Source organism: Strix uralensis, chromosome 11 (genome assembly GCF_047716275.1).
Source record: "Strix uralensis isolate ZFMK-TIS-50842 chromosome 11, bStrUra1, whole genome shotgun sequence".
Classification (NCBI taxonomy): domain Eukaryota; kingdom Metazoa; phylum Chordata; class Aves; order Strigiformes; family Strigidae; genus Strix; species Strix uralensis.
Window position 1 is genome coordinate 19,043,588 of NC_133982.1, and position 137,664 is coordinate 19,181,251.

Consider the following 137,664-nt stretch of genomic DNA (forward strand, 5'->3'; position numbering starts at 1 on the left):
GACTCAGAGCTGGCCCTCACCCAGGCTTTGGATGGCAGAGCAAGTGCAGGGACAGCTGCTGTGCCCCGGCACCCCCCTCAGAAAGCACCAGCCTAGCCTGTGCTTCCCACACGGTCTCTGGCCCCGCCATGGAAGGTCTGTCTGCTGCCTCCAGCTGCTGCATTTTAAGACGCTGGGTCCTAAGCCAAGTGTCTCCACAGCCTGTGCTGTCCCCGCGCTGCCATCGCTCGTGCATCCACTTCGGCCCCCGGGCACCAGGAGAGTCCCAGCGACTCCACTTTACTCCCAGCAGCCAGAAGTTCCCCCAGCTCTGTGCTGGCGGCGGGAGAGATGGGGTCTGGGCAGCATCCCATCCTGCTCCGCTACTGACACAAGGGAGCACAGGTCTGGAAAGACGAACACGTTTTTATTTTATTCACAACAGCTTTTACAAAAGCAGGAGAGAAGGGCAGAGCCGGGTGCTTCGTCGTCACGGGGAGAAAACGAGACTTCGCCTCCCGTGGAGCTGGGCCCGGGGTCCTGTGCTGGGGGAAGAGGCCGGCGAGGGCAGCCCCGCAGGCGGGATGATGGCGGGCAGCCCCGCCGCCCCCCTGAGGGGGCAGCGCCCTCGGCGGGAGGCGGCGGAGAGCTGCGGGCGGCTCAGGGCGAGGCGGGTTTGTCGGGGTTGTGCATGTGGTACACGTCGCTCTCCTCGTCCTCCGGCACCTGCGCCGCGGCAGAGCCCCCTCAAGCCGCGGGGCGACAGCGCCATCTTGTGCCTCCCGCCCCGCTCCCGCCGCCGGCCGCCACCCCAAACCCCGCCTCAGCGCCCCGGCCCGCGGCCGCGCCGGCCCGCCCGCCCCCCGCCTCACCTCCCAGTAAATGTCGTCCTCAAAGCAGTTCTCGGCGGCGGCGTCGCCCCAGAAGGGCAGCTTCAGGATGGCCCCTGGAAGCAGGCGGGCAGGGCGGTGGGCAGGGGGCCGTGTGGGACGCAGGCAGGGTGCGGATGGCCGGAGTCCACCCATGCCGGCAGCAAAGGGGGCACACACAGCCCTGGCACCCAGCACCCTTTTTCGCCAAACCCATTTGACCTTGCTCTCCCCTTGGTTTCCCCTGCTTCTATGGGCTTTGGGGTGGTCCCGCTGTAGGGTCCACATGTGAGCAAGCCAGGGGCTGCAGCCCTCACAGCACAGGTGGGAAGGACGCATCCAGCCACAGGCAGGAGTACGTGGACGCCTCCATTTCAGCACAGGCTGGACTCGACCCTCCCCTCTCCACGCTCCCCTCTTGCTTACCCACAAGGGTCCCCCCGGCAAAAGCCATCAACAGAGACACCACAATGCCGGCTGCCTGGAACCCTCCTTGGACACTGGGTGTCCGCGTCCGGTACGTGCCAGTGAAGTCAAACGCCTTGATGAACCTGCCGAGGGCAGAAATGGCGAGGATTGCTCCTGGCGGGAGACCTTCCCAGCCTCTGGAGGAGCCCTGTTCCCCTGCTCCCCCAGGGACTCCTCCCTAGCCCCATCCCTCTTCTACCATGGACAAGGAGAGTGTTGCAATTACACAAACCACCCCTCACTTCCTTCTCCTTTGGCCCCTGGCAAAGCTTTACCTAGGAGGAGCCTCAAATACAAATATTTCTTTTGTATTTCAGACCTTCAGCCATACCTGACCCCCGAAACAATGCAGGGATGGAGGGAGGAGCACTTCCCCACCCACCATGCCCCAGGATAATGCCAAGTAGTAGGGTTGTGGCTCACTTTTTGAGACCACCAGAAGTCAGCTGCAAGAGGAGTCGTTTACACTTAAATAAGCCCAACACAGTCAGCGCACCCCATATTTTTGAGGGGAAAGGGGCAACTCTGGACAATTAAAAAGGACTGTTAATTGCTCCTTGCTCCCAGCCCAAGGAGCCCCAGGTAAAATCTGTTCCCAGGGAAGATTTTCAAGCTGTCTTACCCTTCCTTTCCATATACATCTTCCGTGGCTGCAGCTGCAGTGATGGCCCCCACAATGCCCCCAATAAGGCCCGGCATGGCGTGGAGGTTGTGGATGCCACATGTGTCCTGGATGTGCAACCTGGACTCCAAAAAAGGCTGAGGGGAAGGGAGGTAGAGAGAGATCAGGGACATGAGCACATCCCTGAAGAGGATTAGTTCCTTCCACAGAGGACTGGGATAAACAGAGAAGGAAGAGTGATATTGTGTCCCATTAAAGAGCCAAGGGCTTGTAGACAAAGATGTGATCCAAGCTTAAATTAAAATAACAACATATCCTCCAAACACTCTCCTGCTGGGAGACTGAACCTTCCTGAGCATTTTGGGGCAGTAAATGGAGATAGAAGTGCATCCACATAAGGGATGGTGGAAAGCAGGAACCCTCAAAGGGAAGTGAATCCATTTCTGGTCTCCTTAGCAGGACCAGGGCTGCAGACTCCTAGAGCAGCACTCACCGTGAGGTAGACATACCCCACCGTGGACACGATGCCACAGATGAACCCGACAATGAGGGAGCCGTATGGAGTCAGCATCATCTCCGCACTGGTGCCCACGGCCACGCCGCCCGCCAGCGTTGCGTTCTGGATATGGACCTGCAGAAGTAACCACCCTGTCTTGGCATCTCAGGGAGACTGCAATTGCTCAAGGATGGTGTAAATGGCAAAGCGGGAGAATCGGCTCTGAAATATCAGGAAATATCAGGGCCCATTTTCCTGCTTGTTGGTGAAAAACAAGAGAACAGGCAGCCTCTGTCTGTAGCACAGGCACACATAGACTCCCACTCCCCGTACCACACACATTCTTTGCATCCACAAACCTGGGTGGGGAGTTGTGATGAGATGGAAATTGTCTCACCCATGTGTCATGCAAGCTCTGCTGTCACAGAGACATGTCACCCACACACATAACACGTACAAGTCAGCCCCCCGATTGCTCACGAGCTGCCGCGCAGGCCCTGCTCGGCTTGCTGGAGAGCACTGCCAAACATGGCTCTGCAACATGCCCATCAGGAGCTCTCTGGGCAGAACAAGTCCAGTCCCTGATGTGACTTAGGTCCACCACATGCAGGGCAACACCCTGCGCCTCAAGCACTGCAGGACTCACTTCCCGCTTGCTCATTGAATATAGCCTCTGGCTTTCTGCCTGGATGGTGGTTTCACCGTCACGCCCTGAAACCCAGTATTTGTTCAGTAAAGGATAAGTGCCAATCTTCTTGGACCCTCATTATATAATCAACCTCATTATAAGTCCCCTGGGCAGTGCAGGGCTCTCTGCTCCCAGCTTACCATGTCAAGCTTGCCTTTCTTCTGCAGCATGCTGGAGAAGGCCACTGTGGTGAGGACACAAGCGGCCAGCGAGCAGTATGTGTTAATGGCAGCCCGGTGCTGGGCATCCCCGTGCTCAGAAATTGCTGAGTTAAAACTGGGCCAGTACATCCATAGATACAGGGTACCTGGTGGGATGAGGAGGAGGGGACAGAGAAGAGAAAGGGAAAAGAGAGAATACAGGGACTGAAAAAAACTTCTAAAGAAGATCTTTCTGCACAGGGCGAACTTAAATCCTGTAGTCCTGCTGCCCCAGAGCTGCACCCGCCATGATGGGACCAGCATCAGGAGGGGCTGGCAGAGAGGGGGAACCAAAACATGTCCTTGTCTTGCCAGCATCTCAGCTCAGCCACTGATGACGGGAGCTGAGTAGCTCTGAGAGGTGGAAGGCTGGGATACAGAGCTTCTCAGCCCCAGACCCTGGTTTCAGTTTGGTTTTCTCAAAGAGGAACCAGCCCTCTGCAGCTGAGTGGTCCACATGTACGGGCTCCCTTGAGGTGGGGGCTGACTCACCGATCATAGCGAAAAGGTCGGAGTGGTACACGGAGCCCTGCTTGTCCTTACTCTGCTCTAGGTTGGGTCTGTACAGGATGCGTGTCACTGTGAGGCCAAAGTAGGCTCCGAAGGTGTGAATCGTCATGGAACCACCCGCGTCCTTAATCTGCAGCAATGGGAAAACAGAGGTTGGCTTCTGCAATCGCCACTCATTCTGGAGCAGAGGTCTGGTCTGCATCATGCCCAGCTTGTCTGCCCACTTGTCCTTCCAGCCTGTACTCAGTCATGGGAAGAGGTGGACAAAAACACTCTGGTCCTGCTATCTATCCTGTTCACTTGGCCCTGTGCATGGCCGTGGCATTCCTCTTAGCTTCCTTGTGGAAGGCATTAAGGCAGAGGGGAGTTTCTGACCTGTCCCAGTGGCAAGTGGGATGCAGTGATAGCCAGGTTGGCTCCCAAGTGCGCTCAGGTCTTCTGGGAGCTTGTTTGTTTCCCAACCCTTCAAGCCCTCTTGGAGGGCAGGAACCCTGCCTCTGTCAGCAGACATCTTGTCCTCTTTGTTGCTTGATTTCCTTCTACAACACCCATATTCCAGGAGGCAAAACAGATGAGAGGAAATCTCAAGTGTGAAGACAGTGACTGGTTCTTTGGGCTAAGATTCCTCATCTGCCTCGGGACCCACAGCAGAGGGACCCAGTGCTCTTGAATTGCCAGGCTTGTGTGTAAAACCCCAGAAGATCTCCCTTCTCAGGGAATTACCACCTGCTGACTCCCTTCTTCAGAATCTATTTTTTCCGCCTGAATTCTTGCATTTCAAGTGCTTATGAAGACAGTGGCTTGGTGGCCATAGCAAAGGAAGACAATTTGGAGAGATGCAGAGAGGAAGGAGCAGAACCAAGTGGGTGCTGCCTAAAGCCTTACATGAAGCAGGTTGAGGAGGATGTACTCGTTCACCGCAAAGAGCGTGACTTGAAACAAAGTCATGATGAGGAGCTGTATGGGGCTGGTTTTGCCCAGGATGGCCCCAAAGGCAATGCACACAGAGCCCACACAGAAATCAGCATTGATCAGGCTGGAAAAGGGGAAGGAAAATTGTGGTTTAATAAGGAAATACTTCTGTAACTCACCCACCCCCAGCTTTAGAGATCCCACCTGAAGATGAATAGGTGATTAGGAGACAACCCCAGGTTTCCCACTGACCTTCCTCTCATCCTTACATACTGTCCAGGAAAGGTGCTTTCCCCAAAATTATTTAAATAATGTGGATCATATCTGTTCTCAGCACTGGCATCCATGGTGCTAGGCTTGGGACTAAGGGGTGACGCTCATCTCACATTTCCCTTTGAGCAGTACCACCAAATAGCACCGTTGGGTTAGAAGGTGGAAAGCAAGTGAAGGTATGTGGAGGGAAGACAACATTTTAGAGACTTGTTTGCACATAATAGAGGGACAAGTGCTACCAGTTGCTTCGCTCCCATCCCAGCTCTTCCACTGGCCAGTCAAGAGGTGGCATCCCAGAGCCCATCTCCTCCTTACTTCTCCACTCCAATGAGGATCTTCCCGCTCTTGAAAGAGTGGAACCAGCCTTGCATCAGGAGAGCCCACTGGATACCAAAGGCAGCAAGGAGGAAATTGAAACCCACGGCTCCAAATCCGTAACGCTTGAGGAACGTCATGAGGAAGCCAAAGCCCACAAAGATCATCACATGGACGTCCTGGAAAGCTGTGCAGAGGGAAGGGACCATCAGCACTGTGGGGACAGCAGGGCTGTGACTGCCATTGAATTTGGTGGTGAAAGGAAACTAACTGCATCAGTGGCAGTAGGGGGGAAATTCAAGAGAAAATGTGTGTTTGTCCCATGTCCCCACATTTCTAAGTCTGAAAATGGCTCAGATTTCAGAAACTGGCTTTTGGTTAAAAGGCTCAGTCTTGAAAGTAGAAAATCTTTATTAAAAGGTGTGTGCAAGAGAAGACCAGAGACTAAAGGAGTGTACAAAGGAAAACATATTCTATTCACATTGGTTTTTCCCCTTTTGTAAAAAACTCAGAAAATGTCTTGTCAAATGAAGAGCGAAGTTTTGTTAAAAACACATGAATGGTCATTTTGGGTAGGTCCACACAATGGAGGGTCCTGGTGATGTCTCAGAGCAAGAAGAGTACGAGAACAAGGGAAGTTTACAAATACATTTTTAAATGTCACTGAAATCAGTGCCAAAATATCCTTGAGACCAGGTTCCCACCTTGTGAGATTTTGAGTGCTTAAACCAGAGAGACCCAGTTCTTCCCACAAATGCTCAGACCTGCTAACTCGAGCCCCTCAGATGCCCTTCCCCGGGGGAAGCCAAACCTGCGTGAGCCTCTTGAAAGAACTTCTTGGTGCAGTAAACCTGCTGTACTTTTTAATGCTGCACGTTTCTATCAGATAAGCATCACTTTGCAATTAAGTGAGCTGGAACGCTGCATACTTACAAATTGAACCATGCAAACCCTCACACTGGAGGCCACTCTGCCCATGAAAAGAGCAGGAGACCCATGGCTGGGATGCCCCGCTGGGAGACTCCCACCAGCAAACCCACACTATAGAACAGGTAAACACAGCATCGACAGAGCTACGCCAGCAAGTTCTGCATTATGCGACACACAAACCATTACAGCCACTGTAACCAGCAACGTCAGTGCACCTCCGAGGAGGCATAAGCTCAGGCCAAAGGAGGTTCAGTGACAGAGACTCTGCTCTACCCCAAACGTGTGCTGAAGTCCAGCAGCCCTAGACCCGCTCCTGCAGGGACAGTGGGATTCTATCTGCTGCTTCCACTAAGGACTGGGTGAGGATTTGAGTGAGGTGTAGCTCTGCAGAAGCTGTGGCTTTTGTCCTTCAGTGCTTTACAAGATCTTGCAACTTGTTTTAGGACAAGCATTTAGACAGGCCTCAGCAATGTAGTGCAATGTTGCAGAGACAGATTAATCTGCTTGTTTTTAAAAATGCCCCCCATGCCTATGAAATTACTCATAAAAAAAGGGAAGGAGACAAAATCTGCAGCTGGCACTGTTCAGCAGGGGTCACTTCAAATGCACTTCTCCACATGTCCTAAGAACCAGCCTTCCTAACTCCAGTTTTATCATACAATCACACAGATTTTCTCTCTGCAGCTGTATTTATTCTCCCCACCTCTCTTCTCCAGTGTAAGCTGCACAATACACAGCTAGAATTATCTGCTACCATTTGCATTATACATTCCCACTTTCATCCTAAAAGCAGAAATACACAGGTCAGGGTTAAAGCTGCAGACTGTGCGCCCTCTGAAACCACCGAGGATCCCCACTGTGTGTTAGATCCTGTACAAACCCAGGAGGAAGAGCAGGTCTTTCCTCAAACTGCGCCCAGTCTAAAGCCTGTTTCTAACCCTTGCATTTGTTTTCCCTTGGGAAGAATAACGTTGGCATCACTCAGAGGCAGCCCAGGCACTGCCATGCCCTAAAGGTTTTGTGACCCCGCTTTTGCAGGAGAACAATTGCCATCAGGAGGAAGTGTTTGGGCTTTGGGGATGCTACCTGTGCTGAAGAACCTTATTTTTTTTCCCTAGAGACCAGATGAGTCACTTATTAGGGAATATCAATGTGTGATTCAAAATGAGAAGGAATTGTCACACTGTCTGGATCTGGCAATGGGCACCACTGACACAACTGCGCAGAGGGAAGCTTGCCTTCCCAGTCACCTCTGGGCTCGGAGGACCTCTCAGTTTGTCATTCCTATCCCACTGCCATTGAGGACAGGTCCTGTGGACAGATCCTATGGACAGCAGTGGTTGCAGATGCGTTAATACAAATGATCCTCCAATGTTCAACCATCGCACTCTCTTCTGAGCAGCGCTGGATGGACACAGGGATCAAAATGCCAGGTCTTGGCCACCTTGCTGTGTTTGTCCATCTTTGCAGAGAGAGAATATTTCTGATTAGATAATGGAGAAAAGCTGGCTGTTCTTTTGGGCATGTGAGTCCTTCCTCAGGTCTGAAACAGAAATGTAATTCAAAGCTAAACTGAGCTAAGCAGTTGCTCTTAGGTTGATTTAATTGTGCGAATCCATGCAGGCATTTGAGGGGGAATATTTGGCGCTGTGGTAGCAGGGGCGGGATATGAGGACAGAAGACATGTCATGTCCTTAGCTCCTAGAAGCTCTTTCTTGGACCTCTGATGTCCTCCCAGCACAGCAGTGACAAGAGCAGCCCTCGGGCACTGCTGCTGCTTCATGCCAACCCGCGTGGGGTTTGTCCCAAGGGCAACTCTCAAGGGAGAGCCCAGAGCAGCCACGGCTGTACACTAACTCAGAGGCTGGCTGAGCAGCAGGTTTCTGTAAGCAAATCCTTTTCTGAACTAGCTAATCCTCAGCAGCTACAGGTTTGTATAGCTCCTTTGATTTAGCAGGTGTTTTTAATGGAAATGTTCTAAATAGATGCATGACTCAGGCCTGTTGCTTCCTTGGAAACAATTGCCTACAGAAGCAGCCTGCTCTGAACGGCTCACAAAGATGACCAGCCCTGGAGATCAAAGCCAGCCAAAGGCACTGCCTGGCCAAAAGAGCTTTAACCACCTGAATAATCCCCGTGGCAATATGATGCAGCGACCCAAGAGCCCTGGGAACCTGGCAGGTTAGGAGGACTCCGGCATCAAAATGCCGGTAGCTAAAGGGTAATTTACTAGTGAGGGGGAGGACGTAGGAAGGGGAGGAAGATGTCACAGGATCTCGACAGCCGTTCCTCCGTATGCACAGAAAAGCTTGCTCTGATCCAGAGCTGAGGGAGGGGGCAGCAAGCCGAAACTTGCAGGGTGCTGGGAACACGTCAGCCCTATTCCTGGAAAAAAGACGTCACGGTACCCTGCTGACAGAGCCCCAAGAGCACTGGAGGGCCATGAGGCTTTTCTCTTGCTCTTTGGTGTACCCCAAACCAGCCTCAAGGCAAGAACCGGACTTTCCAGCAATTGGTGGAGACATCACCTCTGACAGGGGATGGGATGGGATGGGATGGGATGGGATGGGATGGGATGGGATGGGATGGGATGGGGTGGGGTGGGATGGGATGGGATGGGATGGATGCAATGGGTTGGGTTGGGATGGGATAGACGGGATGGGAACCAGCCAGCAACAGACTAGGCTTCCCAAATACTCACACGGGTATCGGAAGTAGAAATCGTTCTCTATGTCGCTGGTCAGGTTCATCTCTTGCTTCTCTTCCTCCCAGTGTGCATCGGCTTCAGGGCCAAAGCGCACGAAAATCCCAAAGAGGATGATCATGGCCACCTCCCAGAGGAGGCATACGAGTGGGAGACGCCAGCGCATGTATGTGTTCTTTGCCATCCCCTGGTGCCTCGGCCGCTCCATCTGCAGGGATCCCCAGGGGCCTGGCAGACTGTGTGAGCCCACGTCCCCTGCGCCCAGCCAAGGCCAGCGACATATATAGGTCGGAGAGGGCGAGGTGGGGCCCAGGGAGGTGCCTGCGGCAGGATCACATTTCAGAGCAGGGGAGCTTCGGCAGGCTTGCTCCTCTTGCCCTCCCTTCCTCCCTGGGAGGAGGGACAGGTCTCAGCACCTTTCCTGCGAGCTGCTCCAAGCACCTCTGAGCCCTGCCTCCTCGGGGACGAGTAGACATGGAGGCCAGTGTGAGTGGGGAGTGGAGTCTGGGTGTCCTGCCTCCTGCTCTGCCCGGCCCCACACGCCTTCCCTTCCCCTTGCAGGAGCACCCTGACCCCTGCCACACTGAGTGCCCTCCCTCCCTGCACTGAGCACTCCCCTCACCACCCCTCCCTGGCTCTGCAAACACCCTTCCCCAGCTGGCACCGAGGGTGAAGGCAGGGTGCCTCTTGCTCCAGCTCTCCGCTGTCCCCCCCATTTCGCAGGGCACAGCAGCAGCCCCAGGAGGACCTTTGTCCTGGGGTGAGACCGTCCTGCTCCTTGCTTTGCAGTGTGCATCCAGTCAACCGCACCCTGTGAGCCAGGGTGGAGATGAGTGGGGACATTGCCACCCCATGCAGGGCAACTCCCAGAGCCTCTTGGGCAACACCAAACTGTCACCAGTGTCCGTTTTCCTCCTGTGAGCCTATGTCCTGGGTACGGAGTTGGGGGGACACAGCCCTGCTGCAGCAGGGGGCTGCCAACCCCCGAACCAGAGCAGCTGGCTCTCTCTGACCAAGAGGAAATGGGGCTGAGCGCAGGGGCCACACTCCCTTCTGATGACCAGGGGAAGATGAGTTGTGGGTCCTCTGCACATCCCTGCCAAGGCACCCTGAGTCACTGGGTTGGGTTTTTGGAAAAGCAGTCTGTGGGGCAGTCCCAGGAGGAAGAGGAAGATGTATGCTTCAAACCAAATGCCAAGATCCTGCATGCATGCACAGACATGCAATGGCCCTGCCAAGGCTGCCATATATCTATAAAGATGTTCAAGTGACACGTGTCCCATCATTTCCTGGAGTGATTTACCCAGCGCATCCTCCTGCAAGACAAACTGGGCTGGGGCTGTGTGAACCAGGGCAGTACTCTGAGCTGGTGCTGGAGATGGGGCTGGAGACCTCAGCGCTGCAGCCTAAACGCCCCCTCCCCTGGTATGGGGCTTCCTTTAATTAATAAACATAAACACAATACTGCTTTATTCCCATGGTTTTGAACCATGTGTTCTTTCCCCAAAGAGCCAGGCAAGTCCTTCAAACAGATCTCAGCTCCTTCCTCTGCCTGCAGATCTCTGAGATGCCTGTCAGTCTTCAAGAGATGAAAGACTGCAGCCCAGGCAAGCTGCCCAAATTTGCTGATGGCATCTAATTGTGGCCTGCAGGCTGAGCAAGCAGCACTGATTTCTGTGTTGATTAGGCAATAATTTGAGTTTATTATTTTTTCTTGTTTACTTTCTTCTCAAAATGACAGATGGCAGAAAAATGCTGTGGATGGTCTTGAAGAGACTGACGGCCACACAAAATCATTCTCCAACCTCATTTGGGCCCCATGCAGGCAGCAGGGCAGAGGCAGCTTTGGGAAGAGCTGGGGAGATGCAGCTCAGGAGGTCTTCCGTATGGCAGAGGATCCAGACACACCAGGGAGGGTCAGCTGAGAGTAAGACAGCAAGTGAACCCAGACAGCAAGGGAACACCAGACCATGGGAGAGCATCGGGGTGCAGGGTCCTTCCTGCAGCCCTGGGGGAGCACTGGAAGGCCGGGGCTGCAAACCAGCGCTGTGCCTGACTCAGCAAGGGTCCAGACCAGCACCCCTCCCCTCCTGTCCGTGCTGGGGCTGAGGAAAAGAGAATCCCATCTGCCTAGCCCTTAGCCTGCATGAGCAGAGCTTCAGCCAGCTTTGGCTGGACTGGGGCCACTTGGTGGGGACACCTAAAGCAAGTGGATGTTGCTGTTGTCCTGAGGACGGGCACTCCCTCGAGCGATGCTGCTCAGGGTCCACCCACTATATTTTTAGATCTCCCATTACACATGGTTTCTGCAGGGCAGTCTCAGCTGTATGCACCAGGAAAGAAGAGATTTCCAGATAGAGAGAAGCTGAAATCCCTAAACAATACCTGAGCCCTAATCGCTAGGAGCACTGTTGATAGTTGCCTGTTGTCCTGCCAGCTACGTGGTAGGACCAGTCTTCAGCCCTACCCTAAAGCAGCTCTTAGACACCTTGAGAAAGGCAACACAGAGGCACAGAGGAGCATTTTATAACACAAGGGAACTTGCTAAGGTAGCGTAGCCACCAGCAATTATGCTTTGTGGTTTCTCTTTAGCAGAAGAAACCAAACTGCAGAGATTTTCTAATCTGTGGTCTCACTGAAATGGCAGTGTCCCAAGAAAAGCAGCTTGCAAAGCCCTCGCACAGCCCAGGAGGCAGCAGCTCTGTCCCACCCACTGTCCCCAGCCCCTCTCCCCTGCGTCTGGAGGCCGAGGACAAAGCCTAATGGCTTTTCTGCTGGCCTGATAGTCTCACTTTGCTGCACTGCCTTGCGCTGCCCCTCCTTATCAACCTGCAGATCAGCACTTTGCCACTGCAGTTCTATCAGAGCTGGCACGCTCCACTGGCTGCCCGTGTAGTGAGAGCCCATTAAAGGACCAGCTTCTCTCCAGGCTCCTTTGCAGGGCCAGGGTAATGCTGGAAAGGCTGACAGGGCTATGCCAGCACAGGTGCCTGGCAGAGCGCTTCCTACGGTGGGTTAGAGCAAGTCCTTTGCATCCATCCTACAAGGAACCTAACTGCATGGTAGGATGTGTGGGGTAGATTTCGCCATGCCCCAGTCGCAAATATCAAGGTGCTTAAAAGCCCTGTTGGAAACTTCACACTGGTTTGAGCCAGCGCAGTGCCCGCTGGAGGCAACACTTCCCTATGGCACCACTGAATTTGGCCCATCATGTCCAGCACCTGTAAGAGCAGCAAAGATTCCCCAAAAAATCAGTGGGATGATGCTGGGGGAAGAGGGGCAGGTACATTTATCCTTCTGCTCTGGAGACATGGGACTAGGGTTGGCAGTGGTCAGGACTCTTGCGAAGGCTCTGGGTGAGTGTGGTACAGTATTGGTCCCAGCTGGGTCTTTCCCAGTTTCTCACTTTTATGAGCACTATTTGAGAGATGTTAAAACAAAATCTAAAGCACACAGAAATCCCTCCCTCTTGCCTGGAGGCCTTGGGGCAGCTTCACCCTGGAGAGGCGGGAATGGGAGCTCCTTGGGTCACTGTGAACTGTCTCGGCAGATCTTATCACAGCCAATGCTGGGCCAAGGCACTGTGCTGGCTCGGGGAGGTGACTGCAAAGCTGAGGACCCTGGGGATCTGGAGGCACCCAGGGGAGGGCAGAGCTGGAAGCACTGTCTCTACTGTCTGCAGCATGCAGGCACTGGCCTGACAGTCCCTGCCTGCTTACCTTGCCTTTCCCTCCTTTATCTCCTGGAAACTCCAAAGATTCACCAGTGAGGAGAATCTGGTAAAACCAGGCAATACCAGAACTTCTTCAGGGGAGGGCTGTGAGGTATGGGCAATGGGCAGTGATCCTTGCTCCTCGCTGGATTTACCCTGGAGCTCACGCTGGCTTGCCTAGCTCACTGGTGAGCAGAAGGGAAGTGGAACAAATTCTCTTCCATTAAGGCAGGGAACCAAAGAAGTTGCCTCCCTAGGAGGCACCAGTGACTTCCCATGTCATGCTATACCCAGGCCAAAGCAATCTCCGATGACTTTTAACACCCAAGAAGCACACCCAACCCTCCCAGCTGCCCCCTTCCCTTCCTGCAGCTCCCTCGGACTGCCTGGAGATCCACCAAGGACCCCTTTGCCCAGCTTGACTTGTTCTCCAGAATTAGTGGGCAAAGCAGCAGCAGCCACTGACAGTAGCCTTTGGACACGTGGGGTGGAGAGGGCACTGGAGGATGACAATCTGGGGAGGCTCAGAAGCCTTCATGCAGCACAAGTGAGTCTCTGGGCATTGCCCAGCATCAAAGGTGACTCGTTGCTTGTGCAGGTCCTTGAGGAGTGCCCTGAAAGCAAAGCGTCTGAGTCAATCCAAAACAAAACCTTTTTTGGCTGGCTCAGCAGAATGGCAAACAAACTTTCCACTGGGGCGGGACAGAGTGGTGGTATGGTGGGAGATCAAAAAGTTCATTTATGTCTGAGTTTTCTCAGCCCTTTTTTCACCCCTCACCATTAAGTATCTCTCAGAGCAAAATGTTAGAAAAAGGTCAAGCAAGACTTTTTAAAGTTAAAAACCCCCATACCTGGATCAAAGTGCCAACCAAATGTGAGCCCAATTTACAAATGATTTCTCTTGTGCCCTCTCCTTCCTCCCAAGAAACTGCATTTATCAGCAAGTAAATGATTGTCCAGAAAGAACCCAAGGGCTCTGTCTGAGAGAGGAGAAGTCAGTGTCCTTGGGGAGCAGGCAGAGAGGGCGAACATCTCTGCGAGCAGCGCAAGCGCAGGACGGCATGAGAAGCAGAGGCATGAGCGACTATGGCTGTCATGCTGGGAAACACGCAGGTCACCAGGGTTCAGCCAACATCTCTGATGGCTTTCCCAAGAGCTGGATGGGCTTCAAGAGCAAATACACTGGAGTGGGCAGGAAAAGAGCAGGGGCTTGAGCAGCTGATGGCAGTTCCCGTGTCGGGAGCTGCCAGGCTTTGCTGGGAAACTCCCCTGTGCCCTGAGTTTGTTTCTAGTCCCAGGTGGACTGTGATAAGGCAGATTTTGGTCACACTCTGCTAAGTGTCCTCAGCGGGCTGCTGGGACCGATGCCAGTGGCTGGGCAATGGTAGCGGGAGCACGGTGGGGCTGGGTCTTCTTCAGGGCTCTTACAGGAGAGTGATATATTGACAAGCAGCATGAGATGTCTCACAGGATCGAGAGCAACTCCCAGCCAGGAGGAGGGACCCATGGCTCCCCAGCAAGCTCACATCCCCAAAACCACAGGCTGCCTGCCACCCTTTCAACCAGGGAGACCTGGTGTCCTTGCCTTGCTCTTGGTGCCACGTTACTCCTGCGCACCCGAGTGGATCAGCTCCTCGTTTCAGCTCATTAAACCCACTTGTGTTAACAGTCACTAGCAAAGCTGAATGGGTGGTTTATTACCCGCTTGTCTTTGTTGCTTTATAAATACGACCGGCTGCTGGTGACACTGGTTTAGGCTGGGGCATTCAAGCTCCGGAGAAGGGTGGTGTGGATATCTGAGCGGCTCAGGTCTGCGGGGCTTCCTCCTCCCTGTTACCCGGCGTGATCCATCCACGCTTGGAACTCTCCTTGACTGCTACCACCCACAGAGTAAGATGTGCTCCAAGGCCTGCAGGGAGACGATGCCCAGAGGCAAGGTGGTTGATGACAACCCAGGATCTTCGTCCTCCACCTCCCCAGACCTCAGCCCCTTTCCAGGTGTCCTGTCCCTACACCTTTTCACCCACACGGGCCCTGGGTTGTCCTTGCTTCCTCCGGGGAGGCTCAGGGAGGAGGATAAGCCCTGGGGTGCCATCTCCCCTGGGTCTGCAGGACCTTCCGGGCAGCCGGCAGGGAAGTGACTGTCCCTGCTGCCCTGTCCGCGGCCGGCCGGTGTGAGGGCTGCGGGGGGCCGGTCTGCGGGCAGGCGTTGACCTCTAGCGGCGAGCGGGAGCCTGCTCGGGTGCGGGGCGGGCCGGGGCAGGAGCAGGAAGCTCCTGCGGGTCAGCCCCGGGGCTGCCCGCGGCCCTGCCTGCCCCCGGGGTGCTCTCCTCCGCCGCCCCGCCCGCTCTCCTGGCTCGCCCGGCTGCGCCTCCCGCCTCAGGGACCCCGCCCGCCCTGTGAGGTCACGGCGGTGACATCACCGTGTCGTCACCGCCTTTACGCCCAATGAGGGGGGAGAAGAAAGCAATGACGTCACCGTCACGCGCGCCCTATCGGCTTTAAATTTTAAATTGGCGGCGCGGCCAATCGGCTCGCTCCGGGCGCTGGCCTCGCCCTCCGGTTCGTCACGGACGCTCCGCCAATGGAATGCCACGCTCCCCCGCGCGCACGCCGCGGCCGGCCAATCAGCGGAGAGCGCCGCTTGAACAGCCGGCGCCGCTCCTCCCTTCCGTCCCACGCCCGCCGCCAGCGCGGGCGCCGAATTGCGCAGGCGCAACGCGCGGCTACCGCCGCCACGGCCCAATGGGGAGCGAGGAGCCGGGGGGGCGGGCACTCGCCGGCAGCCAATGAGAGCGCGCGAGGCGAGGGCGCCAGCGGTTGTACCGGGTGATGGCGGCGGGCGCGCTCTGAGGGGGCTGGCGGGCCGCGCGCGCGGCGGGGCCGGCCTCTGGGCCGTCGCGAGGCGGCGGGAGGGCGGGTGCCATGGCGTGCTCCCACAGCGTCGTGTTCCTGCTGGACACGGCCAGCCCGGGGCGGCGGGCGCGGCTCCAACGCGGCGCCCTGCGGCTCCTCAACCACCTGGGCTGCCGCTTCGGCCTGTCCCGCCTCCGCTGGGCCTTCAGGTTCTTCGATTCGCTCGGGGGGCGCGGCGGGGCCTCGCGGGGCGGCGGCTTCCGTCCGCCGGGGCCCCGCGCCTGGGCCCGTTTCGAGGAGGAGCTGGCGGAGCGGTTCGGGGTGCGGGGACCCGCCGCCGTCCTGCCCGGGCCGGCGCCCCGCGCCTCCCTCACCCACAACGGCCTCAAGGAGACGCTCCTCGACTTCCAGTGGGACCGGCCGGAGATCGCTTCCCCCGCTAAGCCGCTCCGCAGGAGCCGGAGGACGGGACTGGCCGCCGGAGAGCCCCCGGAGAGCCAGGCGCCCCCCGAGGGCTTTGTAAACGCTGTCTTCCTCTTCTCCCCCTGCCCCCACTCGCGGAGGGAGCTGCGGCAGTTCGTGTCGGGGAGCGATGCCCTTTCCTCCACTCGTGAGCCGCCCACGGCTCAGGAGCTGGCAGAGAAACTCCTGCCCAAGAGTGTCCAGGAGTTGATTGCGAATCAGAAAATCACGTTGTTCTGGGTGGACACTGCCGAGTGGTCTCAGGTAATGAGATTATACCGCACAGCTTCCAGCCTGTGAGTACTAGCGGGCCATCTTCTATGCTACTCTCCCGTATAAGAAGGAAGAGCAGTTTTATGCTGTAGTCTTTGGGTGGTAGGGAAGGGTTTTCAGTTACTGCTATGTAAACTTGTTCAGCAGGAGACTGAAAACTGGAATGGTAGTCATCCACGTGGAGACTGAGCTATGTCTGCAGTTGAGTAGTTGTACAGTGTTTTGGGTTTGGGTTGTGCTTTGAGTTAGGTGGGAGTTAGAGCAGTCTGATAGTTCAGGTATCTAGAGACCAGATTCAAAAACCCCAACTTGAAATTACTAGCTAGCTCTTAATTCAGTGGGAATAGTATTTTCTTTATTGGGTTCCTGTGAAGGCTAATAAAGTCCATAAAAACACTTGGAAAGCACTGTGTTTAGATGCTTTGTATACATTTTCTATGCCAATTTTTCTAAAAGCACACAATCTTTATTTGTATGAAGATTATCTGACTGCCAACATTAACTTGAGACCTCTCTGTTACTTTCAGCTGATTGAATCCCCAGATCATGTTGGGTACTGGACAATGTTTGAACTGATCTGTCAGATGGGAGGCACCATTTTGCCAGCTGAAACCTTAGTGCAATGTTTGAGTCACCACAGGGCAGATCTTGCTCATGGCTTTTTTGGACACTCAAGTTCCCCAGTGCCACAGACTGTGCCTTGGACCACGCTTCTGCCTTTGGACGCAACTTTGAACTGCTTGTTCTCGAAGCCTTCTGTATTTCAAGCACTATTCCCCCAGCAAGAAGGAATGTTGTTTCTCAGCATGCCTGGTAAGGAAAAAAAAAAAAAGGCAAAGATAGGTGTGCATAGTAATCACTGTGATCTCTCATGCAGGGTCCTTGATGAGTTTCCTTTGCAAACAGTACATATAGAAGTAACTTCAGATATTGAAAAGGCTAAGTTTAAAAAAAAAAAAGATCCTGCATGTGCCCTGATTCCTCTGATATGATAGCTATTAGCACATATTTCTGATTTAGTCTCTTTGGTTTTCCGTGCTTCCAGAAATCTGGGTGCATGAAGAGCTCTTTGCTAGTCCCACCTTATATAGGTGTATACCCTGTTCTTATACACGCTTTGTCTCAGCTTCAATTTAGCTAAACTAAGGACACAAATAAAAAGCCTCTTCAAAAGAAAATGGATTAGCTTTAAAGCAACATGCAGTGCACGTTGGCTCTTTAGTGGTTCCTTCATGCACTCAGCTCCTTTTTCAGAGCTTGGGGATGAAGTCAGTTCTGCAATACACTTAATGTAGAGCTGTTTCCTGTTTAATCTTGGAACTTTTTTTTGCGTAGTCTGTTCATCTAGATGAAAACCCCATTTTAATTTCTTTAGGACTTTTGCTTTATCTTATCCTTGCACAGGAGGGAACGAGCCGGAAAGCTGTGCTGTAATCCTGGAACCCCTTGCCATGAGCCAAAGACAGCTGCATTGTCCAGTCAATATCTTTCTGAAAGGTAGCTTGACAGCTTGGAGCTTGGTGCAGGCTGGCCACTTTCTCACGGAGAGCTGGATAGTGCAGAGCACACGGGCTGAGCAGGCAGAACGTAACAGGTCACTGTTTCATCAGCTGTTAAGGAGTCTAGTGACTGAAGAACTGCACATGGTAAATCTTTCTCTTTGTCTCAAACTAATACCTATGCTGAAATGAGCTGTGACAAAGGGGGTGACATTGTATTATGTTGTGAGGTCAATAATAGTGGTATTTGTTGCACCACAAATTGCTCATTTGGAGCTAAATTCAGAGCATTCTTTAGGAGATCATGTAAGTCTATAACTTGTAAAGTGTCTGTACCCCATTAGGTCTCTGTATTTCTAGATAATGTAAACTTTTCTCTTTTTTTAAACGAAGGTTGCTGAAGTATCTCTATGTAGAACTTGGTGCCCCTGCACTGCTGTTTTATCACCACTTTCTGAGAGTACTGCAGTTCTGACTGTTCTTGGTATTGAGAAGACCACTGAAGTTGAGCGATGCAACCTTGAAGGAGCTGTAGTGGAGAACTCTTCCCAAGACCATGCTCTTCACCTCCCAGATATTGTGAATAGTGTGTTGGGTAAAATTGACACATTGGCGGAGGATTCTCTGGCCAGCATGGGTAGGTGTCAGGAAATGCAAAACTTACCACTTTTGATCATCTTTAAATCGATTTGGAGTGGAAAAATCTAAAGCTAATTATTTCCTCCATGAGGAGTCTCTCATTTTTGGGACTTGTTCATTTTGTCTTGTCTTCTGTGGCTCAGGCCTTGTGATGTGATGCAGAAATCTGCACTGGTGTACTTTTCTGTTTTATTGATGGAGCATTAGTTTCTATTAACTTGTAGATAAAGCACAGCTACTTGTACTTGGGGACAAGTTTTTAGGATGAGGTTTCCTAAAATGTGTCACATGGGCCATCCCTGGCCAGTAAAGCCTTTGGATGTGGTTGCAAGGAGGCTGCTTTTAGCTCGCATGTTCTGTGTTAGAGTGAATCTTAGGAGTCTCCCTGCCTGATGTATTGGGTATTAAATTGCCCCTCCAGGAGCAGAGGTTTGGAAACCTCTGCTTTAGAGCATCTGTGAAGGCTGGGAGGACCTTCTGCCGCTTCATTTAGTTTCCTTCTAAATTTTTGTGTGTCTGCTCACAGGAGAAGAAACTCCTCCTATGCCAGAGTGGGTCCAACGGGAGCTGTCCTATACAGGGGGCTGGCATCCTTCAGTGTTTGAAGCATGGTATCCTGCATCGAACGCTTGTGGAGCGAGCTCAGATCTGATGGAGTCATTCAGGTATTTTTCTGAAACATGTTTGAGTAATAATCAAGGATTTCTGCTTCCTGTTAAGGGAGTATGGCTGTAGCGTTGCTCAGAGTTCTAGAATTAAATGCTTCTCTTAGGGCTTTTATTTCTATACTTATTTTACTGTGTGCTGTTGCTTCCTTATGTCTTGGTGTATAGACAAAAGGAACTGGGAACAGCACGTTTGGGTAGCAGCTTGTGTGGATTAAGATCTTGACAGTTTCAGGAGTGATATAGGTGACTTAAAATGACCTAATCTACTTGGGGAAATGTCAGACTTCAGCTCTTATGGTGCCATAAGGTCCACTGCAAGATACTGAAGATAGTGGTTGTGTTATCACAGTTAGTATTTAGTAGAAATGAATAAGCCTGCTTTCTTCAAAGAGTTTGCTGACTAAACATAAAAAAAAGCCTAATGCAGGATAGCTTAACGCGAAATTGCTCATGTAGTTTTGTGGCAAGGGTCAGTGGCATATCCATTGTACGTCAGGCAACTCTTGTTATCCTTGTTTCTAACTTGGTGTGACCCTTTTAAGAGGGTGGTTTGGGTTTTTTGTATCTTTTAAGCAATAATTTTGGGGAGCAGGCATTGGAAGAGTACTAGCATGTGTTACTTGCACTATATTGCTGTGGACTGGCACTCAGAATCCACTGGGAACAAGGGATATGCCTCCCACTCCCATCTTTTTTGATAACTGTATTGAATGGCTCTTTTATGTAGGCTCCTGCAGGTTCCTTGTGCTAATGGGAAGGATGATGCAGACCAATCTCAAGTGGAACTCTCAGAAAGTCTCTGTGAGCTGTACCAGAGAAAATTCAGTGAAACATCTGCTGCAGCTGGACAAGGAAATAACAAAAAAAGACGTATGTATGCTTTGGGATTATATTATTATCAATTAAAGATGATAAAGACTTCTCAGCAAGTCTTTTAATGCATGAATCCTAGAGATCTGCACTCTCCAGAGTAGTGGCATGCTTTTAGATTTTTTTTTTTAGAGCAGCTTAATTTACATATTAATATTAAGATTGTCCTTTAGTACAACTCAAATGGCTCTAATTCAAGGCTGTGCAGTGACTGACAAAACTGTTAAAAAGCAGTATGCTGAGCTCTGCAGTTTCACTAGCTGTTGAAATGGGGACTGCTCCAACTACTAGTAAATATTGCAACCTCTCAACTTTGTTCTAATTTGGAGAAAGAAACCACTTTTTTTCTAGAAAAGAGTTTAATCCTTGCATTTCAGAACACTAATCACAGCTGCGTATACCCTGACCTGATGTATCTCTAAGTCTTGCTCTGTCAGCTATTTCTATTTCTGTGACATAAGATTGCTTCCTATATATGTAACTTCTGATTATACCTATATAACTTAAGCAGAGCAACAGTTTTCTCTTGCTTTTTACTTGGAGAAGTAGCTGCCTGCTATGGAGCTCTTTCATGGAGAAATACAAACCTTTTGGGCCATGTTTACCACTAGAAGGTTACTAATATCACTTGACAGTAACACAGAACTCAGTATTATGCTCTACCTTGGGTGGAGTTCCTGCCCCAGTGTGTCTGATGGTAGAACTCCCTTTTTGTGGCATTGCAGGTGGGGTTCCCCGGACTCCAGTCAGGCAGAAGATGAAGACCATGTCCAGATCCCTGCAGATGCTCAACGTAGCAAGACTGAATGTAAAAGCTCAGAAGTTTCAACCTGATGGTGTGCCACCAACAGTGAATGAGAAGGTTCCACAGAAGCTTTCAGGAAAAAGATTGGATGAAAAGGTGGAAGAAAAGGAAAAAGCACTTAAAATATCAATAGGTGTGTGTTATCAGTCCTGATATTTGTAGGAGGTCATATGGATTTTTATGGAAGGGAAAGGGAAGGATCGTAAGGGAGTACTGGGTGCTAGGGAGCAGATCAGTGTTTAGGTTATCTAAAGCTTGGCACGGAGTGGTTGTGGTTGTTTTTTTTTCCCCACCCTTCTCCAAGTTAGTTTCTATAAATGTTTACAACCTAGTGTTACAACTAGTCCTTGGGGTTAGTTTCCTACCTTGTCTCCATCTGCAAAAACTGATAAGGAACTACCTTTTTTTCTTTAACCAAAAGAAGTAGAGGGAAGCACCCTATTTACTAATTATGCAGAAGTAAAGGGAATTTCTTGACTGCTACAGTAACCTGAAAGCTTGCTGGTCTACTTGGAACTGAGTTTATCATTTGCATGGGTCTGGACCTGGGACTGCTTCTGTTAGTGTTCTGTGGTCTGGATGCGTCTTTGCTGGAGAAAATCTTTTGATGATCCCTTCTGTTCCCTTCTTCAGCTGGAATGAATGTTTTATCAGTAAAGTGTGGTAAACTGACATTTAGTTAACTTAGACCATTTTCCTTGCAGACTTCAAAACTGAGGAGGCACTGCAGTCTCATTTAATTGCAAGCTACCAGAAGGCTGTTGCTGAGGGAGTTCTTTCATCTGTGTGTGCCCAGAATATGATTATGGCCATTAAAAGGTTCTTGAAAGTACAAGATGCCAAAGAGAAAGAGGTAGGTAAGAGCATGTGGGAACGATCGTTACTGATCTGGAAATTTAAAGCTTTTTACTATTTCAGGCTACCTTTCCTTCATCTTACCTGAAGTTTTATGCAAGAGTCAAAACCACAACCACTAGCTACTATCTGTGCTGACTAGTAGTGAAAAACTGTAGGTAGTTGTAAAGAATGTAGGAAAATCCAGTTCAGTTATCAGTTTACACCTTTGGTAAAGACTGCAACAGATGTCTCTCCTTTACATTGACCTCATTCTCAATTCTAATTTCACTTACTCAGAGCCAGTGTTTTAAAAAATACATTCTTGCAAACTGTATTTTAAAAAACTGCATCTTCTGGTTTTGCTTTACGTGGCAAACCTAGGCCTACTACTTCTCCAGGAAAGAGAAATAGTTCAGGCTATTTCTTACAATGTTTAACACTATCTATAGACTTAAAGTAACTCACTGAAACCAAAACTGGTAAACTTGGGTCACTGAAAAAAATACTGTGAAAGGCAAATTCATAGTTACTGAAGAAGGCCTGAAGCTGCAAGCGGGTGACCTTCTCTGTGATTTCAAGCTGTGAGTTCTACAAAGTCTCATGTCATCGTGACTTTGCTACTGAAAGAAAAAGAGAATTCTTCTCCTTGAAGGAGAAGAAAAAAATAGCCATTCCCAAAAGAATGGGTCAAGAGCGGAGGGGATAAAAACCTGTCCTGAAGACAGGGAGCAGACTTGAAGTTTTTGCTGTAATTATGCGTCTCTGCAGGTGGCCTGTGTGGAAAGAGTCAGAAACCATCTCCTGAAGACCAGCAAAATGCTCAGACAACAGCATGGATTACAGAAGGAGACCAAAGTTGGAGAGTAAGAGACATTCTATTTACTTCAACTTCTGAGATACTGTGGAGTTGGTTAGCAATTTTTAATGGTGGATTTTTTGTACAAGTGGAGAAATATATACATGGGGTAAATAATCCAAGGAGAACCTCTGGTTGCCGTGAAAACACTTCAATAAAAGCAAATATACATATGCTGTGTGATAAGCATTGCAGCCTATACCTGAAATGAGGCATCTCCCCTGCCACCAAAATGAAATGCTAACCAAATTATGCTGTCAAATGGAGCCACTTCCCCTCCCATTGCTTTTTTGAGCATACCTTTTGCAGTAAATATGATTCCACCAGAAAAAAGGCAGTGAATGATTACTTGTTTTCTTAGGTGCCGACTTCAGGTATTTTTGCGCCTTGAGTTATGTCTTCAGTGCCCTTCACTGCAAAGCAACACTGACAAAATGGAACAGCTGTTAGAAGAGGTGAGTAAATTATAGATCAGGTTGTGTTTTTTTTATGGCACTAGAAATGCAGACCTGGAACCTGTAGTTTTCCCTTGATTTTACTGTAACACTTCATATTTCTTGCTAAAAAAAAATCTGGTGTTGCAGCTGTCACAACTTAATCCCTTTTCCCACCTGACTTTCTTTCCAGGTGACAGATATGCTGCGCATTTTATGTCTGACTGAAGACCCAGGGTATCTTACAAAGTTTCTAGAGGAAATACTAGAATTGTAAGTTCTTTAGCATAACTTAAGTGTTACTGGGGACTGTTGTTTTGGTTGCATATCTTCTTTGAGTAAAAAGCAATCTACAGCTTTGATTTACTGCATCTTTGTAATTTTCAGAAGTTTAGACAATGTTCTCTTTGTTATGCTTATTTTGATTAAAGAAGAAGTAGCTGATAAGTAAACTAATGAAAAAAGAGTTGATCTTCAGTTGGTTTTTTTAGTTGACATTTAAGAACAAAGATTTAGTTCAAACCTTGTGATCGAAACGCCAACTGTTTTGTGGGAGTTTGTATTTGATGTGGGTTCTCTCTGCTCTAGGTATATAAATTCTATACCGAAGACCCTTGGAGATATTTACTACGGTCTTGGTACACAAATACCCCCGAAACTGGCATCTGTTCTGCCTTCAGATTTCTTCAGTGATGACTCTGTGACTCTGGATAGCAAATCCCCAGACCTTCCACTGTCTCTATCATCTGCCTTAACTCCTAGCACTGTCCGCCTACGCAGTGAAAGTGATCAGCTGGAGGAGCTGCGCACCAGATCTGCCAAAAAGAGAAGGTAATAATTCCAAATAGGAGGCAGCTTGTTGCAGCCTGGGCTGTGGCTGAGGAGTTTATATCTGAACTACAGCTCAGTCATCTTTGTTTCTGTGTCTGAATAGCTGGTTGGGGTAAGCTGACACCTGCTGATAGCTCTGCAAGCCTGAGAGAAATATTAAGGCTCCCTTGAACTTGAACTTGCCATTGTTGACTATATGAAAGTGTAATCCTGATTCTGTATGTGTATCTTATGCACAAGTAGAGTTCACGAACATCTGTGAGAGGCAGAGGATGTTCTACTATGCAGTAGTTGACCCTATATTGTTAGTTAAAACTGCGATTTACTGTAGACCTTTATGTTGAGGATCCTGTGTACATTTTGGCTATATTGCAAATTATCTTTGTGTTGTGAGGTACCAATGCAATTTGCAATCTGAATTTAGGTAGAGACTTCCTATCTCTAGAGTCAAACCCATTAGTTTGATAACTATACTTCTGATCTTATTTTAACTTAACCTTTATATACTTTCTAAAGGAATAATGCATTAGCCAGACACAGGAGCATGACAGAAGCACCACAGAACTTGCGTCAAATTGAGATTCCCAAGATAGCCAAGAATCCCATCAGAAAGGTAAAACTCTTCCGAAAGGATTGTGCATGGGTGGGTTCTGCAGGGGTGCAGCAGTGTTGTGAAGTGACACTTGAGTGCCAAAACTCGTGCTCTGTATTCACTTAGTAAGTATGCCTGTATCAGCTGGGCAGAGATCAAAATTGTTTTGAAGGAGAAATTGAAGTAATGTGTGATTCAGATCTTACAGTTAATATTCATAATGGTTAAACATAACATTAAGCTGCAGGTGAGGCTAATTTTTATTTTTTTGTTTCAGGAGAACTTGCGTTCTTACCTTGCCACTGAGAAGTCCCAACAGATGCCTTCGTTGCAGAAAGAAGCAGTGCAAGGTATATTGACTTCTAGCTTTTCCATGGAAAGGTGCGTCTTCAGCACATGTTCTCCCTGTAAATTTTGGTGAGCAATGATGAAATTGTGCTGAAGCATGCTGGAAATCTGAAGGAAGTTTTGCTGAATTCTTCAAAAAGTGAGGAAAAAATAATCACTGTATGCTGTGTGTGCTTACATGCAGAAAACTTAAATCATATATCCTGAAAAGAAAACCTTTCCATTCTTCTTTGAATCTTGCACTTATTTCCATCTTCTCTGTCCTGAAAAGGAAGGGAGGACAAGAATGAACTCCTATATCTGGAAACAGGATATCTCTCTGCAAAATACGTAATAAAATTAAATCCCGCATGCTTTCCCTGAACCAACATGTGCTTCAGCTAAGATTCTGTAGCTCACTTAACGTTGCTCAGTCTAGGACATAGACTGGCCTCCCTTTCTGCTATGGCATCTGCTTGTAGCTTATTGCTGGAGTAATGCAAATAACACAAATTTATAAGAGAAGTCCAGAATGGATCTAGAGGAAGACATGTTCCAATAGCAGAAAAACAACTTTTCAATGCTTTGGGGCCTCTAAAAAGTTGTTTTTCTATGCTTGTATGTGATGTTCCCATCTCTAGTGGCCTGACAAAATTATCTTCCTGTGACTTTTTTCTTTCTCTTTTCCCCTTTTTTCCTTTTCATCTGACCATTTCTTGCTTTGTCTTGCCTCACAGAGGTTACAAAGGTAAGGAGGAACCTCTTCAATGAAGAGATACTTTCACCATCGAAAAGGTCTGTGAAGAAGATGCCTAGAAGCCAATCAGTATCTGCCGTGGAAGGCTTAAGATACAAATGCACTGATGAAGGCACTAAAGGTAGGACATGGCTTGCAGGTGTAGGATTGCTGTTGAAGAGCTTTTGCTAAAATTCCTATTCTTGTGTCCTCAGTTCTATGAAACAATTAATGATATGTTTTTAATGAAGGAGAAAATATTTTAGATCGTTGCTGTGGTGTTTGGAGGGTGAATAGGATAGTATTGAAACTGAAACCTATTGTTTACTGATCTCTACATCTCATAAAGAAAACTAATGTTAAAAATGCTTGGTTAAAAAAGGATCTGTGAATAAAAGATGAAGAATGGAAGTTATCTCAGGTTAATTATGACTGAGACGAAGTCAGTACTACTAATATTGAGGGTGTGGGAAGGAAGTGTAGACACTGGACTCTTAAATGATGATAGTTTATGGGTGCTGGGAAACTGATGCACAATGATTCTATGTTGGCTGTCATTCTTAAACTGAAGCCTATACAAAACTCTTATTTTTTTTTGTCTGAACTGCTTTATAATTGTGTGATGCTATAGCTCTTGCTTGATTTTTAGATCATCGCAAGTTATTGACCAAGAGAGTTGCAGAAACACCACTACATAAGCAGGTCTCCAGGAGACTACTACATAAGCAGATCAAAGGCCGGTGAGTAAGCTCTTTCTGAATTTCTTCAGTAAGTATTAGATTTCTAATTAATGGCTGTAAGCACAAGAATCGGGTATCTTCTTGTGGTCAAAGTGTCTTCTTCACTGAAGGCAGTAAGAGAACCAGTGGAGGCAAAGTTGCATTGCCTGAGTGGGGAGAAATACTTCATCATATAAATCAGGGTGCTTTAATTCCCGCAGCTAACTTCTGTTTAGGTTCAGTTGCTGTTTTGAGGGCTTCTGAAGAGGCCTGTGCTGTATTTTGTGGATTCCAGGCTGAAATTTAGCATTTACTTCCATGTAGAACTGTTACCTATGTAGCTAGACAGTTACCCACATTCAATCCTATGTTAGTAGAAGGCAAAGTGCTTATAAATTGCTCACTTAGAGTAGCCCACAAAGCAGTATTTTGTTGTAGAATAGAGTACTGCTTTTCAGTCTATGTGGTAAGTTCTGGTTTTGTAAATGTGAAGTGTGCTAAGTCCAAAATGTCTGCTGTTTCTCAAGGTCTTCTGATCCTGGTTGTGACACGGGTGTTGTAGAAGAATCTCCCGACAAGGCTATAAATGGTACGCACTGATTTTTGATTAAAGGTGGTTTTGCTGTGTTGTAGCTTGTAAGATGAGCATGCTTCAATTTAGGTAATTCATGAATAGTCAGTACAAAAGTATTGTACTGTTCTGTTGGTGGCGCACAGCCTCCTCTGATAGAACCACTTGCTGCTCACTGCTTTGACAACCCTGTACAGTAGAAGTTAAGAGAGGTAGATAGTAACTATTTTAAATGAAAATACATGAAGGACTTTGAGGGTGAACAAGATTCTGAGATGCTATAATTACTGTCAAACCAGCACATGTAGGGTTTTTTAAATGTAACTTCAACATGTGCTGTGACCCTAATACTGCTCTTGATTTCTACTGTAACAGATAGCCACCTGGCTCTGTGGAATGTCTCTGTTGGCTACTGCTGTTTCTCCTCCCCAGGAAGGAAGAAAACAGCATAGTTGGGCAAGTAGCAAGATGAAATCACTAGTAAAAAGAGACTGGAGAATTAACGAATCATTTAACCTGAATGTAACTTGAACATGGCTTTTCTAGCATTCTTTTCTATATAATTACTAGAGAGGGATGAGAGTAATCATGACTTAGAGGAAGGGGCATCGTGATTTGGAAGGAGATTTGTATGCATTAATATTCTAAATCCCCAAGAAAGTTGAAACTTTATTCTTCGCATGCTTGTCTCCCTACATGAGATAGTTAGCTGTATGGAAGTTTCTTCTTAGTGTGTGCTTTCCAGTTAGACTGCTCCTGAAGATGCCCCCATTGATGAGGGAGAAAGAAGGCTCAATCCCCAATATTCTTACTTTTTCAGAGGCAGGTTTGAGAAGAAGCCCACGCATCAAACAGCTGTCTTTGAGTAGGACTTGCTCTGGTGTTTTCTATTCCACTACACAGCCCAGCTCACAAAATTCACAGCAAGCCCATCAGGGACAAGAAGAGGAGAGCTCTACACAGCAGGATCTAGAAGGTACTGAATGGGATTTGAGCAGGCTGATATTGGTGATCTGAAAAGCTGACATGGATAGCTCTGAGTTTGATTTGGCTCTACAAGAGACTGTAAGAAGCTAAGAGCTATCATGTAATATCTTCTGTAGAAAGAAATTCATCCACAGTAATTATTTTTGAATTGGGAACCTGAATTTGGAGGATGGTAAGGCAGCTATTTCTATGATGAATACAGTGCCAACTTAAGAAACCAGTCAGGCCCATCTAACAGAATACCACTGATTGTCAGTCTGCATTCTTTAAATGCAGTGAAATCCCTGTAAAATATGGGATAGAAATCCTAAAGCTTACTTTCAGTCTACTCTGTGGTAGCATAAAGCAATGACTGATGGGATCTTCTTTGCTGGCTTTCTCAGTAGGATTATCAGCTATAAATGATGACATTTAGTTCTTTATATTGTACTTACTAGAATCCTTAGTCGTGAACCAGAACTTTCTTAAACTACAAGCTATAAATAGAATAAGAGGCTGAGCTATTTTGTACTTTTTCTCTGCTAGAGCACTCTTTCTACAGATGGATATTAGTTTCATATTGGAAAATAACAATAATTCTGGTGAAGCTTTAACATTTAGCTAGAAAAGAACATGCCAGGGCTATAGGCTTTGTACAGTACTTGTCCATATATCTGAAGTGATTGAGGCAATTGTTAGTGGCAGGTTACTTGGTGTTAGTTCAATTGTACTGTTCCACTTTATAGGCATTAAGCAGCTTTCAGAGCGCCCCACTGTCCAGACTCCCAAGAGGTTTTTCTTTGGTGCAGTCATTGACACATGTAGTCCTGCAGTGAAGCCTTCACCTGGAAGGAGGAGAACAAGAAAAGATTCTTTACACTTAGAGGAGCTGACTGCCTGTCAGGTAGAAGCACTTCCCTCTCTTTCTTCCAATCCCCTTTTTCTGTTTGTGTTTAGTGAGACCTACACATTTTAAATTTAGAGTTTAAGTCTAATCAAATGTTTTTTGTGTGTTAAATCTTGAGAAGTAAATATCAAGAGGGGTAGATAATACTGCTGGAATAGAAGGAGCATGATTCTTTAATATTTTTTTTTTCTCTGTAGACTCCTAGAAAAACACCCCATAAATTTGCCCAGAAGCCACTGAATTCTGCCAGTAAGCTACCAAGGAGATCACCTCGCATTCTCCACAGGACACCTCAGAAGCTGGAGAAGACTCCTGGCAAAAGTCCAGCTGCTAAGCAGACTGCAGCTAGGTGTTTGGGAAAGTACTTTTCTCATCCTGTACAAAAGATCAAGTCACCGTCTGTGTTAACTGAAAGTAAGAGGGTTCACTTACTGCAAGTAACTTCTGAGGACTGTTCTCCAGCAGAAAGACTCTCCCCTCCTTGCAAAGAGGCTGCCTTACAAAGACCAGAACATGAAGGGTTCGCAGTGCTCAGTGCCTCATTATTACCTCTGACAGATTCAACTCCAGCTGCTTCTTCCCCCTCTGCTGTCCAGGAAAGATATTTTGCAGAACTGCAAACTCCAAGACGTTCCTTGCGATACCTCTCAAAATTAGCATCTCCAGTTGGTACTCGGAGGCAAATCCTACCAAAGGAAATTCAGGTGCAGTCAGATCCATTATCTCAAGCAACTGAAAGTACTCCCAGGAAACCTGAAGATCCAGGTTCAAAATCATGTGCCAGCCCACTGAGTGCAGAAATACCGCAGCTCGCTGTGAGGCTAGAGCCTCCCTTCAGTTCTCGTCTCCATGAAAGTTCCACGAACACTGTGGCAATCTGCTCTCCTTCCCGTGTGCAGGCTAGGGAGTCTGACTGGGAACCATCTTTTCAAAAATCTCCAGGTATTACTGGCACTTCACTGGGGTCCCTGCTTCACACGTCCAAACAGGCCAAATGTGAACCAAACTCTGGAGGAGAGAACCTTGCACTTGTGTCTGCAACACCTGAAAATAAGGACAATCATCATGATAGTGGTGGTAACTCTTCTGGAGAAAGCCTTCACCTTTGTCAGTCCCAAGTTACTGAAGATACCCCAATATGGGAGGAAAATAAACAGATGGTGGTAGCATCTCAAAAGTCTTCTCTAAGAGAGGACTCAGAAAACTTGGAAAAGCATCTGTCTCCAAAGCCTTCTGCTGGAGGGCAGGCATGTGCACAGAATGATGAGGTAGAGTGTGAGCAATTGGTTAAGGAGGGGAACTCCAGTGCAAACACCTGTGAGTCCTTCCTAAGTGGTTCTCAAGCAGTTAGTGGTGACTTGGAACCAAGAACCCTGCTGAGAGAGGAATATATGGGGCCAAAGGCTCCAAGTCTTAAGAGACACTCCAAATTTGCCCTGAATACTTCACCTCCAATGCCGACATCTGCCTATTCTTTACGCTGCACTGCAGACAGGAGGCAGCGGGAGGCTGCAGCGCGGATGGGAGATCCTCAACTTCTAGCCAAGTTCTCTACTCCTAAAAGTCGTTGCAAACTGCCTTCTGCTAGCTCACCGACTTACGAAGTTGAGCTCGAAATGCAAGCTTCGGGCCTGCCCAAACTTCGCATTAAGAAAATTGGCTCTTGCTCATCGCTGGAAGTTCAACCTGAAGCAAGTGCCAGCAAACCCAAGGGAGGAGAAAGCCCCTTTGGTGATCTTGCTATGACCTGGTGTAGCAAGCACCCGGGAAAACTGGCAGCTGCCTGTGTTTCACCGTCCTGCTTTCGCTCTTTCCACAGTACACCTGGGAAAAGTGGAGGACAGACCTACATATGCCAGTCGTACACCCCAACAAGCTGTGCCTCTAACACCACCTCCCCATCCCCCTTAGAAGCAGGAGTTCCACGGACACCTTCTCCAAAGCAGAAGGGGAAGACAACCCCTGATGCTATCAATGATTGGCCTCGGAGAAAGAGAGCAGCAGGCAGCACTGCTAATGCTAGCTGTGGTCAAAGTGAGAAGAGTGCTGATGAACAGAAGAGAATGTCAACAGGCAGAGAAGGAGAGATGAAGATCTTGGAGCACTGCAGCAGCAAAGTAACAAACAGTCTCGGAGAATTTGAACTGGAAGGGGTTTACAGGCTCCAGGATCAGGCATCTCCTAGTGACTCTGAACCTAGGGCTGATGAGGACTCTGCCCTGGGAACTTTTGGCTTGAAATCTCGGAAGCGGGTCTTTACATATCTATCGCCAGAAAAGGAGGAGAATTGTGATGCTAAGAGATCTTGCACTGATAGGTGCAACCTGGATCTCACTGGCTGTTCCACAGATGAGGGCAGCAGAAGCAAATCAAGGACGGACTCTGTACTTCCTGAGAAACCACGACCATGTGCGCTTGTAAGTCCTGAGCAGCACAGTTGTGTAGGGGATGACGATGTCTTCCTTTTGTCAGGTAATTAAGTGGCACGAGTGGCCCTCCATTGAAACACAGAGATGGCTAAAAATGTGGGGTAGACAAGAACATGATTTCAGTCTGACTATCTGTGGGAGAATGAGGTGGAGGGGGAGAGTGGATTGCCAATGACATGGAAGTTAATTATATGGAGAGGCAAACTGACTGATGTGCTCATCAATGGAGTATTAATAACAGGAGAGAGATCAGAGAAATGAAAGAGCAGGAGGCTGGAAGAATTGAAAGGTTGAGAACATGGGGAGGGAGGATTTCAGTTTCATCCAACTGGTGACTTACTTGGGTTTGTGTTGGTGCTGCTAGCTGCTGCTGCTCAGCATCCAGCACTGAAGCCAACTGTCTTTAAAGCTTGGCTGCTTCACTATAGACTGGAGCCTTGGCAGGGTAAGTCCTGTGGATGTTGGTATTTATTGGTGCTCCAGTTCTTCTGTGTGCCCATGGCAGTGGGCCCGTTGAAAGTGGGTATCAGAAATGATTCCCTTGCTAGCAGTAATGTTGTATTGGTAGGTATTTAAGTTTAAACTAGCTCTTTGCTTTTGCTGTGGGTACAGGTGGTTCAGCTGAGCTTGGTGAAGCAGGTGCTCTCAGCTCTGTAGGCAAGGCCTTGTGAATTTCAAATACTTAATCCCATATTGTTCTATAAATTACATGTTACAGGGCACTATGCAGATGTTCTATAGTCATTGCATGCCCTGAAGCATTAAGCTTCAGTGTGTTTGCTCTTGCAAAGCAAGGTTTGTATACAAAGGCAGTGCCTTACCCATTCAACAGGTATCACTGAGAAAAATGGGCAAACTTTAAAGCAACAGAAGTCCATATTCAGGACATGAAATAATAACAGTATTAACCTTAAGCTGGTCCTGTAAGAAACTTTCTGTACCTACAGACCTTGTTTCTGTATTTACAGATCATCACAGTTGTAGCAGTTTTTCTTCCAGAACACCAGTTAATTGAAGAGTAACTGTTTAATACGAGTGAAATGCTTTTCTAGTAAACCACCTGAGAAAATTAAATGTGCTAAAAGCTAGTTCCAGACTATCGTTTACCTTTTGTAATGCCAGAAACCCGCTGGGCCAGCCTAGATATTGTTTCAGATAAACTCCCAAGTATCACTTGTACTGCTGGAGGTTTCGAGGCAGAATAAAGGCTGTGCATGAGACTTAGCTGAAAGCACTTGAGTTACCAGTTTGCTGCAGCATCTCACTGTGCTTCTCCAGGCTCAACTCCGCCAGTGACGAGCGTGCTCTCCGCTAGCGGCCTTCTAGCACTGACCCAGTCTCCACTGCTGTGCCAGGGACAGACACCGCCGTCTCGGAGAAAGTGTGTTCAAGGTAACAACCTGTTCTGTAAGGAAAGGCTGGGCTCCAGCAGATGAGGGTGCTTTCCGCTTGCTTGCAACTGAAGAGCAACAAAAGCGTCCTGTGCTAGGGAGTTGTGCAGAAAGCCTGTGGCTCTAGCTGCCATTTCTGTATTCAGTGTCTCCATCTCGCATGCTTCCAAGAAACTTGGTGTGAACTGGGAAGTTTGGAAGGGAGGGGAGGTAGCAATGAAGAAAGAGTAGCTTAGCAGGAAGGGCAGCTTACTGTTCATGTTGTTTCCAGTTGGTATTTGGCTTCTTGGAGTCACCGGTAAACTTTGGCAAACTGTGGCTTTAATTCTTTCTGTTTTGTAGAAGAGGAATCTGATGCCTTCCAAATTCCTGCCAACCAGGAGCTGTCTCCATTCCATGCCATGACTTCCAGGAGGCATCCCCTTAGCAGGACTTACTCACGGAAAAAGCTGCTCAGCTGAAGTGTGGAGCCAGAACAGTATGGGAAGCTTTGCGTTATATCCCAGCTGTACAACGTGCTTTTTAACAAGGACCTTATATTTGGTGTTGGACTGGAGCTCTCTTGTGCTGGAGACTGAATTCAAGCATATGATGGTGGAAATAAGGACTAAAAGAGGTTTTTTTAACCTCACTTGCAGCATCTCTCCATCCATTCAAAGCCTAGCCCAGTCTTTCTGGCACTTCTGCATGTGGTAGCTGAGTTCTGCAGTAGAAGTTCAGTTCTGTTAGGTGAAGAGGGGAAAATTGTCACTTTTCTACAGGTTTCTTGTAAAATAAACTAATGTGAATTTTCATTGTGTCAATCAGAAATCTGTTTTTAGCCCAAGTGAAGGGCGAGGGATTGGGGCTGCGGGAAGAAGGATGCTGCAGGTGTGTGTGCCTGCTGTGTATCTTGTCCTGATACTAACTGGATCCCTCTGTTACTTGCATCCAGTTTGCCACAGCTTTGTGGGAAAATAACAAGCAGATTCACTCTGATGGATTAATGAATAAATTACTCAGAAATACTTGACAAATGACAAAAGAGTACAGGTGGAGTAACTTCATTGTCCTTTTCTGCAGACTTGCAGAGACGACTGCCTGGGGAAACTTCCTTGAGATGTGAAACTTGCTGGGTAACTGGAGAGGACAGTTCAAAGACTACTCTCTACCCAACTGATTAAATAGTGACTTCGTTGCCTGTGAGACACGTGCTTGCATTCCAAGCCCTTGAAGACAGCAGGAGCTGTGATTCGGTGCCTGAGACAGCCTACAAGGGGCTAAAATTGTGCATTATTATGAAGTTGCTGGGGGACGGAAACTTCAATCCATCCCCCTTTTACCAGCTTGCTGCCATTTACCAGCAATAGCTGCCCAGAGCCTGGAGAGGGGTCACAGGGCAGCAGGAGAGCACCTGAAGAGCAACACAAAGGAATTCCACCCAGTAAATCAGCTCAGATGGGCCCAGCTTAAATGCCTCTCTGCATGGGGAATAAATGGAAGGAGCTAGAGGTATGCACATGCCTGTAGGGCTGGGCTATGATCTTAGTGGCATCATGGAGATGTGGGGGGATGGCTCCTAGGACTGGAGCCTTGGAGTGGAAGGACACAGGCCCTTTAGGAAGGACAGGCAGGGGAGACTGAGCCAATGACCTGCTGGAGGGCACAGAGCTCTGCCTGAGGATGGATGACGAGCTGACCAAGAGCTTACGGGTCAGGATTAAAGGTGGGACTGGGACTGGAGATGTTATAGTGGGGGTCTGCTACAGGCCACCTGACCAGATAGAGGAGCAGCCTCACATTCACAAGTCCTGGTCCTCATGGGGGACTGCAACCACCCTGATATCCCTTGGAGGGGCAACACAGCAGGGGATAAGCAATCCAGGAGGTTCCCTGGAACATGCTGATGATAATTTCCTTCTTCAAGTGATAGAGGAGCCAACGAGGAGAGGTGCTGTGCTGGGCCTTGTTCTCACCAACAGGGAAGGGCTGAGAGGGAGCGTGAAGCTCAAGGGCAGCCTTGGCTGCAGTGACTGAATTGGTGGAGTTCCAAATCCTTAGGGCAGCAAGGAGGGTGCACAGCAAGCTCGCTACCCTGGATTTCAGGAGAGCAGACTTTGGCCTCTTTGGGAATCTGCTTGGGATAAAGACCTGGAGGGAAGAGAAAGCTGGTTATGTTTCAATTCATATTTAAGGATATTAAATGCCAATTAATATTCAAGGATCACCTCCTCCAAGCTCAGGAGCGATGCATCCCAACAAAGATTAAGCCAGGTAAGAACACCAGGAGGCCCGCCTGGATGAACAAGGAGCTCCTGGACAAACTCAGACAAAAAGGAAGTCACAGAGGGTGGAAGCAAGGACAGGCAGCCTGGGAGAAATACAGAGAAATTTCTGAGCAGCCAGGGATCAGGTTAGGAAGGTGAAAGCCCTGATAGAATTAAATCTGGGCAGGGACATCAAGGGCAACAAGAAAAGCTTCTATAGGTATGTCGATGATAAAAGAGAGACTAGGGAAAATGTGAGCCCTCTCCAGAAGGAAATGGGAGACCTGGTTACCCAGGATATGGAGAAGGCTGAGGTACTCAATGACTTTTTTTTGTCTCAGTCTTCACCAGCAAGTGCTCTGCCACACCGCCCAAGGTGCAGAAGGCAAAGGCAGAGACTGGGAGAATGAACTGCCCACTGTAGGAGAAGATCAGGTTCGAGACCATCCAAGGAACCTGAAGGTACACAAGTGCATGGGACCTGATGCGATGCATCCACGGGTCCTGAGGGAACTGGTGGGTGAAGTGGCTAAGCCACTATCCATCATATTTGAGAAGTTTTGGCAGTCCCACTGACTGGAAAAGGGGAAACATAACCCCCATTTTTAAAAAGGGAGAAAAAGATGACCCAGGGAACTACAGGCCAGTCAGTCTCACCTCTGTGCCCAGCAAGATCGTGGAGTGGATCCTCCTGGAAACTGCTGGGGCACATAGAAAATAAGAAGGTGATTGTTGACAGCCAGCATGGCTTCACTAAGGGCAAATCATGCCTGATGAGTTTGGTGGCCTTCTACAACAGTGTTGCAGTGTTTGTGGATGAGGGAAGAGCAACTGACATCATCTATTTGGACTTGTGTAGAACAGTGTCAAAAGCTTTGCACAACATCCTTGTCTCTAAACTGGAGACACATGGATTTGATGGAAGGACCACTCGGTGGATAAGGAATTGGCTGGATGGTCACACTCAGAGTTGTGGTCCACAGCTCAATGTCCAAGTGGACACCAGTGACAAATGGTGTTCCTCAGGGGTTGGTGTTGGGACTGGTGCTGTTTAACATCTTTGTTGGATACATGGACAGTGGGATTGAGTGCGCCCTCAGCAAGTTTGCCAACGACACCGAGCTGTGTGGAGGGAAGGGATGTGCCATGCAGAGGGACCTGGACAGGCTGGAGAGGTGGGCCCGGGCAAACCTCATGAAATTCAACAAGGGCAAGTGCAAGGTCCTGCACATGGGTCGGGGCAATCCCAAGCACAAATACAGGCTGGGCGAGGAGTGGATTGAGAGCAGCCCTGAGGAGAAGGACTTTGGGGTATTGGTGGATTCAAAACTGACTGTGAGGCAGCAATGTGTGCTCACAGCCTAGAAAACCAACCATATTCTGGGCTGCATCAAGAGCAGTGTGGCCAGCAGGTTGAGGGAGGGGATTCTCTCCCTCTACTCCACTCTTGTGAGATCCCACCTGCAGTGCTGTGTCCAGCTCTGGGGCTCCCAGCAGAAGGACACGGACCTGCTCGAGTGAGTCCAGAGGCGGCCATGAAGATGATCAGGGACTGGAGCACCTCCCCTGTGAGGACAGGCTGAGAGAGTTGGGGGTGTTCAGCCTGGAGAAGGCTCTGGGGAGACCTTATAGTGGCCTTCCAGTACTTAAAGGGGCTACAGGAAAGATGGGGAGGGACTCTGTCAGGGAGTGTAGGGATAGGATGAGGGGTAATGGTTTTAAACTGAGAGAGGGTAGATTTAGATCAGATATAAGGAAGAAATTCTTTCCTGTGAGGGTGGTGAAGCCCTGGAACAGGTTGCCCAGAGAAGCTGTGGCTGCCCCCTCCCTGGCAGTGTTCAAGGCCAGGTTGGACGGGGCTTTGGGCAACCTGGTCTGGTGGAAGGTGTCCCTGCCCATGGCAGGGGGTTGGAACTAGATGGTCTTTTAAGGTCCCTTCCAACCCGAACCATTCTGTGATTATCTTGGAAGGGCTGAGTTCTTCCTTTAGAATAGCAGTCTCTTTGTCCACGGCTGGGTGTCAGGGAAGTCACCCCGTTGTGTCTAGTGAAGAAGCAGAGGGCTATAAAGAGAGTGCGAGGTCATCCTAAAACCAGGCGTGGCAAGGCAGAGGTTTGCTACATGGCTTTAAGGGGCTAGATGGTATTGAATGGAATTTGTTTCCTAGAAACATTATTTGTTGCAGGAAAAGCTGTTTCCCTCTGCCAAGAAAGGAGGAATGGTGTGCTTACCAGTGATTGTTTTGCTTGTGGGAGAGGTGCACCTGCTTCAAGGATTGGCGTTGATACACAAGCATGGAGCTACAAGACTACTCCTTACTTCTGAGAAGGATGGATTCTTCTTTTCTCTGCTGAAATCTTTGTTTTCAACAGCAAAAAATAAAGGCTCCGGACTTAAATCTTGTGCAGCTCAGCCAGACCCAGAGCCCTCAGTAATGTCCGCCCTCAAAGCCACACCCCTAGAGACAAGATCAGTTATGTGGGAGGAAGATCAGGTGGTTCCTACTTCAGATGCTGACTTTCAACTTGGTGTATGTTAGTCCTCAAAGAGTAGTTGTGGTGGCTGTGCCCCTCATGGTTTCAGGTGGAAGCAGTGGCTTGCTTTTTCGGGCTAGGTAGCCAAGCTGCTGTTTTCCCCCATTGCCCTTCTTCAAGCAGGTACCTAGGCTTTAATTTCTTGTTCTGCCAGTTAAACTTATGTCCCCCTTCCTAAGGTAGATAGCTTAAGAAGTTGCAGGATTGTATTTGATCTCCCTTTTACATCCAGACTGGAAGTTTTCCTAAGAGTAAGAAAATGCTGCTTAAAGCAGCTTATAGGTTGGAGCAGAAAATGGTACTGAACCAGGGTTGCTTTTATCCTGGATGCTTCAGATAATTCTGCTGCTGTCTGGAGTTGCTTGTCCTGCAGCAACTCAATGTAGGAAGCCCATCAGCTCTGACTAAGCACTTACCAAGGAGGTACATTAAGGCAAAACTGTGACAGCAGCTGAGTTCCCATGCAGTGAGATTTAAATAGAACTCCTTACCCTACATACCTAAAGTGATGACTGGAGCCTCTGACAAGTGACTACTTCATAAAACTCACTCTGCTTTATTAGAAAAGTTACAGTAGAAATGTAAAAAAACAAAGTTACTACAAAAATCTATGTACAAGTTCTGCGGGAGTGCAGAGCATCTCCCTCTGAGGCTGCTAGGGCCAAGTAAGCCCCACAACAGAGGTTTCCAAACTGTAAACAAGTTTATAGTGTTACGAGGCCAGGGTGGAAGGTATTTATCTCCCAATTCCCAGTGTTTAACCTGCTGAGGGTGCAGGAGGAAAGGTGTCCAGTCAGCACTGTCTGGACTGGCAGCAATGTGGGGAACATTGGCTGGTGGTCTCACACCTTACATGCTTACTTGCCTTATGATGAAAAATCACGTCTTTTTCTTCCTCAGGCCTCTGAAATGTAACAGGTTTGTAGCCAGGCTGGCTTGAGGGGCAGGAAGGCTCTTAAGCTCATGTCGGCAATATCTGCTCCTCCCTGCCCTGTGCCAGGTAAGTGTTAAGCCTACATCTAGAGTGGGTTTTTCCTGACGTCGATCATTGCTGGGTGGTAAGGCACTGGGGTCGTGTTCAGGCTGGCTCTGCGCAGCTCTCGGCGGGGCTTGGAGGCAGGAGCGAGGCTCCGCGGCGGGTGCACCTCGTGAGGCTGCCCCGCTCTCAGCAAGTGCTCTGCATCCCTCTGCCGAAGGTCCCCGGGGCTGTCGCTGGGCAGGGACGAACGCCTCCACGTCGATGGCAAAGGGGCGTGCACCAGGTCTCTGCTCTCATCCCTCACCCGATGGCTTTCTTCAGCGACAGCCAGAGGCAGGGGCTGTTCCCCAAGGCTGGATTCCTCGCAGGTCCCGAGTGCTGGGGGAGCTCTGTCCCCAGCCCCGTGAAGGCCTCTCTCCATCCCTGCTCAGAAAGATTGGCAGTACTGTGAGATGAGTATCAGGATCTCTACTTCCCTTATCAAAATCAGGCCTGTAGAGCACTTGCTCGAGGCCAGCAATGACCTGCACCCACACTGCTCCTGACTCTGCTCCAAGCTCTCGCTGCCAGGGAAAGGAATTTAAACTCCCCTCCTTTTAACTTGGTAGGAACAGCAAAGCCCCAGCCTGGGTTTCCTCTCACCTTTGGTCTGTCCGGGATGGAGGTTCATGTTACTCAGCCTCTGGTTCAGCTCCTGATTTGCCCACATGTAACGGCTCAGCTCCTTTTCCAGCACCTGAATCCTTGCCTCGTACTGCAGCTTGCTGCTGGCCAGCCCCTCATCCATGTGCTCTGCAAGAAAAAACAAAGCCGTTTCAAGCTGCGAGCCCTGTGAAAGACGAAAGCAGTGCCACTGCTGGTTGTTTCAGGAGCTGGGTGGTTACCACGGTTCTGCTGGAGCAGTAACTGCATGTTCTGCTCGTGCTCCTTCTGCTGCAGGGTGAGCTGACGGTCCATCTCCAGGCGCTGGCGCTCCACAGCCGCCTCCAGCCAGTACACCAGCTGCTGCTGCTCCTCCAGCTGCATCTCCAGCTCCGAGAAGGCAATGTGCTGCCTGTGCTGATCCTCTCGCAGCGTCACCACCTGGCCAGGGCCCAAGAGCAAGAAACTTCTCAGCTCCTTCAGAGCCCGGAAGCTTTCCTGCACCACCAAGCCTGATCAAGTTAGTTTTTTGGTACAGTGTACAAAGGTTAGTAGTTTTGGGATGTCACAGCTGCCTCGCAGAGGGAAGAGCAATGTGTGGCTGCACTGACGTGGCAGAGCCACCACAGGGATCCATGCATCCTATGACTAGTTCAGCCTCTCTCCCAGGTGTTGGGACAGGTGGGGATCATGGTGCTGTGGTTTTGTGGCCTTATTTTACAGAGCAAAAGCACAGCAGGAGGCAGGCAGAAGGCTTGAGGCTGAGGAAAATGAGAGTTTGGTCAGATACCACAGTTCCCACCAGCATAGAGGGCAGTTGTCTCGCACCTTGTCAAAGTACTTGCAGAGCAGAGCTCGGGTCTCAGAGGAGGAGAGGTAGCTGAGCTTGGCCATGAGGTTCATCTCACACTGGGACAGCAGGCTGGCTGAGGCCCGCAGGACTCGTTGCCTGCATGTGATGGACTCGTTCTTGTACTCAATGGCTGCATCCAGAGCCTCGATTGCTTCGTCCAGCTGGAACAAGATCCGCTCTTCCTGCCAGGGCAGAGCTGCAGTTACTAGGGAGCAAAGGGTTCACTCTGTCTCACCCTGCCTTAACCTCCCTTGTCATCTCAATATTGCTGGCAAGAAGTTGGGATACCCACAGTTTGGAGACGTGGAGGAGCACCTGCTAACAACCCCATGCTCAGGTCTTTACTTCTCTCTTACTACCTCATGCTCCTGCAGGCAGAGCAGCCCAGCCCAAGAAAGAGGTACCTCTGGGGACAGCAGGGTGCCCTGGCGCAGCTTGTTGTCGAGCTCCAACCTCTGTTTGAGCAGCTGGTCCTTCTCCTGGCGCAGGTTGTTGATCTCCTGGCGGATCTGCTGCTGGTCGTGGGCGCTGCCATGGCGCAGCTGCCCGTTCTTCTCTGTCAGCTCCTTTTCCAGGTGCTCCAGGCGGCTGGACACACGCACTATGTCGTCTGTCAGGGCCTGCAGCAGAAGATGCTCAAGGGGATCTGCTCTAAAGGCAAGTCAGGCCCTCAGCCCCTTTCTACTTCCTCCGTAGGTCAAATGACCCCACACGCACACATAAGCCAAGGGCTATCAAACCAACTAGCTCAGAGGCACAGCATAAGCAGGCTCTTCTGTAGAGGCAGATTTCCTACCCACTTCACCCCGCAGCCCTTTGCCAGACCCAGGATGGCACCCAGGTCTTTAGCATCCCACCTCTGCTGGAAATCAAGCAAGAGGTTGAGGTGTCACAGTCCTGTCCTACCTGGCTGGAGCGCAGTCGTTTGCTCTCCAGACCATTTTTCTCCTGCAGCAGGGCTTCCTTTTTGGCCACAATAGCTTCCCGCTTCCTCAGCTCATCTTCCAGCTCATCCAGGGCCCGGCGCTGCTCGAGAACTTTATCCATCTCCATGTCCAGCCACTTCTTCTGTTCCTCAATTTTCTGATGGAAGGAGAGGCAAAGGGCATGTGCGTACGGACAGCAGTAGCAACGCCCAGGACTGCTGGACTGAAGGGCAGGGGGGTTGAGAGTCTCAATTCCATCTCTGCTAACCCCTGTAGCTCAGACTTCCCTAGTTTTATCCTTCCAGCTCCTCCAAGGGGCAGAGCTAAGCTCAAACCCCAGCTGCTGAGGAGTCCTTGGGGGTCACCTATCACCCTTCTGCTACCAGACAAGATTTCACAGCTTCTTTACCAATGCTAGTATTTAGAAGGGATCTTGGTCCTGGGGATAAGACAAGATCTAAGTCCTCTGCTACTAGATGCAAGTGACATTATGGACTGTCCTCCTCAAGGGCAGGATGAGCTATGTCCCATCTCGAGCTGAGGTCCCTGTTTCCAGATCTCCCCTGTCAGCCTGCAGTCTGCCAAGCAGTCCCCTTCGAACAGGAAAGAAGCGGCAGGCTTGCTCTGCCTGTACCTGCTGCTGCTCCAGGCTGATCACAGAGCCGTTGCTGCCGCTCCGCCGCTTCCTCTGGAAAGCCGCAATTTCCTCTGTTTTGATGCGCAGGATTTTCTGGTGCTGCTCGTGCTTCAATTCCAATTCCTGTGTGGGAAAGAGCAGCTGTGAGCATTGAGGGGGTGGAAGCTGTTTACCCTACAGCCAGGGGCTGAGGGACAGGTTATGTTCTCTGCTAGCTCTTTGGATACTCTTAAAAATCTCTCTCCATCTCCATGCTCTCCAAGACAATCACAGGCCCCGTCAGAGCCACCCTGGCCTGCCCAGCAGCTTGCAGAGCGCACCCATTGTCACCCTCGCGCACCCCGCAGTAGCACAGCTGCTCCTGCCTGCTCCTACCTTGACTCGGTGCTGCCGCTTATTCACCTCCGTCTCCAGCCGCCGTTTCTGCTCGCTCTCCTCCCGCAGCCGGCGCTGCAGCTGGCCCTGCTGCCGCCGCATCAGCTGGATGTTCCTCTCCAGCTCCTGTACCCGCTTCTCGCTCTGGGCCGAGAGTGACACCAGCCTCTCCGTCGCCTGCTTCTTCTTGCACAGAACCTGCCGGAGGATGAAAGCTGCCCTTGGGCTCTGCGTCTTCCCCGGGCTCTGCGTCTTCCCCGTGCCCTTTGCGGAGATGCCCCCAACTCCACCCCTGCCCACCCCCCCGAGGGAGCAGAGCCCTTCCCACTCACCCGTGCCTTGCTCTGCGCGGCCGCCACGCGTGTGCGGTACTCCTGCAGCTTGCACTTCTCCCCAGGGTCCCACGGCTCCTTGGCCTCCAGCTCCTGGAGCTGCTTCTGGCTGTCGCTCAGCTCTGCCCGCACTTGCTCTGCCTCTTGCTCCAGCTCGCTGATCTTCTGGCAGTACTGCCTGTTCAGAGCCTGGGCGTCCTTGCCTGTAACACACCCCCTCTGCTGTGACCTCCACGCTCCCTTCCCTCACAGCTGAGGGATAGACCTTTCCTCTCTCTCCCCAAGTATTTCTGGCTATAGAGACTGAATGCTTCCTTTCCCTCAGCTACTCCAGGGAAGGGAGAAACCAATGGGAAGGGTCTCAGTCAGCCAGAGGGATGCAGAAACAGGGCTCTGCTGCTTATAGGAGAAGGGACTGAGCACTAGCAACACAGGGAGGGAAGGTGAGCATGGGAGTAGAGACCAAGCATCATGACTAGGAGGGGATTTCATGGGGAATGGGTGCATATTCCCACCAGCAGCTCTGCACCTGTCTTAATGAGCTCTGTGATCAGCTCCTCCTTCATGCGGATGTTGATTGCCAGCTCTCGGATCTTCTGCTGTGCTTGCACCAGCCTCCACTCGGAGTCCTTCCCTGGCAGACGCTCCCAGGGACCAAGCAGCGGCTCCCGCCTCCTACAGACTTCTGCAACAGATTCCCAGGTAAGGAAGGCCTTTGCAGCTGGGTGACAGAAGGACAATCTGATCTCCGATCTGTACCTAAGATCTGGCACAGCATTGCCCAGAGTCACCCACAGCTTCCACCAAAGCATGCAGCGCTTGATGGACCCCAGCAGTTCTAGTTTCTCCTTAACAAAAGCAGCTAGACTGTCATCTCCATTTTTGTCATCTAGGCTCATCCAGGTGGGACATCAACAACACCCAGCGAAGCACCGCCAGCCCGAGGAAGACTGTCCAACAATCTACAGTTGCTACTTGCCTTTTGACACCTCCAGCTGCTCCTCCTGAATCAAGTGGGCACTGCCTCCGCTCAGCTCCTCGCTCAACTTGCAAATCTCTTTCTTGGTCCAGCTTTGGATCCCGTTTCTAGAAGGAACAGCAAATTCATCAGTTGGGTCTGGGCACTGCTAGAGCTGTTCCCAGTAAGGGAACAGTTCCCTCATGATCCACAGGCTTCAGAAAGAGATAGAAACTAGCTGTGCTCAGGAAAGATGGTAATTAGCTCCCCAGCAAGCAGGCAGCTGTCTCGGCAAAATCACTGACCCCAGAGGCAGCATTTGCTTCTACATCCTACGTGAGAGCTGAGCTGCAGAGGTGGGACAGTCAGGTCACACAACTGCCAGGGCACTGCACAGTGCTGGGACAGCCTCAACTCACCGGCGCTGGGACAAGGACCGTTTCTGTTCCCCCTCCTCCTCCTCTCCCGAGGACACCTCTGATGGCTTCTCCGAATCCTGGCTGAGCTCCCTCCTCAGTGCCGCATCTGTGATCTCTGGATTGCTGGTCAGGCACTGTGCATGGTTCAGGTGCCAGCCTGCCAGGTCCTCCTCCTGGAAGGAGGGGTTGCTGTCGAGCTGCTGGGTAGAGAATCGGAAAGAGAGGAAACATGCTGTGTGAGGGCCAGTGTTAGAAAAAGCAGCTCTCAGCTGGGCATCACTGCTAGACACAAAGAAGAGCAACAAGAGTTGAGTGTATTTTCAGAACTGGTGTGTTGCTAGACCCAGCTGCCTGCCCTCCTGCCTTCTGGGGCTCAGGTGCTGAGCAAATCTGGGACGTGCCCGTAACATCAAAGTAAAAGCCTCAGTTTTGAAGCTGGGCTGTTTTTGCCAGAGTTGTGAAACTCTTTGGATGTGAACACTGAGCACAGTCCTCTGGATTATGCCTCTGACAAGATTTATGTTCAACAGCAGGGCAAAAGGAGCTCCTACAGTGGAGGGCACCCAAGCGAAAAGGCAGCGGTTCCTCAATGGCACAGACTTGTGCCCTCACCTTCCTGCAAAGGGCTCTTCCACTCTGCTCAGTGGGAAGGAGCCCTGGGGAAACCCCACGGAGGCCATGGGTCGGGGCAGCATCCAGTGGGGCCGTGTGAGGTCTCTGGCTGGCAGTCACCAGGTGGAGGTTTTCCAGCAGTCCTGGCACACACAGGTTTGGCATTGCCATCTCCAAGCGCACGTGCAGCTCTGAGATCTTATCCTGCTGTTCCTGCAGCTTGTCGCTCTAGGAAGCAACGAGAAAAACGTGGTTATGTACATGTGGATCCCAGACCTGCAGCAGAGGAACCCGAAAGCTGGGCTGCGCTCTCCTGGGGAGGAAGGGGAGGAGTGGGGCAGGTCCCTATAAAGAAAGCACAGCCCAGAAGTACCTGCAGCTTATACTGCTCCATGGCATCCTCCAGGGCAGCCAGGAAATCACGGTTCTCCTCCTCCAGACGCTCTACTTGTCTCTGCAGTTTGGCCACCTGCTCGTCTTTGTTGGACTCACACGTCTTCTCAGTGTTCACCTGCTGCCCAAAATGTAAGAGAGGCAGCATCAGCACGTACCTTTGTCCTTCCCTTCCCATGCTGGATTCTGCAAGGACATAGCAGCTCTGCAGACCCAGATTTTTCCTGCAGAATAGATCTCTTGGCCGCAGCTGAATCCAACCTCTCCCTGCCTGCTCTGAGGACCACATCATTCTGCCTCCCTACAGCCCCTTGGCTGCATTGCTTCTCCCTTCCCTCTCCTGACCCCTTCATCATGCCGTGCTGAGGCTGCTGTACTCAGCGGCCATCAGATGAACCCCACCTCAGAGCTAAACCACCCCAACCGTTACCTGGGCTTTTGCCAGCTTTGAGCCTTGTGCCTCGGGGCTCTGGTCTTCCGCGGAGGTGCTCTCGATGCCACTATCCAGCCCGGCTGAGGTCAGCTCACTCCTCTCACTCTCTACTGCACACAACCATTCCTTAACCCGCAGGATCTGCTCCACTGTCAGGTTACTGTCCTCCTGCAGCTCCATCAGCAGCCGGTACGCAGCGTCGGTGCAGGTCCGGTAATGTGCACACTCTGCCAGCAGCCGAGCCGTGGGGTCCGGCGCGCATCGTTTGGCGGTGGCCGAGCGGTTGATGATACGGGTCTCGGAGCGGTGCCGCTGTTCCAGTGCCTTCTGCAGGTTCTTTATCTGCAGGTGAAGCTCTTCGACGTGCTCGGTCTCCTTGCGGCAGTTCACCACGGCTTTGTTCTGGATGTTTTGAGCCCGGCTGGCATAATTCAGTGTGTTGAGGCTCTCATCGAAGTCAGAAGAAGATGGGCTGACACAGGCTATCATCACAGTCTGGGCATTCCCCCCCAGAGAGTCTTTCAGGATCCTAGGGAAGAGCATAGTGATTAAAATAGCTGAAATACAAAATCATGCAGGAACCAGTGGGTTTCCAAACCTTTTCAGAGGTTAAGCCCAAGGAAAACAATATTATTGCTCAGTGGCAGGTTCAACACAAGTGAAGTGAGCAGAATCATTAAGCAGAGGAATAACAGTTTGCACTGTGGCAAGTTTTCATCCGAATAATTCCTGAGGCTGGGAGCTCCCCAACTCTGTCATCATTGCTAGGCTCGTGCTGCACAGGAGCCTGTTGGACATTGCAAAGGCCACCTGCTCGAGGTAAAAACTAACTGCAGACCATCAAACAAGCCTACTGGAACCATTTTTTATTCACTGCCAGGCAGGATGGTCAGGATAACCCATGGTGACACCCCATCTCAGCTTCAGCAGCATGACTTATGCAAGCCTCATCTTCTGCAGCGCTGCAATGAGCTAGTCCGTTATTTCTATCCTGGCCTCATTGCTCCTCAAACTTCCCTACATGAAAACCTGCACAGAGGGTAGACCTGTAAACTGCTGTGAGGCACAGCAGGTCAGCTGGCCCTGTACCATCAAGCGGTTGGTCTGAGAGCCCTGGTGTGAGAGCAGAAGGAACAACTGGCCCTGCAAGCTCCTCTCAGCTAGCCTGGGGACTCTGCCACCAAACCTGGCAGGCCAGGCATGGGAAAGGCAGGGAGAGGCATCACCTCCCTCCTGCTGGGCCAAGAGCCCCTGACAAATGGGGGTCCCAGTCCCAGCTGTACCTGGTGATTTTGGAGTCCCTGTAGGGGATATGGCTGCTCTTCCTCCGCGGGTCTCCCAAGGCACTAATGACGTTGCCCAAGGCCAGGAGGCCACTGTTGATCTGGATACTCTCCTTCAGCCTCTCGCCCGTGTTTCCCGTCTTCACAATTCGCTCTGAGCCCGCCAGGTCCACAAAGTGAAACTTGGAAACCAGGACCTGGCCCGAGGCGGGGACAGAAGGGGGGTGGCGGTGCAGGGGGAGGCGGCCGGCCCCGCGCCGCTGTTCCATGGTCACTGTGAAGATGGTGTGCGAGCGGCTCGACTGCCTGTTGACGTGGGTAGCTCCCGTGTGCTTGGCTGTGTTCCCCATCTCCAGCAGGCTCAGCACCTCGTCCAGCCCTTCCACCTCTGACTCCTTCACACCGCAGAGCACTGCAACAGCAAACAGAGCTGTGGTTGGGAGGGACAGGCTGCCCGAGGACACACCTGCTCTGCACAGCCTGGTGCTGTCACCCTGCCCGTACCGTGCCACGCACAGACCGGCTTTCCACACCGAACAGGACTAAGCACAGCAATCTGCTGCAGGAGAGCAATGCCAGGATGGAGGGAGAAGACCTGGCTCTGCATTCAGGGATAGATAACCCAACCCTGGCCTTGGGCATGGGGAGAAAAGGGAGCCTGTGCGCAGCCACACATACCAATGTTCCCCTTGTCATCCTCCCGGATCTGGATGTCTTTGCTGGCTGTATCCACCTGCAGCAAGTCCCGAAACTCCTCCTTGTACACCTCCAGGTAGGACACTCGGACCGTGTAGTCGATCAGGTCATTCTCGTCGATGAGCCTGAAGGTTTCGGCCATGGCTCGTGGGATGATGCCCTGCTCGTCTTCATTGATGGAAGCTGGCAGAAAGATGCATGTGGTCATGGGCAGCGAATGCCCGGGGAGCCTGTACTGGCCAGGAGCCTGCCTGCAGCACACAGGTCAGCTGGAAAGGAGCAGCCTCACAGTGCTCCCACAGCCCTCCCACAGCTCAGCCCTCAAGCCCGGATTAAACACCCCTCTGAGTGCTTTTAAGCCACAGGACCTTGGGGCAAATCCTGTCACACTGCTGTGCTGGATTCCAGCAAAGTTGCTTCTTGTTTCCAGTCCTTCCTCAAGAAGGAAAAGGCACATTAGCGTTTCAGCAGGTAGCAAACACCACGCCTGCAGCTCCTGTATACTGTCCTTTGAAGCCAGCAAAACTCCACAACCTTTTCCAGCTCCAAGAAAGGTTTTTTTTGTGCTTGCAGCCTGCTTGTATCTGGCCACAGCAGTCTGCTGTCTGTACTTTAAATGGTTTTGCTTTTTTTTCCACAGCTGTGTAAAAGGGCCATACTCAAATGTGGTACAACCATAGCCTGAACTGGGAAACTGCAAACAGAGGTAGATTGAAGGTATGGAAACAATTTAGTGTTTACTAACTATGCAATTAACTAAACATGACTGAAACATTCACAGTGCATTCTCTGCAACATATCATAATACCATAAAACCAGCACTTACAGGAGAGAAAGGTTTCCTCTTTCCCCCTTTCCTTCACATAAACAAACTAACAGGATTAACCCTTCCAAACCTCCCTGTCCTTAGGGCTTATTTCAGGGCAAAGCTGATATAGATCCAAGCCAGCTGAAGGTAGCGGTGCTTTAGGAAGATCACCACCACCTCCAGACCAGACATGGTCCTCTCCCTTGTCCTGCAGTGGTAGAGGAGAAAATCTACACACTGTGATCTCTGAGAAGGTGTTGTCCATGGTGGGGGGGTGGTTACAGCAGTGTGGGTGGAGGGGAGGAAAGGCTGTTGGGGTGGGCAGGATGGGGACGGGCGGTGGTTGGGTTGGTGGGGTTGGGCGAGGGGTGCTGGTAGGGTCAAGGGGGGGCGTTGGGTGGAAGGATTGGTTGGGATGGTGATGCTGGAAGTGATGGAGCTGGTGGTGTTGGAAGTGATGGAGATGGTGATGTTGGATGTGATGGAGATGGTGGTGCTGGAGGTGATGGAGCTGGTGGTGTTGGAAGTGATTGAGATGGTGATGTTGGATGTGATTGAGATGGTGGTGTTGGAAGTGATGGAGCTGGTGTTTGTGGGTTTGGGTGGAGAGAGCAAAGCTGACAGACGGGTGGGGATGGCGGCACGGGTGAGGGTGGTGGGCTGGGAGGGATGGCCGCGGCGGTGGCCGGGGAGGGAGGGCGGGAGGGGGCGGTGCGGCACCGGCGGGCACAGCGGAGGCCGGCGAGAGCCGCCGGTGCTGGCGGGGTGCCGGGCACGGCGCTGCCGCGCACGCCGCGACTCACCGACGCTGGCCTCGCCGATGGTGTAGGTCTTGCCGGAGCCGGTCTGCCCGTAGGCGAAGACGGTGGCGTTGAAGCCGCGGAAGAAGGCCCGCAGCAGCGGCTGGACGCAGGCCCGGTACACGGCCGCCTGCCCCGCCGCCTCGGGCAGCACGGCGGCGAAGCGGAAGCGGCGGCGGCGGCCCAGCGCCACCTCCCCGGTGGCGGCGTCGCCCCGCAGGCAGGGCCGGTGCCCCCGCAGCGCCTCCCGGGGCAGCAGCGGCCGCACCCGCACCGCCACCCGCACCGCCGCCCCCTCCGCCGCCGCCATGGCGGGGCCGCCGCGGGCAGCGGGAGGGGCCCGGCCCGCCCCGGCGCGCCGAGATGGCGTCAGGCGGCTCCGCCCGGCGCCGCGGCTGGCGGGGAGGGGGAGCGGGGAGCGGGGTGTCGGTGCTCGGCCCTCGGGCAGAAAGGCAACAGCCCCGGAGAGAGGGAGCGGGCGGGGGGCCGGGCTGGGCTGGGGTGGCGTGGGGAGGGGGGCTCGGGGGGCTGCGCGGCAGGTCGGGGGGTCCCGAGACGCTCCATCGCTCGTGAGACGCTCCGCCACTCACAGGAGACTCCATCTCTCCTGAGATGCTCCGTCACTCGTGAGATGCTCCATCAGTTGTGAAACAACACTTCATCACTCTTGAGATGCTCCACCACTCGTGAGACAGTGCTCCACCGCTTGTGAGGTGCTCCAACCACTTCTGAGATGCTCCACCACTTGTGAAACAACACTCTGCCACTCATGACATGCTCCATCACTTCTGAGACAACACTTCATCACTCTTGAGATGCTCCACCACTCGTGAGACAATGCTGCACCACTTGTGAGATGCTCCATCACTCACAAGAGACTCCATCTCTCCTGAGGTGCTCCATCACTTGTGAGACAATGCTCCACCACTTGTGAAACGGTCCATCACTTGTGAGACAATGCTCCACTGCTTGTGAGGTGCTTCAACCACTTCTGAGATGCTCCACCACTTGCGAAACAACACTCCACCACTAGTGAGATGCTCCATCACTCTCAAGAGACTCCATCTCTCCTGAGATGCTCCATTGCTTGCAAGACAATGCTCCACCACTTGTGAAACGACGCTTTGTCACTCACGAGACACTCCACTACTCCTCTGAGGCATTCCCACGATCGCCGTGGGGAAGGGCCAAGGGGCTACGTGGCCCTGCCAAGGGACAACGTGCTTGAGGTGCAGGTGTGGGCAGCCTCCTGGGGTGTGCTTTGAGGAGCTGCTGGTTCAGACAGCTGGTGCTTCCCAGCCACCTGCCGCGCTGGGGGCTGGCAGGGCCAGCTCTGGGCACTGATGTATGTTTGGGACGATCTGAGCAATAACAAAGCTTTTCATCTGGCCGCCTGCAGTTCCCGCTGCACCGCCCCTGCGGCTGCGGGGAGGGGTATGGCCCTCACGGGTCCCCTGGGTGCCGTGGGAAGCGCTGGCTCCTTGGCTGCGTGGAGAGGAGTCGCACACGGCGCTGGGACCGCCGGCGAGGCATGGCCACGCTCGGCATGGGGCTCCGGCTCCCGCTGCGCCGCAGCGCCAGCTTCACCCCTGACCACCCTGCCCTCATGGAGGTGCCTGGCCCCGCTGCCCTGAAGATGGAAGCAAACGTCCTCGTTATGGGAGCGGACAATGTGGGGAAATCAGGTAAGAACCCATGGTGAGCTGGGAGCAGGGAGTTCCCAGGCAGGGAGACCCATTTCTGCCCCCCAAAAAAGGCTGAAAACGGCAGCAGCATTTGGAGAACAGGCTGTGGAGAGCAGCCCTGTGGAGCAAGCTGGTGAGATGGGGCTGAGCTTTTGGGTGCGGCCGTGATTTGAGTTGGGGAAGCTGAGCACAACCTTGTAGGCAGCGGGCGAGCAACCGGGGAAGGTATTTTCCGCTGAGCTGGAGTTTGCTGATGCTCTGGTTCACACTGTGCCTCTGCTCCTCTCACAGACCTGCTGGTGGCTGGGAGAAAGCCAGAGGTTGTTCCTGCTGGTGGGAGTTTACAGGGGGATGGTGCCTGACTCTGCTCTGGATTTAAAAAGGAAAATCCTTCAGGTTTAGGGTTATTCTGATTCTTATCCTTGCCTCTGCAGCTCTGACTGTGCGTTTCCTGACCCGGCGCTTTATTGGGGAGTATGGAGACATGGGTGAGTTCCTGTTGGGGACTGGGGTCAGGAGGCGAGCCTACTTCAGCCCATGGGATTTCATTGCTTCCCATCCTCTCCTGCTTTTCTCCAGAGCCTTTTGTCTGCTCCTGGGGGGCTCGATGGTTGTATTTGTTCAGTGACCCATCTCTTTGCTCCAGAACTGCTTCTCTGGGGTGCAAAAGGTCCTGGGTGGCAGCTGGTGGCACCAGCGTGCCCGGACTGAACGCTGAGGTGGAGGCAGGCTGGGGCACTCACAGCTGGAAGGGCACCGTGCTCCATGTGCTTGTTGCTGTATGAAAAGAGCCCCTGGACCTTGCCGTGTGGAGCACAGTCTCCCAGGGTGGACGTGACAGGCTTGTCCCCAGGAGGAGACCTGGGTTGAAGGAGCTGTCTCCTGGGTCCATGAAGATAATGATTTTTTTTTTTGGCAGAATTCATCTACAGCCACAACTTGACCGTGGATGGCCGAGAGATTCTCTTCCACATCTGGGACGTCCCCAATTCCCAGGTGAGAGGGCTCTGCTCCTGTCACCTGTTTTCACCCCAGGGACAAAAAAACCTCTACTAAAAGCCACCAGTGGGGAACCACAGACTGGGAGCTCCAGCTGAGCAAAGCTCTCCTGTCCAATGGTCTGTAGCCAACCGAACCCTTCTGGCCTGCAGAGCAGAGGGCAGCAGCATTGCTGGCAGGGTGGCAATAGTCAGGGGTGTTAGAGCTGAAGCACGAATATTACCAGCCCCAACAGAGCACAGGACTGTGCTAACTAAGTGGCAGTCCTGCTCTGAGGCCACCACGCTGTTATCACCTACAGCCTGCAGTGCTTGCCAGCTGGGTGATAAGGTGAGGACTGTGATGTTGAAGCCTGGATCGTGTCCCCCTGGTGAGGTCTGCCGGGTGCTGCTCTGCCTTCCTCAGTGCTTCTCTTTCTGCCCTTTTGCTACTTGCTAGCTGTCCCTGTCCCGACGGGCTCAGGGTTGCTGCACCCTGTGCTAGCAGGCTGGTGCGGAGGGAGGGAGCTGCATAAAACAACCTTTCCTTTTCCCTTTCCCCAGGAGCAGGCAGAGGAGGGCTCCTCGGAGGAGAAGCGAATCCAGTGGGCAGACAGCTTTGTCCTGGTCTACAGCATCTGCGACCGTGCCAGCTTCAACATCCTGCCCCTCAAAATCCAGTTCATCAAGGCAGCCAAGGAGGGACAGAGCCAGGAGAAGGTGCCCATCGTCATTGTGGGCAACAAACGGGACCTGCACCACCAACGGGAGGTGTCCAGCGAGGAGGGTCGGCTCCTGGCCCTCTCTTTAGACTGTGGATTCTACGAGGTCTCTGCAGCCGAGGCTTATCACGGGGCCCTCATGGTCTTCCATGGACTGGCTGAGCGCATCCCTGACCACAAACTAGCACTGAAAAAGGGTACGGGGATCCGTGGCATCGTCAAGACCATGTCAGCTGTGTTTGCCCGTAAGCGAACAGACTCCCTCTGAGCTACGGTGTGGGTGTGGCTTCTTTCTGTGCTGTCCGGCTGGATTAAGCCTCCTCCCTTGGTGCCCGTGGAGATGGCCTGTGTTCTTCTCCTCACTGTTCTCCTCATGTTGGGGTCTGGGTGTCCTACCGTACCCAGCCAGCGTAGCCGAGGACTGTAGTGCCTTCCTCTTGACTCTGTGATGGGGCAGAGTCTCTACCCTTTGCTGTACCACCTTTTTAGCTGCCTCCTGCTTTCTCTCTCCATCCTCCAACACTGGAAACCACCAGGTGATTTTGCCACTCCTCCAAGCAGCATCATCCCCAGCTCCTTTGGCCGGAGCTGCCTGGGCTGTTGGTGGGCAGGGAGGAGATGCTGCTTCTGCACATCTGCCCGGCTCCCTGTCCCCCTGCTCAAACCCTGGATCCTTATTCCTGTTTAATGCTCATCAGGGTCCTCTTGGGTAACCCTGGAGCACCCATGAGCTGGCAAGGTGGGGACTTCTCCTCCAGGGAGCCACTGGCAGTTCCCATGTGTGCATCACCGAATCAGAGTGTCCAGAGCCTGTGGCACCAGCCAACCCCAGAGGACCTCGGTGAGGGCTGATGCCTCCCATCCCACCCGCCTTACTTTTGAACCATCCTGCTCGTGGTCCTCTCTCCCACAGCCTTTCAGCAATTGCAGCCGTTTCCCTTGTGCGAGAGGCATATGGGCTCTGCCTGGGAAAAACCAGGCGTGTGGCTCATTCCCAGGATTGCACTGTGTGCCTTTCCAAGCTGCTCCTTCCGCAAGGCTGCGTGTCCCCGGGGAGGAAAGGAGGTGGGGAAAGGGATTGCGGGCTCATCGCTGAACGCTTCTGCTGCCGGGAGGTTTTTTCCCTGCCTCTCCCCAAACCCTTCCCCTTGTGCGCCTGGGAAAGCAGTGTGTTGGAAGAGAGTTTGTGTGTGCGGTACAGACAGTGATTTCTCTGCTGTGTTCTTCTGGAAATGCAATAAATCATCTTTGGCAGGAAGCCCCCAGCTCCTTTGGGCTGTGCATTTGTACTTGGGGCATGGGAGGAGACATGTACTGTGCTGGGCATGAGCCCTGCGGCAGCAATTCAGGGATGAGTTTCCCATACCCCCTCCCTCGGCCCTGGGCTGGGTGTCTCGCCCCACTCTGCTCCCTCGTTTTGGTGGCTCGCTCTCATAAAGCAGCTGAGCAGACGGGGAGAGTGGCAGGTTGGGAAGGTTTATTATTGCAGTGGATATGACAGGGTGTTGCGGGAAGCCAGGCAGTCCTGTGGGAGAGAGGGGCTCCAGGAGCTCCACCTGTTCTCACCGATCTTCCTGACCCCACCATCTATCCCACCATCAGCTGGGGGTGGGTGCCCAGGGCTTTCCAACTCATGAGTCCTGCTGGTCAGTGGGGAACCTTCAGCTCCTCCATGGAGGAGCAATCTGTGGCCTGGGATGGGCCCTGCAAGGGGGGATGGAGGGAGGAAGGATGGGGAACCAGGCTTGCTATGGTGATGTCTGATGGCTTTGCTGTCTTCGCTGCTCTGTCTCAGAGCTGTTCTCAATGTGTAGCCCATCTAAGTCCACGCTATCTGCTCAGTGGGGACCAGGGCAGCCCAGTGCAAGGCCTGGCTGGTCCCTTTTTCTCTTTTCTGGTCTCGTTGTTCTTTTCGCATCTTCTTTGCCTTTCTGGTCCCCTCTGGTCCCACCTCCTTCCACCAACAGGGCTTTCGGCTGCCTTTATTCCCCATCCTGGCCCTGATGCACTCCAGAAGATATCCCATGACATGTTTACCATTTTGAGCTCCTGTCCTGGTACGTGGGTGCATGTGAGTGGCTGGCAGGGGCCCAGGCAAAGCGTGCTGTGGGGGGATTAGAGAGGGGGCTGGGATGTGCTTGTTCTCCCCACTGGCTCAGTCCTTCTTGAAGGTAGGACCGTAGAGATTGCTGTAGTAAGCCCGGCTGTACATGGCCTCGGGGCTGAAGCGGTAGGAGCCCTCGCTCACCCTCCTGTTGTAAGGGGCAAAGGCGGATTTCCGTGGGAGGGGGCACTCGGGCTCGAAGGCAGGGCTGCGGTAGAGGTTGTGCCGCAGGAAGAGGGGGTCCTCGAGCCCCAGAAAGGAAAGGGGGTGATGGCCACGGTACAGCCGCCAGTCGCTCCTCAGCTGGGATTTCTCCTCAGTGGAGGGAGTGGCAGGCTTGGCATCCTCCTCTTTTTGCTCCGTCTCTGGGCTGGGCTTGCTGGCCCTGGCTGCCTCCTCTTCCTTCACTGACTGCCTGCGGAGCTGAGAGATGGGGTGAGCATCTGGCCAGACTGTACCTGCTGCCAGCCCTGCTCTCCCTGTGCTACACCGCCTCCCCAAAACTAGGGGGACCTTAGGACAAGCCAATTTGTCCCCAGAGGGGTCTCCAGCAGAGGGGAGTGAGCGGCTGCAGCCCCCAGGCAGCTGCAGTGGAGAGATGGCCCGAGGGGAGCAGTGGGGTGGGGGAAAGGAGAGGGGACATGGCCTCAGCCTGAACTTTCACCTTTCCAGGAATCTGTGGTCTCACCCTGGCTTGGGCATGAACCGTGTGAAGGTGCCATCACTGGTTGATCTGCTGACTCTGGGGGGGGGACTCGCTGTGACGGCTTGGGGGATGCTCAGGAGGAGGGTGGTCTGAAGTGTCCTGACCACCTCCCTGCTCTGGTAACCTCCTGGCACTGCCCAGAGCTATGGGGTGCTCACGGGAGGAGATTGGCCAAAATGGGGTTTGCTGGAGATGGATGGGACCTAGCTGGGGACAAACTCACCGGCACGTAGCTGTACAGGGTGCCCAGCAGATGCTTGGGGGCACTGACAAGGGTCCCCCCAAGAGCATCCACCGTCTCCATGGCCTTTGACAGCCTGCGGGGAGTGAAGAGAATCAACCCCTCCGCCGCATCCCAGGCCACGGCTGGGACCTTCTTCACACTGGAGATGCCAGAGGCACAGGCAGTTTGCAGGTTGTGAGCCACGCTGCCCACCAGCCCGGGGTCGTCCCCCGCCTGCCAAGAGAAACCAGCTCAGCCGCTGGCCCCGGCCCCGTCGGCCCCTCTGGGTGGGACAGAGGTGGCCCTGAGCTCCCCATCCCCTCCGCAGCTCAAAGCATGAGTGCTTTCGCCTTGCTGCTTTGCAAAAGCCACTGTGGCCCCTTGAAGCAGGGTCATTCCCTGTCCCCCTCCAGGCTCCCCCCCACTCCCAGTTCCCCAGGGACCCTCTGCCCCGGGCCACGCTTCCGCAGGCAGAGGCGAAGGGCAGTGACCCTGACCTGCCGCTTCCCGTCCCCGTGTCCCAGCAGAGCCACCGCTGGGGACTGTTCCCAGCCCTGGCAGTTCACACCACCCATTGCTGCTGGGACCATGGTGGGGATTGTTCGGGGGTGTTCAGGGGCTTGATAGCAGCTCGGTGCTGACACCCCACAACAGCAAAGGAGTTTTGAATACACAAGCCTGGGTGACCCTGCCTGATGCAGAGGCTGCCCACAGCCCCCAGCTTTGGGGAGTCAGGGAAGGGGGCTGCTGGGACTGCCCCCCTGCCAACCCCCCTCACCTCCTCCAAGCTGCAGCTGAGGGTTCAGCAGGGATGTAGGGCTGGTCTCCAAGGGTATGGGGGGAACATCCCCCCCATGATGGTGTGGTCCATGGGCAGGAGGATGCTTTGGGGCACCCCTGGCTCAATGTCCCCCTTTTCTCCATACCTCCTTGGTGTGGTTGCTGTCTTTCTTCCCCGCCTTCTCCTGCTTCTGCTCCGGCACCTTGCTCTGCCGCTGGCTCAGCCAGCCGGCCGTGGTGCTCTGCCCATCACCGTGGACCTGCGGCGCCTCAGGTGCACTCGGCTTGGCCAGGCTGCCCTGGAAGAGGAGTGAAAAGCCACCACTTGGAGGGAGCTGGCAGGTCCCATCCACCCCATCCTGCTTAACCTGAGGATCTCACAGGGGCCCTGGGGTGAGCAGGGAGCAGAGGGGTTCATTTATGCACATGGGAAGAAATCCAAAGGGCAGTTGGGAGCTCCGGGATTTTGGCACAGGCCAGGGAAGGGGTTCCCACTGCAGTGTTGGGTGGGAGAGGAGAGGCGTTTCCTTCTCCCCATCCTTTCTGGGCCTCTGCAGGGGCTTTTTGCTTTAGGAAGGATGTTATGGCAAGGCCATAAATCAACAATATACATTGGGAGCTGGCTAAAAATAACTTGTCCCACTGACATGATACAAGGTTGTGTGTGAACATGTGGGAACTGCTGGCCCCAGGTCATCCTGCTGAGTGGGGGAAAGAGCAGCACCCACCACTCTGCTCTTGGATGTGCTCCAAGAAGCCTGAAATGTCTCATCCAAAAGCAGAATCAGCCCAAAAGAGGGAATGGGGCAGCAGGAGCCTGACAGGTGGGTTTTGGCACTCACCAGGATGGGGATCCAGGTGGCCAGCTCCTGCCCTTTGGCTTTGGCACGGTGGAGGCTTTGGCTGGTTTGCTGATAAGCACGGTGGGAGACGGTGCTAACCAAGGCGCTGATCCGGCCCAGGGTGCTGGGAGCACTGGTAGCACTGGAAGTGCTGGGAGTGCTGGGCTGCTGCTGAGAGACCTTTGCTGCTGACCCACGTGTCTCTTTGGACTTCTGATCTAAAGGCAGAAGAGCACAGGCAGAAGAGTGGTGGGGGGTTTACCTCCTGGTGGGACAACCCTCCTAGGCAGCCCTACACCAAAATCCAGGGGCTTCCTCCTGCCACATGCACCCCACAAGTGAGGTGCCACCCCACATACAACCAGCCCTCACCAGATACCCTCAGAGGGGATCTGGACATCAGGCTACCTGCTTCTTCGTCCTCCTCTGGCAGCAGGTACTCCATCAGCTTCTCCAGCCCTCCCAGGGCTGTGTCGACCCCTGCGGCTGCCATCTGGCTCACCGAGTTCCTCCTCGTGTACCTTGCCGTTGTTTCCACTGTGCTCTTGGTGGCCTCGTAGCCCTCCGCTGCCAGTTCCATGATCTTATCCATGGAGTTGCCAATGGTGCTTTTGGCACTTTGGAGTGGGGAGGAGATGGTGCCCTTCAGTTCAGATGCAAGCTGCAGGCAGAGAGATGGAGAACAACCCTGCCAGTGTGCTTGGAGATCCTACCCATGGCCATGCCGGTAGGCAGCCCCAAGAAGGGTATAACAGCTTTCTCCAGCCTGGGCTGGAGGTAGCTGGCAGGGATGGGACACAGGACACTGTTGACCTATATTTGGGAGCGCCACAACCATCCCCTGGGCTGCAGGAGCCCCTGGAGGAGCTGTTGCTTGGAGGTGCTGTCTTGTTTCCGCCCCAGCAGCCCATCACCATCCAGAAACAAGACCGGAGGAGATGTGCTGTGGGCTCTACAGAGGGGCCGGGGGGTCCCAGACTGTCCTGCCTGTGACTTACCTTGTCGACGGGGTACTGGAGGGCAGGGATCTTCTCCTCTAGGTGGTCCAAGCCCCGGCAAGCCAGGTTGTTAGCCACAGCGACTGCCTTGGGCAAAAGCATGGAGTGGGTTGGTAAGAAAAGCTCCCAGCCTGTGCTAGGCACGTGCTAGTGCCAGCGCTGTCCCACCAAGGGAGGCTCTGGTGGGCTCCCCGCTGCCGTGTACCCCCCGGCAGATGGACTCACACTGAGGCTCCAGCCTGCGCACCACGGGCTCCACGCTCCACATGGCCAAGGCACTGGCACCCTGCACGCCCCGCTCGTAGACCTCACACACCGAGGCCATGAGCGGGTGGGCCTCCTTGGTGCTGGCGTATGTCCGCTGGAGGCTTTCACAGGTCGAGCTCACCACCGGCAGCTGCAGAACCCTCTGCAGCACGTTCTCCTGCATACAGGATGAGCATCAGTTAGCTAACAGCCCTTCCCTGAGGAATGCCCCATGGTCTACACACCAGTGGGTTTCAGTGTGTTGCAGTGACCACAGAGGACCTCAGCTCACGCTGCAGGAGGAGGGCATTTCTTGAACCCCATCGAGAGTCTCCCAGCTACTGGAGTGTGTACGGCATGGCCATGGACAAGCAGGCTGGCCGCTGCTGCTGAAGGAGCAGGGACACCACAGGCGCTGTCAGAAGGGTGATGGTCCCCAGACCCTTCATCTCCCAAGCCTGACTCCCCAGCTACGCCCTCTGATTCTCCACCCTGCTCTGCTGTTTCTTCCATCTGACCCAGCCCTTGCTCCTGTCCTTGGACCAGCAAAGACCAATGCCTATGTGACACCTCTGTCCTGCCTGTCTTGTCACCACTGTGACAAGTGAGGGATACAGACCCTGAAAAGAGAATGGGAGAGGAACAGGTCTGTCCCTGAGGGCACACAGGGAGGACATTTGGTAGGAGCCACTGCTGTAAGAAGAGAGCACCAGAGCTCTCCAAGGCAGCAAGGCACCATGTCCCCACACTCTGCTAGCACGGGTGATGTGGGATGCCAGTATAAACCAGCACAGCCAACACCTGTGTGTGCTGCCAGTGCCAGAGCATGGCTGGAGGTAAGTCCCTCAAAGCTGGGTGAGCAGGATAAATGTGCAGCTTCTGCTGTCACCCACATGGTGAGGTGAGACAACCAAGAGAGACACTGCAGCCTCAAGGGAGGACCGGGGTGAACATTGACTCATCACAGCAGCCATGAGGCAAGAGCTCTCTGGGTTGCATGGGACAGAGCAGAAGAAAAAGCTGAGCTTTCCCCTGGTCACCAGCGGGCAAGAGGCCAAGTTTGGCTTCATGTCCCACTTGTGATCACAACTGGGCTGTGAGTCTGCAGGTCTGAGAAAAACTACATTGTTTTATACTATATTGTGCTAATTTTGGCTTGACATGGAGTCAGCCCTCTCACAAATCCCATAGTTCGACAATCCCAGGGGGTCCAGCTGTTCAGAGCAGCGCTGCATCCACAGCAGCACGACTGCTGGAGGTTTGGGTTCACAGTGGGGACAGAGATGAAGGACAGGCACTGCTGGCAGGTATCACTGAGGGCTTGCATCAGCTCGGGGTTAACTTTCTTGATTCTGAACTATTTAATTTCAAACAAGCAAAAGGTTTTGTCCTTTTCCTTTGATGATGATCCTTTTTCCTATATTATTGCAGGCAAAGATCCATCATAAAGATAACAGGGGGACATGTGGGACAGCGTGAAATGTGACTCATATTCATCTGGCAGAGTCAGTACGTGCTACCAGGCACCCTTGACACACCTCTTCCCACCCCTCTCTCCCTCTTCCCGCACCCACCTTGGCACTTCCATTCTGCAGAGTCTGATTCTTCTTTGCTGTCATTGTGGTGCATCCACCTGCAAAGCAAAGTTGGGAGCCGCAGACCCCGCTGCGAAGGCAGGGCTGGGCTCAGGCTCTCCCCACTCACTCCTGCACCCCCCCAAGCACGGCAGGGCCGGGAGCTGGGCTGAGACACACACCTCCCATGGGCATAATGGATGAGGCACTGCCTAACACTTGACTTTTTTACCAGTTAAGCTGTAAAACCAATGACTCCACACAGCCCTCCCCTGCTAGTGTGTCTTAACACCCAAAAATGGAAAAATTTAGTTGAGAGGCATCTAGTTTAGAAGAGATACAGTATAAGGCAGGATAAAGGGCACTGGCAGAACTGTAAAGCAAACTCAGAGCAACCAGGATATTGCATGAGGGCCAAGCTGAGAGATGCAGGCTGAGAAGGGGTAAGAAGGCAGGACAGGAACAGAGTGAGGAGCTGTGGGTAGGGATGCAGCGAGCTGCCCCGCCGTGGTCAGCATCCCCCTCCCACACATCTGCCCCACAGCCCTCCCGCTCACAATGCCAGCGCTTGTCCCTGTGCAGCCTCAGCTCGATGTGGGGGGCAAAAGCACCACAAAACACCCGTCTCCACTGCTTCTGGCTGGGAGACACCTAAAAACACACCTCCAGCTCCCCCCCTGGTATGGACACCCTGTTTTCAGCAGCAGATGAAATTCAGGAGATTTAGGGGGAGGGAGTGATCCCTGCTCTCAACCCCCTGGACCCGCTGAAGCTGTCCCCAGAGCAGCTGGTGGGGACAGGCTACTCACCGAGGGGCAGCCTGTCCTGGCAGAGCAGGAGCAGAGGGTGGTGGATGCGCTGTCCCTTCGCCTGGGTCCTCTGAGAGTGATGCACTGTGCCCTGGCCACTACCACCACGAGGCCCCACCTCCCAGTTGCGCGGGTTTGGGAGCTGGCGGGTTGCGGTGGAAACTGGCCAAAGAGCTCCCTGAAGCCACCGTAATTTGGAACAGATGACGGCAGAAAATCCCCTCCTTTGTGTTCCTGCAGAGCCCAGAAGCTGCGGCACAGCTGGGATGTGCTGGGGTTTAATGCCACTCCATCAAGAGAAGATGAAAAGAAGCTGCCCTTGGACCTTGCCACCTCAAAAGCCACAGATCATGAGCAGCCAGGGAGAAGGTGAACAGTTGGGCAGGGTTTCCTAAGAGATTAAAACCTTCCTGCATTTCTGTAGCCCCTGTCATGACCTGTGGTGGACCAGGATCCTATCCTGTTGGGAAACACAGCGCACACAAAGAACATCATTTCTCCCCAGGAAAGTTTACGAAGCATAAGGAGCAGAAGTCAGACAAGGGGGACACAGTCTGCATAAACCAATCTGGCTTAGAAAGTCTGCAGTTTCTAAGAGAATTCATGGAGGGTTTTGGTGAGGAGGCTTTTAGCTGAGGGTCAGAGCAGAAACTGCATTAGGAAAGCTCTAGGCATTTGGAGTAGACAGAAATGGAGGAAAAATCAGGTTGGAAGTGAGCTCTGGAGGTCCCCTCATCCAACTCTTGCTCAAAGTAGGGCTACCCTCAAAGCTCGATCAGGCTGCTCAAGGTCTTGTTCAGTCTTGAAAATCTCCAAGGATAAGATTCCCATCTCTCTGGGACCCAGTTCCTGTGCTAACCATAGTCACAGTAAACTATTTTTTCCTTACATCCAGCTGAAATGTTCTCTGTTGCAGTTTGATGCCTGCCATTTCTTATCCTTATTCTGTGCCCCTCTGAGCAGAGTTTGTGCTCCAGTCTGTGCTGGTACAGCAGGTGCTCCATGCCCGTAAATGTCTTACCTTCTCAATGATCCTCTGCTGGACTCTAGTCAAGATCTCTTCTGTGCTGGTGGGGCCAAAATAGCACACGATTCCCCAAATGTGGCCTCACAGAGAGGAACAACTGCTCCCCTTGACCTGCTGGCAGCGCTCTCACTACTGCTGCTCTTCTGTGGCCAACCTGCCTCTCTGTGCAGGAGGCACTCTGCAGATTCACATCACAATTAAAAAATCCGTTTGTGGTATGGATTGAAAAGAAAGAAGACACCACCTGTATGGAGCTATGATAGGTTTTGGTTATAGACTACGGAGATAAAGGGTGAGCCACACTGATGAGACGAGGACATGGTGGAAAGAGGACAAAGCAATAACCAAGGGGGTGAGTGCAGGTGAGCGATGCAGGCAGGCTGCTGACACAAGGTTGCTGCGTGTCCTGGACTGCCCGGCACGAGCCGGGGAGACCGTTGGCACGTGGCTCAGCATCCGTGGAGGCCCAAGCAACAGAGCCAAGTCCTCAAACACCTGCAGCTGCCCAGCACCCCCGTGCAGGACACAGAGGCGTGCACCCAACATGGCTTTGTGGCTCCCTGCTCCTGCCTGCTCTGCTCGTACAAGGGGGTGGGAGACTTCCCAGGAACATGGGAAAGCCACACGTGGGAGGAAAATACCCCCTTTCCTCCCAAAGAGCTTGGAGTTTGCTTCCAGTGCAGGGCTCTGGAAAGCTCGCAGGCCTGCCCTGCTAGCTGGGTGTAGAGGCATATGAATGTGCTGGGCTGCCTCCAGCTTGGTGGCGGGGTGAGTCGCTGCTCTCCAGACAGCGGGACAAAGGGCAGCAGCCTGCTCAAAAGTTTGCTCTCTTGGCACTGAGATTTTTCCAGCCCCGCTGACCTTGCTAAAAGTGCAGGGGGCATGCCAACCTTCTCTCTGCCTTGGCTGGAGTCCGGATCAACAGACAACACAGCCTTTGCGCTACTAACACCTTCGCTCATCCCCTCCCCTTCCTTCGGGACAAAGGCTGTGCCAGCCCCGGGCTCTGCAGTGCAAGGGCACCAATGCCACCCCCCCATGGATTCACCCCACACCAGAAATACTTTCTGTGTTTCTGCAGGCAATATTTAGAACTCACAGGATCAGCTGGGTGCAGGGAAGCAGTTTCACACCCTTGTCTCCGCAGTCTGCTCCATACCCATTAGTAGACCACGGTGAGGGGATGAGCCAGACCCCCAAAGACCTATAAGGCATCTTTACACTTAGGTCTGGGAGGGGGCTGAAGAGGTAACTAATTCATTTCCATGCCCTATGGCAGGATCATTACCTCCTAAACCACTACTGGCAGATGTCTGTCCAGTTTCTTTTTAAGGACTGCCTTCCTGGGCAACCCATTTAGTCTTTTATTTTACTTACAGTTCAGAAAAAGTGTGATTTAATTCTCCTTTGCTGCAATATAAATGTATTACCTCCTGTATTTAGAGAGCAATTTATTGACTTCCTCTTGGCAGACAACCTTTTAGACACTTGAAGACTTCTCACACCCTCCTCCAGTCACCTTTCCTCTACAGAACCAGTTCATTTGGTTCCTCCCTGGAGATGTTGACTTTTAGACCTTTGATTGTTCTTGCTGCTCACCTGGGAATCCTGAATGGCTCACATATTTCTTGAAATACCATGCCAAGCACAGTATTAACATTAGGAAGGCCTTGTCTGTAAGTAAATAGATTATTTTGCACATCTCACATAGGCAACTCTCCTGTTAACTGTTTCCACTGCAAAATGTGTACGAGACCAGTAATTCAGAAGGAAACTCTTGCTGAAACACTGCTGAATGCAATGCTTTATACATTGTTCAGGAACTGACATTTTAGAGCTTCCAAGTTCACAAGGCTCTTACTGCAGGGGATAGGAACTAACAATAAACTCAGTTTTAATAGTTATCCTGGCTCCATCCCTCCCTGTCTCAGCTGGAGATGTTACCCTTCACTCCCTGCCCCAAACAGGCATTTGTTGTTAAACAGCTGCAGTGATTTGCTCTATGACACTAAGACACATCCAAATGAAAGGCCGTTTATAAGACACTAAAATGCAGGTGCACCCGTTCTTTTCACTCTAGCTGTGCCCATGCTGGGCAGAAGGCTCCAGCTCCCGCCGCTGGTACCCAAGGGCAACTGATGGCAATTCTCAAAATATCCCTTTGTTTCAGGGCATTTCACGTATGTAGTTTTACCTGCTACCCACATAGTTACTTTTTCATGTGTTTGCAGCTGAAATGGGGATTGTAAATTAGTCTGATGAATCTAGCTGCCTCCTTGCTAGTGCAAAAGGACAGCTCTATAACCGAAGCGCAACTATAGGCAATGTCTTTTTAACAGTATCGTGCCTTTGTAAAATTCAGAGATGGGAGGGAGGATTCCCTCCTTCAGCATCTCTTTACAGCACCTTCTAAGTTACACACATGGACACAGTGTCACTCTCATCTCAGTTTATTGTTTGTGTTTAAACAGCTGTCCTTATTCCAACTGCTGTATTAGAAACAGATATAAAAAAAGGCACTAAAAAGTTTTCTCTGTATGATCATGATTCTATGGCTTCAGTCACATTATGTTAAGGTACCTTAAATTGCTAGCCTCCAGCTGGGGAGCGGAAGGCAAGTATTAGTGCTTAACACCCAGGAAAGAGAGTTACTCCTGTATGTTCCAACTCATATCATTCAGAATGGGACAGGTAAGGCTGAGACAGGCTGAAAATTCATTGCCCCATCTCCCACATTAAGTCTGTACTTGCTAATCCACGTCAATCCCTACAGGAGAAACATCAAAGCCCGGCTCGTGGCTTTGCACAGTGTTTGCCTGGCACAAGGAAAAAAACCACCCTTTTCCCTCCGCAGGGCACAGGGAGGTGTAGCTGGCTAGGGGCTACATCACTATATTAATCTATTTCCCTTTACCTGTGAAGTACGAGAGGAAAAGAGAAATCAGTTCGCAAATGAGTGAAAGAAGTATTTTCTATCCAAGAGCTCCCCTAAGAGGAATTCAAATCGCATTTTTTTGCAAGAAGATGAAATTCTCTAGACAGAAGGTGGCCAAACCTCTGCTGCCAGATCATCAAGACTCCTCTTCTTTCCTTACAGGGGTTGCTACACACTGGGATAATGATCAAATCTGACCAAGGGAGGGTTGGGCTCCACATTGCCAGGAGCTCAAAGGCTAATGGAGTAAAGAAACAAAAAAAAATTCCATTGTTAAGAGGGAAAGGTAGCCCTTGAAGACAACATATCCCATATGTAATGCTTCATTATGGTCTGAACTGCCAGTTCTTTTAATGGTATTCATTTCCATATTAAAAAGAAGAACTGCTGCAGGCCACATTTGGTCTTCAAGCACACTTAATTATCCTGCCCAGCAACCTTTTTTCAAACACTTCATTGGCAGGCTAACACTTCAGATTCAAACTGGAAGTAATTCCAAGCTTGACCACAATGACTTAAGGTAAACTGGGACACTGCCTTACCGTGCCTACTCAGTTCCAGTCTTTACTTTTTAATAAAGGAGACCAGCACCTTTTAATTTCTGTTTTCAGACAGCGTCAGAAATAATAAGAGAGTACCTTGGTCCGGAGTAGTCTCTGTTCATATCTGTATCTTAGAATAGTCTCTGTTCCTCCTGACAGATTAAACAAGTAGTCCTTGCACCAGAAAGTAGCAGAACACACAGGCCTAACTCTGACGAAGAAAAATGATAATTTTATCTCCTATATAATGTGCAAATTCTTCTCAGATGGTGTCAGAACTGGTACTCTGCAAAGTCAGGAATAACAAAGACTGCATGCCATTGTTAAACAGCTGGACACAGCATTTCTCCTTTAACCTAGATTACACTGCTGGGCAATCATTCCCAGCGAGGTAAGTGATGAACAATAACGCAGTTGCAGGGCAAATGTAAGGCATTTTCAAATGGTAGAACCCATTCAACCAGCGAGGAAACACACAAGAAAGCTTATGGTCATGACAGGAGAGAATAGGGAGGACCAGACAGGAAAATCTAAACCATGAATGCCCAAATCCAGTAATAAGATTTTCTTATTACTTAGATTACTTAGATTACTTAGAACAGGGGATTCTGATATTATCACGACTAACTCCATTCCCTTCCCTCCGGGAGCTTACACAACTAGAAACACACCCTTGCAGTTTTTCTGACTCAATGAGCTCTGAGCCAGGCTTCTCTCCTTAACTGCACGTTGCAAAGCTCCTTATTAAACTGGAATTTTTCATGTAAAATTAAAACAGCAACACAAGCTCCTTATCACAGTATGATTAATGGAAAGTTCTTGCACTTGGAATCACAGGGGTTTGGGAGTTAAGGTGTGCATGTAATGGGAAATGTAGTGCTTGTGAGTGATTTCAGATTCACAGCTTTGGAAACCCAGTTCCCTACAAATCACAGCATCATCAGCACTCAAACAAGCTTCTCCCACATGCCATCCTTCACCAAAACCCTCAGCCATGGCCTGCTGGAGAAGTCAGAGTTGGTGGCCAGTAGTCCTTGGCTCACATTATCAAAGGAAAAGAAGAAAGTGCTGATTTCCTGGGACACGAATTGGCACTTACTAGACTACAGATGCAGCGTCACCGGTACGCATTACAGAGATCATCAGAAGGTCAGATCACACCACTCTTCAGCTACCATCACACTGCATTCACACCACTGCCTACAGATAACAGGATCCACCAACCCAAACTCATCAGAATGCTCACACCTGACGTTAGGCCATTTAAACCGCAGCTCCTAACTTGCCTGAGCCCACTACGGAAAATCTGTAGGAACATTTGATTGGTGAATTCCAGCCTTCCAGTGTAGACACGATTAGTTATGAGCTGTATACCTATTACAGTTGTCTATGCAGCTGTTTCACAGCCCTGTATTAAAATATAGGAACACCAATATTTCCTTGTCTAGCAGCCATGTTCCCAGTCATGTTTCTGTTTGTGAAATATTACTCTGTCTTCTCCCATGTCGACTCCATCAGGGAGTGTGTCATGGCACCAAACTCACCTGCAAAGACACAGGGAAGGAAAAAGGGTAGAATTCGCTTATTTAAGGACAAAATTAATCTTGAGGTTACTGTGAGACATGTTCATTTCGAAAGTGCCATATGGAGGATAAAAACCTATCAGAGGATCAAAGCTGTTGGCTCACTGTATACTATGCAGCTCCTTTTGTGTTACTGTTTCAGCTTCAGACATGGGTTTGCTAATGTGAAGATCCCCACCAGGGAGGAGAGGATGCCACAGAAACCAATCACTCCTGGGTTGGTCTTGTAGATGCCTAGCGTATCCAAAGGACCTGAGAGATCACAGAGATTCTTCACCAAGTCCAGCAGCAAAGGAGGATTTCTTTTCAGGATCTGAAACAGCAGGAGGAGAAAACTGTGCAAACCATCACATTTCACATGGTGTAGTTTCTGACTGTGTTTGTCCCAGGAGGAATTCTCCTTTGTCTTTTCTTCCTGTATAGCTTGTTCCAGCCTCCAGGAGATCTCATACCAGTCCCTGGCTAGATTTATCAGGAGTGAAAGGTAGTAACACTTGGTAGCCCTGTTCCGCCACTTCAACTTATCGATGTCAGGTTGGAGCCCAGTGCTCTTCAACCACAGGACCGCATCGCAGATGAAGTAGAGGGCACGGGTCAGGTTGGAGGCTGTAAGGCAGAAGCGAGGAACCACATCTGGCAGCTGTGTAGTCCTCCTGGCTGCTACCAAGGCGTGTACCATGTTGCCCAGTCTGAACACTGCAAAAAACCCCACAAAGGTTAGCATGGCCTGGCCTTTACCGCAGAGACACAGCCCTATGCAGGACAACTTGACATCTCACTGTCCACACGTACTTTTATTAAACTTAGCGGGCTTTGGGCATTTGTATGCTTAAGCATTTCCTTTGCATAGCGTGAGAAGCTAGTATTAGCAAGGAAAGGGGTGTAAGCATCTCAGTTCTGTCCTGCAACAGCCCAGGACATAGACACAGATTTTGTCAATAGCCAGGACTTGCAGCCTTCTCCTGCTGCTCCATTCTCAGCACCTGGGTGCCCTCTGGACCAGTATCACCAACTGCTCTGAACGTCAGTGTCAGCAAAACAGGGACACAAACAGAGTCTCCATCTTCAGCTGTATGCTTCATGGGATTTCAGATAATTCTGGACAGGAGATGTTACTGCACTACCCTGTAGCAACCATGAGCTACAACTTTCCCAACCTTTCTGTAAAAGTTGGTGATTCACGTGCTGAGTACACCGAGACCCCAAGTCCCTCCTCAGCCACGAGTTTGTCAGAGGTAGTTCCCTGCAAACAGGAACAGTGTACTCCATTTCAAGCTAATAATATATGGCAAGCCTGATTTCATCTGCTGCACAGTTTAGGTTTTGCCCCATGAATGTTAATACAGTATCATGCAAAATACTTTTCATAACCTGCTGCATTGTCACAGTAACAGATGTTGGCAGTACCCAGTCTTAGTGGAACTGCAAGAGTCCTGAATTTAGGCCTGATGTCTATTAGCAATTTTTTTAGCAGAAGCAAGAGAATTAAGGCTATGCTGATAAACCAGCTGGCCTTTCTGCTTGAAGTTACCATACTCTGGAGCTAACTGGAATAATAAAACAAATCCATAGTAACACATTAAATTAGAATGTTTGCCTCATATATTGAAGTTGTTCCAGGATTGAGTAATTGATAAGTAGGTGTAAGTTCAACCCAAAAGCAAGCAATACAATCACCACAACGGTGTAACCATAGTGGATGCAACTGTGACACAGCATGAAGTGATGTAAACGGTTAGACTATGAGAAAAGTATGGAGAGTATATGATTTATTAAAGTATAAATGCTAAAGAAAATTAATATGCAAACTAGGATATAAAAAGTCCTATTGAAGGATGGTCCTTCAGAGGTGTTTTTATTGGGATGATGATCTTTAACGTTAGGCTGTCTCAACCCATTGGCTGTAAGGACTAACGAGAGCACAGTAAGCCAGCCTTGCATCGTGACTCTGTGGTCTGTCCTTGACCTGAGATGACAACTTGATCTCTGCTGCTACAGCTGACTGTTAACTTATTTCTCTAGTTGTGCCAGTGATAATTCAGATCCCCTGATCAGAAAGGAGGCCGAGGAAGTAATAAATGTCTATTTGGCCCTATCTAGCCTGGCAAGCCAAGGCAGGGTAAGGACTATTGACAATTTTGTGAATCTACTAAAAGAGGTTTTATGGCTCAAGGTAAGTCAACTACAGAAAATGCAAGGCCAGGAGCTGTTTTGCTGGAAGGAGCAAGTGAAGAAGGACTTATCCCTCTAGACACCAGGTACTTACTTTTCCGGCCAGAGCTCATGTTAGATTCCAACTGCTTGAGTTTCATTACCAGCTTCTCTTTACCAGCCTTATGCTCTATTAAATAGCTAAGCAACATGCATGTGTACTGAGTGGCTCTGGAATGGAAAAAATGAGGAAAACGGTACACAGGTGAAACAGGACAATTCATAGGAACGGCAGCAGCAGGGCAGCGTTTATTTCCGAGCTTCAGGTCACCCCTCTCGCAGTGCCAGGGCGAGTTATATCCAGGGGAAGGGGCACAAGCGCAGGGCGGGCGGCCGAGGAGCAGCGAAGCGGTGAGCAGCGAGGGATCAGCAGGGCAGGAGAGGGGCCGGGGCCCGCCCGGGGCGGCCAGGCGGCTCTCCCGCCCGAGGCTGGGGGCCCTACAGCGGCTGGGGGCGGCGGGAGGGGCCCGCCGAGGGCCCCAGCACCCAGAGGGGCAGCGGGGGGGTCCCTGAGGGGCCGGCACCGAGGGGCCTCCGCCCGGCACGGAGAGGCCGCCTGGCCCCGCCGCCGGCTCCGCACTCACCGGAAGAGCTGGTCGCGGCCCTGGCAGCGGTTGGTGAAGTCCACGAAGCCCTCCATGGCGGTGGCGGCGAGACCGGCGGCGGCGGCGGGAGGTGTGCGGGGGCCGCGGCCGCCCCGCCCGGGCCCCGCCCCGCCGGCGGAACCCTCCGCGCCGGGACGCGTTCCCAGCCGGGCCGCGCCGCGCCGCGCCGTTGCCACGGCAACTGTCAACAGCGGGGCGGGTGTCCCCGCTAAAGGCTCCCCTCGGCCGCGGCTGCCTGGTAACCGCCGGCAGCGGTTGCGGCCGTTCCGCTCGGGGAGGCTGGAGGGCAGCGGCCCGGCCCGGCCCGGCCCGGCCCGGCTCGGTTCTGTTCGGCTCGGCTCTGCCAGGCCCGGCCCGAGGTTAGGCCGCTCTGTGGGGTGACGGCGGCGGAGGTGGGGCCGCCGTGAGCCCGTCTTGGACGTGAGCGGCCCCGGCCCCGGCCCCGCCGCAGAGGGGGAAGCTCAGAAAGCACCCGGTGGCTTGGAAGAGAAGTCTCTAACTTCCAGTGAAATCACCCGCTTTCCTAATTATTTGTTGGGGTTTTATAAGTCTTTAGTGAAGAACAAGCTAATATTTTTGAATGTTTTGTCATAATTCTTATACAAACTTTTCTGTAGGTAACCAACAGATGCCTGTCTGGTTGATATTCCCAGAGCAGGACAAAACCCCTGAGTAACAGAGGCGATGCAGCAAGTAGAAATGAGCTATATAGAACAGGGTTGCTCTGGCTACCTGTACTGAAAGGAACACCCCTTCCCTCCTAGACTTCATTAATCATCTTTTTCTTTTTCCCCATTACCTCATGAAAGTAGATACTGCACGATTCTTCGTTCTGCATCTACTGTGATTCCTGCATCTGTGGTGTGTTTTGCATCTGGAAGGGCAGAACCATGGCTGCGTATATCTGGAAACATCCCCTGGAGATTCCTCCACCATCTGAAAAGGACTGGCTAAAGGAAGACGAGGAAGATTTCTTCCTGCAGGATCCCGATCGAAAGCGTGATGTGTTGCCTCAGCCCTTCAGGATGATCAACAAACTGGTGATGCTGGTTTTTGAGAATGCTATGGAAATCATTGAAAGAAAGGAGATGCTCCAAGAAGCACAAAAACTAAAGGTCCAGCCTGCAAAATGCATTCCTACAGCTGAATTTCAGGTACAGAGTCCCCCACAGCAGAGATAGCCTTAATCACCATAGCAGTTTTTCTAGAGAATATCCATTCAGTTGATTTTACATTTTTCTGTTCATCACCTTCCGCAGAATCCACCACCTCACTGACTCACTTCAAAAGGCTGCAGCTTCTAAGCTTGTCTGACAGGTTCTGCTTCCCACCCATCTATCACACCTCTCTGAAAAGAGAGCAGCAGATATTAAACAGCCCTAAATTTACCTTGTTTCTCAGGCTGGCTCCACCCTTGTTTGCTGAGGAGAAAGTAATTAGTCAGTAGCATATAAATGGGCAAACTCAGCTCTGTGTTATGGTGAGTACCTTAATGGGAATGTTGTGAGCAGAAGGGCAGCGCTGCCTTCCCCATCCTTACATGGAAATATCCTGGAGGATACTCTGCCGTCCACTGGTGTTCTGCAATTTCCCAGAGGAGCTCAGCATCTCACCACAGCTCTGTGTTAGCAGTGGGATGGCTGAGTGCTGCTGAGTTCTTGGCCTTTAAAGCTCCTTCTGGGTATCGGGAGGGGAAAGGTGCGAGCAAACTTTTTCATTTCCAACACAGAACAATCTCTGTGACAGAGATGACTGCTCCTCCCCCGCTCTTCTGATGAACACTCATGCAAATTTTGTTCCTTGTAGAATAAATCAGCATTTTCTGTTGATGACAGGCTAGGAGTATATCACTAGTATGGCTGATGTGTTGTCTACTGGGGAAGTGTTGGGGTACACTCATCTTTTCCCTTTCTTGGTAGGTAACTGGAAGAGCCAATTGCCTTGTGGTGTCTGGAAAATACGTCTTTGTCGGTCTGTCCGTGGGTCTGGCTGCCTTCAAGGTGTCTGACTGTAAGGAGGTCTGTGCTTGGGATGCAGTCAAGACAGAGATTTGTGCCATCCATGCTTCGGATTTAGGGAATGAGTGCCACGTCCTGCTTGCTGTGGATGAAATGGGTTAGTGTGACATGGATTTCCTGGATGTAGCTGGGGATGGCTGTGCTCTGGAGCTGAAGAGTTGGCAGCTGCATTATGGAGGAGTGCTAAATCAGGAGGAATGTTGGAATGGTTGGCAGGTTTCCTAGAAAGCTCTGCAGAGAGGGCGTTAGATAACAGGTTGTAGGGTGACAGAATGGTTCTAGGGCCTTGTGATTAGTAGAGGGTGTGGGTTTGGTGTCCTCTGGAGCAGATGGGGCAGGTGCAGAGCTGAGAGTGAAGTGCAGTAAATTTTAGGAACACCTTGGACCAGGCAGAAAGAACCATTGCTAGGTATGACCTCCTGCCTGTGCTTTGTTTCGGCACCTGTAATTGCATAGCTCTGTAGTAAATAGGTTAGTTTGTTGATTTATCTGAAACCTATCAATGCCGGTGGGAATGCTTTTCAAACTGGTTTATCCATCTCTATGTACACTTGAGTGTTTGCTGGTGCTGACATAAGGAAGCCAGGAAAAGTTTAGTCCTGGAAGCAGTGGGATATTCTTCCCTGAGCCTAAGAAAAATGTAGTCCTGTTGACTCTCCTGTACCTGTTGTAACAGCCATCTCCCAGGAGCATGGCTACCATCTGTTCACTTTTCTCCTTCTCCTAATGTTAATTTTGTATTTCTATTCCAGGCCTGGTCTGGCTCTTCTGCTTTCACAAGGAAAGCTTCCTACTCATGAAAATCCTAAATGAAGTGGTAAGTACTGAGTTAATTCTGTAGACAGTGGGAAAATGCTGGTAACTAATCTATCATGAGGAGTACTAATTGCCCTCAGGATTTTCTGTCATGGGCAGCAGCACTCCAAGAGTGCTGCCCAATATTTATTTCTGTTCTTCCAACAATCTGTCTGGCCTTCACCCTGTTGAGAACTGTGTAAGGCCACGGAGCTCTCTGAATTGGCGATCTTGCTTTGATGCCAGCCTGTTTTCCTTTGGCAGGAGGATATCAGCAAGCGAAGTACTTGTGTGGAGCTGGTGCTGTCCCCAGGAGCTGATTACGCAGGAGTCCTGCTGCAAGGCAAGCGCAGGAACAGGCTGCTGTTGGGTAACGGCTGTTGTGCTCTAGCAGAGGGGCCAGCAGCAATGCTTTCAAAATGCTCAAAATGTTCTGGGTTCACAGGGATCCTGCACCTAATCCTTTCAGTCCCTCCTCCAGCTTAGAGAGCAGCTCCTGCCACTCTGTCCTCTCCAAAAGGCCTGGTGTGGATCAGGACTGATCCCAAAAGTGAGCTGTCTGGGGCTGGTCAGTGCAGTTCCCAGCTCCCAGAAGGCTCTGTGAAAGCAGGTTTCTAGCTCTTCTCCAGAAGTATCAAACTTAGTTCTTTCTCTGGTTCACTATGGCTCACTGTTACACTAGAAATATGTACACCTAGAAGAATTTTCTCTGCAGACATAAGCCAGACACCATAGAGACAGTCTCTAAAAACACCACAACAAACTCCTTGCTACAACATTTTTTTGCTACATGGCAGCTGCCTTTGTCAACCCGTTTGCTGCTAGCAGGTTTTCTGAACCCCTGTTTGGTGGCATCTGCCTGGATGTATGCTGAGAATGAGATACGCAGCATCCACAGAGAACCAGTGTGAGACCACATCTCACTTTCTACTTTACCTAAGAGGCTACAGGTCAAATTCTTTGACTGAGTTGCTTCATGGAATTTGTTTGGTGGATGTTGGACCTTGAGGACTTGAGCTGGAGGCTGAGATGCCAGCCTGAGTCAAGCATGGGAAGCCTTAAGTGGTAAGAGAGGAGGTCGGCATGGAGTTCAGCAGGGATTTTATATTTCAAAAAATATCCAAATCTTGTTTTAAGATCAGATAACAGAGGCTGCTTGCCTGAAAAACCTTTTCTCCTCATTTCCAATTGCTCAACATGGTTTCCCAATGCAGATAGCACAGAAGCTTGGCTGGAGATCTACCGATTGCCTAAGGATTCCTGGCTGAAGGAGATGGAAAAGAACCCAGGAGCTGCAGTAGGGCTGGCTTGCAGGGAGAGGAGATCAAGCCGGACATCTGTGGTACAAAACAGTTCCATTTCCCACTGTGCTATTTTTTCTTATACCCTTTTGCCTACAGGTCTTTCCCCAAGCCTTGCTCCTGCAGACAGTGACAGCAAGATACAGGCTGAACAAGTCTGTCGGCCCAGGGGGATGAAGTATATGTCTCTACAGTTGCTACAGCTGCCCATCCCCGATTTCACAAGGCCTTTTTGTTATTGGGACATGTTTATTCTCTCAAGACAGGCTTTCCAATGAGGTTCCCTTGGTCCCAGGGCTAGCATTCCTGCTGCCCCTCCCTGAAATTGGCAGCTCTTTTCCCAGAAGCATTGCCCCATCTGAGGAGGCCCTATGCAAGGCTATTCCCACAGGGCTTCCCCCTTCTGTTACTGGGGGAAGGTGAAGGAGTGGCACTCGGGCCTGATAACCTCCATTTGGGAGTCTGGTCCTGAACCAGGGTTCGTGTTTTAGGCTATCTACAGGAGAAGCCTGGTGGGGTCACGGCTGAACCTGCCCAAGCAGGGCAGGGTCTCTGCCTGTTTGCACTAACCACTGTCACCTCTGTTTTTTTGGCATGGAACTGCATGAAGATGGTTCTTCAGAGATGGTAACTGGCCTCAATGAATGTCCTGAGCTGTTATGGGGAATTTTAAATTCTGAGTCAGAGCTTAACCCTCTCCTGCATCGCTTTCACCCTACTAGATTTCACCTCTCAACTCACAGGCACCGCCTGCCCAGCACCACCAGCTAACTCCCTGTGATACCTGACTCAGAACTTTTCCCTCTTCCTTCAGCAAAGACTTTCCTGGCCAATTAAGAGAGAGGTGCTTCTCAGCGCTGTCTTCAGGGCAAACATCCCCTTTAATTTAGCCAAGCCAAAAGCAAACACACAGATATTCCCTCTTTGCTGATTCCATGTAAACTACCCAAGTTCCTGCCTCTTCCTTCTCAGACATGGTTGAATATTTAGCCAGACCTTTTCTGATTAGCCTAGTGTCAATGTGTGTGAGGTGGGGTGGTGGTGGGAACACACCAGTGCTGGTCCCCTTTAGGATTTTCTATTCCTAGCCAAGCAGTCCTGGGCTCCCTGAAATAAAATCTGGTTCTTGTATTCAGCAACACTCTGCAACCTTTAGTCCTGCTTCTTTTTTTTTGTTGTTGTTTTTGTTTCTTTTTTCTGAGCCTTGCTGTGCCCCATCCAGACCTGTGCTGCAATAAGAGTAATTCGGAGAGATTAGTAAGATCAGAAGTGGAGGTTATTTAGGGCACAAAGACAGGAGGTGTCTGGGCATGACGTCTTTTGTAATGTTGAGAAAGTAGTGACCTCTCTCAAGCTTCTGTGTTTTGACCTGAAGAATGAGCCTGAAACCAGTATCTCCTAGGCAGTGTCAGACAAGCTTTGCATGCACATCTTTTAGGAAGCACTTGATTCCCATGAACAGGTGAAAATTTAGCAGTGCAGGGCACAACACAGCTCTGAGGTTGACATTATTCTGTTGCAGGAGTCTCCTGTGTCTGCAAACAAAGATGATGCAGAGCTGAGTCTCCCAGTGCTGCTGCTGAAAGTGAAGCCACCAAAACCCATTACAGGTCAGGACTGATTCTGTGCTTGCAACCTGCAGCCTCCTTCGGGTGGTAAAGGCATCATGGCCCTTATGGCTACAGAACAGGTCACAAAGTTTCAGTAACTTGCTCCCTGGTCCCTTTCTGACCTGTCTTTGTAATCCTGTCGCGGGAGTTGCTTCTTAAGTGACCATCTCACGTGTCACCTTTGTTAGCACAAACTACTTCAGTGTGTCTCGAAGTGGGTGTCATATACCCCCAGCTTCATTGTCACTGGAGAGGTAGGAAGTTGTTTCCTAGACCCTAGCAACCTGACAGCTTCCCTAGTTCTTCACTCTGAGTCCTGGATTCATAGGAAAATTCTGAGGATGAGGAGGGGGCAGACCTTATGCTGGCACACTGTCAGGGAGAATGTCACAGAAAGGCAAGGTGAGCTGGGTCCTCAGATGACTCTGCCTTCGTCCCTGCCTTCAAATCCTGGAAAATGGGCTAATAATATGCAAAGTCCCACAGAAGAGGCAGTGTGTCCCTCTTCAAGACAATGCCAATGGTCAAAGTACCTCAGCACTCCATAGTGTCTGCTCCATGGTGTCTGCTCCTCCAGGACTGCATTTTCCCTTTGTGTTCCCAAGGCAGGCAGTAGTTTTAAAAGCCCTTTGGATGCCTTGAAGAAAGTGAATGATGACAGCATGCTTGGCCTGGGGTACAATCACCTAATCAAGGACTCCCAGTGGGAGCAGCAGGAAGCAATATTCCGCAGCACTTACCGGGAGTATCTGGAGGCTGAGGGTGAGAGAGAGAGCAAGGAGGACATCCCCAGGTGAGTGGGAGCACCAACCAGGGCACTTTTCAAGGGTAGATAGAAGCCGCTGTCTGAGCTTTGCCTCCTTCACCCCAAGGCTTCAGGGCAGGGGGCTAGAGCCGTTCCAGGTCTTGTTGCAGTGCTGCCTATCAAAGCCTTTCTTTTACATATATTTATTCCTTTTTTTCAGACATGCTACTTTTCATTTTCTCCTGCCTAGCCAGATCCTACAGGTGGGACCTGAAATGAAAGTACAGCCAGGTATCCAAATGGGCAAAAAGCTGTTAACTGATGAAGCATGTCATTGCATGACATTGAACTCCAATTAGAGCTTAGTGGCTCTGGCTTGGGTTCACTATATACATTCCATCTCCAAGTACATAAGCCTGGATAAAAATGTCAGCCCTAAGACTTACAAGTCAGTTACTGGCATGGAGTCAAATAAACTTAGCTCCATAGTTAAACCCTCCCCAACCACCCAAAAAGATGAGGGGGTACCTAGGCAAGATAAAAATAAACAAAGGGAGAGTTTGTTCTGGTTTAGTTTCTGTGTGACCAGAGTTTTTACAAGTTCTGTCAGGGAAACCATGAGAGTTCTAATGAGAGATTTCTAATGGTATTTTGGTGTCCTGGATTGTCCCTTTCTTTGTTCCCCGTCTCCTCCCTTTTGTTGTCCCCTTCTCTGTACCAGATGTTCCAGCTGGCATCAGTGTGCACTGGGATGGAAGCCACAATCTCTGCTTGTACTTACTTAACCATCCACTCAAGGAGAAAGTGGGTAAGAAAGTCTTGCTTTCTCTAGCAGAGCACTCTGTGGGGAGTGGGAGAAATCAGTGGCCAGACTTTCAGCCAGATCATGATACAGGGAAAAGAGGAATGGGGAGGAGAGATGCTTTATATCTTGTGGGTCAGGCTGGCATTTGGATTGTGGGGCTTCATGTTGCACAGGCTGGCAGTATTTTTAGTGAAGCCACTCTGGTAGGAGGCTGCAAAATGGTGCATGTTTTACTGGGAAACTGGATGCTAGCTTCATGAGAAGGAATGCTTTGCACTTTCTTACAGTTGTCTCTCTTCATATCCTTCTGTTTAGACTCTGATCTGAAACCTGATGTTGTGTGGCCATGTGCAGCTCCAATTGCATGCTCGGCTGTCAGTTCCTGCTCCAGATACCTCGCGCTGGCATGTGAAGATGCAACAATAACTATTTGGGATAAACACCTAGGTGAGCTTGCCCTTTGGGACTGTGTATTGGGATCACTGTGGATAAATTGCTCCCTTCCTAGGAGTCTGAGGCTCTGGCTTGGGGTGAACAAGGGACTGGCAGTGAGTTTACAAGCAAATCTGAAAACAGATTGGACTTACTTGTTGATTGGATGCTTGGTCAGAAGTTGCCAGTGCAGTGTGACTGCCCCAGCCTTGCAGAGCCATTCCCATCCACGGCAATGCAGGAGCTGTGAGCTGCTGCAGTGAGGACTGATGACCATCTTGCCCTCCGGCTGTGAGATAGTGACAGTCACTGCTTTGCCGCTGCACCCTCAGGTCATCTCTGAGGCTGTTGTGGTATCACAGTCCAGGCTAGCCATCAGTGCTAGTGTCACCCTGCCATGATGCAGGGATTCTCCTGGCAGAAGAATCTCTTTTGCCATCAGGATTGTTCTGGTGGCTGCTGCCCCTGAGCAGGCCACAGTCCAAGCTAAGATTTCCTTGGATAAAGTTCCTTTTTCTTCCTGAACTGCTACTGTATCTTTCCCCCCCCCCCCCGCTGCTTTCCCAGGGTACCCACTGTCTGTGACTGCCATTCTAGAGGAACGTCTCATCCGTAGCATCCACTTCCTGCGGAGTTCTGCAGCTACCAGTGATGAGACACTTTGTCCTGGTACAGATCCTGCCTGTCCCATCGTGCAGCTTCTAGTGCTGTGTACAGACAGCTCTTTCTATCTGGTGAAAGCACCCAGGGCTGGGAAGTCCAGCATCACGCTCCTGGCAGACAGGTGAGGTAGACTCTGGGAGACCTCACTCCAGCCCAGGAAACCATGTGGTATAGTGGTGAGGTCCAGCAGGGAGCCCCAGATTTCTGTGGAGCAGAGAACTTTCTACTGCTTTTACACAGATAGCTCTGCTAGGCTGCTGTCAGGAGCAAGTGTGGTTTTGCTAGGAGTCAGTTCCAGTACTAAAATCCAATGGTTATGCCAGAATTAGGGATGTTTCTGGGTTCTTCTATGCACCAGAACACAAGTGCTTGTAGCACTGCTCCAAGGTTGACGTTCAACTAGATGGGTCTCTGCCAGGTACCCATGGGAATTTTTTCTTCTGTCTTCTGCCCTTGCCCGAATAACTTCCCCCTAGAAATCAGAATAAGCATTTCTTGCCATCTTTCTATCAACTTTATGTTCATTTATTCCCTTGGTTTGAGAAGAAGGGTCAGCTTTGGGGAAGTTGCTGTTGTGAAGGTTATGGTTTCATGCCTCCATGGCAGGCAGGGGATTTGTATCTCTAACGTAGTTCCTAGGCAGGTTTGCACAGAGATGGGCCTCAGGGTTCCTGCTCAGGAGGAGGCAAGCTTTTTCTCCATAGGGAAGGGGCTTGGCTGGAACTTTATGCCAGCCCATGTGCCACAAACTGCCATTGTCATTATCACAGTCTCTCAGTAAGTACATGCCAGGTAAATGAAACAGTGGCATAAGCCTGAGTCTGTTTTACAGGCCTGAAGATCCAAATCTTGCTGTCAGCACGGTGGTGCCTGTCCTGGCGTTCCCCAGTGCAGTGAGTATTACTGCCATCTCTCTTAAGAACTGGGTGAGAACACAAGTCCATCTGGCCTAGGATCCGGTTTCCAGTAACTGGGTGCCTAGAAGATAAAGAACATGGCAATCAGATATGGTACTGCCCTCACAGCCTTTGCTAGCCTCCAACTATTTTTAGCATGGGGACTTCCTCCACCAGTTACAGGTCTATATGTAGCTGGTCACTCTCAAAAGATTTATCTTCCATGATCTTACTCAGTATCCCCTTGCACCCATGTCCTCTAATTGACCACTGAGGTGGGAGGAGCTGGAGGCCCTCTGCACATGGACGAGTCCAACTGCAAAGATGAGAAGGTTCAGCCATGAAGTTTCAGGCATCAGGGTCAAATATGAGAGGGCATCATGATGAGGAGAAGTTACAAGCACAAGTCCAGTCAGACCTTTCAAGTGGCCTCAGAAAGTTTTCAGGCACGGGGAGAAAAGGACTAAAAGCTGCTCCCCAGAGCCAGCCATGCAGAAGGCTGGATCTAGTTCATTTCTAACCTGCCCTGCTGCCCTTTTCCAATCCCAGCCTGCAGCAATTCCAGTCCAAGTTCCCTGCACAGCCTGTTATTGGTCTGCTGTGGCCCTATGACTACTGGGCAGGCAAAGAAAACAGCTTCATAGTTGGGGATGTGAAGTCCTGAATGTCCATGTCCTTTCCAGGAAGTGCTTTTCACTTCTTTTACGTCTATTTCTAAGTGTCAACTTGCTGTTTCAGGCCCTGGTCTTCTCCTGGGATGGCACAGTGTCCCTGATGAACACTGCCACATCGCAGATTGTTTACTGCTTCAGTACCCCACCTTCTCATGCTGTAGCATGCCCCTGGCAGCCAGTATTCACAGTGGATAGTGTGAATTGGTGCTTACTGCTTCGAGGTGAGTAGCATGCTGAAGTGGTCTTAGATACATGGTCACTTGGTGCATTCAGCTGTGCACTGATCCTTGATAGTTCTTATTGGATGACTCTGATGCAATAGCTCACTGTTCTTGTTTCTGTCTAGGAGATAAGCAGCAGCAGGCAGATGTGTTGGCAGAAAGCAGAGCCAGTCACAGCACCATCTTCCTTTTTGAATTCAGCTCGTACCCACTGGAGGAGGCTTTCCCAAAGGAACCAGATTTGCCTCCCAAATCCTTGCAGAACCTGCCGTGGATTGAGAGATGTAACATTTTCTTACGTGATAGGTAAGGTTCTCCTTCTGCCTGATAGGTAAGTGCACTTGCATTATTGTAAGCTGTGGTGTTGCTCAGGTCCATGCGAGGTCTCACCCTGGAGCTTCTGGGTTCTTCTGTGTGCTGTGACAGATTTACGGCTGCGTAAGGTTGATGTTCAGGTAGCTGTATTCCTGACAGTCACCCAGAACCCTCCCTCCTCTCCCTTCTGTCCTTCCTAGAACAACTTAACAGCTGTAATTCAGGATGCCTGGTGCAGGCTTGTCATTCCAGGTAGAGAGGGCTTGCTAGTTCTAATGTGCTTCTGTGCAACACAGATTGTGCAAGCTTGTCAGGAAATATGATCCTCATTTAAATGTCTGCATCTTCCTTTTGACCCCATAGCCGGGCAGAGCTGGGATCTCTTTGTACCTTGTTCCTCCCCTCCATTCCTAGGTTCACTTGATGTTTATGTAGATTTGTGTTGGAGGTTTCCCGGTTTGAGAAGGTTCCCGGCACCTTCAGGCCGAGGTTGCAGTAGAGTTTAGCTGATGCATTGAGATCATGCCGTCACTAGATGGCAATGTGACATCTCTTTTTGGATGACCTTTTCCTTGAATTACTTCTTTTGGGAACCTGGAGCCAGATCAGTATCAATGATATTCTGTTTGTTCTTTTCACTGGGCCTTAATTCTCCAATTTGAAATGGAACAGTTGGGTGCAGGTGTGACCTTACAGCACATATCACCTCGTAGCCTTCCCTAATTCCTTGTCTCCAGGGTCAATCCTGTGGTGTTGTCTGTCTAGTTAAGTGCAGAAAAGTTCTGTCCCACCAGTTCTGTTCCTCCTTCTCATAAAGCTGGAGAGGAGACTCTTGTCTACCTTATACCAGAAAAACTGGAGAGACATCACCTCCAGGGATATCTTCCTCCCTGGAAGGTGAAGGCAGAGCAGAGCAAATACAACTGCAGTGAGACCTGTGTCTACAGAGGCTAACAGGCAAAGAGAAGTATGGAGGTCATTGCTGTCAAGAGCAGAAAATTTGAGTGCTGAGTGGCATGAGGGAATCACTGAGGTCTTTTGGTCACAAAAAGTCTGAACTGCTTAATTTGTAGTGAGCCCCAGGGACCCTTGGGGGAACTAGGCTAAGCAGTGGGGAAATGACAGGAACTGCTTTAACCACCCTTTTCTATCCTCGTTAGGCAGCAGAGCCTGCTGGGACTCAAGGACCAGTTGCCTGAGTACTGGAGTCGGCTGCAGGCACAAGCAGCTGCCATGGACAAGGAGAGAGAGAAAGTGAAGGGGCAGAAGAAGCCGTAGTCAGCCTTGCATCCTGAGGGCCAGGCTCTGCACTACCACAGTCCTGCAGACCCATGATCCAGCACTGATATTTTGACAGCAACTCTATTCAAATCTGTCCTGCTGCTTTCCAGCCTGGGGCAATTTGTCATCCAAAATAGCTGCTTGCCTACCACTGCTCAGCCATAAGGATCTGTGCCCTGCCTCTCTCCTTATCCAACCCTCAGCCTGTTCCAGCAGGGTTCAGCACCTCCTCATCAGAGACCAACATTACTGATGGAAGAGTCTTGAGGTAGGAGAGACCTCTCTTCAAGGTGGCAGGCCCAACACGTCTGTGGTTCAGAAGTATTTGTGCTGGATCTCTGAGTCTTCCCTGAGACCTGGAGCATCAGAGCAATATGGTATGATACAATGTCCTTCCTTAATAAAGCCTTTTCTCCAGTAAAACTGTCTTGCTTTTCATAGGACTGGCATTTTATCAGACTCTGATGTTCTGTCCTTCTGTGGCTGGGGCTCACCAATGTGTCTCATCTTCTGCTCTGACCCAGATGGGTGGGCAGCACCATCCTTGTGCTGAGCAAGAGACCTGGTCTTTTCAAACCAGGCAGCAAATCAGCCATGAAGGTGGCATCCCCCAGAGCATGGCAGTGCCAAGCAGCAGTGATGCTGCTGAGCGTGTCAGGCCTGACCTAGGCTGTTCCTCAGTCTAGTTGTTTATTTTGACTTCAAAGCAGGCAGGTTTGGGATAAGACTGCTTAGGAATTGCTGCCTGGAAATCTGCAGACAAGTTCTCTGGGTTAAGGTCAGGCTAGAACTGGTGTTAGAACCAAGAATTGATGTCACTGACAAGCAGGGCAGAAGCTGGAGGGTTCAAAGAAGTCAGGGCTGTGCTGAGCCAATGACAGGCCAGGAACATGGCCAGCATGTTGGTCAAAGGCCATAAAAAAGCTGGAGCATCTGTCCTACAGGCAACACAGGACAAGGAACTCTCAGGGACAATGCAAGGCCAAGCATCCATGTATTTGTTTCTTACTCCAGAAGTGTATTAAGTTAGTAGCTTGCCTTGTATGCTTGACAGATGGGGCAAAAAAGTATGCAGGCTCCCAAGTCTTTCACTTGTCAGTATTTTCAGGTCTGTAGTCCTGTGGGAGACTGGCAGCATCTGGTTGCGGGCTGACAGCCTACCTGCACTTTTCACTGGCATCTTTGTTACTCTTCAGGCAGTCAGGGGTCCTCTGGAACCTGCTTTAGGGGAGGTGACCCAAAATATCCATTCTCAAGCATAGCAAACATATTCTTTCTCAAGCATAAAACCCATGAGAAAGCCTCAGTCTTTTTACAGCTGATCGTGCTTCCAGGATGACTGCCTAACCCACAAAGAATCTGACAAATCTGCCAGCAACCACTCCAATCTGTGTGCATGGGTGAGCTGTATTTTTTCCAGGTCTCCCTCTAGTGACTCCCACAGAGGTTCAGCAAAGCATCAATGCAGGGTGCCAGGGATTCAGCACAAACTGAGCTAGTAGACACTCCTATGCCAAGATCCCATTTCAAATTTTCAGAGTAAGTTGTCTTGTTTTGGATTGAGTTTTGATGAGAGGTCTCAGTTTATCCTCTGGAAGGAAAGTCACCCAGTCTGTTGTGGAGGTAGGAGCATTCCACTTGTTTCAGTCTCAGATGCCTGGTTTTGCTCTGGAGAAAGACAAGTTATTTGAATTAAACCTTCCTATTTGCTTACCTTTGTGCAGGGCTTTGAGGGCCATAGTAAAGCCTTTTGTTCTGTTATTTTCCATCTGCCACAGATTACAGGTTCACAGCTCATCTGATGGTTACGGGTATTGATACTGGGTTGTGTGAGCACTTGCCATCTGCTTCAGTGGAAAGTCAAGCAGGTTAGCTCAAACCACCTTCAATGCTTGTTTAAACTGAGCCACCTGGTTCAGTGCTGAAGTGAACAAGGAACAATCCTTGATCCTTTGTTCTTGCTGTGGTGGCAGTAACACTTATTTTGTTTCTATGGTACTTTAAGAAACAATGGACCTTCTGCCATAACCGGGCACAGGGGTTACTCAGGGCAGGAATTCCTATCCCTACATTGCTTCCCGTGCTGCAGAGAGCCAGCACAACTAATATGTGGCCCCTGGAACAGCACTGGGTCTAGTTCTTGCTGTTTGTGCAAATGTAAAGGGCTTTGGAATCTGTGCCCTTAATCCTACCCCATCTGCTTTCCATCCAGGAGGAGCAGAGCTTGCCTAGCATCAGAAGAGGCAGGATAGGATCTGCTAAACACTTAGATGTACTGTGCATCCACCAGTTTGTATGTATTCATCTCAAGATGTGCTTGTTTGTTTGCAGTTTGAATTTGCTCTAAAACTCTAATCATGCTTGGCCAAGATAACCAGGAGCTGGCAGGCTCCACAGAGAAAGGAAAACAACAAGCAGCTGCAGGAGGCTGATGAAGAGCCTTTGTTTTTACTCATGACTTCAGCAGGGGACCATTTGTTTCCTGCTTCTTCAAAGGGATACAGAAAAATTGGTATGATCAGTGTGTTGACATGTGCGTTGGTGATGGAGCTGTGTGCTGAGTTCCACAACACGTTCTGGAGAGGACCAGAGGCACCTGGTTGCTTATTCCAGAGATGATGCCCTTGCCAGCTATTCTTCCGTTCCCAGTCACTCTGTGAGCCCTAGGCAGCTGTAGGCCTGAACAATTTGAGCTATTCTGCTGCTGGAAACTATAGAAAGGCCTTAAGAGGTATCATAAATATCACCATCAAAAGATGAAACTGTAAGACTTCTGGCTGGGCCAACTCCTAGCTCACTGCCAAGTTCAGTGAACTCAGAGGTGCTACCTGGGTATAATAGGAGCAATTTGGCTCTGTATTTTTAAAAAGTAAAATAAAATTAAAAAATCGGTTGGTGGACTGGGAAGCTTGCGAGAGGGAGGAAGAGAAGCTCAGATCCACAGAGAGGCGCTCGAGAAGCGTTGTTCCAGCAGCACCCGGTTACTGCCCTCCATGCGGAGATGGTTTCTGTGGGAGAGGAGGCTGTGCTTTAATCTCACTAAATCATCTGCTGCTCTCTGCAAGAAGCCAAATGTCATCTTACTTCTTTGCATACGTGCTTGTGCTGTGGAAGCAGAGGAAATCAGAGGCTGATCTGATAAGATTTCCCCACTCCTGAGGGCCAGCAAAGGTTTGGGCTGTTTGGGTAAGCCATGTCTGTGCTGTTGGGAGGAGTGTGGTCCTCAGGAGAGCTGAAGCATCGTGTGCACTGGGAGTTGTGCTCCTTGCACCCGTGTTGCCAGCTTTAATGCAACAACTCACAACAATATCCTGTAGTGCCTCACCACATATAACCTGAAGCCATCTTAAGGAGAAATCTGCAAAGACCTCTGTGTCCTGTCTGGGGCAAATAATGCCCCTGGAAGACACTGTGGGACATGCAGTGGTGCCAGGGCAGGGCAGTCCCACCAAGAGCTTGCTCTGTTTGCTCTGGAAGTAGAGGCAGCACAAGGCCAAGCTTCTTCCCCTGCTCTACAAATTTGTGTCTAGATATAGGTGAACCAGATACCGTATCCCATTTCTAATTGCTCAGAAAACTCTTGTTGTCCAAACTATGTCGCCTCATTACCTCTAATGCCAGTTCCCTGTACCAGGGTACAGTTTATCGTCTTCCTTTGAGTACGGGCTATAGCTGTTGAGTTGTGCTGTTCAGCCAAGCTATGCAGATTAAATCTTTTAATCTTCCCTAAAGCATTGTGCCAGACATCTCAGCCTGGTTTCATTTGGGCTTTCTGCAAACCCCTTCCAGTTTGTCCCCCTTTCTGTTCCAGTTTGTTGTCCAGTGTTTCTGGTACTGCTCTGTCTAGGACCTGGTGCATTATTCACGTGTGGTCTCGCACGGGCCATGGGGAGCCAGGTTCTGCTGGCCTTCATACCTGATTTTGCAAGAACAAGACCATTGGCTGGGATGAGAAATGAGCCATGTTTCTGCGGCCAAAATACAGGAGGAAGTTGGCTGCCTCTAGTCGAGGGTGCTAGAGAGGTAAGAAATTTGCATGATGACTAGGGTGATGGTGTGTTTTGGCCATGGCCTCATGGATTTACAGGCACTTTACGCAGCTGAAGACAGGCAGGGCTTGTGCCGTGAAGAACTCGCACCCTACGTAAGTCAAGTACCGGGGCCAGGCTGTAGCACAGCAGACGGGTCGTGCAGTAGGGGAGGATTTGTCATGGCAAGAGCCAAGTCTTCACGTGGCACACCTCTGTGCAGTGCCAGTGTTGGCTCGGCCCCAGGAAAGTCCATGCTTGAAGAGGAGGGGAAGGCGAATGACTCATGTCACTGCAGGGCTGCCGATTAGGCAGGAGGGAAATGTACAATATCTGAATGGCAAATTGGCCTGGGCTGCCAAGTGTGAAACACTTCCACTGCCTCAAGCTCATCAGACTGAACAGCTTGTTTTGTTAGAAACTTTGTGTCAGCCTGCTTGAGCAAACCACGGCTCTTCTGCATGTGAAGGGCTGGATCTTTGTTGGCGGGGAGAGGGAAGAAGTTTGTGTTGTGAGGGCGTGTGCACAGGAGATGGAGATCTGTAGGGGGGAAAAAAACAAGTCCTGCACTGAGCAATGAGGAAGAAACACTAATTAGGCAAGGAAGAGGAACCTGCCAGGTTGCAATCCTGACCTAACAACCAATTATAGGATAATATAGCACGATAATGCAGGGTAAACACTAAGTAGAGGATGTTTCTGAATTAATTCCTTTCTGAAACACAGTGATAATTTAAAAACATCCGGTATCCTAATTTTAAACTGCCCATCATAGATGTCAGCACAGCCTGTGGTAAATCGTCCCAGTTTTTAAACTACCTGTGCTGTTTGGATTTGCACCGTGTTTCTAATCTGAAGAAGTCACATTCCAGTTTCCAGTCACTGGAGCTTGCTGGATCTCTGGGTGATGGAAGAGCACACCAGCAAGAGGTGTGGTCTGTGTGGAGGGACTTGCAAGCCATGTATATATGCAAAGCAGACGTAGGGAGACTAAGAAGTTGTCAGTGTCGTTGGTGGAGCAAAGTAGTGGGTTCAGGTTAGGTACGAGGGGAAATTTGTGCTGGGCATGGAAGCAGCATTAGTGTAGTTTTTGTGGGAGTCATGCAGCATCCATCAATGGAAGCCTTCTCAAACATCTGCCAGGAATGATGTTGTATAGACCTTGCCCTGGCCAGGAAGATTCACTCGTATAGAGGGAACTCTTGGATTCTTTCTAGCCCAAATTTCCCATGATTCTCAATTTCTAGAAGTGAAATGGTTTGGTTTCCTGAAGCCTTCCCCATACATTCTGCGCTTGGGTCCTTGCTCTCCATGAAGGCTGTAACATATTCCTAGTGTGGTGGAGAAAAATGAGAAAAGCGTTTCACCCAATTCCTAGGGCAATGCAGAGAGGCAACAGGAATGGAGAGACAGACCAGGAAAGAAATTTGCAATTACCCAAATGGGAATTGAATGCTGAATTCCATTACTAGTAGCTTTTGCCCTTTATGGATCTCCCCCATGACAGACTCCTGGCAGAGACTGCAGCAGTGATGGTGGATGAGACAGGACTGAACAGATCTGCCGGGTTGTACTTCCCTCCCGCTTCAATAGCTCTTACCCTCCACAGTGCTACTTTACAGTGAGTAGGCAGTGGATACTATGGTTTTGTCATCTCTTTTTTTTTTTTCCCTGGTGCTGTCTCTGTGGAAGTTCATATTTTAGCAATTAATTTTCTTAAAAATATTTGTTCTAAAAACATTACCAGAAGGTCTCTTGGCACTGGTAAATGTTTGCAAAGGCTGAATTGTGTTGATCAGTGTTGTGGACAAGCACCTTTCCTGCAGATTAAATCGGAGCCAGTGCTGCTGAGTGGAGTAACAAGGGGTAAAGGAGTTATGAGTGATAAAAGGAGGAAGCCCTGAGTTATTTGGCTTTGCTATGATCACTTTAATCAGTGGTTTTCAGGAATAAGTTGTATTTTTCTTCAGTGCACATTACCAGTGTTGTAAATCATCATTCCTCGGGGATCAGAGAGGCTGAGGTTATTTACTTGTTGGAACCAGAGTGAACAGATAGAGACTTACACATTTCCTTTAAAAAATGAATCTGAATCCAAAGCCGCGTTCTGTATATTCTCCACCTCCTGGGGGAAGACCTGAAATCCACATCTGGATTTCACACTTGCATCTCACTATGACCACATTCCCGACTGGGGAAGAAAACATAGAGCCTAACTGTTATTTAGGCTACCTGTTCTGCTTGTGCACTTCCATTTAATCCAGTCTTAATAACAGTTTCTCTTACTGAACACATTAGGGCAGTCTCATTATAACATAATTATTTTGTTGACAGACATGCATCTTTTTGCCTCATTCCAGAGCTTCCAGAGGAAAAATGTTAATATAGTCTGCAGTTTGATTATCATTGTGGTGACAGTTGTTTTCCCATTTAATTTTGACTTTGCTTTCATTCTTTGGGAACAGAGCAACTGCTAGATCCCCTCTCTTTCTTTCAAAGATGCCATCTTGCAGCTAGGAAATATTTAGTAAGGCACTGGGGTAACAGAACAGACACATAAAAGGCACATAATGAAATATAATGAATTGTTGGCAAAAAGATCAACCAATTAATGCTTTCAGCTGTTGCAGCACAAAAAAGACATATTCCCTCCCCCAAAGGTAGATCAAGTACTGTTATGAATTCCTAAAGCCTCTTTAGAGAAATTAAATGCATCTTCCAGCTATAAGCTGCGGACTCACGCAGCATCCCAGCAGCAATGTTTTCCCAAGTATGAACTGTTCTTTAACAGAGTGGCCACTGAAGTGCATTTCACATGTGAGGGATTTCAAGTTAGCAGGAGCTTATAGTCCTATAAGTAAGGTACGTATCATCTGTCAGAAAGCTAAGCATTTCCCCTATAAGTTTGAAAAAAAATCCTGTGAAGATATTTTCAAATTTTGAGTACAGACCCAGTATTTTTTCATTTGTCTTTATTATCTGATTAGAGGCACAGGGTGAAGAAGGAATAAAAAGGAAGTAGGTTTTATTTTTTTATTTTTCTCAAAGGAGAAATATTGCCATATTTTGTTTCATTAGTTTAAAAAAACACAATCCTTTTCATGGAAATAGTCTTTTGAGCAAAAACTTGTTTCAGTGAGCTCCATGCACATGCTCAGTGTTTTGGGAAAGAATAGAGGTATGGTTTTCAGAAGAAATGAGTGATCTTGGATGCCTTTACCTCATGATACTCAACTAGAGTTCCTTCAAATGGACTGTTTTCATTGTCCCCAAAAGGCCTCCTTCAAATCAAATTGGAGTCTCTTAAGGTTTTTCAGATGAACAGATGATATTTGCCTAGAAGATGCACTGAAGATTTGGCTGTCATTCATGTGAGGAGACAACTAAATTTTCTATTGCCCCATAAAATTGCACTGGGCTAATGCTGCAAGGGCCATTTGACTTGGACAGTTTTAATGTCCACCTGAGACCAGGCAGTGAACTTCCCTGGGTTAAATTCACTCCTCATGTGGATGTGTTGACTTCAGTGGATTTACACCAGGGAAAAAACATTTCTTATTTAAATCAACAAGAGGGAACTTCAGTTACTTGCAGCCACACTGCAGATTTATAAGCGAGCAGAAAGTGCGTATTATAGAAGTACCCTCTATATATCCCTCAGGCATTACATCAGGGGTACATTTGCAGAGTCATTGGGCTTCACTGCTTCAGAGCAAGGGTCTGATAATCCGCGGTGGCCCTCTGCATCTCCAGGCCAAATCAGAGCCTCGTGGGCTTCCAACCAAAGCCCTTCTGCTGGAGCAGCATGGCCACCCCAGCTCTGAAATGCAGCAAAGCAATGATTATATTTATCAGCCTACTCAAGCGTCAGGTTCTGAGTAAACTGTGAGCTGAGTCCTGCATTTGCTGCAACCCCTTGGGCAGAGCCAAGGGCCTTGAATGAGAAAAGCTGAGCAGAGCTGAAATTCTGGACACATCTGCAATTGTTCTGCCTGCAGCCCTCCCTGCTAAAGCTCTGTGCCGGTGACAAATGGCTCACGGGAATGAGATTGTCCAGCAGAGACGATGCAGCCAGTGCTCAGGCAGAGGCAGGAACCTGGAAATTGCCTCCCACTGGCAGCACATTGGTGGGAGAGGAAGGGAGGTTTGAACTAAATCTGCTGGAGACTCAGGGGCCTTCTGGGAAGGATGCTGAAGAGGGCAGGGAGCTGCTGGATATCTCTTTTTCAGGAGCAAATACCTTTTATGCAATTATTTTAGACCCCCTCTTGGCTTCAGTGCCCTCCCCATGACAGTGAGGCTGATTATTTGTGCTAATGTCCTCATCTCTGGTGAACAATATTGCTGCTATATTTAATATGAGAGAGGGTTATTACAGTATTATCTAGAATGAGCCATAACCATTATAGGTTGCTCTGTATTTCAAAGCTAGTTTTAATTAAAACTGCCAATAACTTTTGAGGTCTTTGACTTCTGGAGTTGAAGCAAAGGAACAAGATGCTCAGGTGGTTTCATTTGATTGCACAACTAATTATTAGAAGGGTGGAATCAGGTTCACTCTCAGCTGAGCCCTGCAGTTTCTGTGCTAGCTGTGAGAGTCCATCAGAGCTCGGCTAGGCTGGCCTTCCCAACACATGTGTGTATTTGGGAGCAGGTTACCCTTTCCACAGGCCCTTAGAAGGAGATGTTATCCTCCCTCATTCCATTCAGCTTGATTTTATTATGAGCCAAAACTGTGGGATTTCATCTTGCCTGGGATGCTGTTTGATCAAACGTTCTGCTAGCCAGAAATAAAGAATTGGGTCCTCAGCAATTGCTTGGTCTAGAGTAAATGCAGAGAATTTTACTGCTCCCTCATGATCTTCAGCAAACCTGGACATCACATCTGTTGCTCTACCAACACATGCGACAGAATACAAGCTCATGTCTCCCTTTACCTGCAGAAAGTAGAAAAGAGCCTCACAAGTGTGATATTAAAAGACTGAAATGAACATGCAATTAGAGATCAGAGGAGCCTTCTTGCAGGAAAGTGCTAATTAGTCCAATCAGAGATTTCTGTGTCTCTCTTTCCCTGTGTACATCAGAGTTGAAGCTTTTGATAGTCACATTAAACTTGGAAAACCTGTTTATATCCAGCACCTGATAGCTGGTATAAACTACATAACTGATTTTTTTTACTTAGACCTTTGCCTATGGCCTACACGTGACCAATATGCAAACGCAGCAGAGGTGAGCTCGGGCTGTAGCTGACACTGAAGGCAGTTTGCAGTCGGATACACTCATTGGTTTGAAGTGATTCCACTTTACCATGTCCCTCCTCCACCCTCCCGCCCTGTGAGACAGTGGACATGTTTGAGAAGTTACAGGTAACATGTGGGGCAGATTTCTAGCAGGGAGAGGGGAAAGGGACTGGGATTTCATGCATGTTAATACAACTTTGTGAGAAGGGGACCACTTCATCCCCAGAATCAAAGGGACATAATGAAGAATTAAATGACCTTTTCCTCCCACTTCCTCCGCCTGTGCTTCGTCTCCTGAATATCACCTGGTATGTGGTAAGTTTTCTTCCCTGATGTCAGTCGATGGGCAATTTCCACACCTCAGGTACTGATGGGTTTCCACTATTCACTAACACCTCCCATGTGCCAGTACACTTAGTACTGGAATCACTACCTCCAGGAGAAAAATCATCCCGTATTTACCCTTATAGGAGATTTACACTCAGATTTACAGCCCGTCCCTTCCCTTGGAGTGTAGAGATAATCCTACACCATTACATGGTTTGAATTATCTGGAATCCCACCAAGTTATCCATCCCATTGCTGCAATGATATGATTAGAAGCCTTTGTAAGAAACCATATGTACTTTGGCTTTATTTTGGTATCTAATCAGTTCACATTGAATCAGAATTAGCACCATAATATGAGGAAAAAGGCAGCATATTTGTTTGGGAAAATAAAGGCAGGCAATGATGGTATGTGTGAGTGATACTCCTTCTTAACTGTGCCATGAAACCATTTTTTCTCAGCCTGAAACTTCAGTCTCGATTTCCTTAATAGCCAGTTCTTTCATTTTGTTCTCCTCATTCAGCCTTAAAAGTTATTTACAAGGTACTTCTAAAAGCGGGTGATTTAGGCTGCTCTAATGCTTGGTTTGTTTTTGTCTCATCAAATTGCCTGCTGACCTGCAAGCAGTGGCCAAATCAGACTGAAATTAAAAAGGTGGTGGAATATGCCCCAGTCTCTCCTCAATCAATACCAGCCTAAATTACTGCAAACCTGGAGCCATGGTGCATGTAATACATCATTTTGTAACCCCATAAATTGCTTTTAGCCAGTCGCTTCTGATTTCTTTTTAATGGCCTTTCAGCTAAGATCAAGTGTAGCATTGGTTTTGCATCAGCTGCGTACCCTACCCAGGGACCGTCTCACACTGTCACTGGGATGAGCTCAGCCAAGTTGTTGTGACTCCTTGATGCTGGTCATTTGGAAGTTGTTCTGAGATGCTTCCCCTTTGCAAATTGAATTCAGAGAGGCAGTACTTGCCTGCCATGGACTGTGAAGTCCTGCCCAGGGCTGCGTTCTTATTTATCTCATCCTTGTTTTAAGGAAGGAAGGAAGAGAGGTAGAGAGAGGATGTTGGAATTTGGGATTTAACCCCTGGGTTGGGTTACATAGCTCCAAGGCACTAGCCCTTCCTATAGTTTCTGTTGGCCAAGTGGAGCAGTTTCAATCCCCAGTGGGGACCTTCAAAAACCATGGTCCTGCAGACCTCTTGCCATGGCCTCCAGAGGCCACAGCTGGGGAGGCGGTGCCCTGGGTAGTGTGTCTTCTGCTCCTGGATCATCCCTTTGCTTGCTCGTAGCCATGTGAGACTCGAAGAGCAGGTGTCAAGCCTCCCCTCCTCCTGAGGTGGCCCTGCAGCTTGTGCTGAGATGGAAGAACCTCACCATCTGCTAACATTGCTGGCCTGGCCATGCTACTCTCTTCCCAGCAGGGACATGCCTGTATCACAAAACCCACTGCAAGAGAGGCCCTGATCCGCCTTTAGACCAACCGCCTCCGCAGCTGAACTGGAAATATGACAGGCACTGAGAGAGCAACTTGATCCCCTCCAGTGATCTTTTCTAGAGGCTGTGTCCACAGAACTGTTTTCAAATAACTTTAAGAGAGATGAGATAAGCCCAACCCAACCAGAAGCAGGACCAACACTGCATCCCTTCAAACAGGACTCTCTCTTACTGATGGCTTTCCCTATCCTCAACCCCCTTTTCTGTGGCTGCTTGCACAACGATCTCAGTTTCAGGAGTCACCTTCCCATTTCCCACAAGATGTGCAGCAGAGAGACTTCTGCTCTGGGTGCAGCCCCTTCACCTGTGCCTTTCTAAGAATTCCCCTTACAATACCAACTCTTCTGTAAAATAAAGTATGTTCTCCCCTGGACTTAATTTCAAAGGAGATGTTGGGAGAATAAGAAATAGCATGTCCTTTGCTTTATGCAAGTCCCGCTATCCCAGACCTTCCTGGACAAGTCAGCTGGAGGCTGGCTACTCTTCTTGCTCTGAACATTAGTTGAAAAATAAAAGTTTTCCTCTAATTTCAGTGACATTTATCTCAGTTTTAACTGGAAGGGTGGATGCAAGGAAACAAACAAATGTTTTGCAGTGAGTGTACTTTCCTGGTTATGTACGTAGATCCAGTTATAGAGCTGGATGGAGTTTCTCATCCATCTTCCCAGGGAGGTGTGTTTCTGACGCCTAACAGCAAGCTGTGGATGGGAGCCCCAGGCAGAGCTCTCCCCCATCCCCAGATCTCTTCTGTAATCAGAGCATGGCTTCAGCCAGCTGTCAAAATTGTCTTCCTGGTCCTGCTGTTCCCTTTCTCCCTTCCTGCCCCCTTGGGATCGTTCCCCAGCCCGTGCAAACGTGGGGGACCTGGAAGCAGAGCTGCTCAGAGAGGTCTCGTAGGGCCCCTTGTCTGCTGTCATCGAGGCAGCAAAGTCCAGCCCCTCCATGGGACTGGGAACATGGGCTTGGAGACACAAGAGTTAAATCCAGCAGCAGATATTTGGGAGGGTCACTTTATTTTAAGACACAAAACTGAGGTAAAAGCAGCCAGTGACAACCACCCCCCTCCTTTTTATCTTTGCTGAGAGCCAATAAATTTAGCCATTCCACTGTTGTTGCAAATGCCACAAGAAAACCTAACTGTGCTCAACAGCAGACAAAAATGCAATTGATTGTGACCGATAAGAGGACAAAGAACTCACTCGGGGATGGAGCTCTAAGGGTCACACCCACCCACCCACCTTCCCTGCAACACCCACGGGCTCCCACTCACTTCTGAGGTGACCTGCTGGGGACTGGCAGGCTCTTTTCTTCAGCAAGTACAGTATAAGGAAATTGGAAAGATTTTTTAGCGCTCCACTGAAAAGAAATATTTTTACAAGAAAGTAATGAGAACTTTAGAAAGAAAAGGTTTAACTTTTAGGAAGAAAAGATCATTCATCTGTGGGTGCTTGCTGAACTGCCTACTATGCTTGGCACCGACAGCAGCTCCTTTCTCTTGGCTTTTCTGTTCCACTTTACCCCAGTGACTGTCTTAAAGAGCTATTAGGAAATCTTGGAAGAGCTATGGTAGTAGTTGTAATTAAAGTACAGCCTTGGTCTGTGTTGGTGCAACGTGCAAGTGAAGTGATGCCCTGGGCTGGGAGACACATAATGAACTGAACTACTCATAAGATCCTTAAAATTCGTTGACTTGATCTGTGCAACTTGTAGCACCCTGAAATTAAAATGTAGGCTGTGTTGCAGAGAGCTCACAACACTTTCAGATGTTCAGAGATGGTTAGAGATCAGATTTTCCTATCAGAAGTAACAAACACCCCCTCCTTCCACCAAAACACAATCTTTTTAAAAACATCTGAATAGGAAAACTTTGCCTGCTGTTGGAAGGCAGAAATACAAATGTTCTATTTCAAGTTGGCATTTTAAAATGAAAATTCCAATTTTGGCTTGTTTTCAGTTTTCCCAGGGGGAATGCCAGCGTTTTCCCACTGGAACTGCTGGCTTCCTTTCAAATGATTTCTAGTTGAGAAGAAAATTAATTTTTCTCTTGGGACAGTTACAGGGTCAATCTCAAAGGAAACAAAACACTTCTGAGACTCTGGGAGAAAATGCCTATTTCCCCCTACATGCCAATGTCACCTTTACCGTATAAGCCAAAAGGTGAAAGAGGCAGCAGGTGTATTGCGGGAAGACACGTGCAAGCAGTGGCAGAGCAACCCACAAGTATATGGCCTTTATTTTTCTAAAATCAGATGCTACCCCAGGGCAACCCAAAGCAAATCAAGGTGGGATTTCCCAGCTGTGGCTGCAAAGGGAGAGAGCGGTGTGAATTCTGTGAGGCTACTTTGAGGTTTGCTGTACTTCTGCTGCCTTTCATCAGGAGTCGACAGAAGTTTCAAGGTGACCCGGAGAGGCCATTCCTGTGGACTTTTCCTCTTGATGGGCTTCAAGTGGATTAACAGCTGCCCAGAAGTCACTGCACTTTACAAGTGATGCAGTCCTGTGTGTGCAACCAGGATGTTGCTGGCAGCTTCGGAGGAGAGTACCACTTATCACTGTTATTCTCTATAGGGAGTCTTAAAGCTCCTCAGATCGTCTGTAACTGCATAAAATGCACATCCAGCTGCAAACTTAATTCCTTTTGCTTTCTCTCTGAAGATCAGGAGCAGCGTGCTATAGGTAGGTAAGCCCTGGTGCCTTTTTACATATCTTTATTTGAGTCTGCAGTATTTAAAACTTTCTGTTAATAGTAGTAAGAAGCCCTCTTAAATCATAGATCTTGTAATAGTGACACTAGCATACAGGGCAAAATTTGACAAGAGAAATTACTTCTGCAGAGACATAATAATGAACTTGTGTGCAGATCACAATACTGATAGGCATAATGTACCGCATCTGGTTTCAATTTGCAGGTTTGACCTTTCACCGAAAATGAATTTTAATAGGCAATTGTCTTGAATAATTGGTATCTATTCAAATCAATACTGGAACGTGATGGCTAAGTGGTTAAAATAATTGAGGTGTATGAAAGGGTTTTTTGAAGATTTTCAGATTCAGATGAGAAGGATGATGTTTGTGGAGACGGGAGCTCAGTTCTGTGGCTGTGTTATCACTAAAGCACTGCATACAGCCATCGCTTTGGCAAAACTACTTTTTTACCTCCTGGAGCCCTCCCAGTAGGGTGACTGCTTCTCCCAGCTGCAGAGAAACAGGATGCAGTGCTCACTCCTTCTGCTCTTGTGCAGGGGTTATGGAGATGAGGAGGATGCTGAGCTCTCTGGATTGCTGTGGGAGGGAGAATGCGGGTGCACGTCCACCCAGGTGTAAGTCAGAGCCTCTTGGGGATGCTGTAGCGGGCACGCTGCTCTCAGCCCCTGCAGCTGCCCTGAGCTGGCCACACGCGGGGGTTTTGGGGCTCCAGTCCTGCAAAGTCATGCCAGTTTGATCTTACTGAGCTCAAGTTTTGCACATGCAGAACAAAACCATGTTTTGCAGAGCATTGTTTCTGCAATGCTCCTCAAGAAGGTTCCCTTTGATTGTAAAGCACAGCTGGTACTCTGACTTTCATTTATAACGCATGGATAAGAGTAGGGGATGCCTCATCGCACCCCAGCAGCAAGCGCTGGCAGATATGTAGTGTCGGAGACTACTGAGGACCTGTTCTCTCTTCTGAAACTAACACAAACAAATTTAACCCTGCATGTTAAAAACAGGTACTGAAAAGTGAAGGGTGTGGTTCAAGATCACATTCTGGCATGTGGTGGCTGCTAACCAGCCCTGCTGGCCACTGTAGCCATGTGGCAACGCCATGCTCTGCTCTTTCTGCCTCCCCCACACTGGCTGCGGCCAGGGCTTTCTGCACAGGACAATTTTGCCAGTGATTTATGAGGCAGAGTAGGCTCCAGGTTGTTCTGCCATCGCTGACCTGGCTCTGCAGATAGAGCAGCAGTGCTGGTTTGTTGTTGGTGGCATTAGCAGATATGCCTCAGTGACACACTGGAGCTGAAGTGCAGAGCAAGACGCAGATGTTTTTATTACATCTGTACACATGTATTTTTTTTTTTAGCGGAAGATGTGTGCTTTGCTGCTGAATCTACTCCTAATATTTTTATATTTCTACCATATAGAAAAGTTTGTTTCTTTGTCCAGAAAAAAAAAAACCAAAAACAAAACACAAAAGGTGTTTCCATTTGGACACTCTTATCAGCCTTTTCCTCTAGGTTGACCTCTCCTCTCTTTCCCATGAAGGAACACAAATGATTTGTCATGAAAGTCACATTTTCTCCCTGGGTAATGCAGGTGACTGAGGTAAGCTTTCAGGTGGAGAAGATCAACTTTTTTTGGTGCATTGAATCCAGACCACCTGAAAATCATTAAGGCCCATGAGTTTACAAAATGCTCTTGCCCAGCTCAGTGGGATGGTGATTGCTGAGTAACCTAGGTTGGAGGCTTGCAGGATGAAGAGCCTTTGCAGAGGAAAGGGGTGGCTGTAAGCAAGGGGAGCTGCTTAGGAGCCTGGATGGTAGGTTGGAGTCATGACGGCTCTGGTTTTGCTTTTGCTTGAAACAGCTACTTCAATCTGGGGCTCAATCTCTTGTTTTAGGGTGCTGAGGAGCAGGAGAGGGCTTGTACTTGGGCAAACCAGAAAGCAACCCTATCTGAATGTGAAGTTCTCTGGTCTTTAAGGGAGCATATTTGGTGAGAGGTGGCTGTACTGGTGCAAGCTATTGCAGTTCGAGCAGCTTTCAGTAGAGCTGCTCCACTTGGTGCTAGGAAAGTCAAACTTTGACCCGAGTTTGTAATGTGCACCCAGGAGAGATTTTTCAGGGCTAGAGTGTAGCGCTGATGCTGTTGGTAGGTGGTAATGTGGTCTGTGTCCTGGCATAATTTATCTCCTGATACGCATTTATATCAGCAAGAGGAGGCTGAGCTGCAGAGCTGGTTAATGTGCTTGGCTTGGGGCAGGGTGGGGCTAGGTTGTGGACTCTGGGTGTTACACTTAAATTCTGCCTTCTTTGTGTTTCACCTGTCTGCTTCTCTTTGGCTGCAGAAAGGTGGCTATTGTGGAATGTATGGATGCATGCTTCAGCTCATTAGGAAAGCTTATAAAAAATAGTAAACTCCAAAATCTAAGGGCTTTTGCTGTTGGCTAGGAGTGTATGATAAAGCTACTGGGTACCCTTGAGGCAGGCCAGATGAGCTGCCTTGCAATGCTTTCTGACTGTCTGGAGAGGCTGGTGGGGGGTGGCCCGGGGGAGGACCTGGCTGTTGGTGGAGACCACAGGCCCTGTGGTGTGCGATGCTGACGTGCACAAGGGCAGCAGGGAGGAAATCCCCCATCTCCTAGGAGGAGCTGAGTGTGCCACGGTGGGTGCTCCCTGCCAGGAGGCATCTCACTCCCAGCAGACCAGCCTCATTCAGGTAGAATTTTGTTGCATCTTCTGAACCTAAATTTAAGAGACTATTTGCAAAGAGTTGCCCCTATTTTTAGCCCAGATCAGTTCCTCAGACTGCTTTTGCTGTGCAGCTGCACGTGCAGCTGTACCTGGGTGATGGAAGGATCAGCAGGGGTGTCCCTGTGGCTCTGCCCAATTCATGTGGGGGGTCTGAGCTCTCCTTGGGTTTGAAGTGGAGGGGAAGGGTGAGAAATTTGACCCCTGGGTCTGGTTTGACCCTGAATAGCTGTTGCAGCTCTGCCATGTCCTCAGGGATTTTCTGCTGTCCCCAGGGCTGGCACCAGTGTCTCTGCTAAGCCCAGACCAGGCAAGGCTCACTTCCACCTGTGCAAACCAGTGTTTTATGTGTAGGCTGATTCAGTGACAGTGTAATCCAGCTCCAATGGTGTGAATCTGGAACACAGCCTCTGACTTGGCTGGATGTGCAGCAAGCTCAGGCTGAGCAGACTCTGTCTCCAAATGAAATTTCTCTTCTCTTTCATCTGCTCTTGGTCTCAGAATTGGACTCTCATAAGTAGACTGAAGAATGACATCAACATCGTTGTCTGTATTTTAGCAAATACGTCATGGTTTTAAGACCCTTCTCTGTATTGAAAAAGGTAGGCAGGAGCCTAAGGACTGTGAGGAGAGAGACATGTTTTGCACACTCTTTAAAAAAAGTTGTAAATTCTGCAGAATTTACAGAAAACATTTTTAGCTATATTTGCTCCCAAAATGGAATGGCTGCCAGCTCAAATATTTTTGTGGTGCTTCTGTAAATAAGGTTCACAGGTATGACTGATACAGCAATCTATCATCATGCCAAGTGGCTGCTCCACTCCGTGACTGCAAATTGATCCCAATGCAGAATAACTTCTTTAATATATAGGGGATCATAGCTTGTTTTCCCAGGATATCCCTTCTTTAGAAAGATAAAGAAGCTAAATCCTTCCATCAAACCATGTTTCTGCTTAATTAATGCGTGCCGCAGACCCTTTGGTAGAGTTGCAGTTCCCAGGCGTGACGAAGATGAACGCAGCAGTGGATGGCAGATGAGTCTGACATGGATAGAAAGGCATAGGGGAAAAAATTTACCCTTTTCTCTTTGAGTAACTGGACATCCTCAGCAGTGCATCTGTCATAATGCTGCCAAGATAATCTATCTCCTACAGCCTGAAATCTGATAGGATTTGAGACTGACAGTGTGGAAAATAGAAACTGTCTTGGCATTGAGCAGGCTGGCAGGGAAACCTCTTCCTGGGGGTGGGATTGACAGTGTGGTAAAACCAATTACCATGGACCCCGGCCTCGGCTTTCAAGGGCTGTGCTTATGCAGACAACGCTGCTGGCTCTGCTTGTGCTCAGGTGAGCAGTAGCCATATGTTGAGAGTTGCGGCTCTCAGGGCTCTTGCAGTATTGAACTGTTGTATGGAAGTCACTTCTATAAAATGCTTCTTGCAGCTATACATTATGTAGTCGAACTGTTTGCCAGTGCTAAAGCAATGCCTGGAGGAACAGTGCCTTCTGGAAACATCATTTCGCTCCTATATCTTCTGGAAAGTTCATTGCTGCCTTGACAAAATTCAGTTTTAATAAAAAATGATTAATGTCTATGAATTTAATCAAGGCGTATTCACACAGTGGTGGCTTTACTATAATAGTTTGATTTTAAACAGCTTGTGTCCTGATGCGTGAGGTGCGTTATATTATTTGACAGCGGTGACATTTATATTTGTAATTACTAAATGGTGACAATCCATTGGAAAGTTTGCCCTACTTGAGGGAACAAAATGGATGGAAATGCACAGCACCGAAAAGCACAAAGTGTCACAATACATCAGCACATCCAGAGATTAAAAAAGCTGGAAATGACATTCTCCTACCAACAAAAGCACATACATGTTCCCAAATAAATTGCTGAGTTTTAATTATTTCTTTTGTATTCATGAAATATTCTCTTCCTGCTTATTGCCTGACAGTTACTTCTTCATTTCGTAACACAGGAGCATCTCGAAAGCAGATGATGTCGTGCGCAGGAGTCATGGGCCTCTTGGGGTTTGATTACAGAATGCTGAAAAATTGGGCAAGTCAAGCTGGAATAGAGAACCCAAATCTGATATAAATCTTGATAAATTGGTCAGGGAAAAATATGTTTGGAGCTGCTGTTTTTAAAGTGCCAAGATGTAGGATAAATTTATCAGCTGGTACAAGCTATTTTGAAAGTGTCTTTAGACTATCAACACTTCACAGGTATGATCCTTCCCCCTGCAGGAGGAAACTTGGTATTTATCAAAGGGCCTGAGAAACTGGGGTAGTAGAGAAAGGAGATATCCTCAGACCTGCTGGTAATTAATAGTACTTAGCTCCTAGTTAAGGAAGTGCTGTTGGATGAGATTGCTAGCCAGATTTTAGCGCGAACATGGAGATCTAAATGAAATTCGTAATTTAGGTGGCTTATGTCACCTGCTGGGATGCCTGGTGGTGACCCTGGGCTGTGATTGTCCTTGACACCAATCTCCTTTTCTCATCTGTGTGGTCTATTAGAGCATTTCCAGTCCAGTCTGGGTCTCTGTCCTGGCCACACAGCAACCCATAGGAGAAAAATAGACCTTGCTGGACCAGCACAACACACAGAAACCTCCTGCAGAACTGCTCCCCTGGAAGATAGAATACTTTTTTTCTTTCCAGCTAGCCCTCCAACAACCTCTGAGCTGGTGTCCAGCTTGGGGTTGAGCATCTGTCTTTGGTGCAAGCAGCATGGACAGGACCTGAGGACCAGATACACCCAGTAGCATGTGGGAGAGGCTCTTTCATATTCAAAGGATTATTAAAGCAAGTCACCAGGTTCTGGAGCTATCCCAGGTCACTGCAGTGTCTGACAAGGTGGTCTTCAGAGCAGGTAGGAGTCAGCTCTGAGAAATGGGGGTGTGGACAGTCCTGCCTGGTGGCTGGAGGACCACTGCAGATGGAAAGTATCTGGGATGCTAAGGGCCAGCACACAGACAACACAGCACCAGGAGGGGGGATTAGTGAGAACCCCAAACCAGAGGCTTCAGGAAAAGCTAGATCACAAGTGTCCCATACTGGAGGAAGGGGTTTGCCTTCAGAGTCTCCCAGGCTGCTCCTCAAAAGCTTGTATGATCTGGGGGTTTTCCAGGAGTCCTTAGATGTTAACTAACAGCTGAGAAGGATGAGACCCTGACTGGCAGGTGGCTGGAGAGACAGGTTCTGCAAGGAGGAATGAGGCAAAAGATTTGCTACCTCCATCATATTTCAAAAAACTTTCACCAACAGGGAGACACCTTGCCTGGCTGTGGTAGAGCTGCTGGCCCCACAGGAGACCACTGCAGTGGTGGGTGCTGCAGCTCCGGTGGGGGGACCCCATTGCTCACTTTATGGAAGGCACTGGGTGTTGTGCTCTGGAGCTGCCTGCCCCTGTTTCACCCTTACAACATCTGCTGTCTGTGTGGTGCTAGAGCTGTGCTGCTGCCCTTAGCAGCTGGTGTAGGTGCTGCTGCTGGTCATATCCACTCTTTGTGGATGTGTGATTCTGCCAGGAAGAGAGTCTGTAAATGTAGATTAAAGCTAGCTTGGTGCACAAGGGAGCTGGGTTTGCCTAGCTGTGATGGTGTACACCCATCTTCATGGCATCTAAGTAGATATTAGAAGTGTCTTGGTTTTTTGCAAAGCTCCGGTTGCTGAACAGGTCTTGCTGTAAATAACAATCTTGTGACTTCCTCAAGCCCGTGTTGCACCTGGATTTTTTCTGATAGTCATAATGGATAGTTTCTCTTTCCTTGTGTATTGGATTTGTCCTTTACAGGTGCTAATTTATACTGATTGCAGCTCATCAGTCTTGCTTCTTGTCTGCTACAGGGCTTCTTATGCTTTCTGATTTTTTGAGGGAAATGTGTATCCACAGCTCTCGGTGAATTCCACAATACAGGAGGTGCATGTGACACCGAATCCTTGCAGAACAGCAAGTGTCAGGTAGTCCCTGACAATGCCTCATGGTTTTATACTCAAATAAATGTTTCATTATATTAATCCAACAATTGCAATAGTGCAAGACTTATGATAGTCCTCTTAGACAAAATAAAATCACTATTGAAAATAAGTGACCTATCTGTCATCTTGCCATGGGTTCTTCAGTAGATAGCAAATACTGTCTTTTAGATAAGACTGAAGTCCTCTTCCCCAAGTGGTTTTCTAGGTTTTTTAATCAAAGTTTGCTTTCAGGAATGATCTATAAACTCTATCAGTATTTATGTAAAAAGAGGTTCATAATTCAAAACGAAGAAATGAAATATTTAGGTAAGATTAATCCTGAAAACATCACTGCTTTAGCTGTATAATCATTCATCTTATGACATGGATGTATTTGTGTGAATGCAAACTTTTCCTTTGAAAAATCTAGTTCCATTGCAGATTAAAATATTAAAGGGGGGAGAAGGAGAACAAGTTTTGGGTAGGAACAATAGGGGAATAGAAGCTGATGGCATTTAAACCAAAGGTAAAATGCCATATGTCTGGCAGAGGAACAAAAATAATTAAAACCGTTATGTTTTGAAGGTGGTCCCTGACCATATGTACCTACTTAGTTCAGCTCTACCAGTTGCTGTCTGTGATGTCCCTGTAGAGGCAGCAAGGTAGTGTAGTTGCATTGCCTTTCTCAGTCTGGGGGAGATGCTCTGATGGTCCTTTTCATCCTCAGATAGGTTAAAACTTCTAAGGTAAGAATTACCTAAAGGGCATCTTTGCAGCAAAGAAAGTACTCGTCTCCCCAGTGTACCCTTTGGTGCCTGGTGGGTCCCTCCATCCCGTGGGTGCTAAAGCCCTGTGCTCCTGTGCCATTTTGGGCTGGGGCCACTGCAGAGCTTGCACAGACCCTATCCTGCTGAGTAGGTACTGCCTCCAGCAGGCATCTGTGTGTGCCTCGCTCTGCCCATGATGTTGCTGAGCGCTGCGGTGGATCGCACGTGCCCGGCTTTATTAGATGTTGAATCTCAAATGTCCTGAGGCTGAGAGATATTTTGCTTACTTGTCTATAGTATTTCCAGACCTAAAGCCTCATTGCTGTTGTGGCAACCTTGAACCTTTGCTGCTTCTCATCTTCCAGCTAAAATGATTCAGTCTGGCAGGAGACTGGTGAGGCACTGAGCTGTTTACGAATGCAAAGCTTGTATCAGTAAGGGAAATTAAATAATTCCTCAAATCATGTAACATGTCAGTTTTGCCACAGTTTGGTCAGCTGTTAATTTTCTTGTTGGGTTTTTATAGCTGAAATTTTCTTAAAATGTTTTGTGGAAATTATACCCTGCCCAGTTTGGGGTGACTGATGGTGCACAGGCTGAGCGTGAAGTTCGAGAGGGGTGAGTGACTGGCAGGGATCCATGCTCCTTCAAAGTGCAAGGTCCTGTGAATCCTGCTGGAAAATAGATATGGAGTAGAAAAGTTTCACTGAGCAACTTGATGAGTGAAAAAATCCACCCATATCTCAGGCAGGTGGAGGCACATGGATCTTCCAGAACATGGTGAATTCCCATCTCGGGACAATCAACTCAAAACAGGGCTTCAAAGGAGTACAGGGACATGGGGCTAACATGGATCAGCTGGCATGCTGAGCTCAGGTAACTGTGCAATGAATCTCTAGTCCAGAAGATGCACAAAATATCTGTCACATATCCCTACAGGTCTGGGGACTGAAGTGTACAGCAGGTCTTGCAGGTTATGCAAACTCTAGCACTAGCTGTTTGGTCTCCTGGGGTCAGGTGTGCAGCTGCTTTGTACACAGCCCTGCCTTTTTACAGGTAATTTGGGACTGGGCTGAGGAAACTGGATAAATCCTGAGGATCCCAGCTTCCCTGGCTTAGACACCTTGCAGTGCTTGAGTAGTTGTCTGTGGACTACAGGAGGTCCTCTAAATGCAGTTTACCAAAAGGTGAAATGAATGTATTAGTCCCGACTATCTCAAAGTTTGACTTGCCTTTATGCTGTGCTTGCTACTGAGCCAGAAAATGCATGAGATTCATAACAACTTGGATTTAAACAGGGCAGTAAGAGCTATGTCATGGCAATGTCATTGTGCTCCAGACAGGTTCAGTGAGATCTGAGGGCTCCTATTTCCCTCTGCATTACCCACCACCATCTGCTCTGGTGCATGGGAAATTAAAGGTGTCTGTCTCCAGGGCCTTATAAAGTTTTAGCTTTTGAGGATAATGGTAGCTGAAACATCTTATGGGCAAAAATTTCTCTTCCGTGACTTGTGTTGCCTACTGTCCTCTGCTGTGGTGCCACCTCCTGCTCCCCCCAAAATCTGGATGGGAGGTCTGGTGAAGGGGTGTGATTAGCTGAACTACGCTGTATTCAGAGCATTTTAAGAAGAAAGTGGAGATCCTGTAAAATAGCAACACTGTTAATGATGTTGGGATCCCTCTGAGCACAAGTGGTGGTGGTGGAGCTGCTGAATTATGGTCATGGGCTCGTTTGAGGTGGCTAGGGTGGTGGTGCTGCCCTGCGGGTGCAGGCAACGCGTATGGGTTGTGTGCCCAGAGCCTGGGGTGTGCTGAGGAGGAAAATTGAGATGGTAATGAGGGAGCTGCAGGGAGGTGTCACTGCAGCTGGAATGGATGCCATGCAGAGAGGAGTGAGGGGATGGACCAGAGTGTTGGAAAAAGGAAAGCTGTTCCTCCTGTCCTGTTGAAGAGCAGCAACTGCACAAGCCCTGAGTTATTGCTGTGTGTTGGTGACACTGCTGAATGGACAAACCCAGCTGAGACTTGCCCGTCCTCGCTTTGTGTGGTTTTGTGCCTGCTTTCAACAGCAAAGCAGTTGTACAGAGCGTGAAAGCAAATGAGCTTTCAGGTACTGCGCTTCTCTCTGATTTATCCTTAGAAAAGAGCATCCTGATGTCAGTCCCACAGGGGATGCGGTTGAAGCTGGTTGGCTGTATTTACAGCTTGTGGTGCTCTGCAGCGAGCCTGACCTCTGCTCTATGGCAAAACCTTTTCATGACGCAGGATGGTACTGGAGTGGAGATAAATTAAAGGCCTGAGGGTTTTATTAGACCGAGTATGAATGATAAAATTGCACTGGCATTCCTGCAGTTGTATAATTTAACGTAAGATTCAATTAGTTTTATCCTGCCTCTAAATTTTTAATTTTTCGATTTGTTAAACTTGCTGACCCCCCCCTTCTGAAAAACTTGCAATTGCTTCATGGAAATATTTGGTGATGAGGAGACTGAAAAATATGAACGACTTTGCAGGTGCTACTGGGGCTTTTGGTATCCACGCAAACTGCTGTGTGGGGTCAGGGAAAAAGGAAAGTAGCTGAAAGTTTAACTGAGTGTCTTGACTCAAGGAAGAATCTCAGTCCTGTTCAGGGAACTTGCAAGCAAGAGCTGCTGCTGGGATGTGCTCAGACAGGATCCCAGGGGAAAGATGGTCATCAATGAAAAGATAAGATGATGCTGATATAGACATTGCTGTTGAAGCAAGAGCAAATGAAGTCCAGACCAGGCTGCTACTGGCTGTGCCACAATGTCACCCTCTCTACATGATAAGATGCCCTTTAATAAGGGATGTCTGTGGCTCCCTCTCCTCTTATGGGAAAGTTTTTCCAGACTTGCCCTCATTTAATGCTTAGACACTTAACTAACCAATGAGTTTGTGATGGAAATTATATGCAAAATTCCTCTTGTGCCAAAACTGCATCTTTGTCTTACACATTGTTGGTGGAGACAGGGATCACTGCAGCACTCTGCTCTTGGTGTGAAAAGAGGCAGGGTCTGATGCTGGTAATCTCCCTGATCGCTTCAAAAACTGTAATTGTACCCATGGTCTCTCCTTTGAAAACCAAAATTTTGAATCTTCTTTTGTGAGATTAAACATCTATGGTTCTTTGTACCTGTTTTAGTCTGAATTAGATCTTTCTTGGATTGGGATGTCTGGGTTTGTCCTGTTTTCAGATCCCCTACCGCTGCCTGAGCAATGACACTTATCTCCAGCTTCTCCTGAGCAGACTTGTAATAATTGCAGAAACTCATTAGCTTCTTCTGAGGCCCAGTCATATCATCAGCTTGTTCTATCAACAAATATACAAAGGTTGTCATCTTCCCAGGGGCTGTTACACTCAGGTAGAAACTATTTTTTCCTGTCCCTGTTTTGATAATTTCCCTAAAATGAATACATGGTTGTTGCAGAATGTCTGCAGACATGTGGGAGCCTTGCAGACATCAGTACCATGTGTCTGAGAAACATCTCTTGTAACTGAGAGGGCGGAGGATATCAGGCCAAAATTTGTCAATGTTGCCCAGCAATTCTGATGCCTCGATAGCAAATCAAAGCAGCTGTGTTAAGGTTAGTGCCTGGCTGCTGGGAAGATGCCTCCATGGTGATGCTTTTTCTGTCCTTGTAGGGGTATTTCTACAGACCCTGCAGGTGTCTGGAGGGAAGGCTGGTGTGGGCTTTCCAGCCTTTTCTATACCTGGGTTAGGAAATGGCCAGTTACCTGACATGGGAATTTGAATGTGTGAAGGTTGTCTTTTTAAGAAGAAAAACCAAAGGCACTTCTGTCTCTTGTCAGGAAGGCTTTAGAGGAGGCATTGTCATGACCTTAGGGAGCTGTGTGGAGCTGCTTGGGTTTGCATGGTCCTGTCTGCCCTCTGCACTTCAAGCATTTAAAGCTATTTAAATAATAACTGTGACAGTTTTCCTGTGAAGTCAAATGAAAAACAATAAGTTGGACAGTCATTCTTAGCCAACAGTAGTACTGAATGATGCCTCAAGCACCCAAAATTGGCCACTCAGCTACAGTTGTTTTTCTTGCACTGGATGAAGTAACACACAGGGAATTGTCTCTAATCATCAGGTCAAATCCTGTGAAAGAAAATCTGATCAAACCCTTAATTTATCTTCAATTGATTACATAACACCAGCATGTTGAGAAGACACTTATAAAGACCACTTCAACCTTAATAAATCCCAGAGAAAAAGAGACAGTTCTTAATTTTCCAGTTGGCTACATAGAATTTGTTAAAGCCATATTCTGTGGAAATTGGCTCACCCTAGAGAGCTTCCAGTCAATCACGTTGTGCTTTAACGAAGGGTCTTAGTAAAGCAGCAGATGAGCACCGAAGACATTAATGGCTGAGTGTGGTAGGTGGTTTAAAAATTACTTATTAAAGGAATTGTTAGTGCCCTTGTGAGTGAGCGATACAGCTGCTTTAGAGCATTCAGTGCTCTCCAGAAAGGAGACCTTGGTATCATCAGCAGGAAATACTAATTGATTCAGCCAGGACAGGTGTGTTTTGAATCTGCAAATTGTTTTAACTTGGGGTTTATTCAAGGTCTTAAGAGAAACTTATTACTTTTGTTTTTCGCGTTGGCATCTAGCCACCCAAAAATGCAATGGGGGTTGTGCAAAGTGCCTGGTCCTCGTCAATGGTGTGTGAAGACCCACAGATGTCCAAGTCTGTGCACATGTGAGATGGAGTTGCTCAGAGCACAGTACAAGGCATAGCTATTTTCATGGGCTCTTTTACAAATAAAGACCCTTTCCACTGACTTCACTGAATGGTCTCATTCTTTAATGGAGCAATTGTCTTACCAGCAATGTGAATGTGTGAATTCCGCACAATTTTCTGTTGTGGATATCTTGCTATAAATATGCCTTATATTGCTAATGACTAAGCTGATACCCATAGGGGGGACTACTGCATAGCAAGGGTATTGTGGCAGGAGTGGGGTGCTTTATGTATGGGGATGATGCATCCACCTTCTGGCTGCTGTTCTTGATTCCAGAGCTGTGCAGGGCTGCAGTATTTGCAGAGCAATCCTTTCAATATTTGTTAAAGATATCTACAGTATTGGGTAGGGCTTCCTCTTCTGTTGAAATAGAGTTACTGAATGTATGCACAGAGATGTTTCCAATAGGATTATTTTATAAAGCAGAAAATAAACTGAAGCGCTGCCTAGCTTGAAAAACATACTGGATTTTTCTTGAATTCCTGCTGAATGTAAAAATGAAGGCTATTCTTAAAGAAGATTTTTTCCTTCCCCTTGCAAGGCCAAGTCTGATCTTAGTGCCATTTTTTCACTTATTTCAAGGAGCACTGGGTCCTAATTTGTAACCACAAACTTTCTACTGCATGAATTAGAAGTAGGAGCTTTGCTCCTCTTTAGGACTTGGGGGAAATGGGAGTTCAGTAAAGAGGAAAATGCAAAATTTAAAAAGCCTTATTGTAGAGGGCAAACATTCTCTTTTCCATATTTATTACCATAAATGTGGCTCTTGGTGAAAGCAGGTGAATGAAGGCTGCTTTCTGTGAGGAGTGGGGTGGATCCATCAGAGCAGATTAGGAAACTGAAGCTGTGGGCTACTTTCCAATTCCCTTTTGGTGGCTTGAAAATTGAATCCAAGTGGAAAAGTTAAGGTAAACCAAGTTCCTCTTGATTGTGTGATTTAAAAACAAAGATGAGGAGTGCAGGAAAATACCTAAGAAAATCACTGTCTTGATGTGAACTGTGGCGTGGTCTCACTTCTGTCTTCCACAGGTATGTGGGAAAAAATAATGTGAGATGGGCTCTGTCCAGATCCTGGATTTTCGTCCTTCCCCACCTTGAGCAAGGTGTTTTCAAGGGCAAGCTGGAAGCACTGTAGCATTTTGCCTATACTGCAAGTATCACAATAATGAAAACTTCAATTCAAATCATTACATAGCTCCAGGACAATCGGACTTTTTTTTTCATTAAGAGCAAGTACGTTTCTAGCTCTTGTGGAGACAAACCTTGAGCTAAGTATAGCCTAAAGCATTTAAACAGACGGCAGATGAAAATAATGCAATGGTTGAAGCTCTTTTAATAATGACTCTTAGGGTTTAATTCATGACTTTAAAGCTCTTGGGGTTGGGAGTCTGAGGACTCCTGGGGTCCGAGGCACATCAATAACAGTAATAGCCTCTCTATGGATTGATGAGCTTAACTGTGAAATGAAGGAAACCAGCTGTGTTCAGTAATGATGGCAGGTACATCTCAGTGTTTGAGCAGTGCCCTGTCTGCATGTACCTGGGATGACTTTACCTGGCAAACATGGACCTGAACAGTTCAGCAGGGTATCCTGATCTGGTGCACATAGGCTGCAATTCTCAACTAAGTTGGAGACTTCTAAATCTCCAGCATGTGTGTGTCCTTAAGGAAGGCAAGTGTTAAAGATGGTGTCCAGGCCCTTCACAGTGTCCCCCACTCATTGTGGTCCTTTGTCTAAGTGGAAGCACATGTTCCTGATTTGTACTCTTGAACCTCTGTGTCGGAGCCATCACCTGGGTTTAAGACATCTTTTGCATATCAAAGGGCTTTGCTGGAGATGCACAAAACTCAAATCTCTGGACCTAGATGATTAATGGTAGGGGCTGTAGCTACAAATCCATGAATTTTGTTCTTAAAAAAAGTAGTAAAGCAATATATCCTGGCTGTCAGGACAGTGGTAATTCAGGCAGGGCTGCTATCGCTAGACTGGAAAGCTGTTCCTTTCCAGCAAACAGCCGTATGAGATTCCTACTCCCTCCTCATCTGAATGGAGGAAAAAAAAAACAACTCGCCTGTTTAGCAGGCAAGTCAGCTCTCCTGCAGTCTGATAAATACTCCAGGCTTGATAGTCTTGCTTCCTCCACAGAAACACTAGTAGCCATTTGCCAGCTGTTTGCTCTGACCTACAGTCATCGGTGTCTGTCAACACACTGTTTTTCAGAGGTGGCAATGTGAGATCTAGCAACAATCAAGTAGTCTGCAGCATTGTCCAAAGATCTTTTAGGCAAACTGAGCCACGCAAGACCCAGAGCTGGAAATTGCCTTATGCTTCCAGTCTTAACTGCAAGAGGTGTTTAAAAAAAACCCCAACAACTTTCAAGTCAGATAAAACAACATTCATAAGCCAGGCTGCCTGGAAACAGCTTATATGAGAGCATCTATTTGGACTAATGCTGACTGGATTTAAATTAAAATATAGCAGTGAAACAGAGCTGTTAAGTGGGCTTTTATGTGTCTTGTGCATAGGAACAGGACAACTGTGTGTTCCTCTGGCTACACTAAATTTCGGATCGGTTTCCCAGGTGAGATGTGTTTGGTGCAGGTTTTGCTGTATGCTGGATAAAGTAATGCTGTGGCTGGAGGGCTCTGGCTAGAGCTGCAGTGGCTGGGCTTGAGACTCTGTGAGGAGCTGGGGGGAGTCTGGGGGCTTCAAAGCAGCAGCAGCCCTGTTAGTTGATGTCCCTTTGCAAGGTTCTCTGCCTCCTCAACTTCAGTCTGCTGAGGCTGTTACACCCCAGCTAACAGGATTTCATGGATGTAGATGAGTACATGCCCTGTGCAGCTCCTACCTGCTCTGTCTAATGTCTCTTGGCAGTCCTGGTCCCAAGCAGAAGGGGTGAGTTGGCCCACGTGTGTGCAGAAGAAGTGTCAGTTTGGACCTCTAGGAGGTAACATCTGTACTCTGTCCAGACAGAACTTCTGATTGGGAAAAGACCTGTCCAGGGGAAAGAAGTTTGAGCTCTGCTGAGTGTATAGAGGTTTTTTTTGCACATCCCATAAATAATTCAGCAGCAAATAGCAGTGGCTATAAAACAAAAACGTATATGATTTTGTTATCAGCAAAACACTCATGCTGTCACTTGAATTCTCAATCAGAAACTTTGCCAAACCAGCAATTTTTTTTTTATATTGTTGCAGCCGACAAAGTTTCTTGGAAACAAAATCACACTCCAGAATTAATAAACGCTGATCTGAAAGTTCCTTTTCAAGAGGATGATTTGCTGGGCAGGAATTCAAGTTCTCTTGTTTGTCTGAGGCAGCTTGTTCTCTTCCAGAGCACTATGTGTGTCCTTATGCTGCTGTGAGGCAGCACCTGTGCCACCAGGGTGGCTCCCAGCAGGGTCTGGGATACGAGCTGCTACCAAGATGGAATGGCAATACATGGCTCTGTGTCCAGCTCTGCAAAGCAGCTGGTGCCCTCAGTGACCTTGTTGCTGGGCACAGCTTGCTGTTCTTTCAGTATCTTCTGCAAGTAGGAGGCTCAGATTCTCCCTTTGTCTTTGCCAACAGCTTTGTTACAATCTAGAAAAGTGGCTTTTTCTCCACCTTCTTGCAATGTGTCTTTTCTTTAGGTGGTGGTGGCTGGGATTGAAAGGTCTCTCTGTGTAGGGACTCATATGAGCAAGATGGCAACACAAACTGAATGCATGTTGGTGCAAAGGATGCTGCTGCAATCTCTGTAGGCTATGTTTTGGTTTAGATTTTTCCCATTTATGTAGTGTGAAGAAGGTACAAGAAGCCCAGTGTGTTCTGGAGTTTAGTGCCTCTCTGAACCATTTCTTTCTGCCCCTTTTAAGGTCCTGTCCATCACTGTTCCTGTTAACATATCAGGTAGGGTTGGCCAGCACAAAGTTAATGGCCTCTTGGATGCTGTAAGTTTAGGGCCAAAAAAACTATTTTCTGTCTGAATGTGGAGCTGGTGGCACAAGGCAGTGTGACATGGCAGGAGGCAGAGTGTCTCCTGTTTTCATAGAGCAACGGATGCCTTTAACAAGGGTTCCCTTTGCTCTTAAATGGTTTTGGTGACCAAAAAGTAGGTACAATGTGAATATCCAAAAGCCATTGTCCTAGAGGAATGAAGTTATGTTTTTTGGATCTCCACCATCTTCCTAAGTTTCCAGCTATATAAATTGCCTTTAAACCTTAATATGTTGTTCCTTCCTTTCCCTCTTTTATTAATCCCAGTGTTGCTTGAAGAGTCTGGAATAGTGAAGAAACTTAACCTGGGAGAACAAAGGAAAAACTACCTCAGGTTTAAATGAGTTGAATTTTTCCAAGGTGGAAATCAGTGGTGTATCTAAAGAATTGATGACTCAGCTGTTGCAAAGGAGAGCAGAGACCTTGCTGCCCCAGCTAAGGCATGCCAGTAAGCTTGTGGACAACGATTGTGGGAGATGAGAGGAAGACTCATCTTCAGGGAGGGTGCAGCACTGTGCAAAGCTGCCATAATAAATCAGAGCTGCTGCGTGGAGAGAGGCATCTCCCAGTTGCTGCAAAGCTAAGACAGAGATTTCTGACTGCCTTGGCTATCTCCTGGTTTTCCCTGGTCTCCCTGTGTTGTCCTTTCCAGAGGAGTTTTCAGGAAAATCTTCTTGCTTACTTCCCATTCCCAGCTGTGCCCAAGCTGCTCTGTTGGGATCCTGATATGCAAAACAAACTGGTGTTGAACGAGAAGAGTTAATTTCCTACTTTCGACTTAGTTCTGACACTTGAGGTCATCGGCTGTCTTGTGTTAGACCTTTAATGAACTTAAGCTCGATCACCTGTGTCTTTAAGCCAGCTAGGTGTCTGTGCTTATAATTACATGGTCTGCATCTCTAGCACACTTACTTTCCTGACTCATTTTCTCATCTTTGAGTCTTTTGCTCTGCATGTTCCCAGGGACTCTGGGTAAGACCAGCAGCCCCCGTAAACCAGAACAGTTTGACCAGAGCTGTCTCTTGTGCTGGGTCTTAGGCTGGCTGTCCCTCATCCCCAGCCTTCGGGTCCTAATTAGAGGTACTCTATTGTAATGCCAAACCTGTCTGCCTTGGAGTAGCGGCCTTTTAACCCTCCTGCTCCCTATCACCTAATAGCTCACCTGATACTCTTGCAGCATGTATTCAGCCTGGACGTCCAGTCCCCTAGTCCCTCAGCTGCCAGCTATTGTCAGTTCACTGCAGAAATTAACTTGTATCAGTAAGGTCTAAAATGAGAAAAATTTGAGGCCAGTTGGCACAGTTGTCCCCCAAACACCTGTCCCATGTGTTCCCATCTCACAGGTTGATAACAAGCACCTTGACCACCCCAGATGTGAGCCTCCATCCTTGTGACCTATTAACTGCAGCATGAAGAGACATCGCAATGGGGGAGGTGGAAACCTGCTCAGCAATGCTGCTGGGCTTTAATGGTGTCTCATCTTCTGAGCTACAAGAGCTTGTTCAACAGCCGTGGGTAATTTCTTTGGCTTAAGTGTGCATCATAACTCATTTTTCTGAGTATCACTTGGAGAGCTCTCGAGGTTACGGACGTACCTCAATAATTCTTGTACTCTGAAGTGCAGAGGAAGCATCTTTGATTTTCTATTTTCCCTGATATCTCCTGTCCCCCTTGTACTTTCCCTGACAGATAGCAGGATTCACTGAACTTAGACTGGTAGGATCAAAGTAAATGCCTGACAGAGAAGTCTGTTTTCATACAGTAGCTGACTGCAGAGACACCTCACTTCAATGGGCTGGTGTGCTCTGTACAGCATGCAGGTGCCTCATCTTGCAGCTCTCACTTGTACCTTCAAGGATAAGTGAGTTCAAGCTGAGAGAACCACACTGGTGTTGACACTGCTCCAAGGGTTGGGCTCTGAGCTCCCTTATATGACAGCAATAATCACAGACCGTGATGTGCGCAGAGGTCCCACCTCAAGGCTGGAGTTTGGGGAAACACACCTTGCACTATGGACTTGGTGCAGATGGAGGCCAGCACGTGTGTGCAGGGACCTGGCTGTGTCCTTGCTGGTCCTGAACTGTACTTGAGGGAGAGGCACTGTCTTGCAATCACACCCATGTCTTGTGAAGAACACAGCCTCTTGCAGAGCCTCCATGAGGCAGGAGTGCTCAATGGATCTCAAAAGACTTGCTCTCTGTCAACTATACATCAATAACTCCCTCTAACATGCAGAGCAAGCAAATTCAGGCTAAAAGGGTCTCACTTCATGGGGAAGTACAGCAAACCCAATCTGAGCAGCCATTGCCATTTAGTTCTTGGCTGATGAATGAGCCAGCAGTTTCCTTGAGAGCAAGTGCAGGTTTATTTTCTTTGGGTTATCCTCATTTTTCCTCTTCTTTTGTTATTGCTTTTAAACCCATAGCCTACAGCAGTAGGTTAAGAAAACAACTCTACTTGGTGAGATGCAGCAGAGCCTCTGGAAAACACACTGCATGGAGACAGTAAGCTGATGTCTGTATTTTGCAGAGTAATCTGCACCTAATGCTTTGGGAGTGCTCTTGGCACTGGCTGTTTGTGTTAATTTGGCATCACTGCTGGAGCCCTAAAATGCCTTGAAGACACGATCCAGCCTCACAGCTTCCCCCCGTTCCCTTCTCGTCTCCTTGACTTAAACAGCAGAAACCTGTAAAGGTGATGTTTTACGTGTGTTGTATTCCCATGTGGTATTGCAAAGCCTTTAACATTGCATGTCTAATCACTGGCACAGAATAAGGGCCTGTTCTTGGGGTGATGAAGTGGGTGTATTCCACCTCTCCACCCAGGCAAACACACTGCTGAAGTATGGGTGAGGAGGCCGGAGGATGTGGGGCTTTAGAGGGCTTCCTAAAGCTGCTGCTGCTTGGGACCGCTTTCCCTGCTGTTACAGACTCTTCCTTCCCTTAGGTAAGAACAGATAAGCCAAAGTGACTATTAATCTGCATCTTGTTAGTGCTTCTCTGCCTTTTACTGAGACTCTTCAGTGGCACTTGCTAGGACAATATTGCTCTATCTTAAGATCTGATCTAGTTCATCATGTCCAACCTTTATTCCTCCCTGTCCAGCTTTGACTTGGGGAAGTTATGCCAGGGCAAAGCTTCACACTAGCTGACAGATTGCCCTTGCTCTTTGCTGTATGCTGCCACCAACTCCCAAAGAGGTCTGTGCAAAGGATATTTCTTAAGAGTTGAGCATCAGGATGCGTTCAAGTGCCTGTGTAAATCAGGGCACAGGCTCTGGCCAAGAACCATCCAGCTGTTGAAGTGCAACCCAACCAGTGATCATACGGGATGCACACACTAGAGGAATATTTAGCAAAAAGACCTTGATTTGGTCAGTCTGTGGCCATGCAGTGAGCCCTGCCCCATCACAAGGCAGGGAGGTAAATCTGAACCCATGTGCACTCCTTTGGGTGTCCCACAAGGGAAGATGAACCCTGAACCTCTGCATATGTAACTTATTTTCCACCCTTTAAGAGCTCTTTGGAACAGTAAAGTTGCTCAAGAAATGTCTTCACTAATGTTGGTGTTAATCTGAAGGAAATACTAGATTACACCTTCAACAGTGGATTTGAATTTTAAAAGATACTGTATTTCAACCTATCAGAAGTGTTTGGATATAAAACAAATGAATTCCAGTGAAACTTACTGAATAAACATCAATTATTTTAAGTTCATTAAATGTGATATAGGTTATTTTCAAGAAAGCCATAATTGAAAAAGGAAGTGGAGACTTCTAACTGCTTATCTGCCACTCTTGGCCAATTATTCTCTGTAGCCAAAGTTAAAAAGGATTAGGTTAAATATCTTTCTGCTGAAACAGGGCGAACATGCAGAAAATGAAGAGCCTTGGAATATCATTGCCTTAGATTTCAAAGCAGCTTCTCATCTGATAGGATAGAGCTGGAGATACTCCTGGAGTGCGATAGCCTCGTTCTCTGATAAGATAGAGCTGGAGATACTCCTGGAGTGCGATAGCCTCATACTCTGATAAGATAGAGCTGGAGATATTCCTGCAGTGCGATAACCTCATCCAAAACCTTTGAAGTCAGTAGGTCTGGGGTGGGTTGTGAGAACATCCATAAGTGCTACCAAGGTCTGCCTCACTTGCCTGAAGCATTTGCTTGAGCACCAAAATCGGTATTTGACCAAGGAAAAATTGTGTCATCTTGTCTTGTACAGGACCTCTCTGTCAACACTGACAAGACCTTGTACCACCCTGCAAAGTAATGCTAAACTGAGGAGCATTTTGCTGCTCTTGGCTGAGCCTGGGGAGTTAGTTGGACTTGCGGGCACCCAATAACTTCTTCCAACTTAATCTCCAAGACTTTTGGAAAGATTTCCAAATGCATTTCTCAAATCCATAAAACCTTTTCTGAAAAACCTTTTCCCAGTTTAAAGAGCTGTGAAGCATTCTAAGGACAAACATATTTTACTTTCAAATATTACAGGGGTTTAAATCCTCTTCCCACTCATTCCTTGGGCTGTATTTTCTGCAAAGCACTTATAAGCCTTTGCTAATTTTTATCAGCATTATTAAATGCTTGTAGTCTTAAGTATATCTTACATTCACCTGACTAGTGAATACTCTTAGTATTTAAACCCTCTCAGTTTTGAACTCTGGTCCTATTGTACACTCAGAACATGTCTGTGCTTCCTTGATTGCAGATTTTGCACCAGAGATGATTTGCTGGTACCTCTGTACCGCTATTAGCTGAGCTATTTCATACTACCATGGAGACCCAGCCCTCATGGGTGGTGTCATGGGCTTTCGTCAAGACTCAGCATGGCTCTCCAGTGCTCAGGGTGAGGCAGATGCACTCAAAGCACACAAGTTACCTGCTTCTGTTGAAAAGCATGTGTGGCTCCTGCTCTCCAAAAATGACTGTCACAAATGTTTTGCCAGGCTTCTCATCAGCACCATGTGCTGAGTCAGAAAAATGTAATTCACCATATATTAGGAAGAATAAGCAATTATCCCTTGTCAATTAAGCCTTCAATCAGTGCATATAAACAGCTGGTGATGCAGAACAGTCTTCACTTAAAATTAGAGAACCTTTTTGGAGCGCTTGTTCATTTCCATATATTTACCAAATTTTCTTCCTAGAAAAATATCATGTTTTCTGTAAAAAATACCCTGTGACTTAATCCTCTTGGTCTCCAGGGCAAACGATGTATTTTTAGGAGTGACTAATTAGCAAACATGTGGTAGGGGGGGATTTTAAAGCTGCTCTGAAAAGAGCGCTGTCACTTGAAATGTTCAGGCAATGGTTGCTGGTTATTATGCACTGCCAGCTGTTTCTAGTGCTGACGGACAAGACTGGGCTCCCGAATATCAAGTGCTGAGCACTTGCCCACCAGCTTTGCCAGGAGCCCGATGCATGGGAACTAACTGCAGGCAGACCCCAGGAGGGAGCAGCATCGGTGGTGTGTGTGGGGTGGTGCTCCTCGGTGAGCACCGATAATAAAGCCATTATAAGGCATAGCATGCATGGCAGTTAATTTTGGCTTTAATTTTATTTAATAGTTCATAACATTTAATCTCAATATTTAACTAGCTTAAATAGAATGAACATCTTGTGCACTTTTTATGTTAATTGGCAATATTTTGCTGCTGACTGCTCCTGTGCTCTTAGTCCTCCTAAATCTTTCCCTTGACCTTAATTGATGCTCTCCAGGCTTTCTGCTGTGACGTAACTGGAACAGGTTATTTCTTTCTGCTGTTTGTTACTACCTTTGAATAGAGAATATTCCCCGAATAGTGGGGAAACAATAGCTGAGTCACTGGTGATGCCTCCTCAGATGACTGTGTGGTCTGGAGAGGTGCATGGTCAGCCAGGCACCAGATGCCTGCAGAATCTTTTGGGAGAATTTTTGCCCTTTCCCTTGAATGGCAATGCACAATTGACTTCTAGACAACCAGTATTTCCAAACATAAATGCTTTGAACCACCTGAGGCCAAGTACAGGCTGCAATTCCAAGCAGAGGGAGGAAAACTACAGATCTTTTCCATGATTAATATGCTTCATGTACCAAAAGAAGTTGAATTTATTTTGCTTTGCTAAATTGCTGCTGTTCTAGGCCAAAATGGACTTTACCAAGGAGTGGAACAAATGACACCATTTTGAGGGTATGTGCAATGGATGGCTTGGGACATGATTGGCTTTTGGGAAGAGGCAAAAGCGAATGAACAGCTCTCAGAGTCTATTTTGTGGAGAAAATGCACTCAACCCTCGCCCCCAGTGTGGCAGTAATTCTTCTCCACATGCACAGCTAAGCAAGGATCACTTTTCTCCTCTTGAGGAATTGATGGGCAGAACAGCAGCAAAACCCCTGTGCACTGTCTTCTGTCTGAATAAATTTTAGTCAGAGAACTTCCTTCTGTCCACAGCCTCTCTGTCTACTGCTCATAAAATGAATGGAGTACAGTAATTCATCCAGTCTGCATTCCCCTTAATAGACTACATCATATTAGAGGGTCTAATAGGTACTGGGAGCACTTCTATGTAACTCATCAGTATGCTTATGGAGTGCATTTTCCCTTCACCTTTCTCCAGGGTATCCGTAAAAGTATGGATATGCAGTCTGTGCTCATCATTAAACTGGAGGTAGCAGGTATTATTGCTTCTCATGGGATTGCAAAAGTATGGGCTATGTAAACTCATTTGCACCAGCCAGAGGTTAGAGGCCTATATCTAAACTTCATCTTATCACTGGAGCTAATATATGGTGATAGGTGCTGATAGCATGATGATTGATTGACTGAGGTTAATTTGTGTGCTGACTGAGGGATATGGATAGAGAAGGATGATGTCCATCTCATCAATCACATGAATGTGTGTTCTATATATATATATGTATAGGGATCAACTGCTGCTGCTCAGCTTATCAGGAGGAATAGAAATTTGAAGCTATGTCAAACAAAACCAGAATTATTCATGTCTCTGTTACTGCTGCTCCTTGCCTGGGCTGGGTCAGCCTGTATCGAGTGTGGGACTTGCACTGGTTGGGATGTGGAGGGATTGTACCTGGAGGGCTCCCTGGGGTGGGACATGTCTCCTCCTCCAGCAAAATCCAGTGTGTGCAGGGCTGCTCTGTGCTGCTCTTGGTACAGGGGATCACAGGGTCTCACCCATTCTGTCCTTGCCATGCTCCTGCATCGTCAGTCACTCTGCACTAGCACCTTGCTGGGATGACTCTCCAACGGTCCCAGTCTGGCTTTCCTCTCTTGCCAGAGGAAGATCATGCATGCGGAGGCATCGATTTTTCTTGCTGCAAAAGGAGTGTTCCTCATCAGTCAAGTCCTGTGCAGCACGTGGGCAAGTAATATCCAAACAACTGTCTGAGGCTCCAACAGTGCTACTACTGAACAACAAAGTGTGCATTTTGCTTGGCTGTGCCCTTCATATAGGGGAAACTGGGTAAACCCTCAAAATCCTTACAGCAGCGATGGCATGCCCCAAGGCAGTAGGGAGGTGTTGGTGCTACCTCTTTCTTTTGCTCTGCTATTCCTACAAGAGTTTCCAGCTCATGAACAGAAATCATTAAAGTCACATACTGACTTGCAGAGTAAAATGATTCACTACTCCCCCCTGGTTCATGAGTGAGCCCTATAAGAGTGACCGATGCCATGATCCTCCACCCTGGTGTGTTGCTGAAGGGCTTAGCAGGACTGGTCCTCGGTGCTTGGAGCATCTTTGCAGCTAAGTTCACAGTGAGCGCAGCTCTCAGCAAGGGAACAGAACAGCTCCTGGGTGGGAGAAGCATGGACCATGCCAGCTGAAGCTGTTTGTTCTCCATGGGAAGGAGTGTTAACAGAAATTGAAATTTATGAAACCCTGCTACACAGTTATTTAAGTGTATATTAGTGTCTCCCCTTTTCTGCCTCTTTTGCAGGGCAGTTGATGCAGTCCCTGCTCTGCTCAGACTCCAGGGGAACCAGATGACCGCTACCATCTGTAATAACTCTAGGAGCAATAACAGGAGCAACTGCAGCTTAGCAATTGTTAACTATGTTCTTTATTGAATTTTGCTATAGCTGTGCAATTAAGCTCAGCATAGTACGTTACAGCTAATGTGTTTATTAGGAAATCTAGTGAACCAAAACAAACATATCCATACCTGATCTGACAAACTTATTTTCCACCAAAGTTAATTAAAGAGGATTCCTCCTGACTTAAATATCTTCTTGCCTTGCACCTTAAAACTAGCTCATTTTGAGCTAATTGGATTGTTAACCATTCTCAACAGAGAGTAATTCTGACTGCAGGAGGTTCCCAAACACATGGGGACGTAGTGGGCACCATGCAGGTTAAGCAGGACTGAGCCTGGCGCTGGGCAGCAGGACAGGGTATATTTTGATGTGTAGATCAGGCGGTGAGGGGGAGGCTGGTTTTCTGACGCCAGGAGCTGAGATGTCTGAAGAAATCCCTCTGGATCTTGCCTTGGGTGAACTTGGCACTAAACTGGAGGCCGTCAGTTGTCTGTGGGCTATTGCATTTTGTCTTTGTCTTGGGGGAATTTTGCAGTATCTGCAATACCATCTGATTTAGCAGGCATGCTGGTTTTTGACAGCAACGTCTCTTTTAAGGTGGATGTTATTGCGGGACGGTTATACTGTGGGAGCTGTTGTGTCGAGACAGAGCAAGTTTCACAGTGTTCAGCAAATTCTGCAAACTCTTTAAATGTTCCTATGTCTAGAGAAGGAGGTTTGCAATATCTGTATTAAGGTAAAAGAATCAGTGAGGAAGGCTTCCGGGCAAGTATGTTCCTTCCTATTTTGCTTTTTCTTTTTTCTAACTATATCACTGTTCCAATAAAATATAGTGCTTCTTCCTCAAAGCCTTGTGCCTCGTTTATACTCATGACCAGAGGATATTGATTTCCTTAAATCTTAGGAAGGGCACATGTGCCTAAAAAGATGATAAGTAGAGGCAGCATCGAACACCCACACCTGAGCTGCCCCAGCTTCCACAGTGCTGCTCAGCAGGAGGACAGGCACAGGGGAAGTGAGGGCTGTGTCCTTGGGGGGCTCACCCAAGAGCCAGAGGGGGGAAAAAAAACCCCCAGCCTTAGGCAGGCTTTTTTTGGTGCTGCTCTTGTGGTGGTTGCTGTGGGTCTGAGGTGACTGAGCCCTGGGAGGTGCCAGGGCTGTGTTGCCCTGTGTCTCAGCAGCATGAGCATCCTCTCCCTGCACCAGCACTGCAGCCTGTCCTCCCCCTGTGTGGTAGGCATGGGGCCTGTGGGCAGCAAATCGCTGGTTACAGGCAGGGTATGAAAAAAAAAAATGGAGTTTTAGTTGCAGATGTTTTGTTAGTGATCCTATAAGCTTCACTGAGGCTTCTGGCTGTGTGCTCTCTGCAGGGCTGTGAGGGTCCAGCTGGAGTGAGCACTGGAGAGGGCATCTGGGAGACCAGGGAGCAGCTGAGCAAGCTGCCCATGTGTCAGAAACAAAGCACTCCTTTCATCTCTTTAAAAGAAGGCTTTTGGTGAAAGCTATCACAGCTTTTCAATGGAAATATTTCAAGGTGTCCCTTTATAGGGATGGGCAGAAATAAAAAAATACAGATTACCAAGGTTCTGTATTGCCTTTTCCCATAATTATCATTTCAGTTAAATATCAACTCTTCGGAAAAGATGCTCACATTCTCCCCAAAACCTAGTAGTAAGAGAATAATTAAGAGAAATAGCAAGATATTGGTTTATGAACGGTATAATTTTTTGTGTTGTCTTATCTTTCTGCAAATAAAACTTCATTGTCTTCTATAAATTTCTGGTCATCTCCATGTATAGCTGAACTTTCCCATAGAGTTTCTGAGACAGTGACTTAAACATTTGCAAGCAAACTTTTTTTCCTAAAAACACTGAAGAGATACTGTCAGCTCTGTCATTTTGTTCAGCTTAATACTGCATCTCTTTAAAAGCTGTCATTGTATCTGCTGCCTGTTAAGTAAGAGTGGTATTTCTTAATAGTGAGAAAACTGTTTACTTATGTTTGAATGTCATCTAAGATTAAAAACTTTATTCAGTTACCTTCTGAATGGCACCTCTGTATGATCTGATGATATACATGTAGTAATGCGAACTGATTTGATTTGCTCTGAGATATTCATCACAGGAGGTGAAAACCCAAAGTATTATTCAGCAGTAAATTAATAATCTTCCCCCTCTCATAAAAGATCAAATGTTTGTGGTATTCATATATTTTAAACTTGTTAAGATTCAAATTGTGGATGGTGTTGTAAAGTTTTCTATTGCCCTTTGTAAGGAGCAGCTGTTTATTCATTATTTCTGTAAGGAAAAGTGAGCTCTGGCTCATCGACATTGATTTCCTTTTCACAATGTCTGAATCTCTGGTTTCAGGGAGGGCAGAGTCGTGAGTTTGTGCATAGCTGAGCCTCTTTAAAACAGTTAAACCATAAATTACATCAGGACTGGACCTTCTTCTCTCTCCTGTTGGCAAACCAACTTCTAATTTTAAGTGCAGTAGCTCTTTACAGGTGCTTTCCAGACTGGTTGAGCACCTTCCCACCCTGCTCCCAGCCTCTTCCCTGCTTTCTTCACTGTATCTAGAGGCTGCAAGACACACCACAGAAAGTGCAATTAAACCAAATTATCTTTAGCATCCCTGAGTGAGCTGGAAAGCCTGGTTAGGCCATACTGCTCGCATCTTGTCTGTGTTGTTGCGGTTTGGTCCGTGCAGTGGTGGACGGAGATATTAAAGCACAAAGATGTGTGTTTCAGGAGGGTAGGAGACCCAGCTAAGGCTGCTTGGTGTGGGACTCGTCTCTTCTGCAATCTCTCTGATCGCTTGCATGCTGCTGGCTGTTCCTGCAAATTGCTGCTGAACCTGAGACTGGGATGCTTTTGATTAGAGCATGCTGGGATGGAGACAGAATGTGCTTTCCTGATGTTTCCAAAATAGGAAACCTTCCTAGCACTGCCACATTACAGCCTTGAGATTGGAAAATTATGCATTGGCTTTCTCGGGAATTTTCATATTGTTTTTCCTCTACAGCACTTGAGTCACTTCTATTTAATAACCTTACTTGGGGTAGGTTTGGGGGAAAGTTTGTGCAACGTAATGCGGCCCGATTTGAATTTTATAGCAGTTTAATACTACTCAGTGTGTGCAGCCTTTCCTGATCTTATTTCTTTAATAGCCATACGGTCACTTTCATGCTGCTGCAAGTATCTGCCACTTTGCTAATATAGGGAAAATTGTCCTTTCTAGGCACAGGCTTGTGACTGTGGAGCTGAAGAGCCACTGAGCCACTGTGCCTGGGGAAAACTCAGGGTGAGAGCGTGCTTCTGCAAGGCAAGGAGAAGGTGCCTTTGTAGAAATGTGTCCCAAGCAGCAACATAGCCAGATATGGTCCAGACCAGTGTCGTTCCTGTTTGGTAATGGAATTGCCCGCCATGGCCCAGTGAAGTGCGTTGGGCTTCTCCACAGTAGATTGCTGTTGGGTTTGACTGGTGCCAGCATGGTATTGATTAATAGTCATAAATAAACACTAAGTTTCCCTGTCTGATGGCAGGAGAATGGTCCAAGTCCTTTCTTTGCCAATGAGTGTCTTTCTCTAAACTACACTCATAGCATATTTCAAGGCATTCCCTCCCAGTTATGGAGAACAGCCTTAAATGCTGCAAAACATCACTGAAGTGGGTCCAGCTGTGGTGGGGGCTGGTGCTGTTGGTCCTCATGGGGCAGATGGTTTGCCACATGCTTGATGTCCGTCTTGGGTGCCCCAGCAGTATCCATAGGTCAAACCTGGGGACGGAGTATTTGGATCTCCTCTTTGTCAGCATGAAGCAAACTTCACATCTTGTCCTTTGCAGTGATGTGGCTGAGCTTGCAGAGAAGAGATGGAGGATGGACTGAAACCATGTGAAGAAACAAAGCTGTTCTGCAGCTGTGGAGGGAACTGCAGGCTTGGGGAGCATCAGGAACTGGACGTCTTATGTCAAAATTTCCACAGAACTTTTCTAAAACTAAGGACATTTACACCCTTGTCCTTGTCTACTTCAAAGGACAATAAATTTTTACATTCCCTGAAATAAGCTCATTCTGCATGTAGGTTTATTAAGTACCCGAGATGTGAGAATTGAATTTCATCAACCATAGAATCCCAGCAGTGGCTTTAATTTTTAAGGTTAGTTTAAGATAAAAGATGGGAGGGCAAGAACATAACATGGAGAAAATGTTTTGTTGGCAATCAGTCTGTGCCAGGTGGGATGCAGCTATCGGCTGGTGAATGCTGGGCTGGGACTTGTGCATGTCACCAGGAAGGATCTGTTGGCTGCTTGCTTTCAGCTAAACACAAGCTGAGGGTATTTTTGATTGGTGGTTTTTGGTACTGTTTTTTTGAACAGTATTACTGACCTCAAGGTGGTAGTTTTATAGCCATGGCTGGAAAGGACATCTTGCATGTCCAAGTGATGGGGGGCATTCAAACTTTGCAAAATGTGAGTGATGAAACTGTACACACATCCTTAATGGACACCTTGCTGCTCTCTTCTGTGACATTATACAAAGGCTTTGGGTAACTTCTAGCAGAAATTCCTAACTTGGTATATTTTAGGACTGAATTTATCCTTTTAATGCCTACCTGTCATGTGATGTCTCATGTCTACTCTGAGATATCTTCCCTTTCCAACTATTGAGTTCTCGTGTCCGATCACAGATGCTTATTAATGACTAAATGCACGACTGTGAATTTAGAGATTTTTTTTTTTTAAATCCTGTTTTATTAATCCGGTCCTGGAGGTCACTCTGGGCCCCCTGTGCAGTGAAGCCCAGCCTTGTTGGAGCTGGTCTCTCCTGCCCAGGTTGCCATCAGAGTTTGCAGTTGTCCTGCCTGAGCCAGCACTGGCACTGGAAGTGCCAGACGAGGCTGACCTCGAGCTCAGCCCAGGAGAGCCAAGCCTCCTCCAGTACCAGTATCCCCTCTGTGTGTATCCTGGTAACCTCCTTGGCGAGTTCCTCACCTGCTGCTAAATCTTGTAGCACCCTCTTTTTTCTAGTTCCAACTAGCAGTTTCCCATTGAGATTTATTACCAAGTTCCTTACAGATGTCCAAATTGCTTAGACCTACCACATCTCCCCCATTGAAAACCAGTTATCTTTTTATAGAAAGATTCAGTCTGGCATGAGCTTTCCTTTGTAAACCTGTGCTACGTTTTATACTGTTTTCCATTAACCACAGTATCTTTTAATTATTGTTCCCTTCATAACTTGTTCAGGAAATCTTGCACACTATTGCAGTCAGATTAATGGGCTTCTCTTAAACACAGTTTTACATTTGCTGTTCCCCAACACACACTGCCATTTATGCCTTGATAGATTTATTTTTTTTAATTATCATTATCCTCAGGAGTTACCCAGTGCCCCTAACTTGAGTGTGTTAAGCTCTGGGTTTTACTTCTGCTTCAGATGGGGGTGATTTCCATTTCTATTAACTCATTCATATTAGTCATCCTATTTGTGTCCCAGAGCTCAAAATCCACCTTTTTGAGTGCAAATTGAAGTTAAATGTTCATTTAGTTTTGGGACCATACCCAGTTATATTTATTTTTTATCCCATTACTACTGTGCAGAAGCAGTGCATGCTGGATGCCGTACTGAAGAGACCTCAGTCCGAGATGGTGGCCTGTGGAGGTTGTGCAGAGAGGAGTACAAGAGAAGCAGGGCATATAGCAACTCTTCCCTGGTATAATTTTCCAGTCTTTAGGGATTTGCTTTGAACCTGCCTGCTGCCACAATGAGCCCTGTGCCTTTTTTACCATCTGTTATATACACCCAACAGCACCTCGATGCTTGCTCTGGTTTGTTTGGGCAGCAGTGTTTCTACTACCCTAGGGCTGACTTCAGATCCTGCCAGAGTTGTCTAGATCCTGAAGATGCTTACTCAGCATCTTTGTATTATCATACATATTCCTTGGTTGTTTCTCACCTTCCCTCAACCAGCTGAACTTTTCATTAACTCTATCTCTGCCTTGAACATGCTGCTTTCAACATCCCTGGGGTTTTTCTTCGCTTCCCCTCTCTGTGCTCAGGGATTTTAGCCCTGCTTCAAGCGGGGAAAAGCACCGCTCTGGGAATCCACCTGCCCCTTGAAAAGTCATGCTTGAGACGCAGGAAATTCCCAGGTCGACTGTGACAGTAGTATCACTACATCTTGCACTGAGTTTCTCCCTCGTATGCTGATGTCCTGCCTTATTAGCCCATGCAGGGCACTTCAAACCTCTGCAAGCAGCACTCTCCACCCATTTCCACTGATTAGATCAAATGGATAAGTGACACAGTGTAGTAAAATACATTCTTTCTTCTGATGAATAGTTCTCAGCAGGTTCCTTAGGCCCCCATACCAGACACGCAGCGTTTCATACTCCTTCCTACAAATGGTTACTTGAATGATGAAGCAGGAGATGCCATGTGGGAGTGGTAAGTTCAGAAGAGTAAGAGGATGGAACTGTCCCTGAGGAAGGCTAGTAAATGGGATGTGCTCAGGGGAGGGCACCTGTGTCTGAGCTGGGGAGGAGGGAGGGATGACTGTAATTGGGGAAAGGGAGGGGAAAACAGAGTCCTCCTGCCAGGGCTTTCTGTAGGTTGCTGTCATGGGAGGTAAAGAAGTTTAGAAAAACCCAGCACCCACTGGAATATTGAGAGCAGGATTAACCAGAGTTTCCCAGTCCCCACGCTTGGCCAGAAAACAAGTTTCTGTTAAAAGAGGCGCTGGCACTGTGCCTCAGAGCTGAGCAAGAAACGCCTTGGGGTTTCACCAGGGAGAAGAAGAGGAAGAAAAAAGCCATCCTTCCTGATCGGATATTCAGCGCAGCTTGTTCCGTGTTTCTTAACACACTCTGGGAGATGCCGTTCCTTCCACACTGCTGCTCTTTGCTTTATAGTTATCATTTATTTCTATTTATGCTATCTAAATTGCTCCTGCCCTGGGCACATGTACAAGACACATTTTAGAAAGGGAGGAGGATAATCTAAACCATCTGGATGTTTCTGAGCAGGGAATGGCCTTGAGGTGACAGCGGAGGTTTGCCTGGTCAGCCCAGCCACAGCAGGGTGGATCCAGAGGCAGGAGCTGAGCCCTGGGGCTACAGCCCACCTCTGTGCTCGCCCTTTTCTGAGGACCAGGGGAAACCTGGCCCTGATGGAAACGCAAAGAGCTTCATGATGTCTCCTCGCAGTGACCCTCTCTGCTGGGGTTTGCTCCTGGGTATATTAACTCACAGCTCTTATTCCTCATCAGGCATGGATCTTTGCAGGCTGTCTCCCGGTGCTAGGGTGAGGTTTGTTAGCGAGGACCAGGGGGGCACTGGGGCCTGGCTGTGGACACATAGGATGCAACCTCTAACAATGCAATTATTGACCAAGGTGCCAGGCATTGCAATAACTCTTCAGAGGCCTGACTCCAACTGAGCAAGGGGCAAAAATCTCCTGTCAGATGCATCTGAACCAGCTGGGAAAGGACTGGGGCTGAGCCTGGGGAGAGAATTTAGCTCTAGGTAAGACCTTCTCCTGCATGAGGGAAAGCTCTGCTGTTGCTATATCTTTCTTTTTGGATGGTTTTAGTGGATGCTTCTCAGGCCCAGTCTAGACACAGGATTGTGTTTACTAGAAAAACCTGTTTTTCTTAACAGCAGTTTAAAAAATGGTCTTGGCTAATGTAGTTTGCTGCTCGCTGTGGCCAAGAGGGTAGTGTTATTTAAAGACAAAAACTTCAATTTTGTATAAGGTTGAAATCTGCTCTGAAAGAAATGTGTCTGCAATTTTTTTTTTCTCTTTTTTTTCCCTTCTTATGGGAAAACATGAGAATGCAGCCTGAAAGGGACCAAAGAATCATTGTGCTTACAGGCTTTTTTTTCTGTGATCAAGAGCAAGTCTTTTCAGCTCTCTATCTGCTTTATATCTAAGCTAAATTTACATTGATGTGACTGTACAGTGCCCCCCCAAATGTTTTTATTTATATTTGCAAATAATTAATTGTGGGGTTTGTTGATGTTATTGCATATGTTAAAATTTTTTAGGCTAAGGGAGAGCATTGATTTTCATAGCAGTGTTAATTAGGAGAAGAGGAAAGAAAATTACAAGTGGAAAATCATGTTAGCAGCCTCCTGGGGATGGGTTTGTTCTCAGTCACAGCAGTACGTGTGGGGCACCCGGAGCGTTGAAGAGCCAAAATAACCAGGACTGTAGGTCTTTCTGTGCTTAACAGAATAATAGTAAAATATATGATTGCAAAACAGTAGCTTGAAATTGCTTGTAGCTCTCTGTTAATAACAGTTTGTCTGCACGTGGAGGGTTTTCCTATTACAGCTGGAGGGATTATGATGAAGGGACACATTTTTGTTTAAAAAAAGAAGGTGAACCTAGTCTAGTTCAGAATTTTTTTGTACAGCAAAAAAAAAAAAATCTCTGCTTGCTGGATCTGCTGAATTGAGGATGCTGGGGAAGTTGTACATGAGGAGGGTGGGTGTACAAATTGCCTTGGTGAGATTGTTTGGGCCGAATAACATTGAAAAAAGTCCATGAGCAAAATACTACTTAAAAACATGCAAACCAAAACTGCAGAGCATCGCAAACTGAAGGGATGTTAGCACTAGACTGGAATAACTCTGTGGGTTGTAATGCTTCCTGAGCACTCCCCTCTGGACCTACCTGCCTGGAAACACCACTATCTTTTTACTGCCGTAAGTGCAGTGGTAATTCATCAGTGTATTTTTCTTTCTTTCCTTTTTTTTTTTCTTCAACATCACTAACACTGCAAATTAAAAAGGGACCCGTGAGTAATTAGGCTTTTCTTTTTCTTTTGTTAAGTGAATAAGTGATGGTGACAGCTGAGAAATGCACGTGTTTTTTCTATCTGAGTCTACAGACCTTGAAGGTCCCTGAGTGCAGGAGAAAATGTTCTGAGATCAGATTTTCTTGGATTCCCCACAGAATATTTTTCTCTGGCTTTTCAATTGTCTCTGTCTACACAGGTTATAAATCTAGTTCAGCAGAAGCAAGACAATTTTTAATGGAATTTTTTGTTAAAACTAATTAAACATCTGCCTCCCTCATCACCACAAATGGACAAAAGATTAACTACAAAATAATGGCCAACTTGGAATTTGAACAAGGAGTTTTGGAAGACTTAATAACTTGCATTCACCTTCTGCTTTATCGGTTACTGTGTTTTCTGGATGTTACAGGAAATTACTGGCAACTTAGGCTTCCTTGGTCACTTGCAAATGGCCTGTAGAACAGACTTTACATTGGCAAGCATTCAAGGAATGGAAACTAATTGATTAAGATCACCATCTCCAAGAATGATTCTTATTCCCTTAATCACATCTTCATCATCTGCAGTTTGTAGATGAATCTTGACTTCATGCATCGCGGTTCTGTCAAAAATCACACTGTTATGGAAATGCTGGGAGGCACTTGACAAATTTGGATCAGACACCTTTATTTCGCACTGACATTTTGATGTTGGCAAGGCTTAATTAGGTTTTGAGAGCGATCACCGTTCCTGTGGATAACTTCTTCCTGCAGGAGATGTTCACAGACCGCTCTGCCGTGTTAGGCTCTTAGTATGGACAACAAGAAGCTCTTGTGTTTCACTGCACCTTCTTGGCTGTTTGCTCCCAAACCCACATCTGTTACTTGTCTTTGGTGCTCTTGAGTTGAAACTTGGTGTTGACTCATCTTCAAAGCTGGCTGAGCTGGCAAAAGGGTAGGCTTCTCTGGGAGATGGTCTGGACCTAGTGCTGACTCCATTCACACCTCTCTGCTTTCATACTTCTCATCCTCGTTTGCTCCTTGGGAAGGGGTTGCTGACTGTCCCCTGAGCCCTGAAACTGAACTGATCTACATTTGCTTGTTTTAATTCCCAGCTAGCACCATGCTTGTCCCTTTCCCTGCTTTAAGACATCTGCAGAAGGTGCTGTTCCTCCAGAGCCTGGCTCCTGGGGGTTATAGTTTGCATCTGGATGTGAAATGCTGATAGAGTAGTGTCCTCTGGTTTTGTTAATGGTGAAATTTAATACCAACATGCAATGGAAAATCAGGTGGTTCTCCTTGTTCAAACAGTGCCAGGACACCTGGCTGATAGGACACCTCTGCTCCTGGGCTGACACAGTTGTGTAGACAGCCTTGTCCAAAAGATGGCAAAAGAGGGTCAGTCTGTGTTGTCTTCCACAGTGAGAAGGATAAATAACTGTAAAAACATCCTTCTTGGTAGTGAGGAGAGCTGATGGCTGGGGAACAGGAATTCCCCAAAATATTTCCCAGAAGGACAGTGCTTTGCACCTGGCTCTGTGGTTGGAAAGGCTGTGAATTAACTGTTGCTTGGCGACTTGTGGGTGAGGGTGTTTTGCTCTCCCAGACCCAGATCTTGATTAAATCCACCTCCCTCTGCGTCAGCTGGCCTGGGCCAAGGGGAGCTGCTCTGCCAGGAGGCTACAAGAAATGCTGGTACCAGGTTTTGTCTGTGAGCTGTTAAAATCCCTGTTTGTCCTTCATATGGGCAGGTACCAGCAATCCTCTTTACTTCTGCTCAACTTCAGATGAGCTCTGTGTTCTTGGGGCACTATCTTCTCTCTGAGGCATCGCACATTTTGGGTTGGCCTTCACTGGCTGACCTTTCTTAGAAGGAAGTGGCACACGTTCCCGTCTGGTGTCAGAGCAGCAAGGGACAGATGGGAGGTCTATGGTTTCCCTGTCAGGGATGCACTGCCCAGATATAGAGCCCATCAAGGCCCTCCTCTCGGAAGCTGGGAGTAGGTGACTTTTTTCCTTCCCGTAGTGTCCTATGGTCTTGGGAGTAGGGGAAAAAGTTATTTGAGTTCACTCCTGCCTCCTTCTCTGTCTGCCCACTCTGTCACAGTGCTGGGGTCAGAGAAGAGGATCTGGTCATGTCAGTCAGTGCCTGTGACCCAAAGAGGACCCCTGTCCTCGTGCTGCTGGACAAGGGAAGGGTAACTCCAGCCTTGAGAAGTGCTTGGGCTCTCATGGATAGTGGGAATGCCTTGGGATCACAACTACGTTTCTTCAGTCAGCATTTCTGTTCACCTTTTGTTTTGTTTTTAATTGTTCAGCATGTTCATTTAGTATTTTCAGTCCTTTTATTCTGTCCTGGTTTCAGTTGTGAAAGTCTTTCAAGTGATTTGGCAAGAAATCCATGAGCGTATTGGCTCGATATTCTCCCATGTTTAATATTTTGATGTACCTTTTTTACTTCTGTTTTCTTCTTTCTTTTTCTCTTTTGGCACCTCAACCTTCATTTGTTAAAGAAAGAAACCTTCAAAACCAAAGAATATTTCTTGTCTATAATGGCATGAATAAATGAACATGAGCTCTGTGATTAATGCACCTTTATACAGTGTGTCATCATAGAAGGGGGGAAAAATGGTTTCTACTTGTTTTCTAGAGAATGTGCAGTGAGCTGGAGACAGTGTCCAGTATTTTGGGAGAAGGTAACAGGAAAAAAAAGGATGAGAATCCTCTGAATGCAGAAGGAGGTTATTACAAAAAAAATAATTTAATGAGCCTGGGGCTTGTTCAGAGCAAAGGCTTTTCCCTCTCTCATTTGACAGAGCTGTCATCTTTCAAACGGAAATTGTGGTTACAAGCCAGGAGGGTTGGGCTGTAATTCCTGCTGCTTCACCACCAGCATTGTTTGGTCCCACCGTGCTGGTGGATGGGCACCGCATGGCAGTGATGTCCATAGTCATTTCGGTACAGAAGTGAAGCAGTGAATTAATGTGGAAATAATTTTCCCATCCTGTTGGTACCTCCATGTCCCCTGGAAGCACCAGGAGGATGCTCTGGGGACACGAGGAGTGTCTCCTCCTGTTGCAGTTTAGCTGCCCAGTGTGCTTGGGCTGGCACTTGCCCTCCAAAGGACTGAGCTCTGTGAGCAAGCAAAAACAAAACAGAAAGTGGCACTTTGACAGTAATAGAAACCAATAATGTGGTGCCAAAACAGAGTAGATCCAAACCCTATAAAAACAAAGGCTGGAGCCAAGATCAATGTCTCAGACATTCAGCTGCTTTTAGCACAGAAATCACATAAGATATTCACTTAGTAGGAGAAAATGAGGTTAAAATGGTTAGCTGAGAGAATAATTAGGCAATATCCACTTTTTTTTTTTTTTTGGTTAAACAAAAGCAAATTCAATTTTCTGGCTGTGCGTGCTCTTTTCCATTGTTTGTGCCTGAGCAAGAGCATGGGATCAAATATCTCTGCCTTGGAGAGTCTCCCTGTGCATGCGTCGGCCAGGAGGGAGCCTCAGCAGGGCATGGGGCCCTGAGGTGCTGCTCGTGGAGTCTCTGGGTGCAGGAGAGGATGAGGCTCCCTTGGAGCTGCAGACTGGGCTGGGGAGAGGCTGGGTGGGCACAGGCTGGAGCAGCCACGGGGCTGCTTTATCTTTAGGTTCAGCCATTATTTGTCTGTAGAGGATATTTCAAGCTGCTACAGTGGTTGGGGACTGGACCTACTCTTGCACCAAGTTGTCTCTTTAGAGGAGGAGGTGGAACTGTAATTTCTTAGCTTGTTCCTCTGCTGCATAAATGCCTCCCACTTTACAGGGTAGGAGTGTGTACTGCAGAGGTGAGCTAGTTATGAATTATATATGTGAGGGCCAAAAAAGAGGGCAATTCACTGAACTCTGTCTGTAGACTATGATCTTGAAACTGGATGGATTTCCCCCTCCTCCCCACCTCCCCCTATTAAATCTAAGTTATTATAACACTTCAAGAGACTTTTAAATAAAGTATGGCATGGATATATTTTACATCATACTACTCACTTGTTGTCCTGAGGGATGGTGTAGCTTTTGTACTCATTTCCTTGGCATTGTCTGTGATGGATATAACTGCCTTCATCTTAGTGAGGTCTTTGAATCTAGCAGGTCTTGACATCTAATGCAGTTTGAATAATCAACAGAAGTAGATAATGAAATGCCAGTGGCGAGAGGAAAATTCCCACAGCTTAATGTCCCAGTTGCAGAGCATGGTGAGAATGTACCAACAGTCTTGTAACTTGCTAAATTAATAATGGAGCCAACCGAGCCATGCACATAAAGCATCTTCCAGTGTGCCTAGAAATTAACCTTTAAAAACCAGTGGGTTTTGTCTCTCAAAGTCTGTGACTTGAGGCTGATGGGTTTTCTGTAAGATTTAAACGTTTTTGTTCATTAGCTGACGTAGAGCTGGATGAAGCTTTGTGCTGGTTTGTCCAAGAAGACTTAAGGTTTTTGAGTGTAGTTTTTTTTGTTTTGATGGGGGTTTTTGTTTGTTTTTAAGGGCTATTTTGCCAATACTGAGTAGCATGGATCAGGCTGGATCCTTAATAAACTTCCCATAGCCTTAGCATCCGCATCTGTGAGCATTCAGGAAGGCATATAGTAATCTATGGCAAGAGGAACATGTCTGCTTTAATAAAATCCCTTTCTTTTGCCTAACAGCACTTCAGATAACTTCAAGTTGAAGTTTACCTAGTTATCCACATCCTCAGTTTTCTTTTTTTTTTTTCCCAGAAAAAACAGTCTTCCAAAAGAGAGATGTAAAATAGTTCCAGTCCCTTTGGCATAGACAGCGTTGAAAACCAGCAGTTGGATAAGTATTTTAGCATTTTCTGGGAGAAAGTAAACATGGAGAAGACAGTAACAATCAAGGACAGCCTTTCAGCCTCTCTCTTTCTGAGCTCAGAGAAAGCACGGGCATTGGGTGGAAAGCCAGAACAAGTTTTGTACTGGTTGCTTTACCAAAGGTCCCAGCAGTTCCCTTGCTCTGTCTCTGTCCTGCTGTAAGTGTGCCACATGTAACATGTTTTGCATTTGTTGTTTGCAGGAGCCAAATCCAACTTGATCTGAACATTTTTCTGGGTTCTCCATATGTTTGAAATCCTAATGCAAACTCACGTGTCACTTGTACAAGTGGCTGCAGATGCAGGACGGGAGGAGAGAAAACTCATTCTCTAAATTGGCAGGGGGCAGGTGAATGAACTGTTTTCATTATGCTTACGTAGTTTCCTTAGTCCATTTGAGTTTTTAATATGTTTAAATTAATGCATGGCATCATTAACAAGACTCTAACATTGATTGCTGACTTGCGTGATAACCACTAATACAGTCTCCGGTTGTTTTCCAGTATTTTCTTCTGCTGTGCTCTTCTATTGGCAACTAATCTCTTTTATGCTCTGTATAAAAACATTCTTCTCCAAACTAACATGTTTCTCTTTGGAGGCATTTCAGACACATTTAAGAACAAACTTGCTCCAGTGACTTATTGCAAACCCAGAGGAGTTCTTTAATGCTGCTTCCATACAGCATCTTTCTCTCTCTTTTGCAGCTGTTTTCTCATTTTTTCTAGCTGTGAAAGACAGCCTTTGTGAGACAGGCCCACATGGGAGCTGTTGTTTGATTAACTCCTTCACCACTGTGGGCAGCTTGTGTCCACCATGAGGAGCAAGCCACATTTTTTAACCTCTCCCACACCCTATGCTGCCTTTTGCAGCCCTACACCAGCTCCCCTCACTCTTCTTCCAGACACCTGGGTCACCTCCTCACCTAGTTTAGGTCTGGAGTTGGTCCATCAGATCCAGTGGCTCTGGGTTGCTTTGGGCAGCTGAAGACTTGGTGCCAGGCCACCTGTAAGATGTAAAACACTGGCTGTGCATAACATTCACTGTCTCTGGGGATGTGACCTAGTACATGCTCCTGAAAGATGGGGATGTTTTGCAAAAGCCTGTGTAACAGTGCTAGATGGTGTGAATATCCCTTCCAGAAGAGCCTGGGAGATTAAGGAACCCAAAGTCCAGTAAGAATTGTCCATGACTGTGGTGTTTTTGGAAATGGGGCGCAAAGATCATAACCTTTATTAAACATCACCCTGTAATTACATGTTCAGAAGTCCAGGGTTTGCTGGAGAAATAATTGTTTTGGCTTTGTTAAAAAGTGCTGCCAGTGCCATTTCCGTACACAACAGGGTCCCCCTGGGCAAAATGGTGATTTTGGGATGCTGGGTGCCCATGGGCCCAGTGGTGTGTCCTACCGGCACGAGGAGAGCAGTTGAATGAGGAGGGGATGAAAGACCACCCGATGGGTCCAGGGGTGCTGCTGACTGCAGTGAACATGGGTCTGGGGAACAGAGCTGTGCTTCTGCTGCTCAGGCTAGCTGAAAATGGGTGAGACTGCAGTAAAGACAAACTTAATCACATTAAGAAAAGCGGTAATAACCTAGTTTTGGACAGGCTCTGGGCTCCTTTTCAGTCTTTTCTGGAGTCACTGCCTTATGAGTGAAGGATGAGGGAGAGAAAAACATGTGTCCCAGATACAGCCAGTGTTCCTGATAACTTGACTCTTAAAATAATCTTGCTTTATAAAAATTGATTTAATTCTTTTTCTTTTACAAAGAACAACACAGAATGAGTTCTTGCTTCCACAAATCCTCTCTGAAGGGACAGTACTATATAAATCAAACTCTAGTTCAGGGTTTTGTTTGGGTTTTTTTGAAAAATCTTTAATATTTAATTTAAGCCATCAGTTTGGACTGACATGTATTCATTTTAAAAGGGCATATTTTTTTTTCCCTAAGAAACTCATATTTTCCCTTTTAATAGAACCTTTATATCACACTAGGGGCAGAGGAAGAAGCTGCAATATTCCCCCAAACAGTATTGCACTCATGAAACCTTGTTTTCTCTGCTATGGATTCAGATTAAAATAAGGTCCTTTATGTTTTTCTTCTCCTAAAGCGCTAGCACATTAGAAAGATTTACAGTCCGCCAGAATAAAAGCAAGGTCTTGGGTGTGTGAGGCTGCTTTTGCTGCCATTTTGCCGGAGTCTTGGTGACCACTGCAGCAGCTGGAGCCATCACTGCGCCGTGCACCAGTTGGGGTTTCTGAGTTAGTGCTTGGAAATGGGCGGGGTACGTGGGCCCTGAGGTCCTGGGACTCCCTGTACCCCATGTCCTTCAACGGCTGCATCTGCAAGCCCCCAAAGACTGTAAGAGGTGCCCAGCTGCACTAGGTATGTCACGTTTCAGAGAGAAAGTTCCCAGAGCCAGAAGAGCTTTTGAGCAAATACTCTATTAATTTTTTTTTTCTGAAGGTTTTCTTTATATAGAAGAAAACACATTTTAAGATCCAGCAGTAGGTATTAAAATGAATGTGTTTCTCTTCCAGGAGTTTGTTCAATGTGCAAATAAAATCAGCCCTCATGCACAGAAAATCTGGAAGATTTCAATTTAAAATTCATTGGGTTTTCTAGAGAAGCGTATGGGGGTTTTTTTGCGTGTGTAGAAATGTATTGAGAAAGATCCTCATCTGCATAAACCGTCAGAGAGTAAATGCCAATTATGGATTCATAGACTAGCAAAAAATATATGTTACTCTTGATTTATCCTTGTGATAAGATTTATAAAGAACAGTGATAGTCTCTGTTAAAAAGAGTGACTCCAGCTGGTATAAATAAAAACAATAAACTTAATGGCTAAAGTGATAATATCAGCCCACACTATGATTTGAACAGTAAGAAGCAACACTCAATTTGGTAGTTGATGTCCAGAGGAGAGGACTGCGTTTCCTATTTGCTCTTGAGGGATATATGAGCTCATTTGGGTCTGCGGGAGAGTTCTCATGCATGACTCAAAGCAAGAGTAATGAGAATTATGGTGCTATTGCCTCACTCATTGAAATACCAGTATACACTTAAGTCTCTACTTCTGAATTTGACTCGTTCGTTGCTAGATCAGTTGGCACCTTCCAGTGTGATATGAAAGGACTTAAAATGTGTCTCAGGAGCTCTCCATCTAATTTCATTGCAGACTGCAACAAAATGTAAAAGCAAAGTCCCACATCAGTTGTGTGTCATCAGCTCAGCTCTGCTGTGATAATGTAAAAATACTTGAGGAAATGATGTATTTGCCCTGAGAAAAAACTGCTCGGAGAAGATGTTAAAATATGTTGCCTGATGAAGAAAGACTATCCAACCAGTGAGCATGAATGCGCTGCACTGAAAGCTTCAGTGTGACAAAATTACTTCCTGGGCTGCTGTGCCTCTCGGTGGGGAGGGAGGTCACACCCACGGCTTGAGCAAGGCATTAAAGAGCTGGGAAAAAACATTCCTGGTGTTGGTGCTGATCTCCTCTCTGACCTTGACAGCAGTGATTTTTAGGCCTCTTGCAAGACTAAAGCATAATTCAACTGAGAAAGGATGATCGAAGTACTGACGAGTTGTGAGATTGACTTTCTGTGCCTCAGTTTCTGTTAGTATTATGGTACATTAGCTATGATTAGGCATGGTATTTTGTGAGTCTCTTAATAACGTTACTGTACAAGTATGGATAATGATTTTTTCATGATTTAAAAGCCTGCTCTATCACTAGCATAAGGACTGAGTCCAGCATTACGGTCTCTGATCCCCATTCATATTAAACATCCCATAATTCTGAGCTCTTCTTTGCATGAACCCTTTTGCTAAGCCTTGCTGCCTTTGGGTACCCACCTCTGTCAGCCGAGGCACAGGGCAGTAATGAGCAGGTTGGTCCTGCAGTGATGGAGGGGACCTGGGTATCTGTATGGATGTCAACAGGTCTCTTGGTAACCTCGCTAGAGCAGGATGCAGGCAGAGGAGGTGGCTCTGTTGGTCCATTGGTTTTCTCTGGGGTCCCAGCAAGAGTCAACACGGGGCCACATGTCCCCTCTGTGGTCCCATAGCAAGGCTGTGGGCAGCATGACTGAGCTGGCCTGAGCATGCTCTGCCCTAGCACAGGATCTGCCAAGCCCCACCAAGCTCTGGGAGCACTGGGGCCTTTACCTCGTGGTGTCAACCTTGTTACTGTGATTCTTGTCCTTCTCACTTTCTCCTGGCACTCCTTTCACACAGCATCTAGACTTCCAGTCTTTCTCAGAACTGAAACAAGGGAGAAATGCGTTGCCCACTTACCAAGGCTGAAGCTTTGATTGCTTTAAAGCAGCCCAGCTGCAGGCTCTGCCAGGGAGGTGCTCCATTTTCCCTGCCATCAGCCTCGCTTTTCCATCAGCCTGAACAACAAACAGGCACCTGGTGGCTGATCTGATGGAATCAGGCGTGTCTTCTTGTCTGCAGCACGTGTGGTTCTGGTTGCATCTGTGCTACTTCTCTGCATGGCCACACAGGTGCCAGCGTAGGGGGCAGGATGTTCCACGGTCCTCCTGACCACTGGCCCATCACCAGGAAACCACAGCCCTGGGGAAAACCTCCCCATTTAAAAAAAGAAAGTATGAAACTCTTGGAAACTTTGCAGGTGGTATGAGTTGAATGGAGGCTTGGAGATATCAGAGATGCCAATTAGCAGGTCTTGTGTCTGCTTGGTATGAGAGCCTAGACCTGGGAGGATGGCTTGAGAGCAGCATGCTGTCATCCCACTCCAGTGTGCCATACAAACCTGCTCAAGTAGCTGAGCAAGGTGGGGGGGAGAGAGGGGAAGTTTATTCTCCCTGTCTATGTGGCTATTTCAAAAATTAATTTATCTGAAGAATTTTTTTTTAGTCTAAATTTATTCTTCATCAATTTACATCTATTTGTTCTTGTGCCAATATTCTTCCTCAGATTAAATAGCTCTTCTCTCTCCCTTGTGTTTACCCCCTTGATGTATTTATAGAAAATAATCACAGCCCCTCTCAAGTCTCGTTTTGCAAGGCTAAATGATGCAGCTTGTACAGTCTCCTCTTACAACACCAGCTCATCCCAGTGTCTTCTTGCCCTGAATCGGACATTGCTGAGCATAGGAGACCACACGGGGCAGCATATTCCCAGCGAGGTTGTGCCTCGTCCTTTCCAGTGCTGCTCATCCTGGTCTGTGCCCTGTAAACATGTCAACACCCCTCTGCAGTACCTGTGTGCAGAGCTACTCATCACGTTACCTTTGCTTTTCCACGACCACAGCATGTCAAACAGCCATAAACATCCCGTGCTAGACTAACACTTCGCTTTTCCCCTTGCTCCCAACC

The 137,664-nt window shown here is 48.4% G+C and overlaps 7 protein-coding genes and 1 long non-coding RNA gene across 18 annotated transcripts; 3 read left to right on the forward strand and 5 right to left on the reverse strand.

Annotated features, from left to right (window-relative positions):
• Positions 1 to 385: 385 nt before the first annotated feature.
• RHCG (Rh family C glycoprotein) lies at positions 386 to 9,236 on the reverse strand. The gene is made up of 10 exons (XM_074880175.1): positions 8,964 to 9,236; positions 5,333 to 5,519; positions 4,718 to 4,868; positions 3,815 to 3,962; positions 3,263 to 3,429; positions 2,432 to 2,569; positions 1,939 to 2,075; positions 1,275 to 1,399; positions 852 to 925; positions 386 to 705 (listed from the first exon to the last, which is right to left on the reverse strand). Exons 1-10 carry the CDS (start codon positions 9,172 to 9,174, stop codon positions 640 to 642), a joined length of 1,404 nt encoding a protein of 467 aa, XP_074736276.1. The 5' UTR covers positions 9,175 to 9,236; the 3' UTR covers positions 386 to 639.
• Positions 9,237 to 15,603: 6,367 nt separating this feature from the next.
• On the forward strand, positions 15,604 to 33,472 carry TICRR (TOPBP1 interacting checkpoint and replication regulator). Of its 5 annotated transcripts, XM_074880195.1 has the most exons (23): positions 15,604 to 16,260; positions 16,797 to 17,082; positions 17,674 to 17,915; positions 18,162 to 18,405; positions 18,934 to 19,072; positions 19,803 to 19,945; positions 20,671 to 20,883; positions 21,455 to 21,603; positions 22,356 to 22,450; positions 22,805 to 22,898; positions 23,071 to 23,150; positions 23,466 to 23,708; positions 24,225 to 24,321; positions 24,578 to 24,650; positions 25,365 to 25,505; positions 26,013 to 26,103; positions 26,610 to 26,671; positions 27,474 to 27,629; positions 28,366 to 28,523; positions 28,724 to 30,998; positions 32,234 to 32,347; positions 32,689 to 32,824; positions 33,409 to 33,472. In XM_074880195.1, exons 1-22 carry the CDS (start codon positions 15,604 to 15,606, stop codon positions 32,805 to 32,807), a joined length of 5,871 nt encoding a protein of 1,956 aa, XP_074736296.1. In that variant the 3' UTR covers positions 32,808 to 32,824; positions 33,409 to 33,472. The 5 variants fall into 5 exon arrangements, 4 of the variants coding, with proteins under 4 accessions (XP_074736296.1, XP_074736295.1, XP_074736297.1 ...); XR_012630367.1 differs by lacking the exon at positions 33,409 to 33,472 and having other exon boundaries at positions 28,724 to 30,943; positions 32,689 to 32,819; XM_074880194.1 differs by lacking the exon at positions 33,409 to 33,472 and having other exon boundaries at positions 32,689 to 33,138.
• On the reverse strand, positions 16,967 to 24,696 carry LOC141948131 (uncharacterized). Its single transcript, XR_012630368.1, has 4 exons — positions 24,596 to 24,696; positions 22,744 to 22,869; positions 20,609 to 20,819; positions 16,967 to 17,079 (listed from the first exon to the last, which is right to left on the reverse strand). It is a non-coding gene; the product is annotated as an uncharacterized LOC141948131 (long non-coding RNA).
• Positions 33,473 to 37,659: 4,187 nt separating the features above from the next.
• Positions 37,660 to 49,805, reverse strand: KIF7 (kinesin family member 7). Its single transcript, XM_074880013.1, has 19 exons — positions 49,720 to 49,805; positions 48,276 to 48,667; positions 46,647 to 46,847; positions 45,969 to 46,380; positions 44,683 to 45,214; positions 44,233 to 44,373; positions 43,860 to 44,087; positions 43,248 to 43,447; positions 42,850 to 42,956; positions 42,400 to 42,591; positions 41,871 to 42,073; positions 41,539 to 41,736; positions 41,161 to 41,286; positions 40,507 to 40,683; positions 40,005 to 40,220; positions 39,576 to 39,782; positions 38,990 to 39,188; positions 38,748 to 38,897; positions 37,660 to 38,528 (listed from the first exon to the last, which is right to left on the reverse strand). The coding sequence occupies exons 1-19, from the start codon at positions 49,803 to 49,805 to the stop codon at positions 38,146 to 38,148; spliced, it is 4,350 nt and encodes a 1,449-aa protein (XP_074736114.1). The 3' UTR covers positions 37,660 to 38,145.
• Positions 48,806 to 52,921, forward strand: LOC141948133 (ras-related and estrogen-regulated growth inhibitor-like protein). Its single transcript, XM_074880199.1, has 4 exons — positions 48,806 to 49,957; positions 50,392 to 50,445; positions 50,877 to 50,953; positions 51,499 to 52,921. Exons 1-4 carry the CDS (start codon positions 49,804 to 49,806, stop codon positions 51,922 to 51,924), a joined length of 711 nt encoding a protein of 236 aa, XP_074736300.1. The 5' UTR covers positions 48,806 to 49,803; the 3' UTR covers positions 51,925 to 52,921.
• A 194-nt stretch (positions 52,922 to 53,115) lies between these two features.
• Positions 53,116 to 66,004, reverse strand: PLIN1 (perilipin 1). 5 transcript variants are annotated; one of them, XM_074880630.1, is made up of 9 exons: positions 65,987 to 66,004; positions 59,130 to 59,188; positions 57,535 to 57,733; positions 57,310 to 57,392; positions 56,720 to 56,972; positions 56,312 to 56,529; positions 55,616 to 55,768; positions 54,690 to 54,923; positions 53,116 to 54,183 (listed from the first exon to the last, which is right to left on the reverse strand). In XM_074880630.1, the coding sequence occupies exons 2-9, from the start codon at positions 59,172 to 59,174 to the stop codon at positions 53,812 to 53,814; spliced, it is 1,557 nt and encodes a 518-aa protein (XP_074736731.1). In that variant the 5' UTR covers positions 59,175 to 59,188; positions 65,987 to 66,004; the 3' UTR covers positions 53,116 to 53,811. The 5 variants fall into 5 exon arrangements, with proteins under 5 accessions (XP_074736731.1, XP_074736727.1, XP_074736728.1 ...); XM_074880626.1 differs by lacking the exon at positions 65,987 to 66,004 and adding an exon at positions 60,960 to 61,286 and having other exon boundaries at positions 59,130 to 60,398; XM_074880627.1 differs by lacking the exon at positions 65,987 to 66,004 and adding an exon at positions 59,939 to 61,286.
• On the reverse strand, positions 63,400 to 68,949 carry PEX11A (peroxisomal biogenesis factor 11 alpha). 2 transcript variants are annotated; one of them, XM_074880631.1, is made up of 4 exons: positions 68,821 to 68,932; positions 68,292 to 68,407; positions 66,131 to 66,721; positions 63,400 to 65,986 (listed from the first exon to the last, which is right to left on the reverse strand). In XM_074880631.1, the coding sequence occupies exons 1-3, from the start codon at positions 68,874 to 68,876 to the stop codon at positions 66,156 to 66,158; spliced, it is 738 nt and encodes a 245-aa protein (XP_074736732.1). In that variant the 5' UTR covers positions 68,877 to 68,932; the 3' UTR covers positions 63,400 to 65,986; positions 66,131 to 66,155. The 2 variants fall into 2 exon arrangements, with proteins under 2 accessions (XP_074736732.1, XP_074736733.1); XM_074880632.1 differs by having other exon boundaries at positions 63,400 to 66,721; positions 68,821 to 68,949.
• Positions 68,563 to 81,024, forward strand: WDR93 (WD repeat domain 93). Of its 2 annotated transcripts, none has more exons than XM_074880625.1 (16): positions 68,563 to 68,587; positions 69,654 to 69,995; positions 70,761 to 70,956; positions 71,612 to 71,676; positions 71,919 to 71,997; positions 72,869 to 72,996; positions 74,478 to 74,565; positions 75,175 to 75,358; positions 75,531 to 75,601; positions 76,032 to 76,118; positions 76,431 to 76,562; positions 77,115 to 77,331; positions 78,043 to 78,103; positions 78,845 to 79,001; positions 79,127 to 79,307; positions 80,477 to 81,024. In XM_074880625.1, exons 2-16 carry the CDS (start codon positions 69,732 to 69,734, stop codon positions 80,592 to 80,594), a joined length of 2,028 nt encoding a protein of 675 aa, XP_074736726.1. In that variant the 5' UTR covers positions 68,563 to 68,587; positions 69,654 to 69,731; the 3' UTR covers positions 80,595 to 81,024. The 2 variants fall into 2 exon arrangements, with proteins under 2 accessions (XP_074736726.1, XP_074736724.1); XM_074880623.1 differs by lacking the exon at positions 68,563 to 68,587 and adding an exon at positions 69,068 to 69,200 and having other exon boundaries at positions 69,651 to 69,995.
• Positions 81,025 to 137,664: the final 56,640 nt, after the last annotated feature.

Bases quoted from the DNA above. Each gene is read 5' to 3' on its own strand.
- TICRR (XM_074880195.1), top strand. From the start codon at position 15,604: ATGGCGTGCTCCCACAGCGTCGTGTTCCTGCTGGACACGGCCAGCCCG. The intron at 21,604-22,355 runs GTAGGTAAGAGC...GCGTCTCTGCAG, and splicing joins AAGATGCCAAAGAGAAAGAG to GTGGCCTGTGTGGAAAGAGT. The intron at 25,506-26,012 runs GTAGGACATGGC...CTTGATTTTTAG, and splicing joins CACTGATGAAGGCACTAAAG to ATCATCGCAAGTTATTGACC.
- LOC141948133 (XM_074880199.1), top strand. From the start codon at position 49,804: ATGGCCACGCTCGGCATGGGGCTCCGGCTCCCGCTGCGCCGCAGCGCC. The intron at 49,958-50,391 runs GTAAGAACCCAT...TTGCCTCTGCAG, and splicing joins GGACAATGTGGGGAAATCAG to CTCTGACTGTGCGTTTCCTG. The intron at 50,446-50,876 runs GTGAGTTCCTGT...TTTTTTTGGCAG, and splicing joins TGGGGAGTATGGAGACATGG to AATTCATCTACAGCCACAAC.
- PLIN1 (XM_074880630.1), bottom strand. From the start codon at position 59,174: ATGACAGCAAAGAAGAATCAGACTCTGCAGAATGGAAGTGCCAAG. The intron at 57,734-59,129 runs GTGGGTGCGGGA...TCCTGTATGCAG, and splicing joins TGCAGAATGGAAGTGCCAAG to GAGAACGTGCTGCAGAGGGT. The intron at 54,184-54,689 runs GTGAGTTTGTCC...CCCATCTCTCAG, and splicing joins CCCTGTACAGCTACGTGCCG to CTCCGCAGGCAGTCAGTGAA.
- PEX11A (XM_074880632.1), bottom strand. From the start codon at position 68,876: ATGGAGGGCTTCGTGGACTTCACCAACCGCTGCCAGGGCCGCGACCAG. The intron at 68,408-68,820 runs GTGAGTGCGGAG...TTTCCATTCCAG, and splicing joins GGCCGCGACCAGCTCTTCCG to AGCCACTCAGTACACATGCA. The intron at 66,722-68,291 runs GTAAGTACCTGG...GGTTTTTTGCAG, and splicing joins CATGAGCTCTGGCCGGAAAA to TGTTCAGACTGGGCAACATG.
- KIF7 (XM_074880013.1), bottom strand. From the start codon at position 49,805: ATGCCTCGCCGGCGGTCCCAGCGCCGTGTGCGACTCCTCTCCACGCAG. The intron at 44,088-44,232 runs GTACTTCTGGGC...GTTGCTTCCTAG, and splicing joins TGGAGCAGTATAAGCTGCAG to AGCGACAAGCTGCAGGAACA. The intron at 40,221-40,506 runs GTAGGACAGGAC...CTTCTGCTGCAG, and splicing joins AACGACTGCGCTCCAGCCAG to GCCCTGACAGACGACATAGT.
- WDR93 (XM_074880625.1), top strand. From the start codon at position 69,732: ATGGCTGCGTATATCTGGAAACATCCCCTGGAGATTCCTCCACCATCT. The intron at 75,359-75,530 runs GTGAGTGGGAGC...CCTTTTTTTCAG, and splicing joins AGCAAGGAGGACATCCCCAG to ACATGCTACTTTTCATTTTC. The intron at 79,308-80,476 runs GTAAGGTTCTCC...TATCCTCGTTAG, and splicing joins AACATTTTCTTACGTGATAG to GCAGCAGAGCCTGCTGGGAC.
- RHCG (XM_074880175.1), bottom strand. From the start codon at position 9,174: ATGGAGCGGCCGAGGCACCAGGGGATGGCAAAGAACACATACATGCGC. The intron at 926-1,274 runs GTAAGCAAGAGG...GCCTGCTTCCAG, and splicing joins TGCCGGGGGGACCCTTGTGG to GGGCCATCCTGAAGCTGCCC. The intron at 706-851 runs GTGAGGCGGGGG...GCCGCGGCGCAG, and splicing joins AGGACGACATTTACTGGGAG to GTGCCGGAGGACGAGGAGAG.